The sequence below is a fragment of the Oncorhynchus kisutch genome, linkage group LG6, assembly GCF_002021735.2.
Source record: "Oncorhynchus kisutch isolate 150728-3 linkage group LG6, Okis_V2, whole genome shotgun sequence".
NCBI lineage: Eukaryota > Metazoa > Chordata > Actinopteri > Salmoniformes > Salmonidae > Oncorhynchus > Oncorhynchus kisutch.
The window spans coordinates 10,212,425-10,356,603 of NC_034179.2; the positions used below are offsets into that span (position 1 = coordinate 10,212,425).

At 43.6% G+C, this 144,179-nt stretch overlaps 8 protein-coding genes across 11 annotated transcripts in view; 7 read left to right on the top strand and 1 right to left on the bottom strand.

Moving 5' to 3' along the window:
- lman1 (lectin, mannose-binding, 1) overlaps positions 1-8,305 on the top strand; it is a 36,869-nt gene extending 28,564 nt beyond the window's left edge. For 2 of the 3 annotated variants that reach the window (XM_020484760.2, XM_031826128.1), the window contains exons 11-13: positions 6,489-6,648; positions 6,881-7,008; positions 7,747-8,305. In XM_020484760.2, coding sequence (XP_020340349.1) covers positions 6,489-6,648; positions 6,881-7,008; positions 7,747-7,783 — 325 coding nt within the window. In that variant the 3' untranslated portion in view covers positions 7,784-8,305. Of the gene's footprint in view, positions 1-6,488; positions 7,009-7,746 lie in introns of all 3 variants that reach the window. The other variant, XR_004210174.1, reaches the window with a different exon arrangement.
- A 4,713-nt stretch (positions 8,306-13,018) lies between these two features.
- cplx4a (complexin 4a) lies at positions 13,019-32,282 on the top strand. The gene is made up of 3 exons (XM_020486878.2): positions 13,019-13,601; positions 24,718-24,805; positions 30,417-32,282. The coding sequence occupies exons 1-3, from the start codon at positions 13,441-13,443 to the stop codon at positions 30,642-30,644; spliced, it is 477 nt and encodes a 158-aa protein (XP_020342467.1). The 5' UTR covers positions 13,019-13,440; the 3' UTR covers positions 30,645-32,282.
- A 3,565-nt stretch (positions 32,283-35,847) lies between these two features.
- On the top strand, positions 35,848-39,983 carry rx3 (retinal homeobox gene 3). The gene is made up of 3 exons (XM_020484453.2): positions 35,848-36,412; positions 36,644-36,873; positions 38,349-39,983. Exons 1-3 carry the CDS (start codon positions 36,154-36,156, stop codon positions 38,799-38,801), a joined length of 942 nt encoding a protein of 313 aa, XP_020340042.1. The 5' UTR covers positions 35,848-36,153; the 3' UTR covers positions 38,802-39,983.
- A 7,020-nt stretch (positions 39,984-47,003) lies between these two features.
- Positions 47,004-48,937, bottom strand: grp (gastrin-releasing peptide). Its single transcript, XM_020484454.2, has 3 exons — positions 48,510-48,937; positions 47,678-47,952; positions 47,004-47,361 (listed from the first exon to the last, which is right to left on the bottom strand). The coding sequence occupies exons 1-3, from the start codon at positions 48,652-48,654 to the stop codon at positions 47,305-47,307; spliced, it is 477 nt and encodes a 158-aa protein (XP_020340043.1). The 5' UTR covers positions 48,655-48,937; the 3' UTR covers positions 47,004-47,304.
- A 9,377-nt stretch (positions 48,938-58,314) lies between these two features.
- On the top strand, positions 58,315-98,088 carry znf532 (zinc finger protein 532). Of its 2 annotated transcripts, XM_031826130.1 has the most exons (15): positions 58,315-58,608; positions 59,077-59,397; positions 75,648-76,821; positions 77,059-77,454; positions 83,855-84,103; positions 84,313-84,542; positions 84,679-84,842; positions 85,022-85,350; positions 85,999-86,180; positions 88,890-89,066; positions 91,128-91,290; positions 91,549-91,812; positions 94,424-94,536; positions 94,779-94,920; positions 96,039-98,088. In XM_031826130.1, exons 3-15 carry the CDS (start codon positions 75,673-75,675, stop codon positions 96,546-96,548), a joined length of 4,068 nt encoding a protein of 1,355 aa, XP_031681990.1. In that variant the 5' UTR covers positions 58,315-58,608; positions 59,077-59,397; positions 75,648-75,672; the 3' UTR covers positions 96,549-98,088. The 2 variants fall into 2 exon arrangements, with proteins under 2 accessions (XP_031681990.1, XP_031681991.1); XM_031826131.1 differs by lacking the exons at positions 58,315-58,608; positions 59,077-59,397 and adding an exon at positions 60,229-60,981.
- A 1,791-nt stretch (positions 98,089-99,879) lies between these two features.
- On the top strand, positions 99,880-103,881 carry oacyl (O-acyltransferase like). The gene is made up of 5 exons (XM_031826133.1): positions 99,880-100,131; positions 101,453-101,586; positions 101,751-101,829; positions 101,965-102,100; positions 103,569-103,881. The coding sequence occupies exons 1-5, from the start codon at positions 99,975-99,977 to the stop codon at positions 103,864-103,866; spliced, it is 804 nt and encodes a 267-aa protein (XP_031681993.1). The 5' UTR covers positions 99,880-99,974; the 3' UTR covers positions 103,867-103,881.
- Positions 103,882-104,093: 212 nt separating this feature from the next.
- LOC116374341 (O-acyltransferase like protein) lies at positions 104,094-111,940 on the top strand. The gene is made up of 10 exons (XM_031826132.1): positions 104,094-104,281; positions 104,973-105,075; positions 105,482-105,583; positions 105,769-105,934; positions 106,618-106,697; positions 106,784-106,894; positions 107,887-108,010; positions 108,410-108,596; positions 110,047-110,189; positions 110,431-111,940. The coding sequence occupies exons 1-10, from the start codon at positions 104,116-104,118 to the stop codon at positions 110,533-110,535; spliced, it is 1,287 nt and encodes a 428-aa protein (XP_031681992.1). The 5' UTR covers positions 104,094-104,115; the 3' UTR covers positions 110,536-111,940.
- A 15,418-nt stretch (positions 111,941-127,358) lies between these two features.
- The window catches only part of alpk2 (alpha-kinase 2), a 25,983-nt gene continuing 9,162 nt past the window's right edge, over positions 127,359-144,179 (top strand). Inside the window, exons 1-3 of the mRNA XM_020484761.2 lie at positions 127,359-127,448; positions 136,344-138,680; positions 143,449-144,179. The exon at positions 143,449-144,179 is cut by the window's right edge and continues 950 nt beyond it. Coding sequence (XP_020340350.1) covers positions 137,052-138,680; positions 143,449-144,179 — 2,360 coding nt within the window. The 5' untranslated portion in view covers positions 127,359-127,448; positions 136,344-137,051. The remainder of the gene's footprint in view (positions 127,449-136,343; positions 138,681-143,448) is intronic.

Here is a 144,179-nt window from a genome sequence, read left to right on the forward strand (position 1 = left end):
AGAGCCAGGTAACTCTGGGTCTTCCATTCCTGTGGCGGTCCTCATGAGAGCCAGGTAACTCTGGGTCTTCCGTTCCTGTGGCGGTCCTCATGAGAGCCAGGTAACTCTGGGTCTTCCGTTCCTGTGGCGGTCCTCATGAGAGCCAGGTAACTCTGGGTCTTCCGTTCCTGTGGCGGTCCTCATGAGAGCCAGGTAACTCTGGGTCTTCCGTTCCTGTGGCGGTCCTCATGAGAGCCAGGTAACTCTGGGTCTTCCGTTCCTGTGGCGGTCCTCATGAGAGCCAGGTAACTCTGGGTCTTCCGTTCCTGTGGCGGTCCTCATGAGAGCCAGGTAACTCTGGGTCTTCCGTTCCTGTGGCGGTCCTCATGAGAGCCAGGTAACTCTGGGTCTTCCATTCCTGGGGCGGTCCTCATGAGAGCCAGGTAACTCTGGGTCTTCCGTTCCTGTGGCGGTCCTCATGAGAGCCAGGTAACTCTGGGTCTTCCGTTCCTGTGGCGGTCCTCATGAGAGCCAGGTAACTCTGGGTCTTCCGTTCCTGTGGCGGTCCTCATGAGAGCCAGGTAACTCTGGGTCTTCCGTTCCTGTGGCGGTCCTCATGAGAGCCAGGTAACTCTGGGTCTTCCGTTCCTGTGGCGGTCCTCATGAGAGCCAGGTAACTCTGGGTCTTCCGTTCCTGTGGCGGTCCTCATGAGAGCCAGGTAACTCTGGGTCTTCCGTTCCTGTGGCGGTCCTCATGAGAGCCAGGTAACTCTGGGTCTTCCGTTCCTGTGGCGGTCCTCATGAGAGCCAGGTAACTCTGGGTCTTCCATTCCTGTGGCGGTCCTCATGAGAGCCTGGTAACTCTGGGTCTTCCGTTCCTGTGGCGGTCCTCATGAGAGCCAGGTAACTCTGGGTCTTCCGTTCCTGTGGCGGTCCTCATGAGAGCCAGGTAACTCTGGGTCTTCCGTTCCTGTGGCGGTCCTCATGAGAGCCTGGTAACTCTGGGTCTTCCGTTCCTGTGGCGGTCCTCATGAGAGCCAGGTAACTCTAATGAACTCATCCTCTGCAGCAGAGGTAACTCTGGGTCTTCCATTCCTGTGGCGGTCCTCATGGGAGCCAGTTAACTCTGGGTCTTCCATTCCTGTGGCGGTCCTCATGGGAGCCAGTTAACTCTGGGTCTTCCATTCCTGTGGCGGTCCTCATGGGAGCCAGTTAACTCTGGGTCTTCCATTCCTGTGGCGGTCCTCATGAGAGCCAGTTAACTCTGGGTCTTCCATTCCTGTGGCGGTCCTCATGGGAGCCAGTTAACTCTGGGTCTTCCATTCCTGTGGCGGTCCTCATGAGAGCCTGGTAACTCTGGGTCTTCCATTCCTGTGGCGGTCCTCATGAGAGCCAGTTAACTCTGGGTCTTCCATTCCTGTGGCGGTCCTCATGAGAGCCAGTTAACTCTGGGTCTTCCATTCCTGTGGCGGTCCTCATGGGAGCCAGTTAACTCTGGGTCTTCCATTCCTGTGGCGGTCCTCATGAGAGCCTGGTAACTCTGGGTCTTCCATTCCTGTGGCGGTCCTCATGAGAGCCAGTTAACTCTGGGTCTTCCATTCCTGTGGCGGTCCTCATGGGAGCCAGTTAACTCTGGGTCTTCCATTCCTGTGGCGGTCCTCATGGGAGCCAGTTAACTCTGGGTCTTCCATTCCTGTGGCGGTCCTCATGGGAGCCAGGTAACTCTGGGTCTTCCATTCCTGTGGCGGTCCTCATGAGAGCCTGGTAACTCTGGGTCTTCCATTCCTGTGGCGGTCCTCATGAGAGCCAGTTAACTCTGGGTCTTCCGTTCCTGTGGCGGTCCTCATGAGAGCCAGGTAACTCTGGGTCTTCCATTCCTGTGGTGGTCCTCATGAGAGCCTGGTAACTCTGGGTCTTCCATTCCTGTGGCGGTCCTCATGAGAGCCAGTTAACTCTGGGTCTTCCATTCCTGTGGCGGTCCTCATGAGAGCCAGGTAACTCTGGGTCTTCCATTCCTGTGGTGGTCCTCATGAGAGCCAGGTAACTCTGGGTCTTCCATTCCTGTGACGGTCCTCATGAGAGCCTGGTAACTCTGGGTCTTCCATTCCTGTGACGGTCCTCATGAGAGCCTGGTAACTCTGGGTCTTCCATTCCTGTGACGGTCCTCATGAGAGCCAGGTAACTCTGGGTCTTCCATTCCTGTGACGGTCCTCATGAGAGCCAGGTAACTCTGGGTCTTCCATTCCTGTGACGGTCCTCATGAGAGCCAGGTAACTCTGGGTCTTCCATTCCTGTGGCGGTCCTCATGAGAGCCAGGTAACTCTGGGTCTTCCATTCCTGTGGTGGTCCTCATGAGAGCCAGGTAACTCTGGGTCTTCCATTCCTGTGACGGTCCTCATGAGAGCCTGGTAACTCTGGGTCTTCCATTCCTGTGACGGTCCTCATGAGAGCCTGGTAACTCTGGGTCTTCCATTCCTGTGACGGTCCTCATGAGAGCCAGGTAACTCTGGGTCTTCCATTCCTGTGACGGTCCTCATGAGAGCCAGGTAACTCTGGGTCTTCCATTCCTGTGACGGTCCTCATGAGAGCCAGGTAACTCTGGGTCTTCCATTCCTGTGACGGTCCTCATGAGAGCCAGGTAACTCTGGGTCTTCCATTCCTGTGGCGGTCCTCATGAGAGCCAGGTAACTCTGGGTCTTCCATTCCTGTGGCGGTCCTCATGAGAGCCAGGTAACTCTGGGTCTTCCGTTCCTGTGGCGGTCCTCATGAGAGCCAGGTAACTCTGGGTCTTCCGTTCCTGTGGCGGTCCTCATGAGAGCCAGGTAACTCTGGGTCTTCCGTTCCTGTGGCGGTCCTCATGAGAGCCAGGTAACTCTGGGTCTTCCGTTCCTGTGGCGGTCCTCATGAGAGCCAGGTAACTCTGGGTCTTCCGTTCCTGTGGCGGTCCTCATGAGAGCCAGGTAACTCTGGGTCTTCCGTTCCTGTGGCGGTCCTCATGAGAGCCAGGTAACTCTGGGTCTTCCGTTCCTGTGGCGGTCCTCATGAGAGCCAGGTAACTCTGGGTCTTCCGTTCCTGTGGCGGTCCTCATGAGAGCCAGGTAACTCTGGGTCTTCCGTTCCTGTGGCGGTCCTCATGAGAGCCAGGTAACTCTGGGTCTTCCGTTCCTGTGGCGGTCCTCATGAGAGCCAGGTAACTCTGGGTCTTTCTTTCCTGTGGCGGTCCTCATGAGAGCCAGGTAACTCTGGGTCTTCCATTCCTGTGGCGGTCCTCATGAGAGCCAGGTAACTCTGGGTCTTCCGTTCCTGTGGCGGTCCTCATGAGAGCCAGGTAACTCTGGGTCTTTCTTTCCTGTGGCGGTCCTCATGAGAGCCAGGTAACTCTGGGTCTTCCGTTCCTGTGGCGGTCCTCATGAGAGCCTGGTAACTCTGGGTCTTCCGTTCCTGTGGCGGTCCTCATGAGAGCCTGGTAACTCTGGGTCTTCAGTTCCTGTGGCGGTCCTCATGAGAGCCAGGTAACTCTGGGTCTTCCATTCCTGTGGCGGTCCTCATGAGAGCCAGGTAACTCTGGGTCTTCCATTCCTGTGGCGGTCCTCATGAGAGCCAGGTAACTCTGGGTCTTCCGTTCCTGTGGCGGTCCTCATGAGAGCCAGGTAACCCTGGGTCTTCCGTTCCTGGGGCGGTCCTCATGAGAGCCAGGTAACCCTGGGTCTTCCGTTCCTGTGGCGGTCCTCATGAGAGCCTGGTAACTCTGGGTCTTCCATTCCTGTGGCGGTCCTCATGAGAGCCAGGTAACTCTGGGTCTTCCATTCCTGTGGCGGTCCTCATGAGAGCCTGTTTCATCACAGCGTTTGATGATTTTTGCGACTGCACTTGAAGAAACGTTCAAAGTTCTTGAAATTTTCCAGATTGACTGATCTTCATATCTTACAGTTATGTATGTCGTTTCTCTTTGCTTATTTGAACTGTTCTCGCCCTAATATGCACTTGGTCTTTTACCAAACAGGGCTATCTTCTGTATACCACCACTACCTTGTCACAACACAACTGATTGGCTCAAATGCATTAAGAAAGAAAGAAATTACACAAATTAACTTTTAACAAGGCACACCTGTTAATTGACATGCATTCCAGGTGACTACCTCATGAATCTGGTTGAGAGAATACCAAGAGTGTGAAAAGCTGTCACGGCTTAGCTTGGCTACTTTGAAGAATCTGAAATATAAGAAATATTTTGATTTAACACTTTTTTGGTTACTACATGATTCCATATGTGTTATTTCATAGTTTTATCCTACAGTGTAGAAAATAATAAAAAATAAAGAAAAATCCTTTAATGTTTAGGTGTGTCCTAACTTTAGACTTGTGGTGTGTGTATGTATGTATGTATGTATGTATGTATGTGTGTATTATATATAGATATATCTATCTAAATAATTTTTTTAATTAAAAAAAAATATATATATATATATTAATGATTTTGGATAATAAAAAATAAAAAAGGATACGATTTGTATAACAAAATATATAATATAACGTCTGCACCATTTAAAGGACGCAGTGTGTGTGTGTAGTGTATCGGTCTGTGTGTTGTGATCACCTGTGCTGGCCCACTTTCTCTGCCTCATCTCCTTCTTTTCAATCAGGATTAGTGGTCTGGATGTTGTTCCCAGAGAACTGTCCAATAGCTTTACCACGTGGATAAACCTGTCTGTCAGTCTGAGTCACACATTCACACCCTCACTTCATCAAGAGGGAGTAGGACAGTACAGGTGCATCAAAGCTGGGACCGAGAGATCGAAGCTGTTTTTCAATCTCCAAGCCATCAGACTGTTAAACAGTCACTACTACCCAGTACCCTGCCCTGAACCTCAGTCACTGTTACTACCCAGTACCCTGCCCTGAACCTCAGTCCCTGTTACTACCCAGTACCCTGCCCTGAACCTCAGTCACTGTTACTACCCAGTACCCTGCCCTGAACCTCAGTCACTGTTACTAGCCGGCTACTACCCAGTACCCTGCCCTGAACTTCAGTCACTGTTACTACCCAGTACCCTGCCCTGAGCTTCAGTCACTGTTACTAGCCGGCTACTCTACTACCCGGTACCCTGCCCTGAACTTCAGTCACTGTTACTAGCCGACTACTACCCAGTACCCTGCCCTGAACTTCAGTCACTGTTACTAGCCGGTACCCTGCCCTGAACTTCAGTCACTGTTACTAGCCGGCTACTCTACTACCCAGTACTCTACCCTGAACCTTAGAGGCTGCTGCCCTATGTACATAGTCATGCAACACTGGTAACTTTAATAATGTTTACATAGTGTTTTACCTACTTTAGACGTGTATGCTGTATTCTAGTCATGGCTCATCCTATATAACAGGTTGTTTTGTATCTAGATTGTGTGTGCTGTTTTTATTGCTAGGCATTACTGCACTGTTAGAGCTAGAAGCAATTAACATCTGTGTACGCAATCAATAAACTTTTGATTTGACATACTATCATAGGGAAAACATGTCCTCCAACCTTAATTCAATCATCTTCCAAATACCTAGACTTCAAGTTCACATACCGTATTTAGATTATTTAGGCATAGGAAGACTTATTCAATTAATCCTCTTCATTCTGTATTAGCTGGAATTCATTCCTGGTTGAATGTTGTCGCCTACTTCAGATGTTGTTTACCATGGGCTGAGGTTGTTCTTCACTAACCTTTCTGGTGGGCTGATGTAGAAAATGTCTGAATTTTTCCTATCGTATGTATGTTTCTACTGCAGCTTGGGCTGTGTTCCACAGTGAGAGGGATCTGACATGTTTCTACTGCAGCTTGGGCTGTGTTCCACAGTGAGAGGGATCTGACATGTTTCTACTGCAGCTTGGGCTGTGTTCCACAGTGAGAGGGATCTGACATGTTTCTACTGCAGCTTGGGCTGTGTTCCACAGTGAGAGGGATCTGACATGTTTCTACTGCAGCTTGGGCTGTGTTCAACAGTGAGAGGGATCTGACATGTTTCTACTGCAGCTTGGGCTGTGTTCCACAGTGAGAGGGATCTGACATGTTTCTACTGCAGCTTGGGCTGTGTTCCACAGTGAGAGGGATCTGACATGTTTCTACTGCAGCTTGGGCTGTGTTCCACAGTGAGAGGGATCTGACATGTTTCTACTGCAGCTTGGGCTGTGTTCCATAGAGGGATCTGACATGTTTCTACTGCAGCTTGGGCTGTGTTCCACAGTGAGAGGGATCTGACATGTTTCTACTGCAGCTTGGGCTGTGTTCCACAGTGAGAGGGATCTGACATGTTTCTACTGCAGCTTGGGCTGTGTTCCACAGTGAGAGGGATCTGACATGTTTCTACTGCAGCTTGGGCTGTGTTCAACAGTGAGAGGGATCTGACATGTTTCTACTGCAGCTTGGGCTGTGTTCAACAGTGAGAGGGATCTGACATGTTTCTACTGCAGCTTGGGCTGTGTTCAACAGTGACTCTTCTGGTTTTGTGTTTTTTTTCTCCTCAGAAACTCGTTCTATGAGTCTCTGAAGCAGATTGGTGCCAGCCAGCATCAGGGCAACGCAGTTGGCATGGGAACGTATGAGACGGTCCAACACTTCAACGACATCAAGGAACATCTACACGTGGTCAAGAAGAACATCGAACACCTCATCACACGCACTGGGGTTTGTCTAACTTATTTGACTGTAAATCTCAGGGGTTATCCACACGTCTTTCTCAAGTCTGTTCCTGATTCCTCGAACTTCGCCTCCTTCGCCAACCACATTGGAAGAGAAGATCCATGGTCCTTCTCCCTCAGACCTTCTCCTCCAATGTGTTTTGAGAAGACGGGAAAGAACGAAGACATGAGGAATCTAGATTTTTACTGTATATTTTTGTGTCTTATGCTGCATGTAGAACCCCAGTGAAAAGCAGGTGATGAACTGCCCTGATCCCCCTCCAATGCCTTCCTGTTTGGGTACCACACACTTCCTGGTCTTTGTGGTCATCCAATCAGTCCTGTTCTTCAGCTACATTATGTACAAGTAAGAGCAATAATAAATGAATAGTATAACTAATACATTTAAAAAATCTTATGTTTGTCATAACTCATTTCTTTCTCTCTCCTCACTTTCAACTCTCCTCTCTCCTCACTTTCAACTCTCCTCTCTCCTCAATTTCAACTCTCCTCTCTCCTCAATTTCAACTCTCCTCTCTCCTCACTTTCAACTCTCCTCTCTCCTCACTTTCAACTCTCCTCTCTCCTCACTTTCAACTCTCCTCTCTCCTCACTTTCAACTCTCCTCTCTCCTCACTTTCAACTCTCCTCTCTCCTCACTTTCAACTCTCCTCTCTCCTCACTTTCAACTCTCCTCTCTCCTCACTTTCAACTCTCCTCTCTCCTCACTTTCAACTCTCCTCTCTCCTCACTTTCAACTCTCCTCTCTCCTCACTTTCAACTCTCCTCTCTCCTCACTTTCAACTCTCCTCTCTCCTCACTTTCAACTCTCCTCTCTCCTCACTTTCAACTCTCCTCTCTCCTCACTTTCAACTCTCCTCTCTCCTCACTTTCAACTCTCCTCTCTCCTCAATTTCAACTCTCCTCTCTCCTCAATTTCAACTCTCCTCTCTCCTCAATTTCAACTCTCCTCTCTCCTCAATTTCAACTCTCCTCTCTCCTCAATTTCAACTCTCCTCTCTCCTCAATTTCAACTCTCCTCTCTCCTCAATTTCAACTCTCCTCTCTCCTCAATTTCAACTCTCTCTTTCTTCTCCCTCTACAGAAGTCAACAAGAAGCAGCAGCAAAGAAATTCTTTTGATGAAACACTCATCATGATCATGCCAATATGTAAATGAGAGACTGTTCATTTTTCCTGGTTATTTTGATTTGGTTTTGTTTTTCAAAATTGTAAATTATTGTACTTGAAATTTAGATTTTGTTTGAGAAGTTTATTTTTTAATTTCTTAGTTTTAATTTGATCTGATGTTATGTATAGGGTATGTGAATGAATGCTCGTGTGGGACATTTTGTTAAAAGATTCCAAATATGATGTAATATATTCTATACAGTATTTTGACAAGTCGTTGGGTGATATTCTGATCTTTCGACTGATTTTTGATAAGTTCCCACTCTCAGAAAACAAAAACACCGTATGCCCATTCACATAGCTTGGAGAACTGTGGATTTAATAAATGTGCAATTTTGTATGAATTCTGAACTGTTGAACAAAAGCCAGAGTGGATGTCCAATATGTGTGTCTTCTTGAATGGTTGAAGCATGCCAATCTGGCATTTTTCTTTTTTCTTCTCAAGCAAATTTACATAAACAAAAAACAAACCAACATTTTTGTCTTTGTTCCTGTATGCCATCCTATTGTTTACATTTTGGTTTTCAGGTATTAAAAAAGTAGCCTAATTGTTGTTTAAATTTGACCTACTAGCCTGGTCCCAGATCTGTTTGCGCTATCGTCCTGTCGCTAAAGTTCAGGATCCCTTTTAAAGACATTAGCTTAATGCATGGCTTAGTGCTTAGTCTGGTCAAGGTTTGGTCTAAGGGAGGCACGGTAGACTAGTGTCTCTGGCACGATAGACTGGTGTCCAGCAATAATAGCCTCTGACAGATCAGAGGACATTATGCTGGGCCTTATGTGAGAGAGAACAACTCTGTGTGCCAGTGGTGAGGTATAGGTAGGGTTGCAAAGCTACCTGTAATTTAACAGTTTCTGGAATCTTCATCAGTTTGGTAATTAATACTTGAATAACCTTTTATTTTTATATTTTCATATACAGTATGTTGTAACTGACATCAGTGGGTAAATGCACACCTTTTGACCACTAGCATGCTGGAGAAGTGTGTTCTTCATGGATGAATCCTGGTTTCAACTGTACCGGGCAGATGGCATCGTGTGGGCGAGCGCTTTGCTGATGTGAACAGAGTGCCCCGGGGTGGTGGTGGTGGTGGTGGGGTTATGGTATAGGCAGGCATAAGCTACAGACAACGAACACAATTAGCAGTTTATCAATGGCAATTTGAAGTGACAGAGCTACCGTGACAATAATACATTTGATTTGATTTATCAGTCGTATAGCTTGGGGATAGAAGCTGTTCAAGAGCCTGTTGGTGTCAGATCTATGGCTTGGGTGGTTGGGGTCTGACGATTTCCTGGGCATTCTTTTCACACCGCCTGGTATAGAGGCTTTCCACTAGATGTTGGAAGTCCCCGCACCAAATGTTCCAACATCTAGTGGAAAACCTTCCCAGAAGACTGGAGGAGGCTGTTATAGCAGCAAAGGTGGGGGACCAATTCCATATGAATGCAGATGATTATGGAATGAGATGTTAGACAATCAGGTGTCCGCATACTTTTGGTCATGTTGTTTAACTTGTTGTGATTCAGCTGTTTATAGCAGCTGTGATGTGGATGCTGTTCCTCCTGAGCTACAGTATGATGTTAACCATTTTATACTTCCAGGTCACATCACCACCATGACCTCTCACTAATCCTGATGGCATGTGTACAAATACCGGCTTTATCCTCTTGTCAGCCTCTGAGGGAATGTATGACAACATAGCGAGTGAAAATGAATATTGTAACATAACTCGTAAAACATTTATGTTTTAATGGACACCACTGGTGGTGAATGTGTCTCAATCTACATACAGCGCATTCGGAAAGTATTCAGGCCCCTTGACTTTTTCTACATTTTGTTACGTTACAGCCTTATTCTAAAATGGATTAAATATTTATTTCCCTCATCAATCTACACACAATACCCCATAATGACAAAGCAAAAACAGGTTTAGAAATTTTAGCAAATTTATTAGAAAAAAATATATATATATATCACATTTACATAAGTATTCAGACCCTTTACTCAGTACTTTGTTTAAGCACCTTTGGCAGCGATTACAGCGTTGAGTCTTCTTGGGTGTGACGCTACAAACTTGGCACATCTGTATTTGAGGAGTTTCTCCTGTTTTTCTCTGCAGATCCTCTCAAGCTCTGTCAGGTTGGATGGGTGTTAGAGGGATTTTGTTCCTATGTGTTCATTAACCAATACAATTAATACATTCTGTCTGTTTCCAAGAATTTGTAAGGTTCTTATTTAAATAAAACGGACAGAGATCAGTCAACAGCGTTTATTCTCGAGAGCTCTGGTCATAATACCATGTACATTTGGTTTATATACCTCACATTTTTTCATAAATGTCCCTCAGATACAATGGCAACATAGTTCACAAGTCTTCTCACATTGTCTGCCACCTGTTAAACAATCTTTTACAAGTCCAAGGTCTCTCCCCTCCCTGGGTAGAGACAGAATATCCTGTAAGGAACACAGCATTCCAGCCGCTCTGACGATAGCTCCATTTGTCTCTAACAAGGAAGAGAAAGTCCTTGTTCTAATTCTTGACTAAAACTACACACATTAGATTTAGTGTTATGATTCCAATAAGATTCATACAGTGACAGGGTAGTATTCGGTTAGTTATATTTCTACGATAAATGTATACATCATTTAGTCATTATACATATAAATCCCATAACAATGGGGAGAGTCGCTGCACAGCTACTTCCAGGTCTCTTCAGAGATGTTTGATTGGGTTCAAGTCCGGGCTCTGGCTCGGCCACTCAAGGACATTCAGAGACTTGTACCGAAGTCACTCTGGCGTTTGTCTTGGCTGTGTGGTTAGGGTCGTTGTCCTGTTGGAAGGTGAACCTTCACCCCAGACTGAGGTTCTGTGCAGGTTTTCATCAAGGATCTTTTTGTACTTCGCTCCATTTATCTTTCCCTTTGAGCCTGACTAGTCTCCCAGTCCCTGCTGCTGAAAACATCCCCACAGCATGATGCTGCCACCACCATGCTTCACCGAAGGGATGGTGCCAGGTTTCCTCCAGATGTGACACATGCCAAAGAGTTCAATCTTGATTTCATCAGACCAGACAATCTTGTTTCTCATGGAGAGTCCTTTAGGTGCCTTTTGGCAAACTCCAAGCGCAGCTGCCGCGTGCCTTCTACTGAGGAGTGACTACCATGAAGGCCTGATTGGTGAAGTGCTGCAGAGATGGTTGTCCTTCTGGAAGTTTCTCCCATCTCCACAGAGGAACTCTGGAACTCTGTCAAAGTGACAACCAGGTTCTTGCTCAATAATCTGACCAAGGCCCTTCTCCCCCAATTGCTCAGTTTGGCCAGGCGGCCAGCTCTAGGAAGAGTCTTGGTGGCTCCAAACTTCTTCCATTTATGAATGATGGAGGCCACTGTTCTTGGGGACATTCAATGCTGCAGACATTTTTTTGGTACCCTTCCCCAGATCTGTGCCTCGACACAATCCTGTCTCGGAGCTCTACAAACAATTCCTTCGACCTCACGGCTTAGTTTTTGCTCTGACATGCACTGTCAACTGTGTTCCTTTCCAAATCATGTCTAATTGAATTCAATCAAGTTATTTGTAGAAATATCTCAAGGACGGTCAATGGAAACAGGATACACCTGAGTTCATTTTAGAGTCTCATAGTAAAGTGACTGAATGCTTAGGTAAATAAGATAATTCTGTTTTTCAATTTTAATACATTTGCAAAAGATGTTTTCGCTTCGTCATTATGGGGCATTGTGTGTAGATTGATGAGGATTTGTATTTATTCAATCAATTTTAGAATAAGGCTGTAACGTAGCAAAATGTGGAAAAAGTCAAGAGGTCTGAAAACTTTCCGAAAGTACTGTACGTTCTGCCATTAGTTTCCTCTCTCTCTCTCTCTCGCTGTCTTTCTCTTTCTCTCCTCCCTCAAAGGCAATAGGGTATATGTTAGATTCACACCGTAATCTGTTATTGTCAGACTGCATTGTTGCATTGTCACTCGTCATAAATAAGAGATAATGACACTTCTTTCACAGGAAACTGCCTCCTTCGCCCGCCTCCCCGCCACAGTACAGCACAGTACAACGCAGTACAGCTAACTGCAATCAACAGTGTAGCTATAGAAAAGGGCAAATGCTATGGTTGTAAAATTCAGCTTGTCTGTCTGTAATTTCATACTAATTATAAAGAACATCAGCGTTTGATAAGAATATGAAAGTATATAACCCTGCATTCTGCACTCTCTGTACACAAATGTACGTTGCGTTATTCTTCATGCTGTTACATAAAGATTTCTTTATATAACTCCAGCCCTCAGTTCCCCCCCCCCCAGTTCCTCCAGCCCTCAGTCCTCCCCCCCCAGCTCCTTCAGCCCTCAGCTCCCCCCCAGCTCCTCCAGCCCTCAGCTCCCTCCCAGCTCCTCCAGCCCTCAGCCCCCCCCTCAGCTCCTCCAGCCCTCAGTCCCCCCCCCCAGCTCCTTCAGCCCTCCGCTCCCCCCCAGCTCCTCCAGCCCTCAGCCCCCCCCTCAGCTCCCCCCAGCTCCTCCAGCCCTCAGCCCCCCCAGCTCCCTCAGCCCCCCCCTCAGCTCCCCCCAGCTCCTCCAGCCCTCAGCTCCTCCAGCCCTCAGCCCCCCTCAGCTCCTCCAGCCCTCAGCCCCCCCTCCTCCCCCCACTCTCAGCTCCTCCAGCCCTCAGCTCCCCCTCCTCCCCCCACTCTCAGCTCCTCCAGCCCTCAGCTCCCCCTCCTCCCCCCACTCTCAGCTCCTCCAGCCCTCAGCTCCCCCTCCTCCCCCCACCCTCAGCTCCTCCAGCCCTCAGCTCCCCCTCCTCCCCCCACTCTCAGCTCCTCCAGCCCTCAGCTCCCCCTCCTCCCCCCACTCTCAGCTCCTCCAGCCCTCAGCTCCCCCTCCTCCCCCCACTCTCAGCTCCTCCAGCCCTCAGCTCCCCTCCTCCCCCCACTCTCAGCTCCTCCAGCCCTCAACAACCCCCCCCCCACCACCACCCTCAGCTCCTCCAGCCCTCAGCTCCCCCTCCTCCCCCCACTCTCAGCTCCTCCAGCCCTCAGCTCCCCCCAACTCATCCAGGATATAAACAGATATCTCTGGCAGATGGGAGGGGCCAAACCTTGTTCAGTAATGTGATTAACTAGCAGTGGGCGGGCGGATGCAACAACTAATGTGACAGGGGAACAAGAATGTCTTGGGATCTTGAAATCCCAAAAATTTGACTGTGACCTTTTGCATTGTGCTATACACCAATTCTGTCATTGATTGAACCTGTCCCATTTATCAATATCAATCCTTAAAGTTGTGTGTTAAAAATAGAGTCAGAAAACCAGGCCATCTGCCTCTTAGCATCGTGGGGCTGTAGTGAGGTTTAATCCAGATTACGGCTGACCGTATTTTTTGTTGTTGGTGTCTGTTCCCTAGCCGTCAGTGCATCCTTCATTACACACCCAGGCAGCAGGACAGGTTAGCTAGACAGAATATACAGGATCCCATTGGACCTAACCAACCGCTAGCAATCCCAACCCAACGGTAGAAGCCAGGGAAGCAACTAGTCCTATTTACAATAATATAATATCTATATATCCTAGTACAGCAGAACTCTATAGGGGATCAAGATGTTCCTAATCAAGACCATGATGCCTAACCCACTGGCTGGTTTGAATCCTATGGGTGGAGGAGAGGAAGAAGCGGAGGCGGCCCCTGCAGACCCGGCTAAGGCAGCAGGGATGACACGCGAGGAGTATGAGGAGTACCAAAAACAGTTGGTGGAGGAGAAGTAAGTAACCTGCCCTGACTGCCGAGTTACCTCCATTTTGTTTTGTTGTTGTTGGATCATGAATGGCTATGAGACAACATGGCTGGCTAACTCTACAGAGTGTCGGCTCCACCACCCCTATTCTATCTGACCTTGACAAGCACCATGCAGCATTTCTGCAGGAAATCACCTTGCATTTGCATTTCATTTGAAATGTTGTTGAATTCATAACTTAAATTTATCAACATTTATTCCTGACGTTACAGATTACAATTAGTTTCTTTTTGCACAATTTATTTTCTTGATGGTTTTGTCACTCAAGGTCAGAGCAGACACCTTAACTCAAACTGCAATTTTTTACAACCACGACCACCATTACACAATTAATCTCTGATCGTTGACCCTCTGCTGTGATATCAACAATGTTTTTTGAAGCCAAACTGGTTTACTGACATTGAATTTGAATAACACTCAAAAGGATCAGTGCTAAAATGAAGTCAAATAGTCTGTAAAAATGGTCTGTAAAATAGTCTGTAAAATGGTCTGTAAAATAGTTTGTAAAATAGTCTCTAAAATGGTCTGTAAAATAGTTTGTAAAATAGTCTCTAAAATGGTTTGTAAATTAGTCTGTAAAATAGTCTTACATTTTGAAAAGTGAATTCAGTTCAGTCTAATTTAGAGCCTGAACTATTAAGACTCCAGGAGGATTTTAAAATGGCTGCTGAATTTCACCCATGGTGATTTAATTTAACTGCGACGTTGTAGGAGGAGCTTTGATGGTGAAGTGAAAAATCACAGATCAAAAGTAATCTTACTGCCTATGTCTATCTCGAATCATTTCAACACTCTGTCCAGTTTATTCATCCATATCCACAATTTCAGACAGGTACTAGTTAACAAACAGGAGGAAGAGGTCATAACTGTGGGTTCACCGCCATGGCAGCCATTTTGTTTTATTATGTAAAATGATGTTGCTGCTGCCGAGTAGGGCATGTTCAGTGACTGCCCAAAACATTAACTCGCAATCTCTGGATTCTATTAAATTAGATTCAAATTGTATGTTACATCACAGCATAGTTGAAAGATACTGTATGGTGTGTAGAAATACAAAGAGTGTGTTCAGCAGAGATAGGTGGGATGGGCTGAGGGAAACTGAGGGTTGGGATTTGGAACTGGCGACAACAGAGGGAGAGGTTTTTTTGGGTGGGGGAGGGGGGTCTTGGATGGTTGATGGCCTGGCTGTTAGGATCTTGGGCTGGTGGCTGCTAGGTCGCTGGTTCGGGTCCCCGTTTTGACTTGGTGGGAGATCTTTTGACGTGCCCTTGAGCTGGGCACTTGACCCTGGTTGCTCCTGTGGGTCTCTCTGGATGGGAGTCTTTTAGATGACCGAATGTCAATGTTGAGCTGCTTCGCTGCGGGTAGATTGTATGTTTAAACATTCAATAAAATTCAGATTTTTTTACATTTATTTAAGCAAATCAACAAATGAGACCATAAAGGTTACATTATTTGTGTGTAATAATTTTCTATATTGCAACAAAATATAGCATAGCCTTAGCCTAACACTGACATGTTACAAGCATTTCGCTACACTCGCAATAACATCTGCTAACCATGTGTATGTGACCAATAATAATATTTGATTTAATTTGACATGTTGATGTTTTACAGAAATATAATCTTCTGATGGACGCTTCAGCCAAACCAGATTATGTAACCAGATTATGTAACCAGATTAGCCCTTCCTCCCATGATTTAGTGAACAATTCTGTTGTCGTCTGGTGGAAAATGGCTCCACACAGATCCGATGTTAAATGTTAAAGCACTTTTACTGAAAGCCTGCAGTTATAATGCATTATAAGAGCGTGTATGACCACCTTATAACCATCTTGAATTCCTCATTTTGTGTTGGGTGTCTTCGGCCTGTGACTCTCAGAGCAGAGCAGGAGTTAGTGTTATACAGTGAGTGTACAAAACATTAGGAACACCTTGGTAATATTGAGTTGACCCCCTTTTGCCCTCAGAACAGCCTCAATTAATTGGGAAACTACAAGGTGGCCAGCGCGTTCCACAGGGATGCTGGCCCATGTTGACTCCAATGCTTCCCTAAAGTTGTGTGAAGTTGGCTGGATGTCCTTTGTGTGGTGGGTCATTCTTGATACACATGGGAAACTGTTGAGCGTGAAAAACCCAGCAGCGTTGCAGTTCTTGGCACACTCATACTGTTGCGCCTGACACCTACTACCATACCCCGTTCAAAGGCACTTAAATATTTTGTGCCCAGTCACCCTCTGAATGGTACACATACATAATCCATGTCTCAATTGTCTCAAGGCTTAAAAATCCTTCTTTAACCTGTCTCTTCATCTACATTGATTTGAAGTGGATTTAACAAGTGACATCAATAAGGATTCATAGCTTTCACCTGGATTCACTTGTTCAGTCTATGTTATGGTAATGTTTTGTACAATCAGTGTACTGTTTCTGTGTTGGGTAATTTGTCCTAATCCTCAATCTGGCCCAAGCCCTCAATCTGGCCAACTAATAATCCTCACGTTTAATTGGCTAGGGGAAACAGTTCCCTCTCCACAGCGACCAATGAGGTTGGCACATATACATGCTGCCCTATATACATAGACTTGAAATCACTGACCACTTTAATAATGGAACACTAGTCACTTTAATGTTTACATATTTTGCCTTACTCATCTCATATGAACAACACCATTAAAAAGTTTGGGGTCACTTAGAAATTTCCTTGTATTTTAAAGAAAAGCTATTTTTTTTGTCCATTAAAATATCATCAAAGTGATCAGAAATACAGTGTAGAAATTGTTAATGTAGTAAATAACTATTCTAGCTGCAAACAGCAGATTTTTTAAATGGAATATCTACATAATCTCTCCAAGGTGGCATAGCAGTTCAGACGTCTTTTGTCCTCGTCTTGTCGTGTCCTGTATATATATATATTTACAACTTTTTCACATACATTTTATTTTTATTTTTCCATCAACTCATCTTCAAAACACTCTCCTGCAACCCGCCTCACCAATGTATATTTATAAAAAAGTATTATTTACCTCAGATCTGTAATCCTCCAAGAAGCTAGCCAGAAACTCCAAGAAGCTAGCCTGAAACTAGCCAGAAGCTAATCCAGAAGCTAGTTCAGAAGCTAGTTAGCTCCTTTACTGGCAAATCGTTAGTATTCAGCTAGCCACGGTTTGTGGTCATCAGCTATCCTTTAGCTCGAAAATCTATCGCCAGTTCTGTACGGCGCAGCGCGGCTCGGAACGGAACATACCGGACCAATTTTTCTCTCCATGTCCCTGGACATTCATACCCGGATCTCACAGCTAGCTAGCTGCTATCCGTGTGACCATCGGCCTTCGTCGATTCCGGAGCAAACATCAATTATTCCGGAGCTAGCAAGCTCCGTCAATCACTCCTGAGTTCCATCAATCACACCTGGGCTGCAGTCACCTATCCGGACCCGTTTTACTGCCTTCGCGGAGCCCCACCGGGCCTTCACAACTAGACTGCCGACGTTATCTACCCGAAGGAGTTATTCGGCCGGCTCCTCCGTCGCGACGTTACCTGAACGCCCATCTGCGGCCTGCTAACCGTTAGCTGTCTTACCGGCTGCTATCTGAATAGACAATCGGACAATTTTTTTATTATTATTATTTTTTTTAAATAATTTTTTAAATTATTATTATTATCTTTTCTTCTTGGGCCTCTATAACTATATCTATTGTTTTTATTTTTGTTGTTGTTGTGTGATTTGGATTAATCCCCTCTACCACACGGAACCCCACTAATCTACTGACGGAACGTAAGGGGTGGCTAACAGACCTCCATCCTATGCTAGCTTGCTACCGATGCCCTGGCTAGCTGTCTAAATCACCAACCAACCTCTCCACTCACCGGACCCTTTTGATCACTCGACTAAGCATGCCTATCCTTAATGTCAATATGTCTTGTCCATTTCTGTTCTGGTTAGTGTTTATTGGCTTATTTCACTGTAGAGCCTCTAGTCCTGCTCACTATACCTTATCCAACCTATTAGTTCCACCACCCACACATGCAATGACATCTCCTGGTTTCAACGATGTTTCTAGAGACAATATCTCTCTCTTCATCACTCAATACCTAGGTTTACCCCCACTGTATTCACATCCTACCATACATTTGTCTGTACATTATACCTTGATGCTATTTTATCGCCCCCAGAAACCTCCTTTTACTCTATGTTCCAGACGTTCTAGACGACCAATTCTCATAGCTTTTAGCCGTACCCTTATTCTACTCCTCCTATGTTCCTCTGGCGATGTAGAGGTGAATCCAGGCCCTGCAGTGCCTAGCTCCACTCCTATTCCCCAGGCGCTCTCTTTTGACGACTTCTGTAACCGTAATAGCCTTGGTTTCATGCATGTTAACATTAGAAGCCTCCTCCCTAAGTTTGTTCTATTCACTGCTTTAGCACACTCTGCCAACCCGGATGTTCTAGCTGTGTCTGAATCCTGGCTTAGGAAGACCACCAAAAATTCTGAAGTTTTAATTCCAAACTACAACATTTTCAGACAAGATAGAACTGCCAAAGGGGGCGGTGTTGCAATCTACTGCAAAGATAGCCTGCAGAGTTCTGTCCTACTATCCAGGTCTGTACCCAAACAATTTGAACTTCTACTTTTAAAAATCCACCTCTCTAAAAACAAGTCTCTCACCGTTGCCGCCTGCTATAGACCACCCTCTGCCCCCAGCTGTGCTCTGGACACCATATGTGAACTGATTGCCCCCCATCTATCTTCAGAGTTCGTGCTGCTAGGCGACCTAAACTGGAACATGCTTAACACCCCAGCCATCCTACAATCTAAACTTGATGCCCTCAATCTCACACAAATAATCAATGAACCTACCAGGTACCTCCCCAAAACCTTAAACACGGGCACCCTCATAGATATCATCCTAACCAACTTCCCCTCTAAATACACCTCTGCTGTCTTCAACCAAGATCTCAGCGATCACTGCCTCATTGCCTGCATCCGTAATGGGTCAGCGGTCAAACGACCTCCACTCATCACTGTAAAACGCTCCCTGAAACACTTCTGCGAGCAGGCCTTTCTAATCGACCTGGCCGGGGTATCCTGGAAGGATATTGATCTCATCCCGTCAGTAGAGGATGCCTGGATATTTTTTTAAAAATGCCTTCCTAACCATCTTAAATAAACATGCCCCATTCAAGAAATTTAGAACCAGGAACAGATATAGCCCTTGGTTCTCCCCAGACCTGACTGCCCTTAACCAACACAAAAACATCCTATGGCGTTCTGCATTAGCATCGAACAGCCCCCGTGATATGCAGCTGTTCAGGGAAGCTAGAAATCATTATACACAGGCAGTTAGAAAAGCCAAGGCTAGCTTTTTCAAGCAGAAATTTGCTTCCTGCAACACTAACTCAAAAAAGTTCTGGGACACTGTAAAGTCCATGGAGAATAAGAACACCTCCTCCCAGCTGCCCACTGCACTGAAGATAGGAAACACTGTCACCACTGATAAATCCACCATAATTGAGAATTTCAATAAGCATTTTTCTACGGCTGGCCATGCTTTCCACCTGGCTACTCCTACCCCGGACAACAGCACTGCACCCCCAACAGCAACTCGCCCAAGCCTTCCCCATTTCTCCTTCTCCCAAATCCATTCAGCTGATGTTCTGAAAGAGCTGCAAAATCTGGACCCCTACAAATCAGCCGGGCTAGACAATCTGGACCCTTTCTTTCTAAAATTATCTGCCGAAATTGTTGCCACCCCTATTACTAGCCTGTTCAACCTCTCTTTCGTGTCGTCTGAGATTCCCAAAGATTGGAAAGCAGCTGCGGTCATCCCCCTCTTCAAAGGGGGGGACACTCTTGACCCAAACTGCTACAGACCTATATCTATCCTACCGTGCCTTTCTAAGGTCTTCGAAAGCCAAGTCAACAAACAGATTACCGACCATTTCGAATCTCACCATACCTTCTCTGCTATGCAATCTGGTTTCAGAGCTGGTCATGGGTGCACCTCAGCCACGCTCAAGGTCCTAAACGATATCTTAACCGCCATCGATAAGAAACATTACTGTGCAGCCGTATTCATTGATCTGGCCAAGGCTTTCGACTCTGTCAATCACCATATCCTCATCGGCAGACTCGACAGCCTTGGTTTCTCAAATGATTGCCTCGCCTGGTTCACCAACTACTTCTCTGATAGAGTTCAGTGTGTCAAGTCGGAGGGTCTGCTGTCCGGACCTCTGGCAGTCTCTATGGGGGTGCCACAGGGTTCAATTCTTGGACCGACTCTCTTCTCTGTATACATCAATGAGGTCGCTCTTGCTGCTGGTGAGTCCCTGATCCACCTCTACGCAGACGACACCATTCTGTATACTTCCGGCCCTTCTTTGGACACTGTGTTAACAACCCTCCAGGCAAGCTTCAATGCCATACAACTCTCCTTCCGTGGCCTCCAATTGCTCTTAAATACAAGTAAAACTAAATGCATGCTCTTCAACCGATCGCTACCTGCACCTACCCGCCTGTCCAACATCACTACTCTGGACGGCTCTGACTTAGAATACGTGGACAACTACAAATACTTAGGTGTCTGGTTAGACTGTAAACTCTCCTTCCAGACCCATATCAAACATCTCCAATCCAAAGTTAAATCTAGAATTGGCTTCCTATTTCGCAACAAAGCATCCTTCACTCATGCTGCCAAACATACCCTTGTAAAACTGACCATCCTACCAATCCTCGACTTTGGCGATGTCATTTACAAAATAGCCTCCAATACCCTACTCAACAAATTGGATGCAGTCTATCACAGTGCAATCCGTTTTATCACCAAAGCCCCATATACTACCCACCATTGCGACCTGTACGCTCTCGTTGGCTGGCCCTCGCTTCATACTCGTCGCCAAACCCACTGGCTCCATGTCATCTACAAGACCCTGCTAGGTAAAGTCCCCCCTTATCTCAGCTCGCTGGTCACCATAGCATCTCCCACCTGTAGCACACGCTCCAGCAGGTATATCTCTCTAGTCACCCCCAAGACCAATTCTTTCTTTGGCCGCCTCTCCTTCCAGTTCTCTGCTGCCAATGACTGGAACGAACTACAAAAATCTCTGAAACTGGAAACACTTATCTCCCTCACTAGCTTTAAGCACCAACTGTCAGAGCAGCTCACAGATTACTGCACCTGTACATAGCCCACCTATAATTTAGCCCAAACAACTACCTCTTTCCCAACTGTATTTAATTTTTATTTATTTATTTATTTTGCTCCTTTGCACCCCATTATTATTTTTTTTTTAATTTCTACTTTGCACATTCTTCCATTGCAAAACTACCATTCCAGTATTTTACTTGCTATATTGTATTTACTTTGCCATCATGGCCTTTTTTTGCCTTTACCTCCCTTCTCACCTCATTTGCTCACATTGTATATAGACTTGTTTATACTGCATTATTGACTGTATGTTTGTTTTTACTCCATGTGTAACTCTGTGTCGTTTTATCTGTCGAACTGCTTTGCTTTATCTTGGCCAGGTCGCAATTGTAAATGAGAACTTGTTCTCAACTTGCCTACCTGGTTAAATAAAGGTAAAATAAATAAAAAATAAATAAATAAAATAAATAAGCATGCAGAGTCCCATTATCAGCAACCATCACTCCTGCGTTCCAATGGCACGTTGTGCAATCCAAGTTTATCATTTTAAAAGGCTGATTGATCATTAGAAAACACTTTTACAAATATGTTAGCACAGCTGAAAACTGTTGTCCTGTTTAAGAGCAAATAAAGTGGCCTTCTTTCGGCTAGCTGAGTATCTGGAGCATCAGCATTTGTGGGTTCAATTACAGGATCAAAATGGCCAGAAACAACCTCGTCAGTCTATTCTTGTTCTGAGAAATGAAGGCTATTCCATGCGAGAAATTGCCAATAAACTGAAGATCTCGTACAATGTTGTGTACTACTCCCTCACAGTACAGCGCAAACTGGCCCTAACCAGAATAGAAAGAGGAGTGGGAGGCCCCGGTGCACAACTGAGCAAGAGGACAAGTACATCAGAATGTCTAGTTTGAGAAACAGACGCCTCACAAGTCCTCAACTGGCAGCATCATTAAATAGTACCCAGAAAACACCCGTCTCAACATCAACAATGAAGAGGTGACTGTGATGCTGGTCTTCTAGGCAGAGTTGCAAAGAAAAAGCCATATCTCAGACTGGTAAATAAAAATGAAATATTAAGATGGGCAAAAGAACACAGACACTGGACAGAGGAACTCTGCCTAGAAGGCCAGCATCCCGGAGTCGCCTCTTCACTGTTGGTAATCGAACCCACAAATGCTGATGCTCCAGATACTCAACTAGTCTAAAGAAGGCCTGTTTTATTGCTTCTTTAATTAGCACAACAGATTTCAGCTATGCTAACATAATTGCAAAATTGTTTTCTAACGATCAATCAGCCCTTTAAAATGATAAACTTGGATTAGCTAACACAACGTGTCATTGGAACAGAAGTGATGGTTGCTGATAATGGGCCTCTGTACACCTATGTAGATATTCCATTTTAAAAAAAACAGCTACAATAGTCATTTACAACATTAACAATGTCTACACGGTATTTCTGATCAATTTGATGTTATTTTAATGGCCATAAACAAGGACATTTCTAAGTGACCCCAAACTTTTGAACGGCAGTGCACATACTGTATTCTATTACATTCTATATTCTTAGTCTATGCCGCTCTGACATTACTCGTCCAAATATTTATTTCCTTTACTTTAGATTTGTGTGTTTTGAGTATATGTTGTGTATTGTTAGATATTACTGCACTGTTGGAGCTAGAAACAAAAGCATTTTCGCTACAACCGCAATAACATCTGCTAAACACGTGTATGTGACCAATACAATGTTATTTGAAAATGGCCTTGAGATTTGTTGTTACAAATGGCATCCTATTCTCTTTAGTGTGCACTACTTTTAAACAGGGCCCTAGGGAATCCCATAGGGTTCTGGCCAAAATAAATAATATGCTGTATTGTCACATACACCCGGTAAGTGCAGTGAAATGTGTTATTTTTCAGGGTGAGAGAGGGTCACCTTGTCTGCTCGAGTATTCAAAACAGCATTCTTCTGGTTATTGGCCCAATGCTCTAACCGCTAGGCTAGTGCATTAGATAGAGAATAGGGCTCTAACCACTAGGCTAGTGCATTAGAGAATAGGGCTCTAACCACTAGGCTAGTGCATTAGAGAATAGGGCTCTAACCGCTAGGCTAGTGCATTAGAGAATAGGGCTCTAACCACTAGGCTAGTAGTGCATTAGAGAATAGGGCTCTAACCGCTAGGCTAGTGCATTATATAGAGAATAGGGCTCTAACCGCTAGGCTAGTCCATTATATAGAGAATAGTGCTCTAACCGCTAGGCTAGTGCATTATATAGAGAATGGGGTTATAACCGCTAGGCTAGTGCATTAGAGAATAGGGCTCTAACCGCAAGGCTAGTGCATTAGAGAATAGGGCTCTAACCACTAGGCTAGTAGTGCATTAGAGAATAGGGCTCTAACCGCTAGGCGAGTGCATTATATAGAGAATAGGGCCCTAACCACTAGCATAGTGTATTATATAGAGAATAGGGCTCTAACCGCTAGGCTAGTGCATTAGAGAATAGGGCTCTAACCGCTAGGCTAGTGCATTATATAGAGAATAGGGCTCTAACCACCTGGCTAGTGCATTATATAGAGAATAGGGCTCTAACCGCTAGGCTAGTGCATTATATAGAAAATAGGGCTATAACCGCTAGGGTAGTGCATTATATAGAGATTATGGAGCCACTTGGATCGCAACCAAGGATTCTCATAATGATTATCCTAAAGTCAATACACTAATGAGTTGACCATGCGTTGTATAATCTGACTGCCCAATGCCTATTGACATGCTATGGGTTGTGATAACATGCTACGGGTTGTGCTGACATGCTACAGGTTGTGATGACATGCTACAGGTTGTGCTGACATGCTACGGGTTGTATTGACATGCTACGGGTTGTGCTGACATGCTACGGGTTGTGATGACATGCTACGGGTTGTGATGACATGCTATGGGTTGTGATGACATGCTATGGGTTGTGTTGACATGCTACGGGTTGTCATGACATGCTACGGGGTGTGATGACATGCTGCGGGTTGTGATGACATGCTGCGGGTTGTGATGACATGCTACGGGTTGTGGGAAAATGCTACGGGTTGTGTTGACATGCTACGGGTTGTGAGACATGCTACGGGTTGTGATGACATGCTATGGGTTGTGAGAACATGCTGCGGGTTGTGAGGACATGCTACAGGTTGTGATGACATGCTACGGGTTGTGATGACATGCTACCGGTTGTGATGACATGCTACCGGTTGTGATGACATGCTACGAGTTGTGATGACATGCTACGGGTTGTGATGACATGCTACGGGTTGTGTTGACATGCTACGGGTTGTGTTGACATGCTACGGGTTGTGTTGACATGCTACGGCTTGTGGTGACATGCTACGGGTTGTGTAAAGCCATAATAATGACACAGGAGGAAAGCTGTTGAAACGTTGGTTTAATCAATTACTATCATTGGAGCCATAGACTTTACAGCCTTTGATTTTTCTAAATAGGAGGAAAGCAAGCAGCACATTGGATGATAAAGTCATAAATAGTAACTATTTATTATAGCAGCCAGCCCAGACATCCTCCATGTTCTCTTGTCAAATTCCAGAAGAATCATATGACTGAACAGTGAGAATATGTAGTGTGAACCTCCTTACCTCTTTACCTAAACCCATCTGATGGTTTACCCATGAGACATGTAGCATGTCGTTAAGGTCAACCTCCGTAAGCGCTGCATCCTCTTAGCTTCACAGTATCATGTGTTGCATTAGTATGGTATATTGACTGTCCCTTTGGTTGAAACAAGATCATACTCAGACCGTTATTGTTGTATGAATACAAATTAAACAAGTATACAGTATGCATGCATATAAAATTATCCATTATGTGGTCACATTATATATAAATTAATTCATCAATCAATGAATCAATCATTTATTTTCTCTGTTGTTCAGGATGGAGAGAGATGCCGACTTCTTACACAAGAAAGCTGAGAGGGCAACTCTGCGGGTGTGCCTACGAGACAAGTACAGACTCCCAAAGGTGACAACCCATTCCTCCTGAATTACAACCTGTTCAGCCCCCTGTGACAACCCATTTCTCCTGAATTACAATCTTTTCAGCCCCCTGTGAGAATCCATTCCCCCTGAATTACAATCTTTTCAGCCCCCTGTCACTAGTCACTCTCTAGAGTAGATTATTTCAACTTTACTTTGCTTCCTGAATTCTGCACTGTTTTATGTTATACTGTATGTTTACATACTGTAGAGCTATTGTTAAAATAGCAAACGCGTTCATTGCTCAGATGCAGAGACCTTTGGATGGAACAATGAGGTTATGTAATTTTACATTTGAAATGTATTTAACTAGGCAAGTCAGTTAAGAACATTAAGAACAAATTCTTATTTACAATGACGGCCAACCCCGGACGATGCTGGGCCAATTGTGTGCCGCCCTATGGGACTCCCAAACACGGCCGGTTGTGATACAGCCTGGATTCGAAACAGGGTGTCTGTATTGACGACTCTAGCGCTGTGGTGAACACCTCAATGGTTGATGTTTACAGGCTAGACGCTGTTTTTATCCCTTGGCCTAGTACATGGGCAGTTTACCTTAGGCCGTACAGCGGGAGGTGGAGGTGGCTAACTGCCAGCAGATTACGGTGAAGGCAAGATGTTCCATAAAAGGCCTGGAGACTTGACATGGTGTCCTATATTGTGCCGCGGGCTTAAAACAAGACCAGAAGCCATCTGCTCTGCTAGGTGTTAATGTGGCTCTGGAGAGTGAAGACAGTGTTGGTTGAGCGACGTTGACAGCCACAACAACCACATCTAGGTTAGATTCTGTAGAATAATCTATTGAATCTGTTTGGATCTATTGAAAGCTGCTTGATAAGGAAGATATTGTTAACCAGTTGTTATGACGAGCGAAAATAAGGTACAGTTGGATTTCTGATTTTATATACGTCATTACTGAAAGAAAAGACGATAGTTCAATGTTCGAACAATTTGATTTGTATAGCTATATTACCACTACCATGTATAAAGCTGTGCTTAAAGTAGCAAAAAGCAGAATATATATTAATATTATTTAAGTATTGAAAATAAATCATCCTGACTGAGGTGAACGTAAATGGCTTCTGTGTTTGCTTTTTGCAGAATGCCTCTCACAAGTCATTCACTTCAATATTCAATCTTCTTGTTAGTTATTTTCATTTCTATATGTGGAACGACACTTCAAAACAATAGACAACATATTCATATATCATGAATAGGTACTGATTCAGTTGTTTTGTTTGCGTGTTAGTTTGAATAGACATGTTCATGACAAAGGCTATACAACGACTATTGAGTCCAGCAAGTATAGTTTCACCATAACAGACAACCCAAAATAAAGATTATTTTAAATTTGATTAAAGGCATTGTACAAGACAGTCATCACAACTGATGAACACAATGAATGGTGGAATAATGTGATTGTATATAGTAACTGCAAAATCTGGCATGTTTAACTAATGGAATTAGTCTCTTGTGTAAGACTGTGGCGGACATCTTTAGAATCCTCACACCTGGCCGTCGTCATGGTTTACAACGGAAAGGCTAACGCAGGTTTCAGATCAGCCTTCCTGGAGTTTAGAACGTAGGATCCAATAGGTTCTAGAATGGAGGTTTCAACAGGTTCTAGAATGGAGGTTTGAGGTTTCTGCAGTTTCTTCAGTCAATCTGTTCCTTCTTCTTCTTTATTGCAATAAGTGTGTGTGCTCAAACTAAGGATCCCTAAGTGACCATTTGTTTTCACCAGTGAGGTATTAAAACGACGCTCATCCCGTGCCTTGCATATGGTTGTGTGTAGTTATTGCAGGATACCAGGTTGTGTCAGAGGAACACCCTAAAAATTATCAAAGACTCCCGCCACTGTCTGTACTCTCTGCTGCCACACAGCAAGCGGTACCGGAGCGCCATACCTGGGACCTGAAAGCTCCTGAACAGCTTCTACCCCAAAGTTAAAAGACTGCTGAACAGTTAATCAAATGGCTACCCGGACATTCTGCCTTTCATCCCCTACTTATATCTACATATTACCTCAATCAATCACCTAACCAAACCTACATGTACATATTACCTCAATCAATCACCCCAACACCCTCATACCTCACCCCCTACTTATATCTACATAATACCTCAATCAATCACCTAACCAAACCTATATCTACATATTACCTCAATCAATCACCTAACCAAACCTACATGTACAAATGACCTCAATCAATCACCTAACCAAACCTACATGTACAAATTACCTCAATTAATCACCTAACCAAACCTACATGTACATATTACCTCAATCAATCACCCCAACACCCTCATACCTCACCCCCTACTTATATCTACATATTACCTCAATCAATCAATCACCTAACCAAACCTATATCTACATATTACCTCAATCAATCACCTAACCAAACCTACATGTACAAATTACCTCAATTAATCACCTAACCAAACCTACATGTACAAATTACCTCAATCAATCACCTAACCAAACCTACATGTACAAATTACCTCAATCAATCACCTAACCAAACCTACATGTACAAATTACCTCAATTAATCACCTAACCAAACCTACATGTACAAATTACCTCAATTAATCACCTAACCAAACCTACATGTACAAATTACCTCAATCAATCACCTAACCAAACCTACATGTACAAATTACCTCAATCAATCACCCCAACACCCTCATACCTCACCCCCTACTTATATCTACATATTACCTCAATCAATCACCCCAACACCCTCATACCTCAGTACACTGACTCGGTACCGGTACTTTATAGCCTTTATATACCCTCGTCATTGTTATTTTATCGTGTTACTATATATATATATATAATAATATATGTTTTACATCTATTTGGAAATGTTCCTACTTTTTAACTGCATTGTTGGGAAAGGGGTCGTAAGTAAACATTTCACAGTGAAGTCTACACTTGTTGTATTCGTCTCATTTATTTGATGTCTCCATGTTTTACTAGCTAATCTAACATCTGTCTCTACAGAGCGAGACAGGATGATAGAGGTTGTCTGTCTGCCTCGGTAGCTAATCCAATGTACTGCAAAGCACTTTGTGACAACTGCTGACATAAAAACATCAGTTATGATTTATTTGTATTGATTTCATTGATAGATTGATTTATTGATTGATTGTCTGTGTTGGTCTAGCTGTAGTATGGTATCTTTCTATCACACTAGCTAATCTGATGTCTGTGCTGGCCCCTACAGAGACCAGAGTGTAACTGTAGAAGATATCTCTGTCTCACACGCGGACGCTGTGTTGTTGATGTCTTGTTTCTACAGATCCAGCATGAGGCAGGAGTATAGCTGCAGTAGGCTGTCTGTCTCATTAGCTAATCTGATGTCTGTGCTGGCCCCTACAGAGACCAGAGTGTAACTGTAGAAGATATCTCTGTCTCACACGCGGACGCTGTGTTGTTGATGTCTTGTTTCTACAGATCCAGCATGAGGCAGGAGTATAGCTGCAGTAGGCTGTCTGTCTCATTAGCTAATCTGATGTCTGTGCTGGCCCCTACAGAGACCAGAGTGTAACTGTAGAAGATATCTCTGTCTCACACGCGGACGCTGTGTTGTTGATGTCTTGTTTCTACAGATCCAGCATGAGGCAGGAGTATAGCTGCAGTAGGCTGTCTGTCTCATTAGTTAATCTGACGCCTGTGTTGGCCTCTACATGAACACACGAGTACAATGGCAAGAACATGTATGTGAACCCTTTTGAATTACCTGGACTTCTGCATCAATTGGTCATCAAATTTCATCTGATCATCTAAGTCACAACAATAGACTAACACAGTACGTTTAAACTAAAAACACACAAATTATTGTATTTTTCTTGTCTATATTGAATATATCGTTTAAACATTCACAGTGTAGGTTGGAAAAAGTATTTGAACCCCTAGGCTGACTTCTTCAAAAGCTAATTGGAGACAGGAGTCAGCTAACCTGGAGTCCAATCAATGAGACGAGATTGGAGATATTGGTTAGAGCTGCCCTGCCCTATAAAAAAAAACACTCACAAATTTGAGTTTGCTGTTCACAAGAAGCATTGCCTGATGTGAAATATGCCTCGAACAAAAGAGATCTCAGAAGACCCAAGATTAAGAATTGTTGATTTGCATGAAGCTGGAAAGGGTTACAAAGTATCTCTAAAAGCCTTGATGTCCATCAGTCCACGGTAAGACAAATTGTCTATAAATGGAGAAAGTTCAGCACTGTTGCTACTCCCCCTAGGAGTGGCCGTCCTGCAAAGATGACTGCAAGAGCTCAGTGCAGAATGCTCAATGAGGTTAAGAAGAATCCTTGAGTGTCAGCTAAAGACTTACAGAAATCTCTGGAACATGCTAACATCTCTGTTGACGAGTCTACGATACGTAAAACACTAAACAAGAACGGTGTTCATGGGAGGACACCACGGAAGAAGCCACTGCTGTCCAAACAAAAACATTTCTGCACGTCTGAAGATTGCAAAAGAGCACCTGGATGTTCCACAGCTCTACTGGCAAAATATTATGTGGACAGATTATTTGGAAGGAATACACAACACTATGTGTGGAGAAAAAAAGGCACAGCACACCAACATCAAAACCTCATCCCAACTGTAAAGTATGGTGGAGGGAGCATCATGGTTTGGGGCTGCTTTGCTGCCTCAGGGACTGGACAGCTTGCTATCATCGAAGGAAAAATGAATTCCCATGTTTATCAAGACATTTTGCAGGAGAATGTAAGGCTACCTGTCCGCTAACTATAGCTCAACAGAAGTTGGGTGATGCAACAGGACAACGACCCAAAACACAAAAGTAAATCAACAACAGAATGGCTTCAAGAGAAGAAAATACACCTTCTAGAGTGTCCTGACCTCAACCCGATTGAGATGCTGTGGCATGACCTCAAGAGAGCGGTTCACACCAGACATCCCAAGAATATTGATGAACTGAAACAGTTTTGTAAAGAGGAATGGTCCAAAATTCCTCCTGACCGTTGTGCAGGTCTGATCCTCAACTACAGAAAACGTTTGGTTGAGGTTATTGCTTCCAAAGGAGGGTCAACCAGTTATTAAATCCAAGGGTTCACATACTTTCCCCACCCTGCACTGTGAATGTTTACACGGTATGTTCAGTAAAGACATGAAAACGTATAATTGTTTGTTTGTTATTAGTTTAAGCAGACTGTGTTTGTCTATTGTTGTGACTTAGATGAAGATCAGATACAATTTTATGACAGATTTATGCAGGAGTCCAGGTAATTCCAAAGGGTTCACATACTTTTTTCTTGCCCCTGTAGGAGGTTGTTTATATCTGTATCGGTCTCTCCCTTTAAAGGCCGAGTAGTAGGTTCAGGCTGTCTGTCTGTCTCACTTGCTAATCTAATGTCTGCATTGGTCTTTTAGTGGGAGAAGGGCAGCGAGCAGTAACTAACGATGCTAGCTAATGTAACATCTCTATTGTTTCTCTAACAGAGCGAGCAGGACGAGAACATCATCTCTGTCTGTCTTACTAGCTGATGTCCTGACCTAATAATAATATTACAAGCTATAAAATAAATATAATGTCTGTATCGGTCTCTACTCTCTCCAGAGCGAGCAGGACGATAACATGCTGGCCATGGCTGGAGACGACGTGGACGTACCCGAGGAGCTGCTCAAGATGGTGGATGAGGATGCCACGGAGGAGGAGGACAAGGACTCCATCTTGGGTGGCATTCAGAACCTCCAGAACATGGACATGGACCAGCTCAAGGAGAAGGCCTCGGCCACCGTGACGGAGATGAAAGCCAAGGCAGAGGAGAAATGCTCTGTCATGTAAATAAAAATAAAATGGAAGATTACACTTCATGAACAGCCGGTCCCAATTCTAGCCCGATTCGATCCCTTGGCCCTAACCCTTCAATGTTTGCAGATCTGAAGGTGGAAAAATATGGTGGAAGCTGTACCACCACACTGCCTATACTTATTAAGACCATTAGACATGCTAACATAGAGGTGTAAGGGAACAAGGGGGAGGGAAAGGGAGTGATTTAGGACTGACTGTAAACAAACCGATCCTATAAGAGTCCCCACTCTCGCGCCGAGCAGACCTGGGTTTAAAATAAGTATCTGAGCTATTTTAAAGCTCCTATACTCAACTGGTGGACCACATCTATTTATTGTTAAAAAAATGGAACTCGATCGGGCTTCGACCCCTGGTATCATTTAAACACACATAAGACATGTAGAATTGCAGGAAGTTAGCTTTGAAACAGCAACAAAATTCTCTGTCCCATGTGAAATGTGTAGAATTGCAGGAAATTAACTTCGAAACAGCAACAAAATTCTCTGTCCCATGTGAAATGTGTAGAACTGCAGGAAATTAACTTCGAAACAGCAACAAAATTCTCTGTCTCATGTGAAATGTGTAGAACTGCAGGAAATTAGCTTTAAAACTGCAACATTTTCTCTCTACCAACAAGAGGGGTGTGAACAGTTTGGGGTCCAATTGGGTTGTGAGGTAGGGTTTGTTACTATGCCGATAAATGACATTATCCATCTGGACCTTAGCCACATAGGACATTTGTTTGACCGGACCTTCTCAACTAGTACTTGAGTACCCCTGTTTTAAAGTCTCCTTTGAGTGTTTTGATTGAGCCTGTCTGGGGAGTGCCAGATGGACGGGCCGAGTTGGTTTGCACTTTTGGTACCATTCCATTGGCTCCATAATTGCGCCAGGTAAGCTCAATCAAGCTCAGCTGAAAGAAAACAGATACTATTTGAACCCAGGTCTAAGAGAGTCCTCTATCTCCCCCTATCAATGATCAAAGCTGTGAAATCTACTTGGCGACATCCAATGGTAGCAGGTCTTTCGCTGAAATGGAAGTTAATTTCCCAAACAACTTCTTGTGTGAATCGGTTTATGTTTTGAAGTCTCCCTGTAATTTGCTGTTTGTTTAACTTGTAAAAGTACGTATTTTTTGTATGTGTGTGAATGAATGCTGTTTTAGATTGTTTCTCCCCAATTTGTGTTATTCTCCATGTTTCATCTGTTAATTAGGAAATTATGGCACTCATGATGGCCACTTCTTTTACACTTTTTGCAACTGACAGTATTTTGGACAGTTGCTAAATGCATTCTGTTGCATATCCTCCTCCACACACACAATAGTAAATCTTTGACAATCACCTCTATCAATGTTTATCCAAAACAACAAGCATAAAACACATCTGTAAGAGATAAATACTTGCAGTTTTGCACAATCCATCATTTAAATAAAAAATATATAGTATTTATTCCATAATTAAACAAACTGTACATTATCTTTGACTGACACACTGGAGAACTAATGTTAAGGATATTGGATTACTCTAAAATATATGTATATTAAATGTAAAGGTATGTTGTGCTGTTAGAATTATACATGTTCATGCAGAAGCCAATGACAAATAAAACGACTGACTTGTATAAAATGTCGGACTATTTGACATTATTTCTCTTATAGCTGTTCACAGATCCAAAGCCTTCTATTTACAAATACATATATTCCTCAAGGGTGATATAACAGACAGAAATCGAAAGAAACTCTAGATTAGATTTTAAATATGTGAATTACACTAGCACACTATCAGAGGCTGAATAAAGGAATGGGTCTTCAATTAATTTGAGATTATTTAGCAACTGTTGTTAGGGTAGGTTAGTTTGGGTGAAGAATCCCTCCATGTTGTGAGTTTCACGTGAGTCCAATGTTCAGAATGCCTTGGATTCAGAATGCCTTGGATTCAGAATGCCTTGGATTCAGAATGCCTTGGATTCAGAATGCCTCGGATTCAGAATGCCTCGGATTCAGAATGCCTCGGATTCAGAATGCCTCGGATTCAGAATGCCTCGGATTCAGAATGCCCTGGATTCAGAATGCCTCAGATTCAGAATGCCTCAGATTCAGAATGCCTCGGATTCAGAATGCCTTGGGTTGGGAATGTTCTGGTAAAACATTAGCAGTTAATAGGATGAAGGTTGCTGAGGAGGTTGTCCCACCTCATCAGGTTAACAGCTTATGTCAGACTCTCAAATGATTTGGATTGGACTCAGTTAGCTAGAAAACTAGACAAGACAAGTTACGTTCAAGTTTCCACAGAAGGTTAGAGTTATATAGGGGGAATGGAAGACATATTTTCTGTATCTTGATGAAATCATATAGCCAGTATTTTATTTTAGAAACCCACACATCACATATTCCTCATTGGAGTAGTTAGAACCTCCTCAAAGGTGTGAGATTAGATCATCACATACTTTTTACTAGTGTGAGCCAGCTAGATGACTGCTTTTCAACAGACAGAGCAATGTCAAAGCCAAAGGCACAACAATGTCAAAGCCAAAGACACAACAATGTCAAAGCCAAAGGCACAACAATGTCAAAGCCAAAGGCACAACAATGTCAAAGCCAAAGGCACAACAATGTCAAAGCCAAAGACACAACAATGTCAAAGCCAAAGGCACAACAATGTCAAAGCCAAAGACACAACAATGTCAAAGCCAAAGGCACAACAATGTCAAAGCCAAAGGCACAACAATGTCAAAGCCAAAGGCACAACAATGTCAAAGCCAAAGGCACAACAATGTCAAAGCCAAAGGCACAACAATGTCAAAGCCAAAGGCACAACAATGTCAAAGCCAAAGACACAACAATGTCAAAGCCAAAGACACAACAATGTCAAAGCCAAAGACACAACAATGTCAAAGCCAAAGGCACAACAATGTCAAAGCCAAAGGCACAACAATGTCAAAGCCAAAGACACAACAATGTCAAAGCCAAAGGCACAACAATGTCAAAGCCAAAGACACAACAATGTCAAAGCCAAAGACACAACAATGTCAAAGCCAAAGGCACAACAATGTCAAAGGCACAACAATGTCAAAGCCAAAGGCACAACAATGTCAAAGCCAAAGACACAACAATGTCAAAGCCAAAGGCACAACAATGTCAAAGCCAAAGACACAACAATGTCAAAGCCAAAGGCACAACAATGTCAAAGCCAAAGGCACAACAATGTCAAAGCCAAAGACACAACAATGTCAAAGCCAAAGACACAACAATGTCAAAGGCACAATAACAGCAAATACAAACTGTTCTATATAATATCCAGGTATCAAATTGCTCATACGGTTGTCAAGGCCAAGGATCAATAGAGTCATTGAGGATTTTTTAAATGAAATGTAAATGCTTGACATTCATTTACTAAATGGACTTGAACAATGTTGCCCCCCCCCCCCCCCAGCCCTGGATATTGTAATTAATATTGTGAACTACAAATATGGTAATGACTCGAGTCCAATAACCCTTTTATATCCAATATGCATCCCCTAATTGTAACTAAAACACATATATATAAGTTACAAGCCTGTGTTGTAGATGACAAGCTACAGTATATCGTGACTGCAAGTTCCCAGCACACTAGATCCAGCTCTCATTCTGCAGTGCCTACCGGACTCTTTAGCAAACAGAGGATAATGTTACCTTCTGCAATTAGGAAAAGCTAAATAGTTTTAAGGGTTTTACCTCTTTAGAGAAAGAAAAAAACAAATCCCCTTAATCAGCATGTGGGCCAGGGATTACCAAACTGCTGTCAATCTTTGTTTAGTGTTAATTACACATATCCCCCACAATATTGAGGAAGTTACGACATTTTATTTGCACCTCAATGGCAGGCCCACTGGGCCACTGGGCTAAACTAAGGTCTGTATGGTTAACCTCTCACATAATAAGGTTATATACTGTATAGGCCTAAAGATGTAACGATGTAACTACGGTGTGAACTATGACCTCTCAAGTGGTTAGTTAATGGAGCAGAAACTGTCGTGGCTTTCTTGTTCACAGATAATAGGCTACAACCGGCTTACACAGGCCACTCAACTCATTCAACACATTCAACCCAACTTGAAACATGTCCAATTATCAAGATAACTGGCTGTAGCCTAACATGGATAACACTTATAGCTGTTGCTAATCACATATTATATTATTGTGTGTTTTGGTTGCCAGGTTTATCAACTAATTTAATATAATTTTTAAAAAAGAGCATTAATTCAATAAAATAACTGGACAATTGAGCAAACACATGTATTTATTTCTTATTTATTTATGTATTTAACTAAATAAAAAATTTACATAAAACAACTAGGCCTATTTTCAAGTTTTAAAAAAAGGACAACATTTATTTTATTGAACATTAAAGTATTGGGAGGTGGACGTGTAGACTTCCTCACTGAGAAAACATGTAATACGCCGATAGGCCTATCGATAACTATTTAACTATTTCAACTCTTTTATATGTAGGTCCTAGGCCTGTTCATTAAACAAAAGAGCACATGACTTGTCTTTTTTGCAAATAATATCATTATCTCCTAAATGTGTGATTTGGTCACTTGTTTTGATAATAATCTATTCACCCTTTGATTAAGACACCCGTCAAACATTAATCTGACATCTTGTAATCCTACGTCCTGACTGAACATCTTGTAATTATGATTTTGTTCTCTGACTACCTTAAGCCATAATCTCTTACCCAACCTGCTCCTTTTACAGGCCATCATGAGCATGGCCTGTAAATTCCAAATGACACCCTATCCCCGGCCTACATAGTTCTTTACTTTTGAACAGAGCTCTCTGGGCCAATGGCCAAAAGTAGTGCACCATATAAGGGAATAAGGAAAAGGGTGGTATTTGGGACACAAACCATGACATCTGGAGATATGGTTTTAAGATTTATGTAAGGCGGTTTATAAACCAACACTGACTGACTGACAGGCAGGCAGGGCAGAAGACTTGTCTTGGGGAGGGGTTAGTGGCCTAGCTCAGCATTGGTGCATTGGTTCAATGGGGACAATGTAGTTACCCCTAAACCCATGGCTGGGGAAAATCGAACATGACAACCCCCCTTTTACGTGTCTTGGTGGGGAAGTGGGGGCTGTCACATGGGCGGAGTGAAGGGGGTCTTACCATAAGGAGTACTTTATAAACCCCAGAAGATACAGCCTCCTCTATGAGACAAGACCACTACTGGAGTGTCAGCTAGTAGACTAACAGGTGCCTCTACTACTCAGATGCGACGGATGCTTACTAACGCAGATTTTTTTTCAATTAGATTTTTGATTTTGATTTCAACAAAACAACCGGAATTGTTGTTTCAATCTATTTAACATTTAGTGTTTCATTCTATAAAAACATTTTGCTATTAATTCTGAACACTTAAAACTTTGTTTTAAAAGTACATGTCTCTTGAGTTTAGGCTACATTTGTTAATCAGTGTCATTTCAATTTAGTTTGAGATTATTATTTTTTCATCAAATGTGGCTACTTGGTTCAACTCCTGAAGTCATGGAAGAGCGCCTGTCACCTTCTGCGTGTTTCGTCCGGAACCCCGGCAATAACCATAACACCGCAGCAGCGAGGGTTCACAGTATTGAAGCAATATTGGGATTTAAAGACGAAAACATATATAATCAATCTGTTTCATACAATGGATCATCGGGGAAACTCGCCGAGCGGAGAGGGAACGGAATTATGTCATCCCTGAAGAAAGAACACAACACGGAACGTTTTGACAGTAAGTGACACTGCAATGTATATTAAGCTAGAGGCCTTGTTAAAAAGGTGATTCAAAATGGTTCAATCTTGATTGATTAAAAATGTTATTTTTCACACCAGTAGGCTATTTATTCCATGTTTATAAATATGTGCCAGTAGTTATTTTGAATCAAAGAGTAAAAAGTCACATATAAAGGCAAATACACTATTAGAAGTTCATATATTGATCTAGCCTATAATGTGTTTTTAGGTGTCTGCTGCAGCAGTTCGGGGGCCTCTGTTAGTCCTGATTTACCTGACGGGGAGGATAAACTGTCCGATGATGATAACCCAAAGAAAAAGCACCGGCGCAACAGGACTACGTTCACAACCTTTCAGCTGCATGAGCTGGAGAGAGCGTTCGAGAAGTCGCACTATCCTGACGTCTACAGCAGAGAGGAGCTCGCGATGAAAGTGAATCTTCCGGAGGTTCGAGTGCAGGTAATATAGATATGAGCCAACTTGACAGACTCGTTACAGTGGTAATGATGTTCGATTCTGTCTTTAAAAGAAAACAGAAAGTTATATTTTATTACGGGGCTCAACTGAATTTCCAATATTCCACAATACCTTTCTCTTATTTGTGGGACATTAATTTATGATTCTCAAATCATTTTTTTTTAATGCGTGGCTCATGAAAGAAACATTAATTGCCTGGACTTGAATAGTCAGCTTTTTACAATTAGGCCTGTACAACAATAATGTCAGTATTAGAAATCATTCCTCAATTCAAAGTCCCACTTCAGTTTATTAACGTGTAGGTAATGTACTTAGTCAACTGTCACATATTAGTAAGTATAGGCTACTTGGATATTAACCGCTGGATATTTGATGATGATAGACCGTTAATTGTTATTTTGAACGTTTGTATTTGAAACTAGCATCACATAGGATGTTATCAATTGAAAATGTATTCAATTGTTCTAATATAACTCGTTAAATTATGTAAAAATGTGTTAATTTATCTTAAAACGTCTCATTTAGTTTAGGGCCTATATACTTTTTAAAATAGGCAAAATTACGCCATATAGATGATCTCTTATTAAGCATTTCACTATCATCGCTAATTCTCAATTTATTTAAAACATGTAGCCATCAATATATATATACATATATATAAATATATATATATATATATATATTAAGTCTATATTTGTTAATATTTTCAGTTAGTCATATCAAGCAATTCAATTTTAAAAATTTCAACAGTATTTTGATTCTGAACGCGATTTTTTCTCTCGATAAAATGTCCAATATGTATTAATTGCATGACAATAACTCATTTATTACACCAAGGAGGACACTCAACATTAATTTTCAATATGTTTTCCCATTATAGATATTAAATGCAAATAAACTCTTTCTCAAATAGCCGAACAAAGTTTTACTTCATGTTTGGAGAATTAGGCAATTGAGTTTATTTGATTTGACACAGGAACATTTTTTTGGAAGATGACAAGTTTTGACAAAGGGTCAATCTCAGTAGATAAGCTCCCTGATTGACTGATTTTCTTTCATCTATCCTACAGATGTGTTATCATTGATAGGGTTAAATGTAGGCTATTTCAATATTGTCATTTGTTCAAAATGGCCCTGAAATCCTGTTTTAGCATGAAATCATCCTTTCCCGTTCTCATAATATTGAACTTCAGAATGTTCCAGAATCACTGATCAGAATGTTGTATGGTTCCAGAATGACTGATCAGAATGTTGTGTGGTTCCAGAATGACTGATCAGAATGTTGTGTGGTTCCAGAATGTCTAATCAGAATGTTGTGTGGTTCCAGAATAACTGATCATAATGTGTGAGTTCTAGAATATCTCATTTTGAATTTAGTAATGATCCAGAATGTCTAATCAGAATGTTGTTATTATTCTAAAATGTCTAATGAGAATATTGTGATGCTTCCATCTCAGGTGTGGTTCCAGAACCGTCGGGCCAAGTGGCGTCGCCAGGAGAAGCTGGAGGTGAGTTCCATTAAGCTCCAGGACACCTCCTCTCTCCTGTCCTTCAGCCGCTCCCCTTCCCAGTCCTTGGGCTCTGGACTGCAGCTGGAGCCATGGCTAAGCACTGCCATCACCTCCACCCCACTGCAGTCCCTACCCGGCTTCATTACCAGCTCCTCTCAGGGCCTCCCAGGAGCCTCCAGCTACTCCCCTCCAGCCTTCCTCAACTCCCCCAGTTTCGGACACCATAACCTGCCTCACATTGGTTCTACGCGCCCTCTTCCTCCACCCCCATACCAGTGCGCCGTGGCTGGGTACATGGACAAGTTAGTCATGGAAGAGACGGATCCTCGTAATTCTAGTATTGCGTCTCTGAGAATGAAGGCTAAGGAGCATATTCAGTCTATTGGGAAGACATGGTGAGGATGGATGGATGCTGTCTGCGTCCCTCTGACTGGGGCCAACACTTTAAAGACTACTACTTCATGCAGTGCTGCTGCTCTAGTCTGTGCACATGGAAGTTCACTGTGCTAGAGGACTAGAGGACTCCACGAGATTATTGTTTCTTCTTCAGTGGTTTACATCATCGTCCCAGTCAGTGTTTTTTTGTGAATTCTCAGTATTGGAGGAGGAACAACCATGTCTAATTTCAGATGTTCACATTTTATAATGAACTTTAACTGTCAGTGTTATGCTTGGATTCACCAAGATCCATCCAGTCTGCTTTTAATGAAAAATGAAGGATGCCATTGAGGAGAAAGTAGAAAATTGAAATGTTTGTCTATGTTGCTCGCAACCTGCTTTCCTTGTCATAATTTCCATCCCTATTTGAACAATTCTCTTCTGTTATTCTGCTAAGACAATCCCATCCCAGGATCAATGTATGTATTGTTGTTTACCAACCCTTATTTAGGTACCTTTCTTTCAGTATTTTTCCATTTTGTGCTGCTGACTTTACAAACGAACAAATGTCAATTTGCTGTAATTAGTTTCTCTCTGTACGTCAATGATATTATGGAAATAAACCTGTATATTTACATCAACCCTCCAGGCTGACAATGTGCAAACTCATCCTTCTTTCATTAATTGTCAAGCCTGAAAAGCCATATGTAAGCAATCAAAGAATCTATGGCTATCAAATCCTAGATGCCATCGCCTGCTGTTGTACACTTGAGCAAGGCACTTAACCCCCCACAACAACAGGTGTCCAGAGTGGCAGCCCCCTTGACCTCTCTAAAAAACACCTGTGTATGTGTGTCTTTCTGAAGGGTTGCGTTAAAAGAAGAAGTTCAATTTCATTTGGACCTTGTGTGCAATTGGTCAATAAAGTAATGTGAATCATTAGCGGCAAGCCAATACAATTGAAACTCACCAAGTCAGCTCTTAAGACTCAACTTCCACTTGAGTCAAATGTATACTTTTAATTTCCCATCGACATCAACACATGACCATGTGACAATTCTACTTCCTGTGCCTTCAGAGAGTATTCAACCCCCTTGCCTTTTTCCACATTTTGTGGTGTTACATCCTGACAATTTGTGTCACTAATCTTCACACAATATCCCATGATGTCAAAGTAGATTTTTTTTAAATTAAAAATAAAAACCTGAAATGTCTTGAGTCAATAAGTATTCAACCACTGTTATGGCAAGCCTAAATACGTTCAGGAGTAAAAATGTGCTTAACAAATCACAAAATAAGTTGCATGGACTCACTTTCTATGCAATAATAGTGGTTAACATTATTTTTTTATGACTACCCCATCTCTGCACACCACACATACAATTATCTGTAAAGCCCCTTAGTCGAGCACTGAATTTCAAGCACATATTCGACCACAAAGACCAGGGAGGTTTTCCAATGCCTGGTAAAGAAGGACACTGATTGGTAGATGGGTAAAAAAAAAAGAGAGACAAAAACACTGAATATCCTTTTGAGCATGGTGAAGTTATTAATTAGGCTATGGATCAATGCACCCTGTCACGACAAAGATACAGGAGTCCTTCCTAACTCAGTTTCCGGAGAGGAAGGAAACACTCAGGCTTTTCACCATGATGCCAATTGCAATTTTAAAGCAGTTCCAGAGTTTAATGGCTGTGATAGGAGATAACTGAGGATGGATAAACAACGTTGTAGTTACTCCACAATACTAACCTAAATGACAGAGTGAAAAGAAGGAAGCCTGTACAGAATAAAAAAACATTCCAAAACATGCTTCCTGTTTGCAACAAGGCACTAAAGTAATACTGCAAAAAATGTGGCAAAGAAATAAACTTTTTGTCTTGAATACAAAATGTTATGTTTGGGGCAAATCCAATACTGTGATATTAGTGTTAGTACGAACTGGGACCCATGAGCAGAGAAACACAGCAGGCAGAGGTACGGGTAAATCCAGAATATTTACGGAAGATCTTCATAGCAAGAAGACCTGAGCAACTGACCCAGTCCACAGAGGAACCTAAATAGTCATCCATCAGGTGATCCCAATAGACCAATGAGGGTCACCTGGATACCAGATGTAACCCAAGGGTGCTCTCCAGTGGCAACCTCAGGTAGTACACTCACGGGAGAAAACCTGACCTGTGATAAATACAACACATTACTGAGTACCACTCTCCATATTTTCAAGCATGGTGGTGGCTGCATCATGTTATTGGTATGCTTGTCATCGATGAGGACCAGGGAGTTTTTTTAAAATGAAAACAAACGGAATAGAGCTAAGCATAGGCAAAATCCTGGAGGGAAACCTGGTTCAGTCTGCTTTCCAACAGACACTGGAAGACTAAGTCACCTTTCAGCAGGACAATAACCTAAAACACAAGGACAAATCTACACTGGAGTTGCTCAGCAAGACAACAGTGAATGTTCCCGTGTGGCCTAGTTACAGTTTTGACTTAAATTGGCTTGAAAATCTATGGCAAGACTTGAAAATGTCTGTCTGGCAATGATCAACAACAAACTGGACAGAGCTTGAAGAATTGAAAAAAGAATGATCAGCAAATATTGTACAATCCAGGTGTACAAAGCTCTTAGCGACTTACCCCAAAAGACTCATTGCTGGATTCGCTGCCAAAGGTGATTCTAGCATGTATTGACTCAGGGGGTTGAATATTTGTCTTTTTCATTAACTTTTTGTTAGAATTTTTCTTCCACTTTCGCATAACAGAGTATTTTGTGTTTATATTTGTTTTTTGAATGACAATTACATCAATTTTAATTCAACTTTGTAATGCAATAAAATGTTTTATTGAGTTACAAAGTGTAACTAGAAATTAGATTTCACTACTAAAAGAATGCAGCAGTCCTTTAATTAGTCATTTCCTCCACATTTAGGACAGTAAACATTATCTACTATCTACTATTATCTACTACTATCTACTATTATCTACTACTATCTATTATCTACTACTATCTACTACTATCTATTATCTACTACTATCTACTATCTACTATTATCTACTACTATCTACTATCTACTATTATCTACTACTATCTACTATCTATTATTATCTACTACTATCTATTATTATCGACTATATACTATCTACTATTATCTACTATCTACTATTATCTACTACTATCTACTATTATTATTATATACTACTATCTACTATTATCTACTACTATCTACTATCTATTATTATCTAATACTATTTACTATTATCTACTACTATCTACTATCTACTATTTATTATTATATACTACTATCTACTATTATCTACTACTATCTACTATCTACTATTATTTACTACTATCTACTATCTACTATCTACTATTATCTACTATCTACTACTATCTACTATTATCTACTACTATCTACTATCTACTATTATCTACTACTATCTACTATTATCTACTATCTATGATTATCTACTACTATCTACTATCTACTGTTATCTACTATTATCTACTACTATCTACTATCTACTATTATCTACTACTATCTACTATCTATTATTATCTACTACTATCTATTATCTACTTTTATCTACTATCTAATACTATCTACTATTATCTACTATAATCTAAGATTTACTAGTATCTACTATTATCAAATCAAATCAAATCCAAGTTTATTTGTCATGTGCACCGAATACAACCTTACAGTGAAATGCTTACTTACAGGCTCTAACCAATGGTGCGGGAAAAAAAGGCAGGTGTGTGTGTGTGTAGGTAAGTAAAGAAATAAAACAACTACTATACAGTGATATCTGCTATTATCTACTATCTACTATTATCTCCTATTATTGTAACGGGTGTAATCGTCTGATGAGGAGGAATCGGACCAAAGCGCAGCGTGGTAAGTGTTCATGACTTTTATTTAAATGAACACTGAAACAAAAAGAACACAGTGAATAACGAAACCGAAACAGTTCTGTCAGGTGCAGAAAACACTAAACACTAAACAATAACTACCCACAAAACATAGGTGGGGAAAAAGCTACCTAAGTATGGTTCCCAACCAGAGACAACGATAGTCAGCTGTCCCTGATTGAGAACCATACCCGGCCAAAACAAAGAAATACAAAACATAGAAAAAGGAACATAGAATGCCCACCCAAATCACACCATGACCAAACCAAAATAGAGACATAAGAAGCTCTCTAAGGTCAGGGCGTGATAATTATATACTATCTACTATTATCTACTATGATCTACTGTCTTCTATTATCTACTGTGATCTACTATGATCTACTATCTACTATGATATCTACGATCTACTAGCTCGCAAAAGTATTCACCCCCTTGGCATTTTTCGTATTTTGTTGCCTTACAACCTGGAATTAAAATAGATTTTGGGGGGGGTTTGTATCATTTTATTTACACAACATGCCTACCACTTTGAAGATGCAAAATATTTGGGGTATGTCTCTATAAGCTTGGCACATCTAGCCACTGGGATTTTTGCCCATTCTTCAAGGCAAAACTGCTCCAGCTCCTTCAAGTTGGATGGGTTCCTCTGGTGTACAGCAATCTTTAAATCATACCACAGATTCTCAATTGGATTGAGGTCTGGGCTTTGACTAGGCCATTCCAAGACATTTAAATGTCTCCCTTTAAACCACTCAAGTGTTGCTTTAGCAGTATGCTTAGGGTCATTGTTCTGCTGGAAGGTGAACCTCCGTCCCAGTTTCAAATCTCTGGAAGACTGAAACAGGTTTCCTTCAAGAATGTCCCTGTATTTAGCATCATCCATCATACCTTCAATTCTGACCAGTTTCCCAGTCCCTGCCTTTGAAAAATATCCCCACAGCATGATGCTGCCACCACCATGGTTCACTGGGGTTCACTGGGATGGCCTTCCTTGCCTGGTCCGTGAGTTAGGAGAGCTCCTTTGTCTTCATGGTTTCACATGCTGTTGTGCAAATGGAATAGACAACAGGTGGAAATTATAGGCAATTAGCAAGACACCCCCAATAAAGGAGTGGTTCTGCAGGTGATAACCACAGACCACTTCTCAGTTCCTATGCTTCCTGGCTGATGTTTTGGTCACTTTTGAATGCTGGCGGTGCTTTCACTCTAGTGGTAGCATGAGACGGAGTCTACAACCCACACAAGTGGCTCAGGTAGTGCAGCTCATCCAGGATGGCACATCAATGCGAGCTGTGGCAAGAAGGTTTGCTGTGTCTGTCAGCGTAGTGTCCAGAGCATGGAGGCGCTACCAGGAGACAGGCCAGTACATCAGGAGACGTTGAGGAGACCGTAGGAAGGCAACAACCCAGCAGCAGGACCGCTACCTCCGCCTTTGTGCAAGGAGTAGCAGGAGGAGCACTGCCAGAGCCCGGCAAAATGACCTCCAGCAGGCCACAAATGTGCATGTGTCTGCTCAAATGGTCAGAAACAGACTCCATGAGGGTGGTATGAGGGCCCGACGTCCACAGGTGGGGGTTGTGCTTACAGCCCAACACCGTGCAGGACGTTTGGCATTTCCCAGAGAACACCAAGATTGGCAAATTCGCCACTGGCACCCTGTGCTCTTCACAGATGAAAGCAGGTTCACACTGAGCACATGTGACAGACGTGACAGTCTGGAGACGCCGTGGAGAACATTCTGCTGCCTGCAACATCCTCCAGCATGACCGGTTTGGCGGTGGGTCAGTCATGGTGTGGGGTGGCATTTCTTTGGGGGGCCGCACAGCCCTCCATGTGCTCGCCAGAGGTAGCCTGACTGCCATTAGGTACCGAGATGAGATCCTCAGACCCCTTGTGAGACCATATGCTGGTGTGGTTGGCCCTGGGTTCCTCCTAATGCAAGACAATGCTAGACCTCATGTGGCTGGAGTGTGTCAGCAGTTCCTGCAAGAGGAAGGCATTGATGCTATGGACTGGCCCGCCCGTTCCCCAGACCTGAATCCAATTAAGCACATCTGGGACATCATGTCTCGCTCCATCCACCAATGCCACGTTGCACCACAGACTGTCCAGGAGTTGGCGGCTGATTTAGTCCAGGTCTGGGAAGAGATCCCTCAGGAGACCATCCGCCACCTCATCAGGAGCATGCCCAGGCGTTGTATGGAGGTCATACAGGCATGTGGAGGCCACACACACTACTGAGCCTCATTTTGACTTGTTTTAAGGACATTACATTAATGTTGGATCAACCTGTAGTATGGTTTTCCACTTTAATTTAGAGTGTGACTCCAAATCCAGACCTCCATGGGTTGATAAATTTGATTTCCATTGATAATTTTTGTGTGATTTTGTTGTCAGCACATTCAACTATGTAAAGAAAAAAGTATTTAATAGGAATATTTCATTCATTCAGATCTAGGATGTGTTATTTTAGTGTTCCCTTTATATTTTTGAGCAGTGTATATATATATATATATATATATATATATACTCAGATCAAGTGACAGATCATGTGACACTAAGATCGCACACAGGTGGACTTTATTTATCTATTTATGTGACTTCTGAAGGTAATTGGTCGCACCAGATCTTATTTAGGGGCTTCATAACAAAGGGGGTGAATACATATACAAAGGGGGTGAATACATATACAAAGGGGGTGAATACATATACAAAGGGGGTGAATACATATACAAAGGGGGTGAATACATATACAAAGGGGGTGAATACATATACAAAGGGGGTGAATACATAAGCACGCACCACTTTTCCTTTTTTAAATATTTTTTAAATATTTTGAAACAAGTCATTTTTTTCCATTTAACTTCACCAATTTGGACTACTTTGTGTATGTCCATTACATGAAATCCAAATAAAAATCAATTTAAATTACAGGTTGTAATGCAACCAAATTAGGAAAAACGCCAAAGGGATGAATACTTTTACAAGGCCCTGTATCTACTATTATCTACTATCTACTATTATCTACTATCTACTATTATCTACTAATATCATCTACTATTATCTATGACAAATGAGGGGAGAAAACAGAATGGAGAACAAGCCTGGTTTATGCCAACAGGATGCGCCTTAACCAAATTAAATTGTTCCAATTACGATTTCTCATTGTGAGAAAGTCTGGAGCAGATAATTGAGGCCATTGTTGTCAGGGGACAGCTGAGTAGAGAGGCATGAGTCCTTCCTTACACACTGTTTTACGTCCCAAATAGCATCCTATTTTCTATATGGTGCACTACTTTCCGATAGGGCTCTGGTCTAAAGTAGTGCACTGTATAGGGAGTAGGGTGCCATTTGGAACGTAATAACTGTCTGTCTGCACATTATGCCTCACGAAGATCAGCTTGTCATTAGATTTATGTATTGCTGGCTCACTGAAGATACAAGCCAGTATTTTGTCCTTTGTCAAAATATAGCCTAATCGTAGTGATTGCCAAATTGTTGCCCGAAAACTTCTAACAGAAATTGAATAGCTTTAAGAACTAACTTCATTGATACGGAAGCTTATATTTTAAACTTTGAGTATCTTAGGTAGTTTAGAGAAATGTAAGGATGCATATCAGTTGTCAGATTTAAATATGGGATAGATGGATAAACATTTTGTAAAAATCAAAAAAGATGATATAATTAAAAATGTCTTTATTAGAAAGTGGAATGGGGAACGCAGTCGTAACTATGAACAGGCTCTGATGAGACGCTTGTCTGCCATCTTGTGGTGAATATGTTGCCTCTGCACTTCTTCACCCGTTGTCAGTTGAAAATGAAGTACATACAGTACTATAGTATTATATACCTCCTAGAGTCGATTATCTAAGTAACATAATAAAAATCCCCATCAAAATACTGCCAGTTTAAGCTAGCGATATCTGTTGTTTGTAACACGTTCACATCTGCGGTGAAAGGTGACAGAGATAGAGCGGTGTTGTTCAGAGCACGAGACATCCCGAAAATCAGTCTTCTCATGAAAACGTCTGTAGCATCCGAACGGTTTGACTGAACCTATGGGACTCATCTGAAGGTAACCAGTACATTAAAACAGTTTTATGGAAGTAGGAGGTATAGACACTTCAAAACCTTTATTCCTCATTATTTACTTTTGGACTGTCTTATTTGCCATTTATGAATGTGTCATTCAATGTGTTTCTATGGGTTATGGTAATAAAGGCCAAATTCAATATTTTATCAAGTATTTTTTTAATGTTTGTTTTGGATACCTCTGTATGGTTATGTAAAGGAACACTCAGATATCCACAATGCAGTTATCACAACAATTTCAGATTTATTCAATGTTCTTTACACATTGTTGTTGTTGGGGGGGGGGGGGGGGGGGGGGAGTAGTGTTTTGAGTAGGATACAATAAATAGTAGATGACGTCATGTAATTATTATGATAATTATGTTATTATATATCATATAAAGTCAACTCTAATATAGGCTATATTGTTTTCAAAATATTGTGAACAGGTGCGCTGGATGCAACGACTCGAACTGAGTCTCTGAGGCGTGTAGTGCCGTTCATCATAGGACAGCTGCAGACTAGAGCTGACTGCCCGTCTTCAGTTGAAGATAGTGTTCTCCTTCATGTTGAAAGCCAATCGAATGAGGTCTGTCAGCTACGGAGAGGAAACGCAGAAATACAACAATTTAGCACTCATACCTGAACCACGTAAACCTGCAATAAAATATCATTACCGGTTTTAAATAATCAGTCTTCATAAACATGCGTTTTTAAATAATTATACTTCATAAATATGTTTGTTTCTACTGAACTCAAACGTTAAGTTAAGAATGAAGTCAAACATTTATATTCTGATAAATAGCCTACTGGATATTAGGGGATGTGATGAATACATAGGCTACATACTATAAAGGGAAAGACCGGAGGAACAACATTCACCTAATTGACACTAACCTCTCACCATTACTAACCTGTTTGAGGTATCGGTGTCTATCTGTCTCTTCCCACTTTGTGGTCTTGAGTACCCCCATTCGAGAGAGAACATGTTCCTGTCCCTGTCTCTGGGTCTGGTTCTGCCTCTTGTTCTCCAGTCCCCAGAGAGTCCTGATGAAGCCTTGCACCAGCTTGGACGGCTGCACATATCTATCCAACAGCGTGTCTTCCTCTGAAGACGGTATATTGTCCCTGTTGCTGCTATCTTCTGATCCAGAGAGACTGTCAAGGCTTTTCTTCCCCATCAAGTGACCTAATAAAAAAGGTTTATACATAAATAATGTACGGATGGACATTGAGGAAGATTGAATATTGAAGTTAAGTGTTCTTTTGAGTCCAATTCTGGTTTGGAGAGTAAGACAATCCAACGCTGGGTTGTTATTTGAACAACCGATGTCCTGCGTCACAATGTCTTCGTTTGCTCTGAGCTTTCTCGCCCAGGAACATTTCAACTAAACTTTTCACAGGAAATGTAACTTGCCCACCAAATAGAATACTCATTTTTCTGGGTAACCAAGGTGATTAATCGAAACAAAGGCAACATTCGGCTGTCCACATTAAGTCCTATTTTTTTATATATATACATCAGCTCAACAATTCAATCAGAAAATTGTTACATCATTAAACATGGTTTGTGCAGTGGTTTCCCATCGTTATTTTTATTTATTTATCTCGAAACAAAATTTTCATCTATCCAGCAGAATCTCAAAAACCGAAGTAGATCATAACAATAATAACACTTTGTAATTGTATTATAAATAATAATATATTATTCTGTAATATAAATAGCAACAATAATAGGTATCTTACCTACTGCCCAGTGATTCCCTCGTGGGAACACTTTTCCAATGGCTCCAGTATTCTCTGAACAATGCACCATACATAAAATTGATACCAATATAATAGCAATCGATAAGGAAGGTTTGTAGGTCCATGCATGGCACAGGTCGCCCATTATATCGCAGAGAGAGGAGCAAGCGTTATAATAAGGTATTATAATCCTTATTGGCTGTATATCCGTCCAGTCGAAAAATTCCTAAACTAATGGTGGTCTTCCATAATCAGTTCATTTATATAATACCGCGACCGACCTTCAAGTTTGTTGTCTTTGCGAAGTTATACGGGAGTGACTCCATAAGGGCGATAGCTCTGAAGTAGGCGACGTTGAAAGTTAAATGCCTTTCCTGAGTGTTATACGTCAGAGATCCTTAAAAAAAAAAATATACACCCATGATGTTAACTGAAAATGTGACAAATTGTGATAACCTGCCATTAGGAAACACGCCTGGATAATGTGTGTGTAGAGATTGCATTTGCACGTCAGCGTCATTTCATTAACATTGACGGGTTGTTTTTTCCTCTTTGCAGAGCCTGTATAGCCTGGGACATTCCAAGTGGCAACCTATTTCCTATATATTCCCTATAAGGGGTAGTGCACTATGTAGCAAATAGGGTGCCATTTGCGACAGTCTGTTATTAATAACAGGCAGTTAATTGCTTCCCCTTACAGCAGGTTATTCATTCATATTACTTATTACAGTTCTTCACTAGGCTGTGTGATGGCCAGTGTCATGCCCTGTGTTCTGGTGACCAGTTACATTATGCCAGTTCTCCACTAGGCTGTGTGATGGCCAGTGTCATGCCCTGTGTTCTGGTGACCAGTTACAGTATGCCTATGCTAGATTAGAATATAATACAACTAAATGGAGTGGATTAGATAGAGTAGTGTAGGCCTAGACTGGAGTAGAGTAGAGGAGAGTAGAGTGGAGTGGAGTAGGCCTAGAGTAGAGTAGAGTAGAGTAGAGTAGAGTAGAGTAGAGTAGAGTAGAGTAGAGTAGAGTAGGGTAGAGTAGAGTAGAGTAGAGTAGGCCTAAAGTAGAGTGGAGTGGAGTAGAGTAGAGTAGAGTAGAGTGGAGTGGAGCGGAGTAGAGTGGTGTAGAGGGGAGTAGGCCTAGAGAAGAGTGGAGTAGAGTAGAGTAGAGTGGAGTAGAGAGGAGTGGAGTAGAGTAGAGTAGAGTGGAGTAGAGGGGAGAGGAGAGGAGAGGAGAGGAGAGGAGAGGAGAGGAGAGGAGTGGAGTAGAGTAGAGTAGAGTAGAGTAGAGTAGAGTAGAGTAGAGTAGAGAAGTGTAGAGTAGAGTGGAGTGGAGTAGAGTGGAGTAGGCCTAGAGTGGAGTGGAGTAGAGTGGAGTATAGTGGCGTGGAGTAGAGTGGAGTAGATCTAGAGTAGAGTGGAGTAGAGTAGAGTGGAGTAGAGAGGAGTGGAGTAGGCCTAGAGTAGTGGAGTAGAGTGGAGTGGAGTAGGCCTAGAGTAGAGTGGTGTAGAGTGGAGTAGAGTAGAGTAGAGTGGAGTGGAGAGGAGTGGTGTAGATTGGAGTGGAGTAGGCCTAGAGTAGAGTGGAGTAGAGTAGAGTAGAGTGGAGTGGAGTAGAGTGGAGTGGGGGAGAGTGGAGTAGAGTGGTATAGATTGGAGTGGAGTAGGCCTAGAGTAGAGTAGAGTAGAGTAGAGTAGAGTAGAGTAGAGTAGAGTAGAGTAGAGTAGAGTAGAGTAGAGTAGAGTAGAGAGGAGTGGAGTAGGCCTAGAGTGGTGGAGTAGAGTGGAGTGGAGTAGGCCTAGAGTAGAGTGGGGTAGAGTGGAGTAGAGTGGAATGGAGGGGAGTAGGCCCAGAGTAGAACAAATAAAACAAAATGTAATACAGTATAGTATTTTTTTATATTTAACTAGGCAAGTCAGTTAAGAACAAATTCTTATTTACAATGACGGTCTACCGGGGAACAGTGGGTTAACTGCCTTGTTCAGGGGCAGAACGACAAATTTGTACCTTGTCAGCTCGGGGATTCAATCCAGAAACCTTTTGGTTACTGGCCCAAGGCTCTAACCACTAGGCTTGTAGTACAGTAGAGTAACCACTAGGCCTGTAGTACAGTAGAGTAGAGTACAGTAGAGTATATTAGAGTATAGTAGAGTACAGTATAGTACAGTAGAGTACAGTAGAGTATAGCAGAGTCCAGTAGAGTGCAGTAGAGTATAGTACAGTAGAGTACGGTAGAGTACAGTAGAGTATAGTCCAGTATAGTATAGTAGAGTAGAGTACAGTCGTGGCCAAAAGTTTTGAGAATGACACAAATATTAATTTCCACAAAGTTTGCTGCTTCAGTGTCTTTATATATTTTTGTCAGATGTTACTATGGAATACTGAAGTATAATTACAAGCATTTCATAAGTGTCAAAGGCTTTTATTGACAATTACATGAAGTTGATGCAAAGAGTCAATATTTGCAGTGTTGACCCTTCTTTTTGAAGTCCTTTGCAATCCGCCCTGGCATGCTGTCAATTAACTTCTGGGCCACATCCTGACTGATGGCAGCTCATTCTTGCATAATCAATGCTTGGAGTTTGTCAGAATTTGTGGGTTTTTGTTTGTCCACCCTCCTCTTGAGGATTGACCACAAGTTCTCAATGGGAGTTTCCTGGCCATGGATCCAAAATATTGATGTTTGGTTTCCCGAGCCACTTATTTATCACTTTTGCCTTATGGCAAGGTGCTCCATCATGCTGGAAAAGGCATTGTTCATCACCAAAATGTTCCTGGATGGTTGGGAGAAGTTGCTCTCGGAGGATGTGTTGGTATCATTCTTTATTCATGGCTGTGTTCTTAGGCAAAATTATGAGTGAGCCCACTCCCTTGGCTGAGAAGCAACCCCACACATGAATGGTCTCAGGATGCTTTACTGTTGGCATGACACAGGACTAATGGTAACGCTCACCTTGTCTTCTCCGGACAAGCTTTTTTCCGGATGCCTCAAACAATCGGAAAGGGGATTCATCAGAGAAAATGAAAATTTACCCCAGTCCTCAGCAGTCCAATCCCTGTACCTTTTGCAGAATATCAGTCTGTCCCTGATGTTTTTCCTGGTGAGAAGTGGCTTCTTTGCTGCCCTTCTTGACACCTGGCCATCCCCCAAAAGTCTTTGCCTCACTGTGTGTGCAGATGCAGTCACACCTGCCTGCTGCCATTCCTGAGCAAGCTCTGTATTGGTAGTGCCCCAATCCCGCAGCTGAATCAACTTTAAGAGACGGTCCTGGCGCTTGCTGGACTTTCTTGGGCGCCCTGAAGCCTTCTTTACAACAATTGAACCGCTCTCCTTGAAGTTCTTGATGATCCGATAAATGGATGGTTTAGGTGCAATCTTACTGGCAGTAATATCCTTGCCTGTGAAGCCCTTTTTGTACAAAGCAATGATGTCAGCACGTGTTTCCTTGCAGGTAACCATGGTTGACAGAAGAAGAACAATGATTCCAAGCACCACCCTCCTTTTGAAGATTCCAGTCTGGTATTCAAACTCAATCCGCATGACAGAGTGATCTCCAGCCTTGTCCTCGTCAACACTTACACCTAACGAGAGAATCACTCACATGATGTCAGCTGGTCCTTTTGTGGCAGGGCTGAAATGCAGTGGAAATGTTTTTTGGGGATTCAGTTCATTTGCATGGCAAAGAGGGACTTTGCAATTAATTGCAATTCATCTGATCACTCTTCATAACATTCTGGAGTATATGCAAATTGCTATCATACAAACTGAGGCAGCAAACTTTGTGGAAATTAATATTTGTGTCATTCTCAAAACTTTTGGCCACGACTGTATAGTACAGTTGTCACGTTCATTGTAACGTGATGAGAATACTTTCCTCTTTATTAAAGGAAGACCACTTAAACAAACTAACAAAAACGACCGTGACGCTATAAACACTGGTGCTGACACAGGCAACTTTACATAGACACTAACCCACAAAATACCCAAGGAATATGGCTACCTAAATATGGTCCCCAATCAGAGACAACGATAAACAGCTGCCTCTGATTGACAACCAATCTAGGCAACCATAGACATAAAAACACCTAGACTAGATACAACCCCATAAACATACAAAAACCCTAGACAGGACAAAAACACATATATCAACCTCGTCACACCCTGACCTAACCAAAATAATAAAGAAAACAAAGAATACTAAGGTCAGGGTGTGACAACAATATAAGAGACGAGAGTAGAGAATAATAAAATCAAATTGAAAACATTAGGTAGCCTAGCGGTAAAGAGCGTGGGGTCAGTGGTTTGAATCCCTGAGCCAGGCAAGGTGGAAAAATCTGCTGTTCTGCCCTTGAGCAAGGCAGTTAACCCCCAACAACTGCTCCCCAGGTGCCGATGATGTCGATTAAGGTAGCCCCTGCAACAACTCTCTGAGAGATTGGGTTAAATGCGGAAAACACATTTCAGTTGAATGCATTCAGCTGTGCATCTGATGTATCATCCCCTTTCAGTAGAGTAGAGTAGGCCTAGAGTAGAATCAAATTAAATGGAATACATTAGAGTAGAATAGAATTCATTTCATCACCCACATTAGAAACAAACTAAACGTTACACCAATAGCTATTTAGTAATTGCAGTTCTATTCCACTGGATGTGAATAAGACCAGCCGCACCTATCCGGTGACACACTAACTTCTGTCCAAGTGTTAAGACTCTCACAATGGGTTTCAATTCGAAACCTAGTGGTTAGACCGTTGGACTAAGAACCGAAAGGTTGCAAGTTCAAATCCCCGAGCTGACAAGGTAAAAATCTGTCGTTCTGCCCCTGAACAAGGCAGTTAACCCACTGTTCCTAGGCCGTCATTGAAAATAAGAATTTGTTCTTAACTGACTTGCCTAGTTAAATAAATAAACATATACTGCTGAAAGAAGGTTTTATATTGGAGACCGGTAGGAACACAGCTGAAAGAGGTTTTATATTGGAGACCGGTAGGAACACAGCTGAAAGAGGTTTTATATTGGAGACCGGTAGGAACACAGCTGAAAGAGGTTTTATATTGGAGACCGGTAGGAACACAGCTGAAAGAGGTTTTATATTGGAGACCGGTAGGAACACAGCTGAAAGAAGGTTTTATATTGGAGACCGGTAGGAACACAGCTGAAAGAGGTTTTATATTGGAGACCGGTAGGAACACAGCTGAAAGAGGTTTTATATTGGAGACCGGTAGGAACACAGCTGAAAGAGGTTTTATGTTGGAGACCGGTAGGAACACAGTTGAAAGAGGTTTTATATTGGAGACCGGAACGAACACAGCTGAAAGAGGTTTTATATTGGAGACTGGTAGAAACACAGCTGACAACAGGTGCCAGGAATGGTACTGTAGGGTCAAGGCTAACAAACAAAAGTGGTTTGACTTGTGTTCATTAATTTAGACACAATGATGAATGAATGACCCACACAACCATTGGTTGGTTACCATGCAGAAATGATATTATGGAATCTGCATCCGTGAATATAGGAAAGATCAACAACGTGTACAAAAACATGTCCATGTTATTTCATTCAATTAAATCTATTACTGTAAGTACACATCCTTGTGAAACATTCATACTCGAATGATGACATTCATATCCTGTATTGACATACAGATCATTGCAGAGGTAAAGTAATAGAGGATTAGTGTTGACAGATCCGTTGTCCACCCGCCGGTCTTTTGAAGGTACATACAGATAACATTTGGTCTGATAAGGTTGAGTGGTGCCCGGGGGCATTGTCACATCTCAGGAAAGCCCCGCAGGAAGTTGGTGAGTTGGCCTGGTACTCAGCTCTTCCTCATTGGATGACATCAAGAGAATAAACCTATAAGTGGAAACATTATGAGTCAGTTTGGGCCATAGGAAAAAGTCAGGCTCCGATGGAACTATACTGAACAAAAATATAAAAGCAACAATGCAGCAATTTTAACAATTTTACTGAGTTACAGTTCATATTGAAATCTGTCAATCTGTCAATTGAAATAAATTAATTAGGCCCTAATCTTTGGATTTCACATGATTGGGCAGGGGCACATCCATGGGTGGGGCTGGGAATGCATAGGCCCACCCACTGAGGAGCCAGGCAATCCGAATGAGTTTTTCCCCACATAAGGGCTTCATTACTGACAGAAATACTCCTCAGTTTTGTCAGCTGTCCAGTTGGCTGGTCTCAGACGATCCCGCAGGTGAAGAAGCCAGATGTGGAGGTCCTGGGCTGGCGTGGTTACACATGATCGGTGGTTGTGAGGCCAGTTAGACATACTGCCAAATTCTCTAAAACGACGTTGGTAGAGAAATTAACATGAAATTGTCTGGCAACAGCTCTGGTGGACATTCCTGCAGTCAGCATGCCAATTGCACGCTCCTTCAAAATTTAAGACATCTGTGGCAATGTGTTGTGTGACAAAACTGCACATTTTGGAGTGGCCTTTTATTATCCCCAGCACAAGTTGCACCTGTGTAATGATCATGCTGTTTAATCAGCTTCTTGATATGCCACACCTGTCAGGTGGATGGATTATCTTGGCAAAGGAAAAATGCTCACTAACATGGATGTAAACAAATGCACAACATTTGAGAGAAATAAGGTTTTTGTGCACATAGATCATGAGTTAGTCAGATCTGAGCATATCACATCACATCAAACAGGTGTAGGTTGACCTTACTGTGAAATGCTTACTTACAAGCCCTTACAAGCTCTTAACCAACAATGCAGTTTGAAGAAAAATAAGAGTTATTTAAATAAAAAAAAACATAAAGAGCAACAATAAAATAACAATAACGAGGCTGTGTATTCAGGGGGTACCGGTACCGAGTCAATGTGCGGGGTTAGTCGAGGTAATTGAGGTAATATGTACATGTAGGTAGTGGTAAAGTGACTATTCATAGATAATAAACAGCAAGTAGCAGCAGTGTTAAAAAAAAGGGGGGGGGGGTCAATGCAAATAGTCCAGGGAGCCATTTGATTAGCTGTTCAGCAGTTTTATGGCTTGGGGGTAGAAGCTGTTCAGAAGCCTTTTGGACCAACACAGCTTGCCTTGCGGTAGCAGAGAGAATAGTGTTTGACTTGGGTGGCTGGAGTCTTTGGCAATGTTTCACATATTGTCAGTTATTTTTTAGTCAATGTAACAACTTGTTTCCGGAGATGTTCTATGTAATGTTTTGTCTTCATTCTCTTTTCACAATGTCCTAGAATATACTAATAGAAAAGTAGAAATATGAGTCACATTGAATATTTATTAGAACATATGTCTCACGATACAGTCAGATGTTTGTGACCAGATATTGGCATGAACACTTCTGCAGCTGTCAGCCATTCAATAGCCTGAATAATGATAAGATAATGATCACGTAGAAAGTAAGACAGACAGAGACCGGCTCATCTACTCATGCCATAGGCATCACAGTCAACTCAGGTCACACGTAATTATTAGCTGTCATTTGAACGATCACTTGTTACGTCATCGGTATTTTATGCCGCGTCCAAAACAACTGGGAACTCGGATAACTCCGACTTCCGACATCAAGGCGTTCAAAGCAACTGGTAACTCGGAAAAAAACGAGCTCCGACTGAAAAAAAATAGATTTGACGGTCATCCAACTCGGGCCTCTTCCTAGAGCTCCAACTTCCCGACCTGAAGATCACTTACGTCATGATTTGACCTCGTATTTTTCCGAGTCCCAGTTGTTGTGAATGCGGCATCAATGACAACCATCGATCACGACACATGTCACGACGAGTTGATTGATTTCCCACTAGCTGACCAACATATGAGATAAGTGACGTTGTAGAAGGCTGTACGGACACTTTGTATCTGTCTAGCATGGACACTAGATGGCAGTGTTGAGTGAATTTAGCGGATATTCATTTCAACACACTTTAGAGGTTTGAATGTAGCAATTGTGTTTTTGCAAGAGTCAAATATACTGTATATTCATATTACATAGCGGCGCCCTCTAATCGCTTGGAGCAGGCTAGATGGGAGTCATATTACAGGATCCCATGTACATTGTTGAGAAGAACTACAATTACTTGACATTTGCAAACATGACTAAAAAAGCCCCACATTTCATTCGTCCTCTTTTTGATACATGTCCACGGTGGCGTTTTAATGGGTAATACGGGTAATTTAAGGGGCAGCAAGTGTTAATTAAAACCTCTGTTGACTGTCACATCGCTGACTGGTAGGATGAGTCAAATATGAAATATGAGGTGTCCTTCCATTCAACTACCTGAAATGAAATCACACTTGTTGAAATAATGACAAAATGATAGCTACCTTGCACATGAAATAATTATATTGATACGTGTGTAAAAACCTTAATTGAAGCAAGACAAGTGTTATATTCAAACACAGATATTGTTTGAATAACTTTACAAAGTAACTTTTTTAAATGGTTACTTCCCATGTAGCCTATGTACAAGTAGTCAAACAAAATGGGGGGGATACATTTTGTTACGTGAATTTAAATAAACTGCATTTCCTCAAAAATGAAGACCAATATGAACAACAATAGCCAAAAAGACCTGAAGGAAAATATGATGAAAAGGTCACATGATGTCATAGGAAAGCCATATATCGTTTTGACAAAATGATCTAGTGTAGTAGCCCATCAAGGAAAGACCTCCGGTTAACAAAGGTGTCACATAGGAACAGAGATCATTAAAGACTTTTGCCACAACCATTTTCAGATTCCTTATTCTTGTAATAAAAAACACCACATGTTTTTCCATTTGTAGCGCTTCTACAATGAAGTGCTTCAACATCTGCATCGCTTGCTGTTTGGGGTTTTAGGCTGGGTTTCTGTACACCACTTTGTGCTCTCTGCTGATATAAAAATGGCTTTATAAATACATGTGATTGATTAATTGATCTATCAAGTCCAAAGGTGCAGCACAAAGGATGTAAAAAAAAAACTGTTGAATTAAATTCTGCATTATTATGCTGCTGCATAACTCTGAAAACAAGCAAATGCTAAAAAATAATTGCCAAGCTGAAAATATGAACAATTGTAACGGTGATGGAGTGCTGAGTTGATACATGACTGACACACATCAGGAACTGACACTCAAGTCTACAGCTCTATCCAAAAATACATTTTGCCAAAAGATTCCAACAGAATACTTTCGAGTATTTACGTTTCTAATGTAGTTACACAAAGCCAGCATTCCTAATAATTAATGACCGTTTTAATCACGGAGGATGCGTGTAAGTATAGTATGACATTGAACTATGGACGAGATGATTTCTTTGCATGGATTTAGCTGATGATTAAGTGCAGCTCTTAGAAGAAACTAGCCAGTTAGCTAGCGCAGTTCACTTATATCAAATATATCAGATTTAAAAAATAAAATAAAAACGAGACTCGTAACGAATGCTCCTTGAAATGTATCGGTGATGACACCGCCAACAAGACGATCAATATTTCCCCGAAGAAAGCGTTATTTATTTTTACACGTTTGAACGACCGCGAAATGCATTCTGGGTGTGAGAAAACTGTGTTCTGATTTTCAACGTCATCACATCTTGTCAAAACAAAGTATCCATAAAATAAACGTCTGATACCTACGACCTTACATACGTAACGTTCCAATATTGATTTGTCTACATTATAATAGGTACTACATGGCTGATCTGCTGACTTGAGATATCGTTATGATCAAGCGTCAAGGCAATATTTCTCATCACGTGACAATGGCAATCTTGGGGGTGGGCAGCACTGAGCAGCAACCTCTGCTCTGCTCAGCTCAGAAAAGAATAGACTTCACCGGAGAGCAGTGAGCAGGGGGGGTATTTTATAGGCCTTTCTTTATTATGAACATACATGTTCAACATCTGGAAACAACAGTCTGGAGCAGGGCAGTTTATATCCCCCTCTTAGATAAAATGCAGTCTGATTGCCTTTGCATTTTGATGTGTTGCTGATGGAAAGGTGCTGAACCTATTACAGAAGGGGCTACCCATGACTTCATTGTCTGAGAGTGAGCTGCTGTCATATATAAAAAAAAACATTCTGCAGAGAGACAGCTATGTGCTAATCTGTCACCATACCCACTACCCAGGTAGGTAATAATCTATTGTTCACGTGTTGGTTGATGAATTGTCTGAATCTGGGGTTTGGGTTGATGACTTTATAGGTACAGGCCCGGGCCTTGTGAGGATCTGTTAAATAACATAAACAATAATGTGCTGTCTTTTTAAAGTAGTTAGCCTATAGTCTGCTATTTATCTTTGTAATTACTCAGAAAGAACATGGTTTTAAATAATTGCATTATGCAGTACCATGTACAAAGTGAGCCTTTGTTAAATTATTTGAGTAAGTAGCCTATCAGTATCAATTGATGACAATATCTCTACAATATGCAGACTGCACAGACCATACTAGGCCCTATTTTCTTCAAGTCAATATTTAGCCTATATTTGTCATTGGTCAAGAGAGATTTAGGAGATTTCTTGGTATCCTTTTCTTTGTGCCCTCTTCTCATATTTCTATATTTTCCTTTCCCCCTCTCCTCTCCTTCCTGCACCAGCTGCTGCTCCCTGCCGTAGCCGAGAGAGCCTGGAGAGTCCCCTCACCCCCTTACCCTGCACATACATGCATAGACAAAAGGCCTGATTCGCCTGTCGAACACTGCCCCCGTTTTCCATGCAGCGCTCGGCTTCATCTGGAGGGAGCAGCCTGGACTGGCTGACCTACTGCAGCCACAGAGCAGAGGCACAGCACTGTTTATAGGGGGCTGCCTGTCAGGATGGGGGCTGCTAGTCTGGATTGACTCTGTGTGTATGAAGCAGGCCTCAACAGGAAGATTTCTCCTCTCTTAGTGGAAAATCAGAGTCAGGGGATCACAAGGGTATGGCACAATCTCCTTTTCCTCCCCTAGTATTTGTGTGTATATCTATCTATCTATCTATCTATATATAGATAGATATATAGAGATATATCTATATATATATATATCTATATCAGATACATATATATTATATATATATATTGTGTGTGTCTGCATGTATTGTGCCTGTGACAGGGATAGGGTGTGTGCCATCATGATGGCCCTTTGTTTTCCTTGTCATTTATCACAGACAGACGGATGGGATGCTCAATTGCCTGAGGCTACAGGGATTATCATGACAAAGATCAGCCTCTCTAGGACAGAGATTAGGGAACCATGGGCATGGAATAGAGAGGATAGAGGTGGAGAGACCCTCACCAGCTCAGCCGAGGGCTGTACTAAAACACTGGGGCTCATGCAGACAAGCAGGCCACGTATAGACCAAGGTTTTTACCACTACTACTACTCTGTCATGGCTGCTTCAGCCTCCTCCCTCTCCATTTTCACCCAGCGTTGTGGCACGTCCTCATCCCAGACCAGGAATCGTAACTGTCATGACTCACATAATAAGCCATCCGGATTCAGGCTGTATTATTGTCTGTGTTTTGAGCTGTGTGCTTTTTTCCTGCCATCTCGTTTTGTATCTGTAACAGAGTTAGATTTCTAACTGCGTGTGTGTTTTGTCCCGTTGCACAACCCAGAGGAGGATGTTATGGTTTGTACTCTCGAGGCCTAGCTGTTTTTTTGTTGCTGGGGTAATGACCTGGATTCCAGATTTGTTTTGGACAAGGATCTCTTCAAACCTTTTGTATTTTGAGCCCAGAAAACTATTACCTTTTTAATCATCTGTTATCTTTTAACCACATCCAGATGTTGTATTTCAGGTCAAAATGGTGCAGTATCAGTGCTCTGTGATCAGCCTGAGAAGTGGGCGCTAGCTGTGTCTCTTTCTGCCTGTCTGTGTGTGTGTAGCTGTACTGCAGCAGAGCAGGCTTTATGTGTGGTGACCGGAACCGGCTGAAACAGGTTTGAGCCAGCAGACAGAGGGCTGAGGAACAATGCCGGCTCTGTGCTACAGGGGGAGAGAGAGCTTCCCTGGCTGCTTAATAATGGCAGCCAAACTAGAAGGCTGTAGCCTAGCAGAGGAGGCTGCAGAAAGGCACTATCGATCCCCAGCAGTATGGTGGTGGTACAGTACACTGGGTGTGGGGGTTTAGGCTATGGGATACAGGGTGTAGGCTGTGGGATGTGGGGCAAGCAGGGCTGGCCACCTCGCTGAAGGCAGAGGCAGAGAGAGCAGTGCTCAGGCAGGGGAGAGGGGATGAGACTGCAACTCTGGAGGCCTGTCTCACAGCACAGGGTCATTGTCAGTCAGCTGGTGATGGTGCAGGACAGGAGGAAATGGATGACTGATCGGGATCACACCACCTCCATCTCACTGCCTCTTTTTGGGCCCTGCCTGCTTTGGGAAATGGCTTTTTTTTTCTGCAGGAAAGGGGGGGTGGTTGTTGTGCCTGACTGACTGTGTGGTAGCAGGAAGGAAGGAAGGTGGTTTTGTGACTACAGTAGTGGTTGGCTGGGGACAGGCTGGCTACAGATCACAGGGTGAGGACTGTTTCATGTTTCTTTCTACTGCTGTGTTTCCTAATGTGAGTTACTCTGTAGGTAGATGTACTGTATGTGCACTTGAAAGGGGTAGTGGTGAGAACAGCATATACATGAAACTGGGGTTAATATAGCTGGGCGTCAATATGTATACAGTACAGTATTTTTCATCTCTCTGCATTAAATATCATTTTTTCTATGTCAGACAGCTTTGCTTTTATTGGCCGTATTCTTGCACTTAGGCCCTGCGATTCTCTTTCCTCTGCTGCATTTTTTCCTCTGCTCGGCAGCAGCCATCTTTCTTTTTTTTTCTGATGCAGCTTTTCCTCACCTCAGCTCGGCAGCAGCCATTCCTTTTCTCCAATCTCCAAATCTGTTTCTGTCTCTCTCGCTCTCTCTCGTTCTCTACTTTTCTTGTTCTGTTCACTACTGCCTGGTTATCTCATTGTCTGCAGCTGAGGAGAGGAGGCCATTTCACTGGTGGTTTAGCAGGGAGGGAGACTGGGGAGTGCAGATGTTAATAGGTGAAATGGATGTGGCCGGGACTGCAGTGCAGTGTGCAGACTGATCTGTCATCCATTTTAATGAGGAGGCAGCAAGCATTCAGGCAGCCCTCCTTGGCTACATGCTACGTGCAGACTGAAGAGGCAGCGCACCATATGATATGATATCCGTAGCCCATTGTCTTCATCCATCACATTTCCTATGAGGATTCCTCTTGTGAAAATTCATTTCAGTACAACAACACAAAAAGCACTACTTGTTTCAGAAGCATTGTACATACATACAGTACATCCACCTCCGAACTGTCCTTGGCTATTGGGTTGTTTGAAATAAACGTATTTATAATACTTCAGATACAGGCTAATGTACATGAAGCAATTTGGCTAGTTATTAGCTATTTAGAGGACAGGCATTATCTGTCTCCATCCCATTCATAAAGTAGGTCAGAATGATAAGCTAGCTCATCTAGCGCTGAGTAGCCATGTTACTGTATACCTCTCTCATGTTTCCTTCATAAACAAACCAGCATATTCACTGGAGATATGTCATTAATTCTCTGTAAACACCTAGTGACCTTGGTCTGAAGTCATCTGACATACGTGAAAAGAAGAGAAAAATGCCAATTTGAATGAAGATCACCAAAAGTGTAGTCTGGTTTTTCCAACTGATGAGTATTCACAGAGTTTGATTTGGATGCTGGTTTTATGAGGGTCCACTGCATTTTGTTACGTTCAAATGGTCATTAGCTACTGCGATTTAGCCTAATTCCATTGATGAAGTGATTGCAGTAGGAAATTAGTGGCCAGATTTGAATGTCCTGGGTCTTAAGTGGGCCTGGTTGACTACCTACCTCTGCTTTCCTTTGTTCCTCTCTAGGAGGGCTTGATTGAAGGCAGTGGTTTTCATACCTCTCCTCAGGGACACCCACACATTTCACAATTTTGATCTAGCCTTGAACTAGCTCACCTGGTACACCTATTCAAGGACTTGATAATTAGTTGACGAGTTAAATAAGGTGTGCCAGCTGTGGAATAGTTCAAAGGCATGGAACGGCTAGGGATCCCAGAGGAGAGGTTTTTGAAAAACCCTGGATTGGGCAACTGAGAGTTGGGAGGGGAATTGGAGCAGAATGAGTTCCTACTTGTACATTAGTGGGTGATTTTCTACAACAAAAAAGTAGTGAATTTGTATCAATGACTGTATACATGAATGGACAAAGCCATCGATCACATGACACAATGCATTCCTATGTGAAGACTCAATAGCGCATTGAAGCCAAATGAAGTCAGTTTAAGATGGCTGCGTTTAGTAGACAGGCAGCCCAATTCTGATTTTATGAGGATCCCCAATTACTCTTCCTGGGGTCCAAACATGAAACAAAACAAAATGCATAAAATACATAGTATATATATAACACTACGTAATGCAATACCTAATATAATACAAAATATATCAAAATGTTAGTCTCTTCACAGTGAAGGAGCTATTTTATCTTTTTAAATTTTTTATCTGTTTTAATTGCTAACTTGAGTTACCTGGGGTGACAGAGAGTTTCATGTACAGTACCTTCAAAAAGTATTCACACCTGTTGACTTTTTCCACATTTCGCTGTGTGACAGACTGAATTGAACATTTTATTAAATATAGATTTTTTTGTTGTTGTCACTGGCCTCAATGTCAAAGTGCAATTATGTTTTTTAAAAAATGTTACACATTTTAAATCTGAAATGTCTTGAGTCAATAAGTATGTTATGGCCAGCCTAAATTAGTTCAGGTGTAAAAAAGTCACAATAAATTGTATTGACCATAATAGCATTTTAACATGAATTTTGAATGACTACTTGCACATTTTGGGGAATATTCAGAGGTGGAAACTTTCCGTGGTAATTAACGGCAATATATGGGAATTAACGGGAATATATGGGAATTAACGGAAATATATGCAAATTAATATTAATACCATTTAAATGTAGATGTTTTTTTGCATTGGATATATTTACCATATCATATGGAGACAGAAACATAAACCTTTTACCTTATCATAAGTAGACATAATTACAAATGATTAAATCCTTCCAATAGAAATTTTTAAAAACAATTTAGTTACAAATGTAACTTTAATTAAGTGAGTTGACTCTTCACATGGGATGATTTCACTGAACAACAAAAGGAAGGGAATATTGAATGATCCCCAATGACCTATCGCATCTCCCAAAAACTTTTTCAACATACATCTGTAAAATGATAGTCTAGAAACGAAAGCTTTGGTTGTCCTCCTCTCAGGCTTCCATGTCTTCTCCCTGGACCTCCTCTATGTCCACCTCTTGAACATCAGACTCTGAGGCCTCATCTTCACTGTCACTTTCCAACCTTGTTGAGGATGGCTTGTTGTCAGGCTCAAAAAGCCAAAAATTTCCCTGGATGGCCACCAATTTTTCGGCCTTTGTATTGGTCAGCCTGTTGCCTGCTTTAGTATGTGTGTTCCCAAACAAGGGATGTTGGTGGGATTTGGAGGATGATGGAGGCAACAGGGGAAAGAGCCTCAGATCCACAAAGTTCCTTCCACCAGGTGGCTGATGAGATATGTTGGCACGACTGCCATATTGGATCTGCATCCCAAAGCCCTTGCTTGGAAGTGTACTACGCCAGACGGCCAAGAACCTTGCCCTCATCCAGGCCTAGGTGGCGAGACACGGTAGTGATGACACCATAGGCCTTGTTGATTTTTGCACCATACACGATGCTCTTGCCAGCATATTTGGGGTCCAACATGTACGCTGTGGCGTGTATGGGCTTCAGGCAGAAGTCTTCACGCTTTTTGATGTATTTCAGAACATTCAGAAATCTCTTCCAATACACATTGCCTGTGAGCATTAGAGGTGAACCAGTTGCATACACAGCTCGAAGCAAGACATTCATCAGCATTTCTCTGACTATGTTCCTCCATTGAGGAAAAAAAAACTTGCTATCGATAAGTTGTCTGATTCATCCTTTTCACCTCGAAAAGAAGTAGAGGGACTTTTGTCAGAGGTGGCTTGTTGTGAGCGCTGAGGGAACTTTATGCACATGATTTGGCACAGTATTTGCAAATGTACACAACTTTTCCTTCTACATTAGCTACAGTGAAATGTCTCCACACATCAGATAGTGCCTGTGGCATTTTCCTGTAAAGATTAGAAAAAAATAAGTAAAAAACCCAAATACAATTCCATGTACAGATTAATAGTTAAGCAGTTAAATGAAACAACTCCTTTGTAAGATAAATGTTTTAAAATTAAACATGTATGGAAACAGGTGAAATAACACTCAGTTAGCAGGCTCAAGCAAGCTAAAACCCACATGGCAGCAAAAACTAACTAGTTATAAATTATTTAAACACACTTTGCTGTAGGCTACTGTTTACTAGTTAACAAAAAATCATGTATGTCGTATAAAATATATTCACCCCACCCAGTATTGTAATCAAAACTTACCAGAAAGCATGTAGTCCTTGGCTCAGACAGTGTAGTAGTGTGGGCTCAATAGCATCTCATTAGTGTGCAAGATCTTAAGAATCAGCTGTACATGAATCAGCTTAAGAATCAGCTGTACATGTGATACATGTGATGGAAGTGTGCACTGCACATGTGATCGAAGAATGCACTGTGCATGCAGAGGGTTACAATTGAGGATAGTTTAACCAAAATATGCCACAAGACCTAGAATTGCCTTATGTGTATCCCACAAAAAAGGTTCACTGTTATAAGCTAACTTCTTTTGATGAATTTAAGCTAAATTCCCCAAATTCCAGGGCTTAAGTTTCCATGGAAATTTACCAGACTGTTTCTGCCTTTTTTCAACCCTATTTGTACCCCATACTTACAATTATCTGTAAGGTCCCTCAGTCGAGCAGATTCAACCACAAAGACCAGGGAGGTTTTCCAATTCCTCGCAAAGAAGGGCACTTATTGGTAGATGAGTAAAAAAAAAAAACAGACATTGAATTTCCCTTTTAGCATGGTGAAGTTATTAATTACACTTTGAATGGTGTATCAGCACCCAGTCACTACAAAGGTTCAGGCGGCCTTCCTAACTCGGTTGCCCGGAGAGAAAGGAAACCACTCAGGGATTTCACAGTGAGGCCAATGGTGACTAATGGATGTGATAGGAGAAAACTGAGGAGTAACTACAATATTGTAGTTACTCCACAATACTAACCACAACCACAATACTAACCTAATTGACCGAGGGGAAAAGAAGGAAGCCTGTACAGAATAAAAAATATTCCAAAACATGCATCCTGTTTGCAACAAGGCACTAAAGTAATATTGAAAAGCAATTCACTTTTTGTCCTAAATACAAAGTGTTATGTTTGGTGGAAATACAATATAACACATTACTGAGTACCACTCTCCATATTTTCAAGCATAGTGGTGGCTGTATCATGTTAGGTGTATGTGTGTTATCAATAAAGACTGGGGAGTTTTTTTAGGATGAAAAAGAAACGGAATGGAGCGATATCATATCCGCCATCGATAACAGACAATACTGTGCAGCTGTATTCATCGACCTGGCCAAGGCTTTCGACTCTATCAATCACCACATTCTTATCGGCAGACTCAACAGCCTTGGTTTCTCAAATAACTGCTTTCGCCTGGTTCACCAACTACTTCTCAGACAGAGTTCAGTGTGTCAAATCGGGGGCCTGCTGTCCAGACCTCTGGCAGGCTCTATGGGGGTGCCACAGGGTTCAATTCTCAGGCCGACTCTTTTCTCTGTATACATCAATGATGTCGCTCTTGCTGCTGGTGATTCTCTGATCCACCTCAACGTAGACGACACAATTTTGTATACTTCTGGCCATTCTTTGGACACTGTGTAAACTAACCTCCAGACGAGCTTCAATGCAATACAACTCTCCTTCCGTGGCCTCCAACTGCTCTTCCGGGATACCCGGGCCAGGGCGATTAGAAAGGCCTGCTCGCTGAAGGCTTTTAGGGAGCGTTTGACAGTGATGAGGAGTGATTGTTTGACCGCAGACCCATTACAGATGCAGGCAATGATCACTGAGATCCTGGTTGAAGACAGCAGAGGTGTATTTGGAGGGCAGGTTGGTTAGGATGATATCTATGAGGGTACCCGTGTTTACAGATTTGGGGTTGTACCTGGTAGGTTCATTGATCATTTGTGTGAGATTGAGGGCATCAAGCTTAGATTGTAGGATGCCCGGGGTGTTAAGCATGTCCCAGTTTAGGTCACCTAACAGCACGAGCTCTGAAGATAGATGGGGGGCAATCAATTCACGTATACACCATATGTGAATTGATTGCCCCCCATCTAGGGCACAGCTGGGGGCAGAAGGTATAGCAAGCGGCAACAGTGAGAGACTTGTTTCTGGAAAGGTGGATTCTTAAAAGTAGAAGCTCAAATTGTTTGGGTACAGACCTGGATAGTAAGACAGAACTCTGCAGGCTATCTCTGCAGTATATATATCTACTCAACTTTGAGCCAGGAAAGATTGACATGCATACCACTGACATTCGCCCTCCGTGTACAGCTCTGTTCTGGACCAACTGCAATTTACTTATGTCCTCCTTTGCCGCATCTGACCACACAGCTGGGCAGTAGTCTAGGTGCGACAAAACTAGGGCCTGTAGAACCTGCCTGGTTGATTTAGATGTCAAGAAAGCAGAGCAACACCTTATCATGGACAGACCTCCTTCCATTTTAGCAACCATTGAGTCTCTATATTTTGACCATGATGGCTTGCTATCTAGGGTTACACCCAGCAGTTTAGTCTCCTCAACTTGCTCAATAGCCACATTATTCAGTATAGATCCAGATGAGGTTTAGGGTTGAGCGAGTGATTTGTCACAAAAACAATGCTTGTAGTTATTTTTTAAATGTAGCACCAGCCTATTGCTAGTTATCCATTCTAAAACTGACTGGAGCTCTATGTTGAGTGTTATTTATTTTACTATCATGGATGACATCTATACTGTTGAGTCGTCAGCGTGCATAGACACACAAGGCTTTATTCAAGGTCAATGGGCCCAAGCCAGCTGTCCTGCGGTACACCACACTCAACCAAATTTGTTTGTGGTTGTAGCAGAGGCTCCCATTTCGCACCATTGGTTAGAGCCTGTAAGTAAGCGACAAATAAACTTTCATTTGATTTGATAAGTAACTGTGTTCTATTATATAGGTAACTCTCAATACATGAAAAGGCAGAGGATGTAAATCCTTAACACCTAAGTTTTTTCATCAATAGGTTATGATGAATGATATCAAAGACTGACTGAAGTCTAACAAAACAGCTCCCACAATCTTCTTATTATACATTTATTTTAGCCAATCATCAGTCATTTGTGTCAGTGCTGGGCATGTTGAGTGCCCTTCCCTATAAGCATGCTGAAAGTCTGTTGTTACTGAGTTTTCTTTAAAATAACTATTCTATTTTTGTCAAACACACCGGTAACGGGCTGATTGGTTGGCTTTTTGAACCATTAAAGGGTGCTTTGCTGTTCTTCAGTAGCGGTCAGCAGAATGACCTTTGCCTCCCTCCAGGCCTGAGGACACACATCCTCTTCTAGGCTTAAATTGAAGATGTGGCATACAGGAATCGCAAAAGAGAAGGGAAAGGGGATACCTAGTCAGTTGCACAACTGAATGCCTTCAACCGAAATGTGTCTTCCGCATTAACCACCAACAACTGCTCCCCAGGTTGGGTTAAACTGCCTTGCTCAAGGACAGAACAGCAGATTTTTCCACCTTGCCAGCTCTGGGATTCAAACCAGCGACATTTCGGTTACTGGCCCAGCATTCTTAACTTCTAGGCTACCTGCCACCCACAATTTGTGAAACAAAGATCTGAATTCTGCTGCCTGCCTAAATGCAGCCATAGAAACATTAACATGTGTAGTTTGAGCTAGTCCAGGAAGTGGCGTTGCAGACTAGCTCAGTGCTGCCCCCTCTCATTGAGTATCTCAAGTTGAAGGCCGACAGGTTTTTTAATTTATTTTCATTTCACCTTTATTTAACCAGGTAGGCTAGTTGAGAACAAGTTCTCATTTGCAACTGCGACCTGGCCAAGATAAAGCATAGCAGTGTGAACAGACAACACAGAGTTACACATGGAGTAAACAATTAACAAGTCAATAACACAGTAGAGAAAAAAAAGGGGAGTCTATATACATTGTGTGCAAAAGGCATGAGGAGGTAGGCGAATAATTACAATTTTGCAGATTAATAACACTGGAGTGATAAATGATCAGATGGTCATGTACAGGTAGAGATATTGGTGTGCAAAAGAGCAGAAAAGTAGATAAATAAAAACAGTATGGGGATGAGGTAGGTAAAAATGGGTGGGCTATTTACCGATAGACTATGTACAGCTGCAGCGATCAGTTAACTGCTCAGATAGCAGATGTTTGAAGTTGGTGAGGGAGATAAAAGTCTCCAACTTCAGCGATTTTTGCAATTCGTTCCAGGTACTTATAGGCTACCATTAAATTATCCTTATAACCACAGATTATCCATTATATTGACAAGAAACTCAAGTTTCCACTCTAATAATGAAAATAAATAAATTAACCTATTTATCCTAACCTGCTACGTTTAGTTCTCCTAACCCGCTACATTTAGTTCTCCTAACCTGCTACATTAGTTATACTTACCTGCTACGTTAGTTCTAACCTGCTGCATTTAGTTATACTAACCTGCTACGTTAGTTCTAACCTGCTACGTTAGTTCTAACCTGCTTCGTTAGTTCTAACCTGCTACGTTAGTTCTTACCTGCTACGTTAGTTCTAACCTGCTAAGTTAGTTCTAACCTGCTACATTTAGTTATACTTACCTGCTACGTTAGTTCTTACCTGCTGCATTTAGTTATACTAACCTGCTACGTTAGTTCTAACCTGCTACGTTAGTTCTAACCTGCTTCGTTAGTTCTAACCTGCTACATTTAGTTATACCTACCTTCCACTTTAGTTATACTAACCTGCTACTTTAGTTATACTAACCTGCTACATTTAGTTATACCTACCTTCTACTTTAGTTATACTAACCTGCTACTTTAGTTATACTAACCTGCTATGTTAGTTCTAACCTGCTATATTTAGTTATCCTAACCTGCTACATTAGTTCTAACCTGCTACGTTAGTTCTAACCTGCTACATTTAGTTATACCTACCTTCTACTTTAGTTATACTAACCTGCTACTTTAGTTATACTAACCTGCTACATTTAGTTATACCTACCTTCTACTTTAGTTATACTAACCTGCTACTTTAGTTATACTAACCTGCTACGTTAGTTCTAACCTGCTATATTTAGTTATCCTAACCTGCTACATTAGTTCTAACCTGCTACGTTAGTTCTAACCTGCTACATTTAGTTATACTAATCTGCTACGTTAGTTCTAACCTGCTACGTTAGTTCGAACCTGCTACATTAGTTATAACCTGCTACGTTAGTTCTAACCTGCTGCATTTAGTTATACTAACCTGCTACATTAGTTATAACCTGCTACGTTAGTTCTAACCTGCTACGTTAGTTCTAACCTGCTACGTTAGTTCTAACCTGCTACATTTAGTTATACTAACCTGCTACATTAGTTCTAACCTGCTACATTTAGTTATCCTAACCTGCTACATTTAGTTATCCTAACCATCTACATTTAGTTATCCTAACCTGCTATATTTAGTCATACTAACCTGCTACATTTAGTTATACTAACCTGCTACATGTAGTTATCCTAACCTGCTACATTTAGTTATACTAACCTGCTACATTTAGTTATCCTAACCTGCTACATTTAGTTATCCTAACCTGCTACATTTAGTTATACTAACCTGCTACATTTAGTTGTACTAACCTGCTACATTTAGTTATACTAACCTGCTACATTTAGTTATCCTAACCTGCTACATTTAGTTATCCTAACGTGCCACATTTAGTTATCCTAACCTGCTACATTTAGTTATCCTAACCTGCTACATTTAGTTATCCTAACCCGCTACATTTAGTTATCCTAACCTGCTACATTAGTTATACTAACTTGCTACATTAGTTATACTAACCTGCTACATTAGTTCTAACCTGCTACATTTAGTTATACCTACCTTCCACTTTAGTTATACTAACCTGCTACTTTAGTTATACTAACCTGCTACATTTAGTTATACCTACCTTCTACTTTAGTTATACTAACCTGCTACTTTAGTTATACTAACCTGCTATGTTAGTTCTAACCTGCTATATTTAGTTATCCTAACCTGCTACATTAGTTCTAACCTGCTATGTTAGTTCTAACCTGCTACATTTAGTTATACCTACCTTCTACTTTAGTTATACTAACCTGCTACTTTAGTTATACTAACCTGCTACATTTAGTTATACCTACCTTCTACTTTAGTTATACTAACCTTCTACTTTAGTTATACTAACCTGCTACTTTAGTTATACTAACCTGCTACGTTAGTTCTAACCTGCTATATTTAGTTATCCTAACCTGCTACATTAGTTCTAACCTGCTACGTTAGTTCTAACCTGCTACATTTAGTTATACTAATCTGCTACGTTAGTTCTAACCTGCTACGTTAGTTCGAACCTGCTACATTAGTTATAACCTGCTACGTTAGTTCTAACCTGCTGCATTTAGTTATACTAACCTGCTACATTAGTTCTAACCTGCTACGTTAGTTCTAACCTGCTACGTTAGTTCTAACCTGCTACGTTAGTTCTAACCTGCTACATTTAGTTATACTAACCTGCTACATTAGTTCTAACCTGCTACATTTAGTTATCCTAACCTGCTACATTTAGTTATCCTAACCATCTACATTTAGTTATCCTAACCTGCTATATTTAGTCATACTAACCTGCTACATTTAGTTATACTAACCTGCTACATGTAGTTATCCTAACCTGCTACATTTAGTTATACTAACCTGCTACATTTAGTTATCCTAACCTGCTACATTTAGTTATCCTAACCTGCTACATTTAGTTATACTAACCTGCTACATTAGTTCTAACCTGCTACATTTAGTTATACTAACCTGCTACATTTAGTTATCCTAACCTGCTACATTTAGTTATCCTAACCTGCCACATTTAGTTATCCTAACCTGCTACATTTAGTTATCCTAACCTGCTACATTTAGTTATCCTAACCCGCTACATTTAGTTCTCCTAACCTGCTACATTAGTTATACTAACTTGCTACATTAGTTATACTAACCTGCTACATTAGTTCTAACCTGCTACATTTAGTTATACTAACCTGCTGCATTTAGTTCTCCTAACCCGCTACATTTAGTTCTCCTAACCTGCTACATTAGTTATACTAACTTGTTACATTAGTTATACTAACCTACTACATTAGTTCTAACCTGCTACATTAGTTCTAACCTGCTACGTTAGTTCTAACCTGCTACATTTAGTTATACTTACCTGCTACTTTAGTTATACTAACCTGCTACGTTAGTTAAAGGTTAACCTTCTACGTTAATTCTAACCTGCTACATTTAGTTATACTTACCTGCTACTTTAGTTATACTAACCTTCTACTTTAGTTATACTAACCTTCTACTTTAGTTATCCTAACCTGCTACGTTAGTTCTAACCTGCTACATTAGTTCTAACCTGCTACGTTAGTTCTAACCTGCTACGTTAGTTCTAACCTGCTACGTTAGTTATACTTACCTACTACGTTAGTTCTAACCTGCTACGTTAGTTCTAACCTGCTACATTAGTTCTAACCTGCTACATTTAGTTATACTTACCTGCTACTTTAGTTATACTAACCTGCTACGTTAGTTAAAGGTTAACCTGCTACGATAGTTCTAACCTGCTACATTTAGTTATACTAACCTGCTACTTTAGTTATACTAACCTGCTACTTTAGTTATACTAACCTGCTACGTTAGTTCTAACCTTCTACGTTAATTCTAACCTGCTACATTTAGTTATACTTACCTGCTACTTTAGTTATACTAACCTTCTACTTTAGTTATACTAACCTTCTACTTTAGTTATCCTAACCTGCTACGTTAGTTCTAACCTGCTACGTTAGTTATACTTACCTACTACGTTAGTTCTAACCTGCTACGTTAGTTCTAACCTGCTTCATTAGTTCTAACCTGCTACGTTAGTTATAACCTGCTACATTTAGTTATACCTACCTTCTACTTTAGTTATACTAACCTGCTACTTTAGTTATACTAACCTGCTACATTTAGTTATACCTACCTTCTACTTTAGTTATACTAACCTGCTACTTTAGTTATACTAACCTGCTACATTAGTTCTAACCTGCTATATTTAGTTATCCTAACCTGCTACATTAGTTCTAACCTGCTACATTAGTTCTAACCTGCTACGTTAGTTCTAACCTGCTACATTTAGTTATACTAACCTGCTACGTTAGTTCTAACCTGCTACGTTAGTTCTAACCTGCTACATTAGTTATAACCTGCTATGTTAGTTCTAACCTGCTGCATTTAGTTATACTAACCTGCTACATTAGTTATAACCTGCTACGTTAGTTCTAACCTGCTACGTTAGTTCTAACCTGCTACATTTAGTTATACTAACCTGCTACATTAGTTCTAACCTGCTACATTTAGTTATCCTACCCTGCTACATTTAGTTATCCTAACCTGCTACATTTAGTTATCCTAACCTGCTATATTTAGTCATACTAACCTGCTACATTTAGTTATACTAACCTGCTACATTAGTTCTAACCTGCTACGTTAGTTCTAACCTGCTACGTTAGTTCTAACCTGCTACATTTAGTTATACTAACCTGCTACATTAGTTCTAACCTGCTACATTTAGTTATCCTAACCTGATACATTTAGTTATCCTAACCATCTACATTTAGTTATCCTAACCTGCTATATTTAGTCATACTAACCTGCTACATTTAGTTATACTAACCTGCTACATGTAGTTATCCTAACCTGCTACATTTAGTTATACTAACCTGCTACATTTAGTTATCCTAACCTGCTACATTTAGTTATCCTAACCTGCTACATTTAGTTATACTAACCTGCTACATTTAGTTGTACTAACCTGCTACATTTAGTTATACTAACCTGCTACATTTAGTTATCCTAACCTGCTACATTTAGTTATCCTAACCTGCTACATTTAGTTATCCTAACCTGCCACATTTAGTTATCCTAACCTGCTACATTTAGTTATCCTAACCTGCTACATTTAGTTATCCTAACCTGCTACATTTAGTTATCCTAACCTGCCACATTTAGTTATCCTAACCTGCCACATTTAGTTATCCTAACCTGCTACATTTAGTTATCCTAACCTGCTACATTTAGTTATCCTAACCTGCTACATTTAGTTATCCTAACCTGCCACATTTAGTTATCCTAACCTGCTACATTTAGTTATCCTAACCTGCTACATTTAGTTATCCTAACCTGCTACATTTAGTTATCCTAACCTGCCACATTTAGTTATCCTAACCTGCCACATTTAGTTATCCTAACCTGCTACATTTAGTTATCCTAACCTGCTACTTTTAGTTATCCTAACCTGCCACATTTAGTTATCCTAACCTGCTACATTTAGTTATCCTAACCTGCCACATTTAGTTATCCTAACCTGCTACATTTAGTTATCCTAACCTGCTACATTTAGTTATCCTAACCTGCTAGCGTAGCACCCTTTATTATCGGCGTATTCAACAGCGTTTAAGAAATATATTACCTTCAACAGTGTTGTCTCGTGATCGAGCTATCAATATTTTGTGATTATTGGTGTCGTAAAAATGTTAGCTAACGGGTTAGTGATTCCTCGTGGGAGACGCTTGGGTGTTTGAGCTGGTCATCATGAGGGTCCTCGTGGGGGACGCTTGGGTGTTTGAGCTGGCCATCATGAGGGTCCTCGTGGGGGACGCTGGGGTGTTTCAGCTGGCCATCGTGGGGGTCCTCGTGGCCTGACTCTATGGCTGTCTTCGGGTCCACCATGTCTGGGTTAGTGATTAGCATGTTTGACATTTCAGTGGAAATACTACTACTTCTGTATCAGCTTTTTGATATGCGGTTTAGCAAAGATAAACCTCCCGTATTATAGGGATACAATCTCCAGTTATTGGACACCTTACTATTTTGTTCAATTACAAGATATATCCATTTCATTTTGTTCAAAAAAGAGACACCAACCTCGTGTCCGAAGTGTTTACTAGATAGTTGGCTAGCCTTTCAGTAAAAAAAAAGACCTGGTTCTTCACCAACATCTTCTTCAGTGTTGTAACCAAATAAAGTCTTGTTTATTTTACAGATTAATCTTATGTTTTGAGAAAGCAGATAATAGTTTAATACTAACATATAAATAAGTATGAATAATTTAGGTAAAAAGTTGGACATTAAATGATGTGTGGTCTGTCTCGCAGTCGAATTTGACAATATACAGCGTGTCCTACAAAATGTGTGTGTGTATATTAAATTTTTACCTCTATTTTACTAGGCAAGTCAGTTAAGAACAAATTCTTATTTTCAATGACGGCCTAGGAACAGTGGGTTAACTGCCTGTTCAGGGGCAGAACGACAGATTTGTACCTTGTGCTGACAAGGATTCGAACTTGCAACCTTTCGGTTACTAGACCAACGCTCTAACCACTAGGCTACCCTGCCGCTGTTATCTACTTTCTCAAAACATAAGATTAATCTGTAAAATAAACAAGATGGAAAATATATATATATATATATATATATTGAAAACTCTCAAAACCTAACTTAACTTACATAAACTGCAATGAAAATCTGTGGTCAGCTAGCTAGAAGCGTGTCTTCAGTCCCAAAATGTACTGTTGAGCTCGGTGATTTAATCATCCAACCTCTAGAGAGTGTCCGAAGTTGGAGGGAAATTAGCTACATTTAGTTCTTCTAACTGTCTACATTAGTTATCCTAACCTGCTATGAAAAAGTCACTTCCGGTCATAGCTCTATACCACCTAGTCAAAACCATGAATGCTTGTCATGACTTTGTTACATTAGCACTCCAATGGCATTATGGGTAGAATCTGGAGGCTTAATCGTTCTCCTCACCCTTCTTTTGTGTCTTAACAATATTATTCAGATTTAATGAGTTTGTGTATTAATTTGTGTACTAGCTAACTAGTTGTATTTTTTTCGTTATATCTCTTCCAGGTTCTTGCATCATCACATCAAAAACATGGGCGATATGAAGACCCCAGACTTTGACGACCTCCTGGCAGCCTTTGACATCCCAGACATGGTGGACCCGAAGACAGCCATAGAGTCAGGCCACGAGGACCCCCACGATGGCCAGCTGAAACACCCCAGCGTCCCCCACGAGGACCCTCATGATGGCCAGCTCAAACACCCAAGCGTCCCCCACGAGGACGAGGCACACACCCCCCCTGGAGCTCCAGACGTGGGCGTCAGCGTCATCGTCAAGAATGTCCACAAAATGGACGCCGGTGGTGAAGAACACACACGACCAGAGGAGGTGGTTCAGGCTGACCCCACCACCATGGTGAACCACAATGGGCTTCATAACGGGTACCTGTCAATGTCACCTAACGACCGGTACAGTAAGAACAACGGAGCCGAAAAGGCTCTGAGAGATGTGGAGGCTCATCCTGGATTGGCTATCACCTCCAACTTCATCTCCCACTCTACTTTTAACCAGTTCAGTCCCATTTCCAGCGCTGAGGAGTTTGACGATGACGATAAGATTGAAGTTGATGACTCTCTGGACAGGGTGAAGCAGAGCGCCCTGCCATTTTTTAGGACAAACCCTCTGACAGAACCACCTGCCAAGAGAGAGGAGGAGCTGACCACAAAAGCCGTACTGGCAGACTCCCATAGCACGGCCAAACCTGCGAACAAGTCTAATGGAGACTGCGACAAATCAAAACTTGATAAAAACAACAACAAGACTTTGGTCACCGTTAGTCTGAACCTTTACGAGTCCTCTAAATCAAGGAAACTTGAAGAAGAGAAAGCCAAAGAGACAACGGCCCCTCGCACCCAGGAGGGGTCAGGGAGGGAGGCTGGGGAGCCCTGTGTCCAGGCTGTGTCCACCAGTCTCTCGCAGGCCAAACAAGCCAATTCATCAGCCAAACTTTCCTCCTGCATTGCTGCTATTGCAGCTCTCAGTGCTAAGAAAGCCACAGTATCAGACACCACTAACTCTGTAGTCTCTGAGTCCCCCGCTACCACCCAGAGAGACTCATTTACCACCATCCCTGACATCCACACCCAGAGGGAAGCACCCAAGGAGGCCAAGGAGAGGGAGAGCCCCAGGGACCTGGTCCCGGAGAAGCCCCCAGACCAGGAGTCCCCCTCAGCTCTGGAGGTATGGATTGTGTATAAGTCAAGTGTGTAAATGTTTTACTGTACTGTCTACTTGTATACATCAGTACTATGTGTCTAAGACTAACCTCTAGGAAGGGTTAGATGCTCCATTTATGTTATGTTATGTTTATGTTATTTTATGTTAGTCTGTCCACAATAGATTAGTCCCAGACAAATTTCTGCCCGGGGACAAAAAAGTTAATCCTATCCTATTCTATCCTATTCTATCCTATCCTAGGTGGCCAGGAGGCTGCAGTCCAAACAGCCAGAGGGCCCCGGCAGCCCAACCACCAGCGAGGACAGCAGTAGAGGCTCTGGTTCCCCCTCCTCCTCCCCGTCCACACCCGTCATCCCAAAGGTCCGGATCAAAACCATTAAGACCTCCTCTGGCCAGATCAAACGCACCGTCACCAGAGTGCTGCCGTTGGCCCAGGTAGAGTCAGACCCTGAACGCCTGAAGAGAGGGTCTTCCATCATGGTCTCCTCCTTCCTGTCCTCCCCGAACTCGACGCGGACTTCCTCCCTGCCCACCACCACCCCAGGTGTTGCCATGGAGATCAACAAGCAGATGACCATCAAACCTGTGGCCACTGCTTTCCTCCCTGTGTCGGCAGTCAAGACGGCGGGTTCCCAGGTAACCAACCTTTTCCTTTGTACAGTGCCCTCTGTAAGTATTGGGACAGTGACTATTTTGTTTTGTTTTGGCTCTGCACTCCAGCAGTTTGGATTTGAAATCAAACAATGACTAAGAGGTTCAAATGCAGACTTAAAATGAATGAATCATTAAAAATGATGTGTGGGAAGTTATAGGTGCACCAATATCATACCCCTCGCCATTACAATAACAGGGGAGGTTTGCATTTTTTGGGGGGGTATGACATTTGTGCGTCTGTAACTTTCTCACTCATCATTAAATGTGGAAACTGTAATCTGGACACTGACTGTAGGTCTATGAATTTTCTTTCAGAATCTTGAGAGAATGCAAATGCACAGTTAGGGATAGTTTGTAGAGGTGGTGTAACGATTGTCCTCCTCCTCTTCTGATGAAGAGGAGTAGTAGGAAGGATCGGAGAACCAATGCGTGTTCATATTGCTTACTTTTAATAGAACACTGAAAAGTACAAAATAACAACGTGAATAAATGAAACAAACGAAACAGTCCCGTGTGGAACAAACACTGACACGGAAAATAATCACCCACAACTCAAAAGTGAAACCAGGCTACCTAAGTATGGTTCTCAATCAGGGACAACGAATGACAGCTGCCATACCAGGCCAAACACAGAAATCCCAAATCATAGAAAAAGGAACATAGACAACCCACCCAACTCACGCCCTGACCATACTAAAACAAAGACATAACAAAAGAACTAAGGTCAGAACGTGACAGGTGCTGTCTTTTATCAGCGTCATTAAAGCCGATAGTATTTCAACCACATCCATATGCATCCAAGCTGAACTGAAATCTAATCAGAAACATGTTGGGTCGTTTACACAGCTTTCTATTACCTTACATCCGGTCAAACAGATGTAATTTGGAAATTTTGCAAAGAAAACCTTCCCCACTCTTAAATTGGGGGGGGGGGGGGGGGCTAGTTTAGCGGAATAAAATGGTTCACCCGATATGGATGAAAATATCCTCAAATTAAATCTGACAGTCTGCACTTTAACCTCATATTTTGTAGTATAAAGCCAAAGAAGAAACAATGCTTCACTGTCCCAATAATTATGGAGGTATATGGGAGTGTTTGAACTTGGTCTTTTACCAAATAGGGCTATCTTCTGTTTACCACCCCTACCTTGACTCAACACAACTGAATGACTCAAACGCATTAAGAAGGAAAGAAATTCCACAAATGAACTTTTAACAAGGCACACCTGTTAATTGAAATGCATTCCAGGTGATTACCTCATGAAGCTGGTTGAGAGAATGCCAAGAATGTGCAAAGCTGTCATCAAGTCAAAGGGTGGCTACTTTGAAGAATCTCCAATATAAAATATATTTTGATTTGTTTAACACTTTTGGTTGCTACATGATTCCATATGTGTTATTTCATAGTTTTGATGTCTTTACTATTATTCTACAATGTAGAAAATAGTTTTTTTTAAATAAAGAAAACCCATGAATGAGTAGGTGTGTCCAAACTTTTGACCAGTACTCTCTATATATATACATACAGTTGAAGTTGGAAGTTTACATACACTTAAGTTGGAGTCATTAAAACTCGTTTTTCAACCACTCCACAAATTTCTTGTTAACAAATTATAGTTTTGGCAAGTCGGTTAGGACATCTACTTTGTGCATGACACAAGTCATTTTTCTAACAATTGTTTATAGGCAGATTATTTCCCTTAAAATTCACTGTATCACAATTCCAGTGAGTCAGAAGTTTACATACACTAAGTTGACTGTGCCTTTAAACAGCTTGGAAAATTCCTGAAAATTATGTTATGGCTTTAGAAGCTTCTGATAGCTTAATTGACAAACGCCTGAAGGTACCAAGTTCATCTGTACAAACAACAGTACGCAAGTATAAACACCATGGGACCACGCAGCCGTCATACCGCTCAGGAAGGAGATGCGTTCTGTCTCCTAGAGATGAAAGTACTTTGGTTCGAAAAGTGCAAATCAATCCCAGGACATCAGCAATGGACCTTGTGAAGATGCTGGAGGATACAGGTACAGGTACAAAAGTATCTATATCCACAGTGAAACGAGTCCTAAATCGACATAATCTGAAAGGCCACTCAGCAAGAAAGAAGCCACTGCTCCAAAACTGCCATAAAAAAAAGCCAGACTACGGTTTGCAGCTGCACATGGGGACAAAGATCGTACTTTTTGGAGAAATGTCCTCTGGTCTGATGAAACAAAAAGGGAGGAAAAAGGGGGATGCTTGCAAGCCGAAGAACACCATCCCAACCGTGAAGCACGGGGGTGGCAGCATCATTTTGTGGGGGTGCTTTGCTGCAGGAGTGATTGGTGCACTTCACAAAATAGATGGCATCATGAGATAGGAAAATGATGTGGATATATTGAAGCAACATCTCAAGACATCAGTCAGGAAGTTAAAGCTTGGATGCAAATTGGTCTTCCAAATGGACAATGACCCCCAAGCATACTTCCAAAGTTGTGGCAAAATGGCTTAAGTACAGCAAAGTCAAGGTATTGGAGTGGCCGTCACAAAGCCCTTACCTCAACCTATAGAAAATTTGTGGGCAGAACTGAAAAAGCGTGTGCGAGCAAGGAGGCCTACAAACCTGACTCAGTTACACCAGCTCTGTCAGGAGGAATGGGCCAAAATTCACCAAACTTATTGTGTGAAGCTTGTGGAAGGCTACCCGAAATGAAAGAAATAAAAGATGAAATAAATCAATCTCTTTACTCTTATTCTGACATTCTTAAAATAAATTGGTGATACTAACTGACCTAAGACAGGGAATTTTTACTAGGATTGTCAGGAATTGTAAAAAAAAACTGAGTTTAAATGTATTTGGCTAAGGTGTATGTAAACTTCCGACTTCAACTGTAAGTGTTCAAACCCTTTGCTATGAGACTCGAAATTGAGCTCAGGTGCATCCTGTTTCCATTGATCATCCTTGAGATGTTTCTACAATTTGATTGGAGTCCACCTGTGGTAAATTCCATTGATTTGACATGATTTGGAAAGGCACACACCTGTCTATATAAGGTCACACAGTTGGCAGTGCATGCAGAGCAAAAACCAAGCAATGAGGTCAAAGGAATTGTCCTTAGAGCTCCGAGACAGGATTGTGTCGAGGCGCAGATCAGGGGAAGGGTACCAAAACATGTCTGCAGCATTGAAGGTCCCCAAGAACACAGTGGCCTCCATCATTCTTAAGTGGAGGAAGTTTGGAATGACCAAGACTCTTCCTAGATCTGGTCGCCCGGACAAACTGAGCAATGGGGGAGAAAGGCCTTGGTTACGGAGGTTGCCAAGAATGGTCACTCCAATGGTCACTCTGACAGAGCTCCAGAGTTTCTATGTGGATATGGGAGAACCTTCCAGAAGGACAACCATCTCTGCAGCATTCCACCAATCAGGACTTTATGGTGGAGTGGCAAGACGGAAGCCATTCCTCAGTGAAAGACACATGATTGGGGTGGCAGGTAGCGTAGTGGTTAGAGCGTTGGACCAGTAACCGCAAGGTTGCTAGATTGAATCCCAGACTTGACAAGATAAAAATCTGTCGTTCTTCCCCTAAACAAGGCAGGTAACCCACTGTTCCTAGGCCGACATTGTAAATAAGAATTTGTTCTTAACTGTCTTGCCTAGTTAAATAAAGATTGTTTGACAAAAGGCACCTAAATACTCTTAGAACATGAGAAACAAGATTCTCTGGTCTGATGAAACAAAAGATTGAACTCAATGGCAATGTTAGCACAGCTGAAAACTGTTGTTCTAATTAAAGAAGCAATACAACTGGCCTTCTTTAGACTAGTTGATTTTTTCTTGAGCATCGGCATTTGTGGGTTTGATTACAGGCTCAAATTGTCAGAAACAAATAACTTTCTTCTGATACTGGTCAGTCTATTCTTGTTCTGAGAAATGAAGGCTATTCCATGCGAGAAATTGCCAAGAAACTGAAGATCTCATACAACGCTGTGTACTACTCCCTTCACAGAACAGCACAAACTGTCTCTAACCAGAATAGAAAGAGGAGTGGGCGGCCCCGGTACACAACTGAGCAAGAGGACAAGTACATTAGAGTGTCTAGTTTGAGAAATAGACGCCTTACAAGACCACAACTGGCAGCTTCATTAAATAGTACCTGCGAAACACCAGTCTCAACGTCAACAGTGAAGAGGCGTCTCCGGGATGCTGGCCTTCTAGACAGAGTTGCAAAGAAAAAGCCATATCTCAGACTGGCCAATAAAATATTAAGATGGGCAAAAGAACACAGACACTGGACAGAGGAAGATTGGAAAAAAGTGTTATGGACAGACAAATCTAAGTTTGAGAGGTTTGGATCACAAAGAATAACATTCGTGAGACGCAGAAAAAATGAAAAGATGCTGAAGGAGTGCTTGATGCCATCTGTAAAGCATGGTGGAGGCATTGTGATGGTCTGGGGGTGCTTTGGTGGTGGTAAAGTGGGAGATTTGTATGGAGTAAAAAGGGATCTTTAAGAAGGAAGGCTATCACTCCATTTTGCAACGCCATGCCATACCCTGTGGAAAAGGGCTTATTTGGAGCCAATTTCCTCCTACAACAGGACAATTACCCAAAGCACAGCTCCAAACTATGCAAGAACTATTTAGGGAAGAAGCAGTCAGCTGGTATTCTGTCTATAATGGAGTGGCCAGCACAGTCACCGGATCTCAACCGGTGTTGTGGGAGCAGCTTGACCGTATGGTACATAAGAAGTGCCCCTCAAGCCAACCCAACTTGTGGGAGGTGCTTCAGGAAGCATGGGGTGAAATCTTTTCAGATTACCTCAACAAATTGACAACTAGAATGCCAAAGGTCTGCAAGGCTGTAATTGCTGCAAATGGAGGATTCTTTGACGAAAGCAAAGTTTGAAGGTCACAATTATTATTTCAATTAAAAGTCATTATTTATAACCTTGTCAACATTTTGACTATATTTCCTATTCACTTTGCAACTCATTTCATGTATGTTTTCATGGAAAACAAGGACATTTCTAAGTGACCCCAAACTTTTGAACGGTAGTGTACGTCAATTACCTCTTACCCCTGCACATCCACTCGGTACTGGTACTCCCTGTATATAGCCATGTTATTACCTCTTACCCCTGCACATCGACTCAGTACTGGCACTCCCTGTATATAGTCATGTTATTACCTCTTACCCCTGCACATCGACTCTGTACTGGTACTCCCTGTATATAGCCATGTTATTACCTCTTACCCCTGCACATCCACTCGGTACTGGTACTCCCTGTATATAGCCATGTTATTACCTCTTACCCCTGCACATCGACTCTGTACTGGTACTCCCTGTATATAGCCATGTTATTACCTCTTACCCCTGCACATCGACTCTGTACTGGTACTCCCTGTATATAGCCATGTTATTACCTCTTACCCCTGCACATCGACTCTGTACTGGTACTCCCTGTATATAGCCATGTTATTACCTCTTACCCCTGCACATCCACTCGGTACTGGTACTCCCTGTATATAGCCATGTTATTACCTCTTACCCCTGCACATCCACTCGGTACTGGTACTCCCTGTATATAGCCATGTTATTACCTCTTACCCCTGCACATCGACTCTGTACTGGTACTCCCTGTATATAGCCATGTTATTACCTCTTACCCCTGCACATCCACTCGGTACCGGTACTCCCTGTATATAGCCATGTTATTACCTCTTACCCCTGCACATCCACTCGGTACTGGTACTCCCTGTATATAGCCATGTTATTACCTCTTACCCCTGCACATCGACTCTGTACTGGTACTCCCTGTATATAGCCATGTTATTACCTCTTACCCCTGCACATCCACTCTGTACTGGTACTCCCTGTATATAGCCATGTTATTATTTTTTATTTTTTTATTTTTTTACCCCGCTTTCTCCCCAATTTCGTGGTATCCAATTGTTTTTAGTAGCTACTATCTTGTCTCATCGCTACAACTCCCGTACGGGCTCGGGAGAGACGTCCTCCGATACACAACCGCACTGCTTCTTAACACAGCGAGCATCCAACCCGGAAGCCAGCCGCACCAATGTGTCAGAGGAAACACCGTGCACCTGGCAACCTTGGTTAGCGTGCACTGCGCCCGGCCCGCCACAGGAGTACGATGAGACAAGGATATCCCTACCGGCTAACCCACGGAGCTCCCGGTCACGGCTGGTTACAACAGAGCCTGGGCGCGAACCCAGAGTCTCTGATGGCACAGCTGGCGCTGCAGTACAGCGCCCTTAACCACTGCGCCACCCGGGAGGCCAAGCCATGTTATTTATATGTTATTGTTATGCCTTATTCACTGTATTCACTGTGTGAATACAATTGTATTTCCCATCCTCTCCTCCCCCTATTCAGGTCATTAACCTAAAGCTGGCCAACAACACCATGGTCAAAGCCACAGTGATCCCTGCTGCGTCGGTACAGAGTGCCAGCAGCGCCATCCTCAAAGCTGCCAACGCCATCCATCAACAACAACAGCAGACCGTCATGGTGCCCGCATCCAGCCTGGCAAACGCCAAACTCACTGTGCCAAAGACTGTCCACCTCACCAACCTCAACCTACTCCCCCTGACCAAGACCACCTCTGTGTCTGAGCTCCACCAGGTTTGGTTTATTAAGATACCTCATTTTGTACATCAGAACTAATCTTCTATGCTAACATGCTATAGACAACAAAATATAACGTCATACAGTAATAATGAAATAAACATGAGGAATAATTCTAATAAATAAATAACTCAATAGATTAATAACAACAATAAATCCCTAACATTTCATTCAGTAACTCCTTGAATGTCTGTTCGTTTCACCAGGTGCTGTCCAGCTCCAAGCCCCAGGGGCAGCAGCCGGTGAAGCAAGCCCTGCTGGCTGCCCAGGCCCAGAAGAAGGGTGTCTCTAGAGTCCAGGTGTTAGCCAGCTCCCAGAGTTCTGTAGTGGAGGCCTTCAATAAGGTCCTGAGCAGCATCAACCCCGTCCCAGTCTACGTCCCCAACCTCAGCCCCCCCTCGGCCGCCTGTATCTCCCTACCCTCCCGCGGCTATAGGTAAAATGCTAGCTAGCTATATAGCATTTTAATTGTTTCTTCCTATTTTATACAGTGTCCGTGGGCTTCTTGAAATGCAGTGTATATAATATACATGTTCGAATGAATGTACATTCATTTATATTATTATTTTCAGGTGCCTGGAGTGCGGTGACTCGTTTGCCCTGGAGAGAAGCCTGAGCCAGCATTACGACCGCCGCAGTGTCCGCATCGAGGTCACCTGCAACCACTGTGTCAAGAACCTGGTCTTCTACAACAAGTGCAGTCTGCTCTCCCACGCCCGGGGACACAAAGACAAAGGTGACTTTTCTTCATATATGAAATACCTAAAGCGTTCACTGCCGTTGATACTCTGCAATGCTTCTAAATTGAGACTAATAAAAACCTCTTATCTCCTCTTGTACTTTCCTCTTTTCTTCTCCTTTTGTCTCCTCTCCTCTCCTCTTCTAACCTTGTCTCTTCTTCTCTTCTCCTCAAAGGGGTGGTTATGCAGTGTTCCCACCTCATCCTCAAGCCCATCCCTACAGACCAGATGATCACTACATCACCTCCGCTATCCTCCACCACCACCGCTGGATCTACCTACAGCTCCACCGGCCACTACCCAGGGAAGGGTGCTGGTACTCAGGCCCAGGCAGCGGTGATCTGTGCCCCCTCCAACGCCCCTCCGGTTGCTGCCATGCCCCTGGATGAGGATGTGTCCCGGCTCTGCAGAACCAGCCTGAAGTGTTTAGAGTGCAGTGAGATGTTCCTGGATGAGAACTCTCTAGCAATGCACTATCAGCAGGCGCCAGAGTCCAGCGGACAGGTGTGTATGTGTGGTTACTGTGTCTATGTCTATAAGCGGGTGTTGAGTGATTGTTTTTCTTGTTCTTTTTAAACTTCCCTTGTCTATTGTGTATTTCTGTGAGTCACACCCACTGTGTCACCACTTCTAATCAACACTCCCTTTTACACTCCATCCATCACTCCCTTTTGAATATTATATAATGAATAAAAAATATATATACAATATATATATATATATTAAAGCTGGAATCCTTTATGGTAAATGAACCACGTCCATCTGTCATATTACAACAAAGAAGTTACTGCAAACAGAGAATGCTGTCCCCCCCCCCCTCCCCCCCCGACCTGACATCATTGCACGCCTCGACAGAAGAGCTTAATATGTACTGCCTTGTTTTCACCATGCTGCACGACGCTCCTCAGCTCAGCAACAACAACAATAACAACGGTGGTGGTGCGGCCAGTGGCGCTGTTTTACTGCAGATGCCATCTTTAATGGCATTGTGTTTTTTCATCATGTCATCCCTTTATAGCGCCAGCTAATGATATAAATTGTCAAATGTTTTGTTAATTTAACTCCATTATTGAACCAACTCTCAAAGATTGCATTCCTCCTAGAGAATTATAATACCGTTTTGTGTATTTCTGTCTCTGTTTACGTCTGTAGAAAACCTGCACAATCTGCCAAATGCTACTACCTAACGTGTGCAGCTTTGCTTCGCACCAACGGATCCACCAGCACAAGTCTCCCTACATCTGCCCTGAGTGTGGGGCTATCTGCCGCTCAATCCACTTCCAGTCCCATGTGACCAGGAACTGTCTGCACTACACCCGCAGGGTGGGCTACCGGTCAGTCTGACATTGCTTCCTGCCTGAACAGGAAACACTTCTGTCTAGCTTGTTACCACGGTTCCTCTTCTTCTCTAGAGATTTTCTTTAGGAGCAGTCAGATTACTTTTGTTTAAAAGGTCCACTCACTCAGGTAGACGTAGCAATATGACGCCATACAGAAAGGCAACTTTCTTCCTACAGAAATCAACAGCAACGAGACCCCCAATATCGGCTCTTCCCAATGTGGAGGGTGCACACTTGGAAGAGGCAATACTGTAGTTGTGTGATAATGTCACCTTTAAGTCTCCACACTGAAAATGATTTATTTCACCTATCATTGTGCCGCTTGCTAATCACAGTAATTACAATGTCAGCTGATTTTGCAACTTGCATTGAGTATCAAAATCATCCAAAGTGTTGAGTTAAAAGGTCCTGTATATTTTAGTTTTATATATATACAGTGAGCACCATACTTATTTTGTGATTTTGGTTCTGTACTCTAGCACTTTGAGTTTGAAAGGATACAATGGGGGTGAAGAGCAGACTGTCAGCTATAATTTGAGGGTATTTTCATACATATCGGATGAACCATTTACAAATGACAGCACCTTTTGTACATGGTCCCCCCATTTTAAGGTACTACAAGTATTTGTTGAATTGGCTTCACAGATGTGTATCGTTAGGCAGGTGTATTCATTTGTGTCGTTAGTGAATGCAGGAGAGCTGTTGATGAATAGTATTGATTCTAGACTTTGCTGTTGCCTTTGGAGGTTGTTGTTGGGGTGTGACAACATGAGGAAGAAAGGAGTGTCGATGCAAATGAAGCTGGCCGTCATAAGGCTCAGAAATGAACATCAATCAATCAGGGACATTGCAAAAGCCCTGGGTATGCCCAAGTCAACAGTTTGGTTCATCGTTAACAAGAAAAAAACAACCGGTGAACTCAATTATGTCAAAAGACCCGGTAGACTGAGGAAGACCACTGAGAATACCCTCGATGGTGTAGAAACCCCCCTGACAACACCCCAACAGATCAAAAACACTCTCCTGGATGCAGGTGTAGATGTGTCAGTCTACCATACGTAGAAGACTACACCAGCAGGACTACAGAGGGTACACTACAAGATACAAACCACTGATAAGCCTGAAGAACAGAAAGGCCCAATTACAGTTTGCTAAAAAGCACCTAAAAGAGTCCCACGAGTTTTGGAAACAAGTATTGTGGACAGATGAGACAAAGATTAACATGTACCAGAGTGATGGAAAGTGTGGAGAGAAAAAAAGACATGCCCATGATCCAAAGCATATCACCTCATCTGTGAAACATGGTGGAGGGGGTGTTATGGCTTGGGCCTGTATGGCTACCAGGGAAACAGGCTATGGCTGCCAGGGAAACAGGCTATGGCTGCCAGGGAAACAGGCTATAGCTGCTAGGGAAACAGGCTATGGCTGCCAGGGAAACAGGCTATGGCTGCCAGGGAAACAGGCTATGGCTGCCAGGGAAACAGGCTATGGCTGCTAGGGAAACAGGCTATGGCTGCCAGGGGAACAGGCTATGGCTGCCAGGGAAACAGGCTATGGCTGCTAGGGAAACAGGCTATGGCTGCTAGGGAAACAGGCTATGGCTGCTAGGGAAACAGGCTATGGCTGCTATGGGAACAGGCTATGGCTGCCAGGGGAACAGGCTATGGCTGCCAGGGGAACAGGCTATGGCTGCTAGGGAAACAGGCTATGGCTGCTAGGGAAACAGGCTATGGCTGCTATGGGAACAGGCTATGGCTGCCAGGGGAACAGGCTATGGCTGCCAGGGGAACAGGCTATGGCTGACAGGGAAACAGGCTATGGCTGCCAGGGGAACAGGCTATGGCTGCTAGGGAAACAGACTATGGCTGCTAGGGGAACAGGCTATGGCTGCCAGGGGAACAGGCTGTGGCTGCTAGGGAAACAGGCTATGGCTGCTAGGGGAACAGGCTATGGCTGCCAGGGGAACAGGCTGTGGCTGCTAGGGAAACAGGCTATGGCTGCTAGGGAAACAGGCTATGGCTGCCAGGGGAACAGGCTCACTTGTCTTCATCGATGATGTGACTGTAGACAGAAGTAGAACAATTAATTCTGAAGTCTATTTTATCTGCTCAGATAAAACCAAATGCCTTCAAACTCATTGGACAGCACTTCATCATGCAACAAGACAATGACCCTAAACATACTGCTAGAGCAACGAAGGGGTTTTTGATGGCCAAAAAGTGGAAAATCCTTGACTGGCCAAGTCAATCACCGGATCTGAATCCAATTGAACATGCATTTTACATGCTGAAGAGGAGACTGAAGGCAATAAGTCCCCGAAACAAGTAGGAACTGAAGATGGCTGCAGTACAGGCCTGGCAGAGCATCACCAGGGAAGATACCCAGCGTCTGGTGATGTGCGACCAAATATTTACAATGATTACTTTATTCTACATTATGTTAAACTGTCAAATGTTTTTTGATGCTCGAAAATGGGGGGGGACCATGTACAAAAGCTTCTATAAATTCTAAACGGTTCATCCGATGTATGAAAATACCCTCAAATTAAAGCTGACAGTCTGCACTTCACCCTCATTGTCATTGTATCCTTTCAAACTCAAAGTACAGAACCAAAATAACAGAAAAATGGTCACTGTCCAATGAATTTTGGTGCTCACTGTATGTATGTTTTTCTTCCTCCCCTCCCCCCCTCTCTCTCTCCAGCTGTGTGCACTGTAGTGTCATCTACTCTGACGTGGCTGCTCTGAAGACTCACATCCAGAGCTCTCACTGTGAGATCTTTTACAAGTGTCCCATCTGCCCCATGGCCTTCAAGTCTGCCCCTGGCACACACTCACACGCACGCACACAGCACCCTGGGGTCAAGATAGGAGAGCCCAAGTAAGTCTCTTCAGATTGTCACAACCCATTATTCATGTGATCTAGTATAGTCTAGTAGTATAGTATAGTATAGTAAAGTATTTATCTAAACGTAATATTATCCTAGAAAGTTTTCGTTCTATGTTGAAGACCTTTATCTTCTATTTAATAGAATATACGATATTATTGTTCTGTTCTACTGTATGCTGTTCTACACCAACATCCTCAGTTGTTTAACACAAATTAATTATGCTTTAATGAGGGAAAGTTATCCGATATCCATATCCAAGTCATGTTCCTGTCAGAACCGTCCTCATTTTCAACGTTGAATGGGTTTGTGTTTAATGTTATTAGACACAGTAGCTTTAACTGAGTGTTTTTCCAGCACCCTGACCTTTTCCTAACACCGTCAACACACTCTAATGAACACACACACACACTGATGACTGAACCTGTTCAGGAGCAGGTGCCAGGTGGTCTCTCAGACAAAACAGACAGACAGACACACAGACAGACAGACAGACAGACCAGACCAGACCAGACCAGACCAGACCAGACAGACAGACAGACAGACAGACAGACAGACAGACAGACAGACAGACAGACAGACAGACAGACAGACAGACAGACAGACAGACCAGACCAGACCAGACCAGACCAGACCAGACCAGACCAGACCAGACCAGACAGAACAGACAGACCAGACCAGACCAGACAGACAGAACAGACATACCAGATCAGACAGACAGAACAGACATACCAGACCAGACCAGACCAGAACAGACAGACCAGACAGACAGACCAGACCAGACCAGACCAGACCAGACCAGACAGAACAGACAGACCAGACCAGACCAGACAGACAGAACAGACATACCAGATCAGACAGACATACCAGACCAGACCAGACCAGAACAGACAGACCAGACAGACAGACCAGACCAGACAGACACAGACAGACAGACACAGACAGACAGACAGACCAGACAGACAGACCAGAACAGACAGACCAGACAGAACAGACAGACCAGACAGACCAGACCAGACCAGACAGACAGACAGACAGACAGACAGACAGACAGACAGACAGACAGACAGACAGACAGACAGACAGACAGACAGACAGACAGACAGACAGACAGACAGACACAGACAGACAGACCAGACCAGACAGACAGACAGACAGAACAGACAGACCAGACCAGACCAGACCAGACAGACAGAACAGACATACCAGATCAGACAGACAGAACAGACATACCAGACCAGACCAGAACAGACAGACCAGACCAGACAGACAGACCAGACCAGACAGACACAGACAGACAGACACAGACAGACAGACAGACCAGACAGACAGACCAGAACAGACATACCAGACCAGACCAGACCAGAACAGACAGACCAGACAGACAGACCAGACCAGACAGACACAGACAGACAGACACAGACAGACAGACAGACCAGACAGACAGACCAGAACAGACAGACCAGACAGAACAGACCGACAGACAGACAGACAGACAGACACAGACCAGACCAGACAGACAGACAGACAGACAGACAGACAGACCAGACCAGACCAGACCAGACCAGACCAGACCAGACAGACAGAACAGACAGACCAGACAGACAGAACAGACATAGCAGACCAGACAGACAGAACAGACAGACCAGACCAGACCAGACAGACAGAACAGACAGAACAGAACAGACCAGACCAGAACAGACAGAACAGAACAGACAGACAGAACAGACAGACCAGACCAGAACAGACAGACCAGAACAGACAGAACAGAACAGACAGTCTGCTGCCTGACCTTTTGAACTGACGGATTGTTTTGAAATAAATCATTAACTCCTATTATGGACATTAACATTATTAAGTGTATTCATGGCCATGAATAGGTACTGTTGTCGTATACAATGCATTAGTACAATTGAAAAATAATTGTTATTAGATAACATTGATTTTATTCCTTTTCTGTATACAGGATTTAATGAAACTCATTCATTTTTATCAAGCCACATGTCTCTCAAAGTGGAATATGTTGTTAAAACATTCTTTGTGTTGTCTTCCAGGTTGATCTACAAGTGTTCCATGTGTGATACAGTGTTTACCCAGCAGACACTGCTTCAGTCACACTTTGATCAACACATAGCCAACCAGAAGGTATCTGTCTTCAAATGCCCAGACTGTTCCATGCACTACGCCCAGAAACAGCTCATGTTGGACCACATCAAGGTACTGTATGAAGGGGAAAAGATCTTCTTGTCTTGTGCTCGAAGTGAAAAAATTACTTATTTAACTTATAAAAACTTGCACTTCTATTTTTCAGAAAATTATTCAAAATCTACTACAATGTAATGACAAGCACTTGAAATATATTTGTGTATAATCCTAATCAGCAAGTGATAATTATAAGTCATTGTCCTTGTGCAGTCTGTATGAATAGTTAATATGCCTGTTAGTGAACCGGAGCTGTTTGTCATCCCTGTGTAGACGATGCATGGTACCTTAAAGACCATCGAGGGTCCCCCCAACCTGGGTATCAACCTGCCCCTCAGTTCCAGCCCCAACACCAACACCAACGGTCTGGACAGGGTGGACAAGAATGCCCCAACTACCCCCCTGAAAAAGGCCCAGATCACCCCTACCTCAGCCCCCCAGAAGCCACCTGCTCCTGTCTGGACATGTGGAGACTGTGACCGTCTCTTCATCCAGAGAGAGGTGTTCGTAGCCCACGTCAGGCAGGAGCATGGCAAGGTACCGTGTAGTCCTAGTTTGAATCCCAAATCAACCCTGAGCCAATACCCCGTAGTACGTGTGTACAGTTGAAGTCGGAAGTTTGCATACACCTTAGCCAAATACATTTAAACTCAGTTTTTCACAATTCCTGACATTTAATCCTAGTAAAAATTCCCTGTCTTAGGTCAGTTAGGATCACCTCTTAATTAAGAATGTGAAATGTCAGAATAATAGTAGAGAAATTGATTTATTTCAGCTTTTATTTCTTTCATCACATTCCCAGTGGGTCAGAAGTTTACATACACTCAATTAGTATTTGGTAGCATTGCCTTTAAATTGTTTAACTTGGGTCAAACGTTTTGGGTAGCCTTCCACAAGCTTCACACAGTAAGTTGGGTGAATTTTGGCCTATTCCTCCTGACAGAGCTGGTGTAACTGAGTCGGGTTTGTAGGCCTCCTTGCTCACACACGCTTTTTCAGTTCTGCCCACAAATGTTCTATAGGATTGAGGTCAGGGCTTTGTGACGGCCACTCCAATACCTTGACCCCTGTTGTCCTTAAGCCATTTTGCCACAACTTTGGAAGTATGCTTGGAGGTCATTGTCCATTTGGAAGACCAATTTGCGTCCAAGCTTTAACTTCCTGACTGATGTCTTGAGATGTTGCTTCAATATATCCACATCATTTTCCTACCTCATGAAGCCATCTATTTTGTGAAGTGCACCAGTCCCTGCTGCAGCAAAGCACCCCCACAACATGATGCTGCCACCCCCGTGCTTCACGGTTAGGATGGTGTTCTTCGGCTTGCAAGCATCCCCCTTTTTCCTCCACACATAACGATGGTCATTATGGCCAAACAGTTCTATTTTTGTTTCATCAGACCAGAGGACATTTCTCCAAAAAGTACGATCTTTGTCCCCATGTGCAGTTGCAAACCGTAGTCTGGCTTTTTTATGGCGGTTTTGGAGCAGTGGCTTCTTCCTTGCTGAGTGGCCTTCCATGTCAATATAGGACTCATTTTACTGTGGATATAGATACATTTGTACCTGTTTCCTCCAGCATCTTCACAGGGTCCTTTGCTGTTGTTCTGGGATTGATTTGCACTTTTCGCACCAAAGTACGTTCATCTCTAGGAGACAGAACGTGTCTCCTTCTTGAGCGGTATGATGGCTGCGTGGTCCCATGGTGTTTATACTTGTGTATTATTGTTTGTAAAGATGAACATGGCACCTTCAGGTGTTTGGAAATTGCTCCCAAGGAAGAACCAGACTTGTGGAGGTGTATAATTGTTATAATTGATTTCTTTTGAATTTCCTATGATGTCAAACAAAGAGACACTGGGTTTGAAGGTAGGCCTTGAAACACATCCACAGGTACACCTCCAATTGACTCAAATGATGTCAATTAGCCTATCAGAAGTTTTTAAAGCCATGACATTCTCTGAAATTTTCCAAGCTGGCACAGTCAACTTAATGTATGTAAACTTCTGACCCACTGGAATTGTGATACAGTGAATTAATCTGTCTGTGAAATAATCTGTAAACCATTTTTGAAAAAATTAATTTTCATGCACAAAGTAGATGTCCCAACCAACTTGCCAAAACTATAGTTTGTTAACAAGAAATTTGTGGAGTGGTTGAAAAACGATTTTTAATTACTTTTAATGACAACCTAAGTGTATGTAAACTTCCGACTTCAACTGTAGATCTGAAAGGATTGGAAAGGTTGAAACAATATTTTTTATTTTTTATTTAACCTTTATTTAACTAGGCAAGTAGGTTAAAAACAAATTATTATTTACAATGACTGCCTACCCCGGCCAAACCCTAACCCGGATGACGCTGGGAAAATTGTGCGCCGCCTTATGGGACTCCCAATCACGGCCGGTTGTGATACAGTCTGGAGTGATGCCTCTAGCACCGAGATGCAGAGCCTCAGACTGCTGTGATACAGTCTGGAGTGATGCCTCTAGCACTGAGATGCAGAGCCTCAGACTGCTGTGATACAGTCTGGAGTGATGCCTCTAGCACTGAGATGCAGTGCCTCAGATCGCTGTGATACAGTCTGGAGTGATGCCTCTAGCACTGAGATGCAGAGCCTCAGATCGCTGTGATACAGTCTGGAGTGATGCCTCTAGCACTGAGATGCAGAGCCTCAGACTGCTGTGATACAGTCTGGAGTGATGCCTCTAGCACTGAGATGCAGAGCCTCAGATCGCTGTGATACAGTCTGGAGTGATGCCTCTAGCACTGAGATGCAGAGCCTCAGACTGCTGTGATACAGTCTGGAGTGATGCCTCTAGCACTGAGATGCAGAGCCTCAGACTGCTGTGATACAGCCTGGAGTGATGCCTCTAGCACTGAGATGCAGAGCCTCAGATCGCTGTGATACAGTCTGGAGTGATGCCTCTAGCACTGAGATGCAGAGCCTCAGACTGCTGTGATACAGTCTGGAGTGATGCCTCTAGCACTGAGATGCAGAGCCTCAGACTACTGTGATACAGCCTGGAGTGGAACCAGGGTGTCTGTAGTGACAGAGCCTCAGACTGCTGTGATACAGTCTATCGCCGTGGTGACCGTAATAAAACCATAACTGTTCAATTCTATTTGTTCTCCCACTATGAATGCAGCAACTGAAGAAGCACCCGTGCCGACAGTGTGACAAGTCGTTCAGCTCCTCCCACAGCTTGTGTCGACACAACAGGATCAAGCACAAGGGGCTACGTAAGGTCTACTCCTGTCCGTGAGTAATGCTGGATTGGATAAAAAAAAATTGGAGGGGGGGGGGTAAATTTTTGGGTTTGGTTATTGTGGCGTTTGCTACTAGAATATATGAGTTTAGCCTACATGTGGATGCACAACTATTCAGTCTACACAGATTCAACAGGGCAACAAATTCCTGTGATGACATGTTAGCATTTAATATGTCAAATGTGTATGGCCTCTTCTTTAAGAACTCTCTCTCTCTTTGTATGACCTCTACAGTCACTGTCCAGACCCCAACCGTACGTTCACTAAGCGTGTGATGCTGGACAAACACATCCAGCTGATGCATGGTGGCATTAAAGATGCTGAGGGGAAGATGGCGCCAGACCCAGCTCACACAGAGGACAACCCTCCTGACAAGGTACAGTAACTGACCAATCAGCTGCACCCACCCTCCTGACAAGGTACAATAACTGACCAATGAGCTGCACCCGCCCTCCTGACAAGGTACAGTAACTGACCAATCAGCTGCACCCACCCTCCTGACAAGGTACAATAACTGACCAATGAGCTGCACCCGCCCTCCTGACAAGGCACAGTAACTGACCAATCAGCTGCACCCACCCTCCTGACAAGGTACAATAACTGACCAATGAGCTGCACCCACCCTCCTGACAAGGCACAGTAACTGACCAATCAGCTGCACCCACCCTCCTGACAAGGTACAATAACTGACCAATGAGCTGCACCCGCCCTCCTGACAAGGCACAGTAACTGACCAATCAGCTGCACCCACCCTCCTGACAAGGTACAATAACTGACCAATGAGCTGCACCCGCCCTCCTGACAAGGCACAATAACTGACCAATCAGCTGCACCCACCCTCCTGACAAGGCACAGTAACTGACCAATCAGCTGCACCCACCCTCCTGACAAGGCACAGTAACTGACCAATCAGCTGCACCCGCCCTCCTGACAAGGCACAGTAACTGACCAATCAGCTGCACCCGCCCTCCTGACAAGGCACAGTAACTGACCAATCAGCTGCACCCACCCTCCTGACAAGGCACAGTAACTGACCAATCAGCTGCACCCACCCTCCTGACAAGGTACAATAACTGACCAATGAGCTGCACCCACCCTCCTGACAAGGCACAGTAACTGACCAATCAGCTGCACCCACCCTCCTGACAAGGTACAATAACTGACCAATCAGCTGCACCCACCCTCCTGACAAGGCACAGTAACTGACCAATCAGCTGCACCCACTGATCCATAGTTTGTGCTGTTCCTCTCCCTGATACTGTGACCAGGATTCAAAGAAACGCAGATTAACGGCTTGTGCACTGCCATTGATTTTTAAAAGGTGATTTGTGCTTGAGCTAACATCTACTGCATTTAAAACAAACGTGATCTCTGCGAACATGAGGGAATTTGCCTCTAAAAATCACGACAATGCAAAGATTGTTTATCTGTGTTGGGTTGAATGGCAATCTGTACATGCAGCAACCCTCATGTCCCTATTTCGCCCCCCTGCAGGCCCTCAGCCCCAAGAGGAAGCAGCAGGATGACGAGGGGCCTCCCGGTTCTCGCTCCAGGGGCTCCACACCCACCCAGCCCCTAAAGAAGCTCAAGGTTAACGTGTTCAAGGTCCACAAGTGTGCCGTGTGCAGCTTCACCACCGAGGACCTCGTCACCTTCCACGACCACATTCCGCAGCACAAGTCTGACAGATCCTCCTTCCAGTGCAGGGAGTGTGGTCTGTGCTACACTTCTCCCCGCTCCCTGGCCCGACATCTTTTCATTATCCACAAGCAGAAGGAGCCGCGGGAGCTGGCCAGACGTAATGGAACCGTTGCTGCCGATGAGAACCAGAGAGAGAACCAGTTGGGTTCCGGCTCGGGGGACGGCCTGGACGACGGGACCCCTGAAACCAAATGTAAAGTGTGTGACAAGATGTTTGAGACAGAGGGGAGTTTGAACACACACATGAGGACACATGGCATGGCCTTTATCAGGTCTAAGAGATTGAACACAACAGAGAAATAGAGACGGAGCAGCCTCGTCGGAACACTATTGTTGAAGCATAGTGGCATCTACCAGAATGTTTGCCTCAGAATGTTGCGTTGTAAATGCTAGAGTAGGAATAAGACATTCTCCATTGACTCGTCTACCCACATATATTAAATATACAGTATATACACAATATATATAAACACATTTCTAATGTGTATTAACATATGTAATATATTTAAAGTACATGTATGTGTATTTAAATCAATCTATGAGAACATTTTGTACACTTTACGATATAGATGTTTCTATGGATGTTGGATAGATCTTTTGTAGGAAAATGTTTATTTTGAAAAGGTTTCAATTGTTGTCTTCTCACTAGTATGGGAAAGTGTTAGGTACTGTATAAATGTTTATGTTATGGGAGATGACTTGTCAACTATTGGCAGTGTTACATTTTTATAACTGTTGCTAATGTCCATGGAATGTCTGAAGAAACTAGCCTGACCCCAGATCTGTTTGTGCTGTCCCGTCAACTCCTATGGCTATTGCCTAGGTAGTACAAACAGATCTGGGGTCAGCTTATAAAGAAACACTTTATCTCTGCATGACTTTGTCATCCTCACAGGGTTTGGGTCAATTCTGTTTCAATTCTGTCAATTCAAGTCAGTTCTAGAATTGACTCAATTGACTGATTTGGATTGGATTTGACCCGAACTCTGCTCATATTGTCAGGACAATCAGTCCAGACTCCAGACTAGACCACACGAGAGTAGCCTGTCTATTTCACACCTCTATTCCGTCAGTCTATGGGCCAATTCGCTCTGTTCTTTGTTTAAAGAAACCGGAGACATTTTGTTTCAGAATGTCTCGGAATGTTTGTCTTTTCAATTTCCTTATTCTCTGGCAGCTCAGTTTTGATATTAATTGAGTTATGATGATAGCAACGTGTCTTTCTTTGCATGTACACACAGATACAGTATATAGCCTTCTGCCTTTCAATTGACCATACTGTATATCAGCCTTTTCATTTGGCCAAATTAACAAGATTACACTGGCTAATAGTTATGATTCTGGATTTCCTGAACACCAAGTGTACCATTTGGAAGGTTGTAGGATGCCAATGCATTTCTCTGATCATAGTTCAGAGTGTAAATGAAACAATTAAATAGAAAAAAACTTGCCTTCGCATTAAACAATGTCAATGTGAATGTGAGACTGGAATTGAAACCCATTTCCTCATTTCAGTGTCTTTACATTTCAAGATGTGTTTTACATTTGAAAAGAGAAAATTAATTGTACTAGAAAATGATCACGATACTGTACATTTTTATTTCCATGTTTTTTGTTGTTGTCATGTATGTATTTCATAAAAGGACACATTGTTTTTGGAAATAACTTTTTTATTCTCTGAAAATGACATATGAATCTATTTGTGTAGAGCTCAACGTGCATGAGAGAAGCTGTCAATGGTTCTTATTTGTTTCTTAGAATGTGTCTTGCTGCTTGTTCGCTAGAGATATCGGATGTTTGTGTAGAAGCAGTTCTTGATGTCAATAATAAATTCTGAATTCTGCCCCTGATGTCTACTGCACATGATCAGGCATCAGCCCCTCCTTGGGAAATACTCTCTCTACTGCCATCTAATCTCAATGCTGAGATAAACCACTATATGATACAGTGATGAGCTTTCTTCGACCATATAGTATTTTACCCATCAAGCCTGTTCCTGTCAGTGCAGAGGAGAGGACGGATGTTTAAGCAATTAGAACAGCCGACTGAGTCTTCTCTTCCCTGCTACAGACTGTCTCTCCTTTCTCTTCCCTGCTACTGACTGTCTCTCCTTTCTCTTCTCTGCTACTGTCTCTCCTTTCTCTTCCCTGCTACAGACTGTCTCTCCTTTCTCTTCCCTGCTACAGACTGTCTCTCATTTCTCTTCCCTGCTACAGACTGTCTCTCCTTTATCTTCCCTGCTACAGACTGTCTCTCCTTTCTCTTCCCTGCTACAGACTGTCTCCTTTCTCTTCCCTGCTACAGACTGTCTCTCCTTTCTCTTCCCTGCTACAGACTGTCTCTCCTTTCTCTTCCCTGCTACAGACTCTCTCCTTTCTCTTCCCTGCTACAGACTGTCTCTCCTTTCTCTTCCCTGCTACAGACTGTCTCTCCTTTCTCTTCCCTGCTACAGACTGTCTCTCATTTCTCTTCCCTACTACAGACTGTCTCTCATTTCTCTTCCCTACTACAGACTGTCTCTCATTTCTCTTCCCTACTATAGACTGTCTCTCCTTTCTCTTCTCTGCTACAGACTCTCTCCTTTCTCTTCCCTGCTACAGACTGTCTCTCCTTTCTCTTCCCTGCTATAGACTGTCTCTCCTTTCTCTTCCCTGCTACAGACTGTCTCTCCTCTCTCTTCCCTGCTACATACTGTCTCTCCTTTCTCTTCCCTGCTACTGTCACTCCTTTCTCTTCCCTGCTACAGACTCTCTCCTTTCTCTTCCCTGCTACTGTATCTCCTTTCTCTTCCCTGCTACTGTCTCTCCTTTCTCTTCCCTGCTACAGACTCTCTCCTTTCTCTTCCCTGCTACTGTCTCTCCTTTCTCTTCCCTGCTACTGTCTCTCCTTTCTCTTCCCTGCTACATACTGTCTCTCCTTTCTCTTCCCTGCTACTGTTTCTCCTTTCTCTTCCCTGATACAGACTCTCTCCTTTCTCTTCCCTGCTACAGACTGTCTCTCCTTTCTCTTCCCTGCTACAGACTGTCTCTCCTTTCTCTTCCCTGCTACAGACTGTCTCTCCTTTCTCTTCCCTGCTACAGACTGTCTCTCCTTTCTCTTCCCTGCTACAGACTGTCTCTCCATTGTCTTCCCTGCTATGGTCTCTTTCTCTCCTCTCTCTTCGCTTCAAGACTGTATGATGTACGTTAATCCCATCCAAAGGTGTCATTAGGACACGCAGTGATACATGTGTTGACGTCAAGCAAGCAGTTTACAGACTTCTTAACTGCCAATTACATGCATGTTATGAGTCACATTTGACCTTCAACACACATGATGTACTAATTTCCTGTCCAAAATGCGTAGTTGGTCTTCATGGGATTTGAATTTCAATTAGATTGGATTAGACTTACAATTTAGTGACACCGTAACATTTGAATTCAAGCCTGTATGGCCTCACTAATCAATCAATATTATGAGAGAAGATCATTATTGCTTTTTGAATGAATGATAATTGTGATGAAAGAACCATTACATGTACCTGTTGGATCAAAAGCCATTGACAGCTGGTTTAGAGTGCCAGGGGACTGGTCACTCACATCCATGTGTGAAGCCACCAATTACCACACTGATTGGTCAAGCTACAGATTACCTAACAGGAAGTCATCATCACTTCCACTGTGACCATGTGACTCTTAACATTATTTAAAGGTCCTAGTCACGAAATGGAAGGATGCTATCCTCCCCAAGATGGTGCTACTGTGGAGGGCTTGTTGTTTGGTCCACTGCTTAACGTTGTGTTCTTTAGCAGTACATTCCATGAATGTCTCTGAGAAATGCACGCAGGACACCAGGACTTTTCTCTCAGAGCTAAACAAGGACCTGCCCAGTGAATATGCTGCTTTAAGTGAGTACTTGACCTCTATTTAAAAAAATATATATGTTTAAATTAAATTCTTATTGTTGACATGTGGGGCGGCAGGTAGCCTAGTGGTTAGAGTGAGGAGGCGGCAGGTAGTCTAGTGGTTAGAGTGAGGAGGCGGCAGGTAGTCTAGTGGTTAGAGTGTAGAGGCGGTAGGTAGCCTAGTGGTTAGAGTGAAGAGGCGGCAGGTAGTCTAGTGGTTAGAGTGTAGAGGCGGCAGGTAGCCTAGTGGTTAGAGTGCAGAGGGTGGCAGGTAGCCTAGTGGTTAGAGTGTAGAGGTGGCAGGTAGCCTAGTGGTTAGAGTGCAGAGGGTGGCAGGTAGCCTAGTGGTTAGAGTGTAGGCGCGGCAGGTAGCCTAGTGGTTAGAGTGAAGAGGCGGCAGGTAGCCTAGTGGTTAGAGTGTAGAGGCGGCAGGTAGCCTAGTGGTTAGAGTGTAGAGGCGGCAGGTAGCCTAGTGGTTAGAGTGTAGAGGCGGCAGGTAGCCTAGTGGTTAGAGTGTAGAGGCGGCAGGTAGCCTAGTGGTTAGAGTGTAGAGGCGGCAGGTAGCCTAGTGGTTAGAGTGTAGAGGCGGCAGGTAGCCTAGTGGTTAGAGTGCAGAGGGTGGCAGGTAGCCTAGTGGTTAGAGTGTAGAGGTGGCAGGTAGCCTAGTGGTTAGAGTGCAGAGGGTGGCAGGTAGCCTAGTGGTTAGAGTGTAGGCGCGGCAGGTAGCCTAGTGGTTAGAGTGTAGAGGCGGCAGGTAGCCTAGTGGTTAGAGTGTAGAGGCGGCAGGTAGCCTAGTGGTTAGAGTGTAGAGGCGGCAGGTAGCCTAGTGGTTAGAGCACCTGGGCCAGTAACCGAGAGGTTGCTGGATCAAATTCTGAGCTGACAAGGTAAAAATCTGTTGTTCTTCCCCTGAACAAGGCAGTTGACCCACTGTTCCCTGGTAGGGCCGTCATTGTAAAGAACAATTTGTTCTTAACTGACTTAAATAAAGGTTACATTTAAAATAAAATGTGATTGAAGAAAGATAGGACTGACTATTTGCTATGTTTTCACTTGTCTGAAGTTTAACAGGGGGCTTAATACGATCCTTCTCAGATTTCTCTGTCATTCTCAGGGTCTCATTTACTTACAACAAATATTTTTGGGGCAAACCTTTTTTTAATGTTAATTAAATTAATAGTTATTTATTTCTATAACAACATGTCTTGTCAGAGACATGACTGCATTAGTTTTAAAACAACATTTCTATAACATTTCAAAAGATATCTCATAGCTTAGCGTAGCAATCACTCATTGATTATGTGTATGTTTTGTGTCCATCTAGTGTATGATGCCTTTGGGAAAATGGGTAGTGATGTGGTGGGGGGCAACGTGAACAGGCCTGGGTCTCTCCAGGAGTGTCTGTCCGTCCAGGGACCCTCCTTTACTGGACAGTACTGCCAGGTCTTCCTCAAACAAGTGAGGAAATAAACCCTTCTTTTTATATATATATAGTCACACTGCTACAACTCTCTACTGTAGTATTTAATTATATCATTTGTCATTGTATTCTATTTGATTCTAACTACAGTATGTACATTCAGATAAATGAATTACGGTACTATAATGTTGTTCTGACACAGGACCCAATCCAGTACTTTGTTGGAATATGTGTTCCTGATTCCTGTGTGGAAGAAGAGGTTCAGACACTAGTTGTTTACGGTCAGTAGCTTTGTCTGCAATAGCATGAATAACATTTATAATTATCCATAAAGCATTTATAAACAGTTATAAGCATGTATTATGTTGTTATTATGTTGTTATTATGACTGGCACCCATTGTGTCTGTGTCCCCAGAGACCTTCCAGCTGGCCAGGACCTCCCTGATCCCTCCAGTACCGTCCATCCTACTGGCCCAGTCCACTCAGGGCCTGTTCATGACCCAGTGTCTGTCTCGTACTGGTGCTCCAGACCTGTCTGCTGTCACCTGCCTGTGAGTACAGTTCACCCTAACCACTGACACCTAACCCTGCCACTGAGCCCTGTGTCTAACTCAGAGAGAGAGAGAGAGAGAGAGAGAGAGAGAGAGAGAGAGAGAGAGAGAGAGAGAGAGAGAGAGAGAGAGAGAGAGAGAGAGAGAGAGAGAGAGAGAGAGAGAGAGAGAGAGAGAGAGAGAGAGAGAGAGAGAGAGAGAGAGAGAGAGAGAGAGAGAGAGAGAGAGAGAGAGAGAGAGAGAGAGAGAGAGAGAGAGAGAGAGAGAGAGAGAGAGAGAGAGAGAGAGAGAGAGAGAGAGAGAGAGAGAGAGAGAGGAGAGAGAGAGAGAGAGAGAGAGAGAGAGAGAGAGAGAGAGAGAGAGAGGAGAGAGAGAGAGAGAGAGAGAGAGAGAGAGAGAGAGAGAGAGAGAGAGAGAGAACCCTCAAAGTAATCCTAATACCTTGAACCACCGCCCGTTTGGAGTAAGAAATCATTAATGTGTTAATGTCGTCGTCTTGCTCTGGTGAAACCAACCTTTCTTGAAAGGGGTTATTTGTCTCTGTATTCACTCAGCTCACTTATAAGGCTCTGATTGTCCACCAGAGGTCACAATGTCCTTCATTTTTATCTTTGTTCAGAACTTGTTCTTAGCTCCTGTGAATAGTCAGAATTTAACCACTTTACATGCGCAGATGCAGACGGGCAGTGTCCTGTGAGTTTATCTTCTTCATCTCGTGTTGAGGTTAATTTCTAACCATTTCAAACGTGTGGACTGCGGTCTCACGTCTTTCTGGTCTGATGTTAATTTCTCTTCCAAGCCTTTATGCACTCTGGTAAAAGGGACATTCCAACATTCTGAAACAATCTCTGAGCTCCCATGGCGGCTAGGCTACTTACTGGTGCAAAGTAAGTCATCAAAACTATGATCTCGTTAGAAAACAAAAACTGCATTCCTATCTTAACATAAATATTTTCATCATTGTTCATGTCTCACCACCACAACATTTAAGATGAAAACCTGACATATACAAAGTGTATACATTTCAAGTTACAGTATTTTCGTCATACCATATGTATTTCAAATTAAAATATGACATCACAAAATAGACATTACTTTTCTGGGTACAGAGAGAGTTCTGCTGCTTAAAATGTGAGGTGTCAAAAAAGCGGCACATCCCCTCTTCTGTGGGTGAGAGAGGGCCTGGTTATTTGTCAACCATGCCAACCATGCCATGCCAAGCTGATCCAAGCTGATGCCAAGCTGATCTGAGCCCTTGGATCCTCATGTGTAGTCATGACACTGTTGTCACCTGCCTGTACGTCATAACTCTGACCCCAACCATATCGAATCTGCATAGATGGAATACTTACAAAATGATTTTATTCTGAGGATCTAACTAACATCCCCAGATAGTTAAAAAAAAACTTGATCCAAAGTCCAAGAAAGTGATTTGGGATGTCTGACTCTGTCCCCATCTGTCCGTCAGGTTTGTGTGTTGTGCGTTGGTGGCCGTCCCCTTGACTGCAACCCTGTTCGTGGCCATAGTGAGATGGCAGAGAAACAGAGAGGTCGGCCCTGGAGTGGAGTCTTCTTCTCTGAAAACCAGGGACCCAAACCTCTATGGGACACTGATGTCTAACGGCACGTCCAGTGTTAGAGCCAGTAACAACAGCTGCTCTGGACAACTGGACAGCCAGATGGAGCACTACACAGAGGATGAAGTAGAGGAGGAGGAAGTGGAGGAGGAGGGGGGCAGTAAGAAGAGCAAGTACAACATGTTTTAGAATAGTCTGCACCGCAAATCTACAAACACACTGGACTACTGATGCTTTGTCTGGGATATATTATTCACATTTATTCATTACTGGAGCTCTTTATAGTTTCCTGAACTTTGATCTCAGAAAAAAATATGTTTTATTGCAGGTGAAAAAGTGTCATTGCATACATCAACAAAAGAAACTGTACACTGGGTTGATTTGGTGCATCATTCCTAACTAACTAACCCACACTCCTGCTGTCTGCCGACAGGTTGTATGTACTCGTGGCTCCAGGCCCTCTCCTTCCAGGCCTGCAGCCAGGAGGTCCTCTCTACAGCTAGCCCAGGTGGAGGCTACTCCTCCCTGAATGGAATCCGCATCTTTAGCCTTCTATGGATAATCTGTGGACACACTGTCCAGCTCAGCGCCTGGAACAACCTAGGTATGTCTCAGAGGAAATTCTCATTCTCTGTACTGTAGCAAATTCTTGCGAATGGCCACAGTGTAAAACACCCCTTGCAGATCTCAAACCCACGTCTCCCAGCTTGTAGGCAGACCTGCCAACCACTGTTCCTATAAGGGTTAGCCCCTTTGGGATGGATGGTAACAGGCTTACCTAGGCAAGGTTCATTACACTGCTGTCTACCTTAGAACTTCAATTAACAGCCCAATTGCTTCAATCAATGAACACAACTGCCGTTTATTAGAGACAGGCTTCAATTTGAACCCATTGTGCTTAAGGAAAAGCCATTGAGCTCTAGGAATTTGTCAAGCCAACCTGCACTAGCAGCGAAGTCAGAGGCCCCACTGTCACTCACGGTGGCGTAGATCTAATTTGCTTTCACCCTGATCATCTTGCTGGACACCCGGAGTCGGCTTTTGCGGGGAATATCAGAGTGGTGTCCATGGTAACCTCATAAACCATTTATTTAGATCCTCCGTGTATTTGAAACAGGCGTTTATTTACTGAAATATGTGCCGATGCCCAGCTTTTAAAAGGGACAGGCGGCTATTTCAGACTCAGCGTTTGATAGGATAGTATACCGTAAAAAATGTAATCTATCTACAATACTTGATGAATGAATTGGATATTAGTATCAGCTATTTACAGATATGCACTGAACTGATTACAGATAATGAAACGAGATGGAAAGGGACAGTGGAGAGAAACCCTCTGCATGTGTTTGCCTTCAGTGGACCTGTATATCTGGCTGTGGATACCTTTCTGCTCCTCGGGTGAGAACCCAGTTCAACTCCACCCTTAGAAGAAAATGTGCTATCTAGAACCTTAAAGGGTTCTTCGGCTGTCCCCATAGGAGAACATTTTGAAGAACACTTTTTGGTTCCAGGTAGAACCCTTTTGGTTCCAGGTAGAACCCTTTTGGTTCCAGGTAGAACCCTTTTGGTTCCAGGTAGAACCCTTTTGGTTCCAGGTAGAACCCTTTTGTGTTCCATGTAGAACCTTTTCTAAAGAGGGTTCTACATGGAAACCAAAATGGTTCTACCTGGAACCAAAAAGGATTCTCCTATGGGGAAAGATGAAGAACCCTTTTTTCTAAGAGTGTACTGCATATATGCATCCTTCCTTCCACATCTTCCTTGAAGTAATCACTGATCTGCACCTGTCTGGTCCGTGTCCCAGAGGTCTTTTGAGTGCAAGGTCCCTGCTGGGGTCCATTCAGAGAGCGGAGGACAAACTGAGTCCAGGTCTGGTGGCCAACTTCCTCTTCAAGAGGTTTAAAAGGTAACTCCATCAGTCCTCAACTTTTATTTAAACAGGAGAGACCCTGAATGCTATGTGTAAGGGTGACCTGGATCACTGAAATCATTACAGTCTGTTTATAGAACCACAACACCAATCTGCTGTATGTTTTGTGCTCTTCTTTGCTGATCATTGTTGATTTGTTATTGTCCTGCCCTCCCTCCCAGAGTCCAGCCACTGCACCTCTTCATCGTGTGTCTCGCTATCGGCCTCTTCTCCGTGGTCCAGAGAGGTGCATTCTGGTTCATCGCCGAAGATGAGATCATCAACTGTAAAAAGTACTGGTGGTCCAACCTGCTACTGGTCAACAACCTCTTCACCATCACTGACATAGTGAGAAGGACCCTAACCACTACACTAAACCTAACCCCTAACCTAACCACTACTCTAACCCCTAACCTAACCTTAACCCTAACCCTAGCTTACTACTGGTCAACAACCTCTTCACCACCATTTGACATAGTGAGCCTTTTAGGTAACCTGTAACTGTCCTTTATTTAGCAGTAGTAGTACTACACTGAAATGTTTGGACTGGTAGTAGCCACTACAATACAATGCACCTTTATTCATCCCAGAGGGGCAATTCGTTCAAGGCTGACAGGGTGCTTCAGACAGGACAAACACACACAGACAGTGTAAAAACAATATGTAAAACAATATATATTTATAAAGATGACTGTTGGTTTTGACTGAGATAATGTAGAGGTAATCTGTCATTATCTATGCCTGTTGGTTTTGACTGAGATAATGTAGAGGGATTCTGTTATCTACGACGGTTGGTTATGACTGAGATAATGCAGAGGTCATCTGTCATTAATTATGACTGTTGGTTATGACTGAGATAATGTAGAGGTAATCTGTCATTATCTATGCCTGTTGGTTTTGACTGAGATAATGTAGAGGGATTCTGTTATCTACGACGGTTGGTTATGACTGAGATAATGCAGAGGTCATCTGTCATTAATTATGACTGTTGGTTATGACTGAGATAATGTAGAGGTCATCTGTCTCTACAGTGTGCTCCATGGACCTGGTATCTGTCCCTGGATTTCCAGTTCTATGCAACAACCCCCCTGCTCATCTACCTCTATAGGCTGTAAGTCATTCACAATGCAAAATGGCTATTCTAATGATCATTCTATTTCTTTCTCAATAAATGTTCTTCTCTCTGTTGTCTTTCAGGAACAAAGGAGTTCTGGTTGGTGTGGCTTCAGCTCTGCTGTTTCTGTCCAGTCTGACTAGCGCTGTTCTCACTGCCCTACTGCACCTCCCAGTTCACCAGCCTACCACACTGTAAGTTCACCAGACTACCACACTGTAAGTTCACCAGACTACCACACTGTAAGTTCACCAGACTACCACACTGTAAGTTCACCAAACTACCACACTGTAAGTTCACCAGACTACCACACTGTAAGTTCACCAGACTACCACACTGTAAGTTCACCAGACTACCACACTGTAAGTTCACCAGACTACCACACTGTAAGTTCACCAGACTACCACACTGTAAGTTCACCAGACTACCACACTGTAAGTTCACCAGACTACCACACTGTAAGTTCACCAGACTACCACACTGTAAGTTCACCAGACTACCACACTGTAAGTTCACCAGCCTACCACACTGTAAGTTCACCAGACTACCACACTGTAAGTTCACCAGACTACCACACTGTAAGTTCACCAGACTACCACACTGTAAGTTCACCAGACTACCACACTGTAAATTACCCAGACTAGCACACTGTAAATTACCCAGAATACCACATTGTAAATTACCCAGACTACCACTCTGTAAATTACCCAGACTACCACACTGTAAGTTACCCAGACTAGCACACTGTAAATTACCCAGAATACCACATTGTAAATTACCCAGACTAGCACACTGTAAATTACCCAGACTACCACACTGTAAGTTACCCAGACTACCACATTGTAAATTCACCAGAATACCACACTGTAAATTACCCAGAATACCACACTGTAAATTCACCAGAATACCACACTGTAAATTACCCAGAATACCACACTGTAAATTACCCATAATACCACACTGTAAGATCAAGTGGTAACACTTTAACAATTAATCATTATAAAAGCATAATGAAGCTTTCATTGACCCATTACAAGACCTACAAAAATCATTAAAAAATGATTTGTAAGAATGATATAAACTCAAACCAGATCAACTGTTACAGATATGAATCACCCACAATGTTCAGTATAATATGTATTCTGTTCCAACACTGCCATTATTGTTTATGTTGTATATGGTCCAGAAAATATGAAAACTACTTCCAGTATTACTACAATAAACCCTACACCAGATACGGGCCCTACCTGATCGGGATCCTGGCAGGGATAAGCATGACAACTAAGAAAGGCCACCTTTTAAAACATCAGGTAATAATTTGAATTAACTGAATAATCTTTAACTGCTTAACACTCAGTTTAACTGCTTAACACTCAGTTACCTACCTTTAAAATTTTGTGAACAGGGTTTACCCACCTTTTAATGCTATATAAGTGTTTTTTTTTGCATTAAGGTTTACCTACCTGTGTTATTTTTAACACTACAGCCCTGTTTCGTTTCAATAACATATCCCTCTCCTCTCCTCTCCTCTCCTCTCCTCTCCTCTCCTCTCCTCTCCTCTCCTCTCCTCTCCTCTCCTCTCCTCTCCTCTCCTCTCCTCTCCTCTCCTCTCCTCTCCTCTCCTCTCCTCTCCTCTCCTCTCCTCTCCTCTCCTCTCCTCTCCTCTCCTCTCCTCTCCTCTCCTCTCCTGTATCTGTGTAACAACTCAGTGGCAGGCTACAGTAGGTTGGTTCTGCTGCCTGTCAGTCATGGCGATATTGATAGGATTGGCCTATGTCCTCCGGGATGTCCCACCCCAGCCGTCCGCGCCTCACGCCCTCTACCAGGGGATCCATCGCTCCCTCTGGGCCCTGGCCGTGGCCTGGATCATACTGGCCTGTGAGGAGGGATATGGAGGTGAGACCTGAGCACTGACAACCCACCTACCACAAGTCCCAGACATACTATTCTGAACAGATCTAGGGCTAGGAGTCTTTGCTGACCATTTGATCTGACTGGTAAAAATGATGGTCCCTAGTCGTTTTCTATGTAAGAGTCTTAGTTACATCCTTTAGCAAAGGATCAGAGTTTTTCCTCATGTGGTCAGGTAACATTCCTGCCCCTAAAACCCAGTCTCCAGTAACTACCCAGTCTTCAGTAACTACCCAGTCTCCAGTAACTACCCAGTCTCCAGTAACTACCCAGTCTCCAGTAACTACCCAGTCTCCAGTAACTACCCAGTCTCCAGTAACTACCCAGTCTCCAGTAACTACCCAGTCTCCAGTAACAACCCAGTCTTCAGTAACTACCCAGTCTCCAGTAACTACCCAGTCTCCAGTAACTACCCAGTCTCCAGTAACTACCCAGTCTCCAGTAACTACCCAGTCTTCAGTAACTACCCAGTCTCCAGTAACTACCCAGTCTCCAGTAACTACCCAGTCTCCAGTAACTACCCAGTCTCCAGTAACTACCCAGTCTCCAGTAACTACCCAGTCTTCAGTAACTACCCGGTCTCCAGTAACTACCCGGTCTTCAGTAACTACCCGGTCTTCAGTAACTACCCAGTCTCCAGTAACTACCCAGTCTCCAGTAACTACCCAGTCTTCAGTAACTACCCAGTCTCCAGTAACTACCCAGTCTCCAGTAACTACCCAGTCTCCAGTAACTACCCAGTCTCCAGTAACTACCCAGTCTCCAGTAACTACCCAGTCTCCAGTAACTACCCAGTCTTCAGTAACTACCCAGTCTCCAGTAACTACCCAGTCTCCAGTAACAACCCAGTCTCCAGTAACTACCCAGTCTCCAGTAACTACCCAGTCTCCAGTAACTACCCAGTCTCCAGTAACTACCCAGTCTCCAGTAACTACCCAGTCTTCAGTAACTACCCAGTCTCCAGTAACTACCCAGTCTTCAGTAACTACCCAGTCTCCAGTAACTACCCAGTCTCCAGTAACTACCCAGTCTCCAGTAACTACCCAGTCTCCAGTAACTACCCAGTCTCCAGTAACTACCCAGTCTCCAGTAACTACCCAGTCTTCAGTAACTACCCAGTCTCCAGTAACTACCCAGTCTCCAGTAACTACCCAGTCTCCAGTAACTACCCAGTCTCCAGTAACTACCCAGTCTCCAGTAACTACCCAGTCTCCAGTAACTACCCAGTCTCCAGTAACTACCCAGTCTCCAGTAACTACCCAGTCTTCAGTAACTACCCAGTCTTCAGTAACTACCCAGTCTCCAGTAACTACCCAGTCTCCAGTAACTACCCAGTCTCCAGTAACTACCCAGTCTCCAGTAACTACCCAGTCTCCAGTAACTACCCAGTGTCTCTCTCACATGCTGTATATTCTGTCCCTCTCTCTCTCTCCAGGATTGGTTGATAACCTCCTGTCACTAAATCTGTGGGTTCCTCTGTCCAACATCAGCTTTGCCTGTTACCTGATCCATCCTGTTATTATTATACTATACAACGGCAAACAGGAGACTCCTATACACTACACAGACATGAACTTTGTAAGTATTTCACACAGTAGTTAACCTAGACCCAGATAAGTGTCTGCTGCGTTGCCAACTTCTTCCATGGTTGTTATCATGCCAAACATTTCTGGTATGGCAGTGACTTGAGTTGGCAAGAACACACAAACAGATCTAGGACAGGCCTACTACTGTAGATCATAATAGAACAGTATGCATCTTCCTGCTCTTCTGGAGATGATCACACAGTGTTATTTTCCTTTGTTTTCTTCCTCCTCAGTTCTATCTGTTCCTGGGTCACATGATTCTGACGGTGGTGATTGGCTATGTGTTGACCGTGTTGGTGGAGAAGCCCTACCTCTTCCTCAGGGGCAGTAAGACTTAAGGACATGACCCCCTTGACCCTCCTCCTTTAGAACATGACCCCTAGACCCTCCTCTCTACGACATGACGCCTAGACCCTCCTTCTCTACGACATGACCCCTAACCCCTAGACCCTCTTCCCTAGGACATGACCCCCTTGACCCTCCTCCTTTAGAACATGACCCCTAGACCCTCCTCTCTACGACATGACGCCTAGACCCTCCTTCTCTACGACATGACCCCTAACCCCTAGACCCTCCTTCTCTACGACATGACCCCTAACCCCTAGACCCTCTTCCCTAGGACATGACCCCTAGACCCTCCTCCTCTACGACATGACATCTAGACCCTCTTCCTCTACAACATGACCCCTCCTCCCTAGGACATGACCCCTAGACCCTCCTCCTCTACGACATGACCCCTAGACCCTCCTCCTTTACGACAGGACCCCTAGACCCTCCTCCTTTACGACAGGACCCCTAGACCCTCCTCCTTTACGACAGGACCCCTAGACCCTCCTCCTCTACGACATGACCCCTAGACCCTCCTCCTCTACGACATGACCCCTAGACCCTCCTCCCTACGACATGACCCCTCCTCCCTACGACATAACCACTAGACCCTCCTCTGTACGACATGACCCTTAGACCCTCCTCCTCTACGACATGACCCTTAGACCCTCCTCCTCTACGACATGACCCCTAGACCATCCTCCCTACGACATGACCCCTCCTCCCTACGACAGGACCCCTAGACCCTCCTCCCTACGACATGACCCCTCCTCCCTACGACAGGACCCCTAGACCCTCCTCCCTATGACAGGACCCCTCCTCCCTACGACATGACCCCTCCTCCCTACGACAGGCCCCCTAGACCCTCCTCCTCTACGACATGACCCCTAGACCCTCTTCCCTACGACATGACCCCTCCTCCCTACGACAGGACCCCCTAGACCCTCCTCCTCTATGACATGACCCCTAGACCCTCCTCCCTATGACATGACCCCTCCTCCCTACGACAGGACCCCTAGACCATCCTCCTCTACAACACTCCAGTAGATCTGAAAGGATTGGATAGCTGTGAGCAGTATGGCCATAAATGAAAGGAATTATGTATGGGCTGATTTATAAAGATGACTGTATTCATTGTAAGATGTAAGATGTGCGGTGTAAATTATTGTATAATCTGCCATGTATAAAAACTGAAACATAAAGTCTGAAAAGAGTGGTATGTTAGAATGTAAAACTTTCTGTGGTTAGAATGTTTAACGCTGACTGTAGTATTGAGGTACAATGTTACTTGTGAAGCCAAGCAGTATAAGAAGAGCTCTTCACTAGATACATAAACATACAAAGGCCATTTCCTCAAAAGTGAGTTTACAACTTGATCAACTTTCAAAGCAGAATTGCTTTTCCATTGTTCCTCAAATGCTGTGTATGATAAACCATTTTGCTGATAAACCAGTCTCTACTTTTATCCAATGTAAAAAACACAATTTCAAATGTTGCTACAAAGACTGAATCCAGGTGAGGGGTCACATATGTCACAGCAGTGGGTTATTAGGCAAGTGTTTGTGGGTCTCTCGTACACCATGGTCTTTATCACTGCATGACCACAACCTCTAGCTTAGCCTTAGCCCAGTAACCCAAACATGTCCATGCCAATCGTTCAAAACACCCCCATCTAGTTAGGTATCAATGCACCCAAATAGTAAATATATTCCCTTGGTTTTGAAACTGGAGCCTCCTGATCCTGAATCCATCACTAAATAAACCAATATGATCCTAAAGCCACAGGGGCCAACAGGGAGAAACAGGAACCAACAGGGACAAACAGGAGCCAACAGGGACCAACAGGGAGAAACAGGAACCAACAGGGAGAAACAGGGAGAAACAGGGACCAACAGGGAGAAACAGGGACCAACAGGGAGAAACAGGAACCAACAGGGAGAAACAGGAACCAACAGGGAAAAACAGGGACCAACAGGGAGAAACAGGGACCAACAGGAACCAACAGGGAGAAACAGGAACCAACAGGGAGAAACAGGGAAAAACAGGAACCAACAGGGAAAAACAGGGACAAACAGGAGCCAACAGGGAGAAACAGGAACCAACAGGGAGAAACAGGGACCAACAGGGAGAAACAGGGACCAACAGGGAGAAACAGGAACCAACAGGGAGACACAGGAACCAACAGGGAGAAACAGGGACAAACAGGAACCAACAGGGAGAAACAGGGACCAACAGGGAGAAACAGGAACCAACAGGGAGAAACAGGAACCAACAGGGAAAAACAGGGACCAACAGGGAGAAACAGGGACCAACAGGAACCAACAGGGAGAAACAGGAACCAACAGGGAGAAACAGGGACCAACAGGGAGAAACAGGGACCAACAGGGAGAAACAGGAATCAACAGGGAGAAACAGGAACCAACAGGGAGAAACAGGAACCAACAGGGAGAAACAGGGACCAACAGGGAGAAACAGAGACCAACAGGGAGAAACAGGGACCAACAGGGAGAAACAGGAACCAACAGGGAGACACAGGAACCAACACGGAGAAACAGAAACCAACAGGGAGAAACAGGAACCAACAGGGAGAAACAGGAACCAACAGGGAAAAACAGGGACCAACAGGGAGAAACAGGGACCAACAGGAACCAACAGGGAGAAACAGGAACCAACAGGGAGAAACAGGGAAAAACAGGAACCAACAGGGAAAAACAGGGACAAACAGGAGCCAACAGGGAGAAACAGGAACCAACAGGGAGAAACAGGGACCAACAGGGAGAAACAGGGACCAACAGGGAGAAACAGGAACCAACAGGGAGACACAGGAACCAACAGGGAGAAACAGGGACAAACAGGAACCAACAGGGAGAAACAGGGACCAACAGGGAGAAACAGGAACCAACAGGGAGAAACAGGAACCAACAGGGAAAAACAGGGACCAACAGGGAGAAACAGGGACCAACAGGAACCAACAGGGAGAAACAGGAACCAACAGGGAGAAACAGGGACCAACAGGGAGAAACAGGGACCAACAGGGAGAAACAGGAATCAACAGGGAGAAACAGGAACCAACAGGGAGAAACAGGAACCAACAGGGAGAAACAGGGACCAACAGGGAGAAACAGGGACCAACAGGGAGAAACAGGGACCAACAGGGAGAAACAGGAACCAACAGGGAGACACAGGAACCAACACGGAGAAACAGAAACCAACAGGGAGAAACAGGAACCAACAGGGAGAAACAGGGAAAACAGGAACCAACAGGGAAAAACAGGGACAAACAGGAGCCAACAGGGACAAACAGGGACCAACAGGGAGAAACAGGGACAAACAGGGAGAAACAGGAACCAACAGGGAGAAACAGGGACCAACAGGGAGAAACAGGGACCAACAGGGAGAAACAGGAACCAACAGGGAGAAACAGGAACCAACAGGGAGAAACAGGGACCAACAGGAACCAACAGGGAGAAACAGGGACCAGCAGGGAGAAACAGGGACCAACAGGGAGAAACAGGAATCAACAGGGAGAAACAGGAACCAACAGGGAGAAACAGGGAGAAACAGGGAGAAACAGGAACCAACAGGGAGAAACAGGGACCAACAGGGAGAAACAGGAACCAACAGGGAGAAACAGGGACCAACAGGGAGAAACAGGGACCAACAGGGAGAAACAGGAACGAACAGGGAGACACAGGGACCAACAGGGAGAAACAGGGGCCAACAGGGAGAAACAAGAACCAACAGGGAGAAACAGGAACCAACAGGGAGAAACAGGGGCCAACAGGGAGAAACAGGAACCAACAGGGAGAAACAGGGACCAACAGGAGGCAAAAATGGCCCAGGTGGGTCCAACAGAGGCCAACAGGGGGAAACAGGGATCAACAGGAGGATACAGGGTTCCAACAGGAGGAAACAGGGTTCCAACAGGAGGAAACAGGGGCCAACAGGAGGATACAGGGTTCCAACAGGAGGAAACAGGGGCCAACAGGAGGATACTGTTCACCCCGCTATCATCCAGAAGGCGAGGTCACTACAGGTGCGTCAAAGCAGGGACCGAGAGACTGAAAAACAGCTTCTATCTCAAGGCCATCAGACTGTTAAACAGCCACCACTAACATTGAGTGGCTGCTGCCAACACACTGACTCAACTCCAGCCACTTTAATAATGGGAATTGATGTAAAATATATCACTAGCCACTTTAAACAATGCTACTTAATATAATGTTTACATAAACTACATTATTCATCTCATATGTCTACGTATATACTGTACTCTATATCATCTACTGCATCTTTATGTAATACATGCATCACTAGCCACTTTAAACTATGCCACTTTGTTTACATACCCTACATTACTCATCTCATATGTATATACTGTACTCGATACCATCTACTGTATCTTGCCTATGCCGCTCTGTACCATCACTCATTCATATATCTTTATGTACATATTCTTTATCCCTTTACACTTGTGTGTATAAGGTAGTAGTTTTGGAATTAGGTTAGATTACTCGTTGGTTATTACTGCATTGTCAGAACTAGAAGCACAAGCGTTTCGCTACACTCGCATTAACATCTGCTAACCATGTGTATGTGACAAATAGATTGGATTTGATTTGATTTGACTAGTCAGCTACGTGGGTCTCATGGAAACCAAGTCACTGTAATCAACCGCTTGCTGACACAAATGAATCATTTTCACACTTATGATTAATTTCACCTGATTAAAGCGGTCAGATTCTTAAGTATAATTACTATATAATTATCTCCATCCAATTTCATAATTTAACTCTTTGAAAGGTTAACGTCAGTGGCACACAGTAGGACCTAACCTACTGTAGTTCCAACTGAGGACCAAGACATGTTAAAGTGAAGAATGGGTCCCTCTAGAGGTCAGTTTGAGGAATGACAGGCAACTATATGAAGTCTGTGTGTCAGTAGGCTACCTGAGTATGTGAAGATTCAGACCACTAGACATGGGTAAAGAGAGAGACAGAGGTAAAGAGAGAGAGAGAGAGAGAGTGGCAGAGAAAGAAAGAGAGAGAGTGGCAGAGAGAGAGAGAGAGAGAGTGGCAGAGAGAGAGAGAGAGAGAGAGAGAGTGGCAGAGAGAGAGAGAGAGAGTGGCAGAGAGAGAGAGAGAGTGGCAGAGAAAGAGAGGCAGAGAGAGAGTGGCAGAGAGAGAGAGAGTGGCATAGAAAGAGAGGTAGAGAGAGAGAGTGGCAGAGAGAGAGAGAGAGTGGCGGAGAGAGAAGTAAAGAGAGAGAGAGACATGGTAAAGAGAGAGAGAGAGAGGTAATATAGATGGAGAGGTAATAGAGGGGTAAAGAGAGAGGGAGGTAAAGAGAGAGAGAGAGAGGTAAAGAGAGAGAGTGGCAGAGAGAGAGAGTAGCTGAGAGAGAAGTAAAGAGAGAGAGAGGTAATATAGATGGAGAGGTAATAGAGAGAGAGAGAGAGGTAAAGAGAGAGAGAGGTAAAGAGAGAGAGGTAAAGAGAGAGAGAGAGAGGTAGAGAGAGGTAAAGATAGAGAGAGAGAGGTAAAGAGAGAGAGACATGGTAAAGATAGAGAGAGTGGTAGAGAGAGAGAGTGGTAGAGAGAGAGGTAGAGAGAAAGCGTGATAGAGAGAGAGAGTGGTAGAGAGAGAGGTAGAGAGAGTGAAACATTTTAGGCTACTTGCTGGAAAATGGGCATTAGTGCTTCCTGGTGTCACATTTAAGATCCCCTCCTACCCTTCACATAAAGCCAGCCACTGTGTGTATCAATATGGTGATTAATTGCAAGGAGTAATATTCTGTAAATTCTGTCTGTTGTTATTTGAGGTACCGGTATATGGCTCCTATTAGCTTGTTACCCTCAGGTAAACAGAACTTGATGTGTTCACTTAACCTAAATTAAGGTTAGTCAATTAAGAATACATTGTAAATGACATTGTCAGCCTGACGTCTCTCCTGTCTGCTTCTCTACTTTTATTTGGATTCCTTGGACGGTTTGACAAAGGTTCCAAGATTAATTTATGTAATTCAGTGTGATGATGACGTCAACAGTCTGTCTGTCACAAGACACTATGTTACCGTAGACCCTATAATTCTCTGATTCCAGAGTTACGCCACACATCTCAACTCTGGCGCAGTGGCAAAGGGAAAATACTCACGTGTCAGACCCCCCCCCCCCGTACGCATCTGACTGCATCGGTACCGGGAAGTCAGTCAGGAGTCAAGAACTGAGCCGCCGTTCTACTTACGTGTGTATCACCATTATCCACTTGGCCTACCCTAGGAGGCAACACAGGCTAGGAGGCCAGCAGGATGGTGGGAGGGCCGTCCAGGCGACAAGACATTTTAAATAGAACTGCCTTTGGAAAGCTGACACCAACCCTCTGCATGTCTCTGACACCGACTCCTATGGACGTTAAGAACGAGGCTGGGACTGAAGGAGAATATCCTTCACAGGCTAGGAGCTCAACAACAACAAATTATCTGGTGTGGGCAGAGCCTTGTAGCTTGGTTGTCTAATGTTGTTACAAAGTCGCTATTGCACTTACAGGGCTGTCAAAGTGCTGGTACTAAGTAGCCATGACACGTTGAGGCCAACAACATGGAGACAACGTTGTGTGATGGTTGTGTGTTTGCTGGGTCTTTCATAGATAAAGCCTCTAACAAGAACAAAAACAGCCATCTCCCTCCTGTAGACAGGAACACACACAGCCTCCACCCTCCTGTAGACAGGAACACACACAGCCTCCTCCCTCCTGTAGACAGGAACAAACACAGCCTCCTCCCTCCTGTAGACAGGAACACACACAGCCTCCTCCCTCCTGTAGACAGGAACAAACACAGCCTCCTCCCTCCTGTAGACAGGAACACACACAGCCTCCACCCTCCTGTAGACAGGAACACACACAGCCTCCTCCCTCCTGTAGACAGGAACAAACACAGCCTCCTCCCTCCTGTAGACAGGAACACACACAGCCTTCACCCTCCTGTAGACAGGAACAAACACAGCCTCCTCCCTCCTGTAGACAGGAACACACACAGCCTCCACCCTCCTGTAGACAGGAACACACACAGCCTCCTCCCTCCTGTAGACAGGAACAAACACAGCCTCCTCCCTCCTGTAGACAGGAACACACACAGCCTCCACCCTCCTGTAGACAGGAACACACACAGCCTCCTCCCTCCTGTAGACAGGAACACACACAGCCTCCTCCCTCCTGTAGACAGGAACACACACAGCCTCCTCCCTCCTGTAGACAGGAACAAACACAGCCTCCTCCCTCCTGTAGACAGGAACACACACAGCCTCCTCCCTCCTGTAGACAGGAACAAACACAGCCTCCTCCCTCCTGTAGACAGGAACACACACAGCCTCCACCCTCCTGTAGACAGGAACACACACAGCCTCCTCCCTCCTGTAGACAGGAACACACACAGCCTCCTCCCTCCTGTAGACAGGAACACACACAGCCTCCTCCCTCCTGTAGACAGGAACAAACACAGCCTCCTCCCTCCTGTAGACAGGAACACACACAGCCTCCACCCTCCTGTAGACAGGAACACACACAGCCTCCTCCCTCCTGTAGACAGGAACACACACAGCCTTCTCCCTCCTGTAGACAGGAACACACACAGCCTCCGCCCTCCTGTAGACAGGAACACACACAGCCTCCGCCCTCCTGTAGACAGGAACAAACACAGCCTTCACCCTCCTGTAGACAGGAACAAACACAGCCTCCCCCCTCCTGTAGACAGGAACACACACAGCCTCCGCCCTCCTGTAGACAGGAACACACACAGCCTCCTCCCTCCTGTAGACAGGAAGTATTTACACACTAATGAAAGACTTGCAGGTGATAAACTGGTATTTGTTGACTCAGTGAAGTCACTGAGAGGCACTGGACAGGGCACATCCCAAAAGTAGGAGGGTTTGTTTTACTCACAGGATGTCCTGAGCTCTGTGTACCGTGGTCCGAGGGGCCCGGAAGAGGCTGAGGAGTTGGACTGGACAAACAGTATCGTACTGCATACTCACTAGAGCACCAGGTCCAGAGTGTTTAATAGTCACATGTACAGTACAGGGTTGCAGGTGCGATTGCAGGTTACAGTGAAAATCTTCGCCTTCAAGCTCCAACTAAGTGAAGTAAACAAATGAAAATGGTCATATAAAAATAGCACTATATACATAATAACAACTGTGGCAGTTTAGAATAAATAAATGCCCATTGGGGCAGAATAAAGACTGTTGAAGGGGTGAGGTGGAATGACTACTGGGGGAGCAGCAGAATGACCATTGAGGTGGTGGAATGACTACTGGGGGAGCAGCAGAATGACCATTGAGGGGGTGGAATGACTACTGGGGGAGCAGCAGAATGACCATTGAGGGGGTGGAATGACTACTGGGGGAGCAGCAGAATGACCATTGAGTGAAATAAAAACTTCTTGGCCTACCTGCGACACCTAGTGTTGTAGGTGTCCTGTAGGACAGGCAGTGTGCACCAAATGGAGCCTTCGGCTGCACGTATGGAGTTGCCGTACCAGGCTCTTATGCTCTCGATGGTGCTCCTGTAGAACACTATGTGGGCCCTCGAGGACAGGCCGAATTTCTTCAGCATCCGGAGGTTGAAGAGTTGCTGTCGTGCCTTCTTCACTATGGTGTCCGTGTGGTTAAACCATTTCAGCTTCTCTGAGATGTGTACGCAGAGGAATTTGAAGTTATTGACCGTCTCCACGGTGGCACCATTGATAAGGATGGGGGCGTGTCCAGCCTGGTTCCTCCTGAAGTCCGCAATCAGCTCCTTTGTTTTGCTGACGTTGAGAGAGAGGTTGTTTACCTGGCACCACGCCATCAGAGTGTCTACCTCCTCCATCTCGTCGTTGTTGGTGATCAGGCCTCCTACTGTCGTGTCGTCAGTGATCTTGATGATGGAGTTGGAACTGTGTGAAGCCACACAGTCGTGGGTATACAGGGAGTACAGGAGGGGTCAGAGGACGTACCCTTGTGGGGCCCCCGTGGTGAGGATCAGTGTCGAGGAGGTAATGTTGCCTACCTTCACCTACTGGGTGCGGCCCGTCAGGAAGTCCAGGACCCAGTTGCATAGGGAGGAGTTCAGACCCAGGGCCGTGAACTTTGTAATAAGCTTAGAGGGCACTATGGTACTGAAGGGCGAGCTGTAGTCAATGAACAGCATCCTCAAATATGTATTCCTTTTGTCTAGGTGGGTGAGGGCAGTGTACACTGCAATGTACACTGCAATGGCGATTGGGTCATTGGGTACACTGCAATGGCGATTGGGTCGTTGGGTACACTGCAATGGCGATTGGGTCATTTGTAGATCTGTCAGGGAGGTAGGTGAATTGGAGAAGGTCGAGTGTGTTGAATCAAATCAAATCAAATGTATTTATATAGCCCTTCGTACATCAGCTGATATCTCAAAGTGCTGTACAGAAACCCAGCCTAAAACCCCAAACAGCAAGCAATGCAGGTGTAGAAGCACGGTGGCTAGGAAAAACTCCCTAGAAAGGCCAAAACCTAGGAAGAAACCTAGAGAGGAACCAGGCTATGTGGGGTGGCCAGTCCTCTTCTGGCTGTGCCGGGTGGAGATTATAACAGAACATGGCCAAGATGTTCAAATGTTCATAAATGACCAGCATGGTCGTATAATAATAAGGCAGAACAGTTGAAACTGGAGCAGCAGCACGGTCAGATGGACTGGGGACAGCAAGGAGTCATCATGTCAGGTAGTCCTGGGGCATGGTCCTAGGGCTCAGGTCCTCTGAGAGAGAGAAAAAAAGAGAGAATTAGAGAGAGCATATGTGGGGTGGCCAGTCCTCTTCTGGCTGTGCCGGGTGGAGATTATAACAGAACATGGCCAAGATGTTCAAATGTTCATAAATGACCAGCATGTTCGAATAATAAGAAGGCAGAACAGTTGAAACTGGAGCAGCAGCACAGCCAGGTGGACTGGGAACAGCAAGGAGTCATCATGTCAGGTAATCCTGGGGCATGGTCCTAGGGCTCAGGTCCTCCGAGAGAGAGAAAGAAAGAGAGAAGGAGAGAATTAGAGAACGCACACTTAGATTCACACAGGACACCGAATAGGACAGGAGAAGTACTCCAGATATAACAAACTGACCCTAGCCCCCCGACACATAAACTACTGCAGCATAAATACTGGAGGCTGAGACAGGAGGGGTCAGGAGACACTGTGGACCCATCCGAGGACACCCCCGGACAGGGCCAAACAGGAAGAGTTGAAGAGTTGATATGGTCTTGGACTAGCCTCTAGAAGCACATCATGATGGCGGAAGTGAGTGCTACTTGTCGGTAGTCATTCAGTTCAGTTACTTTCCCTTTCTAGAGAAAAATTTAAAATGTCAGCGAACACAACAGCCAACTGGTCTGCACATGCTATGAGGGCACGGCTAGAGATGCCGTTTGGACCGGCAGCCTTGCGAGGGTTAACACTGTTTGAATTACTTACATACGTCCTCAGTGGAGACTGTCAGTGTGTAGCCCACGTTGTCATCGGGGGCTCTCCTCGGCAGCTCAGCTTGGTGACCGTGATGTGGTTGGCTTTCTTTTTGTAACCCGTGATTGTTAGTAGCCCCTGCCACATACGCCTTATCAGCCACTTTGTCTATTGATATGGCAATATGGGCAACACATGTACTGCTCTGAAGACCATGTTCACTCACTGAAATACAAAACCACTTGATGTCCTGACACTGTACCCTACTGTTGTCGTTTGATGAGTGATCATTTCTGCAACCAAATGAGAGACTAGAATAGTACTGTATCTGGGTGGAACTATCACGTTATGAACACACATTATACAATAAACAGTCGACGTACATGAATATATAAACACTATCTGATGACCTTTAACCTCATCACTTGAAAGCTCAATTCAAAGCAGCAACTTCATTCATAGAGTATGTTATGGCTGTCGTCCAGTTAGGAACATGGTTGTTGTCCAGTTAGGAACAAGGTTGTTGTCCAGTTAGGAACATGGTTGTCGTCCAGTTAGGAACATGGTTGTTGTCCAGTTAGGAACATGGCTGTCGTCCAGTTAGGAACATGGTTGTTGTCCAGTTAAAGAAATACATTTTCTTGTCCGTCTCCATTACAATTTCAGAGAAGGTCCAAGTGACCACATTTAAAAATATATTTTTATAATTCTTATTTACAATGACGGCCTACCCCGGTCAAACCCTAACCCGGTCGACAATTGTGCGCTACCCTATGGGACTTACAATCACGGCCGGTTCTGATACAGACTGGAATCAAACCAGGGTGTCTGTAGTGACTCCTCTAGCACTGAGACTTGGACCGCTGCGCAACTTGGGAGCTGAATGAAGAACAGTTGTGAGGCCATCGTCATCGGTTACAAAACTGGTTTTCGATGGGAGGTCAGCAGCACTTGACGTTCGAAAGAAGAGATTAGAAGAAGTAGTGACCTCTAGTGACCTCTAGTGACCTCTCGTGACCTCCCGTGACCTCTAGTGACCCCTAGTGACCTCTCGTGACCTCTCGTGACCTCTAGTGACCTCTCGTGACCTCTAGTGACCTCTAGTGATCTCTAGTGACCTCTCGTTCCTTTTTAGCCACACAGTGTAACTGTTTATCTGATCTAGGGTGCAGGGAGAGGAAGGGAGGGAGGGAGAAGTTCGACATAAATTTACCTCAGCAACAGGCTCATCCATTCACAGAACCAGGAAGAAAGGAGCTACCCCCCCCCCCCCCCCCCTCGGTCCTCATTAAATTTATATTTTACAGCCGCGTTGAGTTTCTGAGTTTCCCGTGGCACTCACCACTCCACACCTGTTGCTGTTTCAAAGACAATGAGACACAACGTATGGCGACACATTCATTATTATACCCAGGTTATAAAACTGACCTCTGTGTGTCTGTATCTGGGTGATGATGTAACCATTTTTGTTGGTCTTCTTGGAAGAGAACGTAACATAAATATTTTTTTTTTTTACATGAATCGCCCACTAAGCACGAGACATACTAGTGACTTCCCACACTAAAAAAAGAATTGTTGATCTTCTTTGAAATAGTATTAATAATAAGATCAGAGAGGTGTTTATTAAAGGGAAATAGATCGCTGAATGCTGGAGGCCCGAGGCCCGAAGGCGTGAGGTGCAATTGGATGACGTAACGCCGTCCTGAGAGTCTGGTGGTGGTTGGTCCACTTGACCTTGAGGTGCGACAGTGATAAGGAGATGCCACAGCCTGAAGGGATGCCAGCCCTGAGGGTACGGACTGGGAGGAATGAGACAGGGAGAGGGGAAGAGGTAGAATGGAAGAGCTGGAGATATGTAGGTAGATGATTTGGGAGAGGGAAGCAGAATGGAACATGCTGACACGGTTGCCAGGTGTGTGGTGTTACCTCTGACACATTGGTGCAGCTGGGTTTAGCGGGTGTTGGGTCAAGAAGAAGCCTGGCTGGGTTGTGTTTTGGAAGACGCACAGCTCTCGACCTTCGCCTCTCCCGATGAAACCTGAGCCTGGTTATTCTAACAGCCCACAGGGCTTTCAGATTAAACCTGAGCCTGGTTATTCTAACAGCCCACAGGGCTTTCAGATTAAACCTGAGCCTGGTTATTCTAACAGCCCACAGGGCTTTCAGATTAAACCTGAGCCTGGTTATTCTAACAGCCCACAGGGCTTTCAGATGAAACCTGAGCCTGGTTATTCTAACAGCCCACAGGGCTTTCAGATGAAACCTGAGCCTGGTTATTCTAACAGCCCACAGGGCTTTCAGATTAAACCTGAGCCTGGTTATTCTAACAGCCCACAGGGCTTTCAGATTAAACCTGAGGGTCTTAGGTATTTTGGTCTTGGTATCAGTTTAAGAGTACACTTAAGGCTTTGTCTCAGACCTGAGTAAATGTGGATCCTGGGTTGTGCCCTGAGGTAAAGCAGGCTCTTTGGTTGGGTTCATTACGCACCAAACAGAATAACACAAACTGAAACAGGGAAGGACTACATAGCCTTGTCTAAATAAGAAACCCTCATATTCATTTTGTGCTAAAACGTGTCTTCAAACTTTCTCCGTCCTACGCCCTAATGAACATGACCCTGCAGTCTGATGTAGAGCTGTTGTTGCTCTCTTTTTGTCTCGTGATTGGTCAACCTTCACTTAGTGGTAACATTTCACATAAACTAGAATACCATGGACTTGAAAAATAACTCAGCTATAGGTCATTATCAATAAAACCAGAGATTTGGATATGATGATGAAATACCTATGTCTTCACCCTAACAATGGAGAGAGATGCTATGCTACTAGCCTAATGTTTTGAATATGCATAGTCATCACTTGACAACAGCGATATAATTGTTTTTTCTCAAAGTTTGTCGGGATTTTACGTGTCCTACTTAAATCAATGCACTAGTAACAACTTAAGCAGTACGAAACTTAATTTGGTCAAATAAACCGCATGTAGCAAATCAGCTATTACATTTTTTTGTTGAACAAATTCAACACCTTTTCATTGACCTCCATTCAAAATGCCTCGGTTGGTGAGCGAAAGAAACTAAACAATGCCACCTGCTGGAGAAGACAGATTTTTGTCCCAGCTTCTCCTCTTCCTCTCTGATAAAACGTTACAATAGGGTGCAGAGTGTTCGATTTGGCTGCTGGGGGGCAAGGAGACCCCAGCTCCACTAAACCATTGACAAATATGTTCCGTTTTTAAGGGATTGTTAAATAAATGTTATAGCTGTTTGTTTTTAACATCATCAACTCTTCAAAAGCATAGTCAGAAGTACACATGTCCCATTATTCCACATTTAGCTCTCATCAGAGTTCTTCACGAACCAGGCTTCCCTAAAACGGGAAGGAGGCGTGATAACGATGTGATTTTCGAGGTATAGCAACGGGATACTATACAGGAAGTAACTGCATGTTTTCATAATCAGTAAGTTTATCAATTGACCATGTGATTTCAGATACATGTGGGTAGCCTATCCATTTGGCATGTATCTAGCTAGCTAACTAAGCAAACAACGTGTCATTTAGCTTGCTTCACCAGACTGGCATTCAGGTCCAAGTTTCATACCTCACTGCAGACGTCAAAATAATACAGTGAGTTGATGAGATCATGTTTCCCACTGACTGTGACCACCACCACCAAGGTAGTAACAGGTCGATAAATCCACTCAGAGCGGAGGGGGAAACTCTTTCCATGCTGTTCCGTGCCAATGTTTTCCTCGAACTGAGAAACGGAAGTCACTTTATGTCAGTCCCCCTCGCCAGCCTGGCTCACGAAAAAGGCCACCTGGCAGTAAGGAGCACCTCACATTACTAACTCACGTGGGGCTGGGGCTGGAGCTGGCGTTGGCTCTGCGGGCTGTAGAAATAGAATGACAGAATATGACATAAAATTGCGTTCTATTTCTATGCTGTGGGCTTCCGTTGTCAGTCTGTTGTCAGTCTGGGGACTTCCTTCAACTCTCAGCAGATCTATAATGTTGTAACACGCTATAAGGTTGTTACCACCACGCTCCCCAAGAGAGCCTTTCAGATTCCTCCTAGTGTCTTGTGTCAGACTGTTAACATAGATAGCCTTTCAGATTCCTCCTAATCTCTTGTGTCAGACTGTTAACATAGAAAAGCCTTTCAGATTCCTCCTAGTGTCTTGTGACCGACTGTTACTGTAACATAGAGAGTCGTTAAGATACCTCCAAATGAATTCCCACCCTCCTCACAACACCGTGGCCCACTGGCCCTGCAGGCTGGTCACTAGCTGGATTCGTGAGATCATGTTGAGATCATGTTGGGCCCTGACGTAGCTTTAGACCACTCAGCTGACTTGATCAGCTGACTTGATCAGCTGACTTGATCAGTTGACTTGATCAGTTGACTTGATCAGTTGACTTGATCAGTGACTTAATCAGCTGACTTGATCAGTGACTTGATCAGTGACTTGATCAGCTGACTTGATCAGCTGACTTGATCAGTGACTTGATCAGCTGACTTGATCAGTGACTTGATCAGCTGACTTGATCAGTGACTTGATCAGCTGACTTGATCAGTGACTTGATCAGTGAATTGATCAGCTGACTTGATCAGCTGACTTGATCAGTGACTTGATCAGCTGACTTGATCAGCTGACTTAATCAGTGACTTGATCAGCTGACTTGAACAGTGACTTGATCAGCTGACTTGATCAGTGACTTGATCAGCTTGATCAATTTAAAAAACAGATTTAAAGACTCACATATTACTCTAATGACTTCACTGCTGCCGATGAAAAGAAAACAAGACTCTTGAGATCGGTCAGTTCTGGATGTTTGTAAGCTAAGTTAGCTGACACAATAATACTCAGTGAAACTGCAGAAGGCGTAAATATACAGTACCAGTCAAAAGTTTGGGACACACCTACTCATTCAAGGGATTTTCTTAATTTTTACTATTTTCTACATTGTAGAATAATAGTGAAGACATCAAAATTATGAAATAACACATGAAATCATTAAGTAACCAAAAAAGTGTTAAACAAATCAGAATATATTTTATATTTATATCCTTCAAAGTAGCCACCTTTTACCTTGATGACAGCTTTGCATACTCTTGGCATTCTCTCAACCAGCCTCACCTGGAATGCTTTTTCAACAGTCTTGAAGGAGTTCCCACAAATGCTGAACACTTGTTGGCTGCACTTGTTGGCTGCTTTTGCATCCAACTCATTCCAAACCATCTCAATTGGGTTGAGGTCAGGTGATTGTGGAGGCCAGGTCATCTGATGCAGCACTCCATCACTCTCCTTGGTCAAATAGTCTCACTCAAATTTGGACTCATCAGACCAAAGAACAGATTTCCACTGGTCTAATGTCCATTCCTTGTGTTTATTGGCCCAACCAAGTCTCTTCTTCTTATTGGTGTCCTTTAGTAGTGGTTTCTTTGCAGCAATTCAACCATGAAAGCCTGATTCACACAGTCTCCTCTGAACAGTTGATGTTGAGATGTGTCTGTTACTTGAACTCTGTGAAGCATTTATTTGGGCTGCAATTTCTGAGGCTGGTAACTTTAATGAACTTATCCTCTGTAGCAGAGGTATCACTGGGTCTTCGTTTCCTGTGGTGGTCCTCATGAGAGCCAGTTTCATCATAGCGCTGGATGGTTTTTGTTACTGCACTTGAAGAAACTTTCAAAGTTCTTGAAATGTTCCGTATTGACTGACCTTCATGTCTTGAAGTAATGATGGACTGTTGTTTCTCTTTCCTTATTTGAGCTGTTCTTGCCATAATATGGGCTTGGTCTTTTACCAAATAGGGCTATCTTCTGTATGGCACAACACAACTGATTGGCTCATTAAAAAGGAAAGAAATTCCACAAAAAAAGGCACATCTGTTCATTGAAATGCATTCCAGGTGACTAGTGACTATCTCATGAAGCTGGTTGAGAGAATACCAAGAGTGTGCAAAGCTGTCATCAAGACAAAGTGTGGCTACTTTGAAGAATCTCAAATCTCAAATATATTTTGATTTGTTTAACACTTTTCTTTTGGTTACTACATGATTCCATATGTGTTATTTCATAGTTTTGATGTCTTCACTATTATTCTACAATGTAGAAAATAGTACAAATAAAGAAAAACCCTTGAATGAGTAGGTGTGTCCCAAACTTTTGACTGGTACTGTGGATTACGTCTCAAATTTCACCCTATCCCCTTTATAGTGCACTAAAAGTAGTGCACTACATGGGGCATAGGGTACCTTTTTTAAAGACATGAATATAGATGTGGGGTGTTAAGTGTTCAGGATCTGCACACGTCCCAGCTATCAGGTAACTGGCTGTTACTGAAGGGTGTTAGAAATAGCCCCAGAGCCCCTGAAGCTTCAGCTTTGACTTGAGCATGTTACCGTCTCCTTCATCTCGCCCCTGGATAATCAGCTATATGGAAGACAATACGGTATGTAAAAGCAGGCTGAGAATATACCAAACGGTAGACAACTATTCAGAGAAGTGTTAACAACACACGGGGCAAAAACTGGTTGAATCCATGTTGTTTCCATGTCATTTCAAGTTAAATGATGTACGTTGAATTCACGTTATTTGACAACTCAACCAAATTTATATCAAAATTAGAAGTTGAACTGACGTCTGTGCCCGGGGGGGGGGCACGTTCTCCTTGTGTTGATGTGTGTGGATTTGCAAGGTTTTATATATGTGTAGAGAGGCCAGATCTGTTGGAGTTAGGTTGAGATGTCAGCAATTATAAGGTTGTTGTTGGGAATCGTAAAATGGGGTTTTGATTATGTTTTGTCTGTGTTCATTAGGCTTTTGGGGATGGTGTTGATTTACCTGACTTACCAGGGCTACTGACTTACCTGTTGTGGGCTACTGACTTACCTGTTCTAGTCAACTGTATGTATACTGAAAAAATATATAAACGCAACATGCAACAATTTCAAAGATTTTGCTTAGTTACAGCTCATATAAGGAAATCAAGTCAATTTAAATAAATAAATTAGGCCCTATTTATGGATTTCACATGACAGGGCAGGGGCTCAGCCAGGGGTGGGTCTGGGAGGGCATAGGCCCACCCACTTGGGAGCCAGGCCTACCCACTGGGGAGCCAGACCCAGCCAAACAGAATTAGTTTTTTCCCCACAAATTTATTACAGACAGAAATAGTCCTTAGCCACCCCCCCCCCCCCCCCCCTCCCCGCCAAATACTCTAAAGTGACGTTGGAGGCGGCTTATGGTAGAGAGATGAACGCTCAATTCTTTGGCAAGAGCTCTGGTGGACATTCTTGCAGTCAGCATGGCAATTGTACGCTCCCTCAAAACATGAGACATCTGTGGCATTGTGTTGTGTGACAAAACTTCACATTTTACAGTGGCCTTTTATTGTCTCCAGCACAAGGTGCAACTGTGTAATGATCACACTGTTTAATACGTTTCTTGATATGCCACACCCGTCAGGTGGATGGATTATCTTGACAAAGGAGAAATACTCACTAACAGGGATGTAAAGACATTTGTGCACACAATTTGAGATAAATCAGCGTTTTGTGATGTATAGAACATTTCTGGGATCTTATATTTCAGCTCATGAAACATGGGACCAGCACTTTACATGTTGCGTTTATATTTTTGTCCAGTAATATGTTCTGATATTGTGAACTAAACAATTTAACTTCAAAACAAAACCTAATACATATAGATTAACAGCTTGTTATATGAAATCATTTTGTGAGTTTTTTTAAACCTTTATTTAACCAGGCAAGTCAGTTAAGAACAAATTCTTATTTTCAATGACGGCCTAGGAACAGTGGGTTAACTGCCTGTTCAGGGGCAGAACAACAGATTTGTACCTTGTCAGCTCAGGGGTTTGAATTTGCACCCTTCCAGTCCTCTAACCACTAGGCTACCCTGCCGCCCCAGGGTAGCCTGAAAAGGATTGAGAGGTAATTTGTAAAACACATGGGTCTATTTTATACATTGATTTAGTTATTAAATCATGGATTCTCAGTATCCTATTAATATCCAACAGGACCTATGTTTTTACTATACATTTTATAACTTTGGGATTCAATTATAGATTCAAATGTATTCGGACATCAAGACAGCAGAATTGTCTTCGTTAAATTTTTTGAAAACGTTTGCTCATACAGGTAAGTCAATTAAGAACCAACTCGTATTTGAAGAACTGTTATTGGAAATGAGGACATGTACGACTATCTTTGTAGCTTGGTGTGGACAGTAGACCTGGAGTCAAAACAGTGATCTGATGGATGAGGCCGCAGAGTTTCACTACAGCTATGTGACGACAGCTTTATCATCTCTTAATGCCAGAATAGACCAGACTCTGACTAATCGCTGACTAATCTTTCACACACACACACACACACACACTTCACACACACACACTTCACACACACACACACACACACACACACACACACACACACACACACACACTTCACACACACACACACACACACACACACACACACACACACACACACACACACACACACACACACACACACACACACACACACACACACACACTGGGGGTTTCTGAGGGGAGGACAGCTCGTAATGATGGCCAGAGTGGAGTGAATGGAATGGAATCAAGCACACGAAACACCCCTCCCCAAAAAACACGTGTTTGATTCCATTCCATTGACTCCATTCCGGACATTATAATGAGGCGTACCTTCTGTCAGCAGTCTCCACTGACACACACACACACACTCCAGATGGTCAGATACCAACTAGATGTAGAAATCCAGCAGGCTCCACTGACACACACAAACACTCCAGATGGTCAGATACCAACTAGATGTAGAAATCCAGCTGTCTCTTAGCACCAGTCATGTGTTTGTGGATGTATGTTGGTCATAGTCTTGGACACTTCCTGCTTGAAGACATGCCCAGCTTTCACCTTTAGCTCTTTGAAGTGTGAGTTGTTCTACTTTAGAATTGTACAGGTCACATCAGCATCCCTTTCTAAAGGATCATCTGTTGTATTTTGGAATTTTACACTCCAATTGGAATTGCCTCACTTTGTTATGTCGTAGATTTAAATCAGTTATCATGTTGGAACTTGCTGTCAGAACTCCTTACAGTGTTAACGCGACCACAAGGCACTACAGAGGGTACTGTGTACGGCCCAGTACTGCCATCCAGGACCTATACCAGGCAGTGTCAGAGGAAGGCCCTAAAAATGTAAAAGACTTCAGCCGCCATAGACTGTTCTCTCTGCTACCGCAAGGCATTGGTACCAATGCACCAAGTCTGGAACCAACAGGACCCTGAACAGCTACTCTCAAGCCATAAGACTGATAAATAGTTAGTTAAGTAGTTAACCAACAGCTACTCCCAAGCCATAAGACTGATAAATAGTTAGTTAAGTAGTTAACCAACAGGACCCTGAACAGCTACTACTCCCAAGCCATAAGACTGATAAATAGTTAGTTAAGTAATTAACCAACAGCTACTCCCAAGCCATAAGACTGATAAATAGTTAGTTAAGTAGTTAACCAACAGCTACCCCCAAGCCATAAGAATGTTAAATAGTTAGTTAAGTAGTTAACCAACAGGACCCTGAACAGCTACTACTCCCAAGCCATAAGACTGATAAATAGTTAGTTAAGTAGTTAACCAACAGCTACCTGGACTATCTGAGTTGACCCTTTATGCCCTCTTCACTGTTTATCATTTACTCTGTTGCCTAGTCACTTCATCCCTACATATATGTACGTACATTTGGGGCTCCCGAGTGGAGCAGAGGTCTAAGGCTAGAGGTGTCACTACAGACCCTGGTTTGATTCCGGGCTGTATCACAACCAGCCGTGATTTGGAGTCCCATAGGGCGGCTCACAATTGGCCCAGGGTCGTCCGGGTTAGGGTCTGGCCGGGGTAGGCCGACATTGTAAATAAGAATTTGTTCTTAACTGACTTGCCTAGTTAAATAAAGGTTAAATCAAATATGACCTTGTACCCCTGCATATCGACTCGGTACTGGTTCCCTGTATATATAGCCATAGTATCATTACTCATTGTGTATTTATTCCTTGTGCTATTATTTTTCTATTACTTGTATTTTCTGTCTGTATTGTGGGATAGAACCGGTAAATAAGTATTTCACTGTTAGTCAACACCTGTTGTTTACGAAGCATGTGACAAATAATATTTGATTTGATTTGATAATTGATTCAATGCATAATGAAGGCTTAATCAATCCTATTTTTAAGAATTTATCTCTGTTTACATCGTATCAAAGCTTGAATAGTGCCAGGTAGGATTAGTTTGGAAGGATTGGAATGTCTTGTTTTAGAATGTCATGGAAAGTATTATGCTAGTCAATAGCTGTGGATATATCTTGTTAAACAACAGTGCTGAGATCCAGGCTAAGGTGCCCTTCATCTAAACTGGAATGACACTAATGCAGCACATGGGTGAACTGGTATTTTTCCACAGTCGCTGCCACCAGACACCTACCCAGCTGGACAGCTTAGCTCAGTGCAGTGCAGAGCAGGGTAGGGTGGAGAAAAAGGGGCCATCCCCCTCAAGCACTAATGTCAATGTCAGTATACTTTATCTGTGCTTGATTGAGCTTGTCTGTTGCAATGGAAGCAAAACAAAGGTTTCAAAAACAGCAAACCCCACCACAGACCAACACAACTAGGTATTTTATTTTAATCCCACTTCGTTATCCAAAAATACAGTACAACAGGTAGACAGATAATTTGTTTTCAGAGGAGAGTAGCAGATTACTAATTCATACGTGTCTTGAAAGCGAGAGGGAGATAGTGGTTAATCAACAGCTAAAGGGGGGTAGTGGGTTTATTGACAGCTAAAACAAGATAGCTAGAGGGAGACTGTGGATTTATTGACAGCTAGAGGGAATCAGTGGTTTTATTGACAGCTAGAGGGAGATAGTGTGTTTATTGACAGATAGAGGGAGATTGTGGATTTATTGACCGCTAGAGGGAGATAGTGGGTTTCTTTGACTAGATGGAGACAGTGGGTTTATTGACAGCTAGAGGGAGATAGCTAGAAGGAGATAGCTAGAGGGAGATAGTGGATTTATTGACAGCTAGATGAGACAACTAGAGGGTGATAGCTAGAGCGAGATAGCTACAGGGAGATAGCAAGAGGGAGACAGCTAGAGGGACATAGCTAGAAGGAGATAGCTAGAGGGAGATAGTGGATTTATTGACAGCTAGATGAGACAACTAGAGGGTGATACCTAGAGGGAGATAGCAAGAGGGAGACAGCTAGAGGGAGATAGTGGATTTATTGACAGCTAGATGGAGATATGTATTAGATCGTGGGTTTATTGACAGATAGAGGAAGATAGCTAAAGGATATAGTGGGTTTACTGATAGCTACAAGGAGTGAGTGGATTTATTGATAGTGGGTTTATTGATAGTGGGTTTATTGACAGCTAACGGGAGACATTCTTTATTTTTTTACCTTTATTTAACTAGGCAATTCAGTTAAGAACAAATTCTTATTTTCAATGACGGCCTAGGAACAGTGGGTTAACTGCCTGTTCAGGGGCAGAATGACAGATTTGTACCTTGTCAGCTCGGGGGTTTGAAATTGCAACCTTCCGGTTACTAGTCCAATGCTTTAACCACTAGGCTACCCTGCCGCCCCACATTGAGATTATTGACAGCTAGAGGGATATAGCTACAGGGAGATAGCTACAGGGAGATATCTACTGGGAGACAGCTAGAGGGAGACAGCGGGTTTATTGACAGCTAAAGGGAGACATGGAGTTTATTGACAGCTATAGGGAGATAGCTACAGGGATATAGTGGGTTTATTGACAGCTAGAGGGAGATTGGATAGTGGGTTTACTGACAGTTAAAGGGAGATAGCTGTCAATACACCCACTATCTCCCTCTAGCTATCTCCCTTTAACTGTCAATAAACCCACAATCTCCTTCTAGCTGTCACCCTGTAGCTATCTCCCTATAGCTGTCAATAAATCCACTATCTCCCTGTAGCTATCTCCACATAGCTGTCAATACACCCACTATCTACCTCTAGCTGTGTGGAGATAGCTACAGGGAGATAGCAAGAGGGAGACAGCTAGAGGGAGATAGGATAGTGGGTTTACTGACAGTTAAAGGGAGACATCTAGAGGGAGTGTCACGCCCTGGTCTTAGTATTTTGTGTTTATATATTTATTTTGGTCAGGCCAGGGTGTGACATGGGGTTATTTTGTGTTGTGTTGTGGTATTGGGGGTTTTAGTAGGTATTGGGATTGTGGCTGAGTAGGGGTGTCTAGCATAGTCTATGGCTGCCTGAGGTTCTCAATCAGAGTCAGGTGATTCTCGTTGTCTCTGATTGGGAACCATATTTAGGTAGCCTGGGTTTCACTGTGTGTTTGTGGGTGATTGTTCCTGTCTCTGTGTTAGTTGTCACCAGACAGGCTGTATAGGTTTTCACATTCCGTTTGTTGTTTTGTATTGTTCGTTTTCATCGTTATTAAAGATGTCTCGATTTAACCACGCTGCATTTTGGTCCGACTCTCCTTCGACGGAAGAAAGCCGTAACAGGGAGATAGTGGGTTTATTGACAGCTAGAGGGAGATAGCGGGTGGAGACCGTGGGTTTATTGACAGCTAGAAGGAAACAGTGGGTTTATTGACAGCTAGAGGGAGACCGTGTGTTTCTTGACAGCTAGAGGGAGATAACTGCAGGGAGATATCTAGAGGGAGACAGCTATAGGGAGATAGCTAGAGGGATTTAGTTAAAAGGAGATGTTGGATTTATTGACAGCTAGAGGGAGATAGAGGTGTATTGACAGCTAAAGGGAGATAGTGGATTTATTGACAGCTAGAGGGAGACAGCTAGAGGTAAATAGCTAGAGGGAGACAGTTAGTTTATTGACAGCTAGAGGAAAACAGAGGATTTATTGATAGCAACACAGAGATAACTAGAGGGCGTTAGCTAGATGAGGATAGTAGGTTTATTGACAGCTAAACAGAGATAGTGGATTTATTGAATGCTAGAAGGAGACAGCTAAAGGGAGAGAGTGGGTTTATTGACAGCTAGGGCGGGATAGAGGGTCTATTGAGAGCTGAAGGGAGATACTGGATTATTGACAGCTAGAGGGAGATGTTATGTTTATTGACAACTAGAAGGAGATAGCTAGAGGGAGATAGCTATAGGGAGATTGTGGGTTTCTTGACCGCTGGATTGAGATAGCTAGAGGGAGACAGCTAGAGGAAGATAGCTAGAAGTAGACAGCTAGAGGGAGACAGCTGGAAGTAGACAGCTAGAGGGAAACAGCTGGAAGTAGACAGCTAGAGGGAGATAGCTATAGGGAGATTGTGGGTTTCTTTGCCGCTGGATTGAGATAGCTAGAGGGAGATAGCTAGTTGGAAATAGAAAAAGAGAGATAGTGAATTAATTGACAGCTATGGGGATATAGCTAGAGGGTAATAGTAGGTTTATAAACAACTAGTGGCTGATAGTTACAGGGAGACAGTGGGTTTATGGACACCTATAGGGTGATAGCTCGAGGGAAATAGCTAGAGTGAGATAGTGGCTGTATTGACAGCTGGAGGGAGATAGCTAGAGTTAGATATCTATAGGGAGATAGCTAGAGGGAGATAGTGGGTATATTGACAGCTAGAGGATGATAGTGGGTTTATTGACAATGAGATGGAGATGTTTTTTTTTTGGACAGCTAGAGGAGGATAGTTGGTTTATTGACAACTATAGGTAGATTGCTAGTCAGAGATAGTGGGTTTATTGCCAGCTAGAGGGAGATAGTGGGTTATTGACAGCTAAAGGGAATCAGTGGTTTTATTGACAGCTACAGGGAGACTGGATTCATTGACAGGTAGAGGGAGATAGTGGGTTTATTGACAGCTAGAGGGAGACAGTGAGTGTATTGACAGCTAGAGGGAGATAGCTACAGGGAGATAGCTAGAGGGAGACAGATAGTTGGAGATAAATATAGGGAGTTAGCTTGAGGGAGATAGTGGGTTTATTGACAGCTAGAAGGAGATGGGATAGTGGGTTCACTAACAGCTAAAGGGAAGATAGCTAGAGGGAGATAGTTGGTGTATTGACAGATAGAGGGAGATAGTTAGAGCGAGAAAGTGGGTTTATTAACAGCTAGAGGGACATAACTAGAAAGAGATAGTGGGTGTATTGACATCTGTAGGGAGATAGTTATGGTGAGAAAGTGGGTTTTTTAACAGCTAGAGGGAGATAACTAGAAGGAGATAGTGGCTTTATTGAAACCTAGAGGGAAATGGCTAAATGGAGATGGCGGATTTATTGACAGCTAGAGGGAGATTGTGGGTTTATTGACAGCTAAAGGGAGATAAATGGTTTATTGACAGCTGAAGGGAGATAGTGGATTTATTGACAGTGAGAGTATATAGGGAGATAGTGGGTTTATTAACAGCTCAAGGAAGATAGTGGGTTTATTGACAGCTATAGGGAGATAGTGGGTTTATTGACATCTAGAGGGAGATAGTGGGTTTATTGACAGCTAGAGGGAAATAGTGGGTTTGTTGACAACTTGATGGAGATTGTTAGTGTGAGGTAGGTTCTGGCCTTTCTACAGAGTTTTAGAGAGATAGTGGGTTTACTGACAGTTAAAGGGAGATAGCTGTCAATACACCCCCTATCTCCCTCTAGCTATCTCCCTTTAACTGTTAGTAAACCCACTATCCTATCTCCCTCTAGCTATTTGGAGAAAGCTACAGGGAGATAGCAAGATGGAGACAGCTAGAGGGAGATAGTGGGTGTATTGAGAGCTAGAGTGAGATAGCTAGAGGGAGATAGTGGGTGTATTGACACCTAGAAGGAGACAGTGGGTATATTGACAGCTAGAGGGAGACAGTGTGTTTCTTGACAGCTAGAGGAAGATAGCTGCAGGGAGATATTTAGAGGGAGACAGCTATAGGGAGATAGCTAGAGCGATTTCGTTAAAAGGAGATGGTGGATTTATTGACAGCTAGAGGGAGATAGATGTTTATTGACAGCTAAAGGGAGATAGTGGATTTATTGAATGCTAGAGATAGTGGGTGTAATGACAGCTAGAGGGAGAAAGTGGGTTTATTGACAGCTAGAGGGAGATATCTAGAGGTAGATAGTGGATTAATTGACCGCTAGATGGAGACGGTGGGGTTTATTATGCCCTCAAGACAAAAAATTGCCTGCGTCTGAATCTAGCTGATGATCCCTGTTGTAGGATATTTATTGCTCATCTTCTCCAATGGTAATTTATTATCAAGCTTTAAGAGATTGGGATCGGTCCTAAGAGACTTAAGGTGTTGTATTATTTTGTGTAATAAGATCCATATTTTACTCCACAGATCTTCCTGAACAAACCCATTCGGAGTGGATGACAGTACTGTAGAAGGGAGGAAGGAACAGTCGAACAGGAAAGTTGTAGTTACTAGCTCTTGGTGGACATTATCTAAATGACAAGGGCTGCTGTCACCACAACCAGCTCCGGTCCACAGACCTGTGTAGTGCCCAGCCTCGACACCAGTCTGCACCCACCCGTTGGCCCAGTGACTTCCTACTGACCCAACCCCAGCCTGCACCCACCTCTCAGGGGCCTCCTGCTGCCCCAAGCCCAGCCTGCACCCACCTCTCAGGGGCCTCCTGCTGCCCCAACCCCAGCCTGCACCCACCTCTCAGGGGCCTCCTGCTGCCCCAAGCCCAGCCTGCACCCACCTCTCAAGGGCCTCCTGCTGCCCCAACCCCAGCCTGCACCCACCTCTCAGGGGCCTCCTGCTGCCCCAACCCCAGCCTGCACCCACCTCTCAGGGGCCTCCTACTGCCCCAACCCCAGCCTGCGACCACCTCTCAGGGGCCTCCTACTGCCCCAACCCCAGCCTGCACCCACCTCTCAGGGGCCTCCTGCTGCCCCAACCCCAGAGGGATGAACTGTGTTGGTGTCGCGGGCGGGATCTGAATCCGGCTCTCCCACGGGAGAAACCAACTTCTTAACCGTTGGCCCAATAGGAAATTCCCCTTTGACTGTGAGCCTGACTCACGTTCGATACATTGGCGCTATGGAGGAAGATATACCACCCCTCTTAGAGCCAGACACCCTGACACCAGCCTGCCCCAACCTTAGCCGCAGACGGATGTACAGGCTCTGTTCTACGGAACACATACCACCCCTCCCAGACACCCAGCTCAAACCTGCACCCACCTCCCAGGACCCAGAGCCCCACTGCTGGCCAGGTCCGAGCCCCAGCCTTGGCCCCAGAGGGATGGAAGGTGCCGACTTCATGGAGCCCATATCCCCTAAGCCAAATACCCAGACAGAGAACAGCATCACTGACCCTGACACACTTGTCTTAATCCACCCCCCACAGGGGCCAGTGGCCCCCCATCGCCCCTGTCCCAGTCACAAACGGATACATGGTGTTGGTATTGGTATCAGTGTTGGCCCTATGGAACCTATACCCCCTCACTCAAATACCCAGGCCAGTGTCACTGACCCTGACACACTTAACCTAATCCAGGAGACGCGACAGATTACCCATAAAAATGACACAGTGGAGGACAATGTGACTGACTGTCACTGTGACACACATGTCTTAATGCTGGTCACCCAGGATCCGGTGACAGGACTCTTAAACCACCACCACCACCACCACCATGTTAGGACAGAGAAAGAGGACATGGCCCAGTCAGAGGGACTAGAACCGGGCTATCATGATGCTACACCACCACCTGTTGATGCTTATTGGGTCTTATGTGATAGCATCACTAGTGTGACACATGATGGGACAGAGGGAGCTAGTTTAAAGCGCTCAGAGGAAAACAATGACAGTCCTAACGAGTTGTGGCTGGACGCATGCCAGTATCAGACCCTGGCAGCTGAGGATGGAGAGGGGGAAGAAGGGGCTATTTTGGGTGGGGACGAGTGGGGCCTTTATCCTATCAGAGGCAGCGGGGTCACAGAATGTCCGGACAACACAAAGGAGTCGGGTTCCCTACTGGGAACGGAGGCTGCTATTGGTCAGGGAGGCTGTGATTCGGATCAGGGGTTGTCTGTGCCACCTTTTGATAGGTCTGTGTCCACTGACAGCTGGTATAGCACGTTCTCCGACTGGGCTGTCATAGTCCCTGGAGGAGGACCGCGACCCGAAGACTTTACAGGAACAGCTGCACTCACACAGAAACAGGGACAGGCACAAGCATATCCACAGACACCCATGGCCATCCAACACCAGGCAGTGGAGCCCAGAGCCAGCCCAGAGAGCCCCATCCTCGCTGGGCCAGAAGAGCTACTGGTAGTGGGTAGCCTCCAGGACAGGGAAGGGGAAGGGGAAGACACCCAGACAGAGGAGTCCCACAGTGGGTGTATATCATCAGCAGGGCAGGGAGATCAGGAACCTGTTGGAGAGCTGGTGATCATTGAGGATGACTGCTCTGCCTATCCCACAGATAGCCACTCAACCCTGGGTTCATTGTCTGACACACTGGCCTCTCCCACCACCAAACTCTACGGGCTGGTGATCAATACGACTGAGGCGGTGCTGGCTCCTCCGCCCATATCCTTTTCCTCATCCGCCTCGGGCGCTGCGCCTGTGGGGAGAGATGTGTTGGAAATGGAAACAGACATTGATATTAGCCACAAGAGAGACAGTTATTTACTAGAGGACAGTGTTGGCAGATTTCAGAACCAGGTAAGATTTCAAGTGTATTATGTTATTTGATTTAGATACTGAGGTAGTTGATCAACAGCAGTGGATTTGTTTGTTTACAACTGCATGGCCGTGCAGTTAACTAAATATTTGGTTATTTCTGTTAAATCATTACATTTTTCGAGATGGAGAAAGTATGTTTTTTAGACTTCGTACCCCAAGGACGCAACAGCGGCATTGTACTGACACACACACACTTTCACTAGAGTTATGTCTTTCTGTCGGTCAGAAACTAACCCTGAGGCGACACTCACCTTTATCATGTACTAATAATAGTCCACAACATCAATTACACTGCAACCTGAAACATCATCACAACGTTCGGTATTCCATACCTTCACAGCCAGCCAAGCACCGAGAGAGAGAGAGAGAGAGAGAGAGAGAGAGAGAGAGAGAGAGAGAGAGAGAGAGAGAGGGAGAGGGAGAGAGAGAGAGAGACGGAGAGGGAGAGGGAGAGAGAGAGAGAGAGAGAGAGACAGAGAGAGAGAGAGAGAGAGAGAGAGAGAGAGAGAACAGAGTACAGGAAACTCTTATGTAGGGCAGAGCACTATTCTGTAGCCAGTGGCACGTAGTCTGACTGAGGACTGAAGGTGGTCTGAAACAGCCAAGCCACCCTGGTCGCTACAGTGTGTTGGTTTATTTACCCTGACTGAGTCAGATGTGGAAGGGTTGTTAGGTAGTATCTGTTCCTTGATTTCTCATGTGAGAGCCTAGCTCTGGGAGCCTAGCTCTGGGAGCCTAGCTCTGGGCTAGCTCTGTGAGCCTAGCTCTGGGGAAGCTCTGGGAGCCTAGCTCTGGGCTAGCTCTGGGAGGTTAGCTCTGGGATAGCTCTGGGAGCCTAGCTCTGGGCTAGCTCTGGGAGCCTAGCTCTGGGCTAGCTCTGTGAGCCTAGCTCTGGGGAAGCTCTGGGAGCCTAGCTCTGGGCTAGCTCTGGGTGGTTAGCTCTGGGATAGCTCTGGGAGCCTAGCTCTGGGCTAGCTCTGGGAGCCTAGCTCTGGGCTAGCTCTGGGAGGTTAGCTCTGGGCTAGCTCTGGGAGGTTAGCTCTGGGCTAGCTCTGGGAGCCTAGCTCTGGGCTAGCTCTGGGAGCCTAACTCTGGGCTAGCTCTGGGAGCCTAGCTCTGGGAGCCTAGCTCTGGGCTAGCTCTGGAAGCCTAGCTCTGGGCTAGCTCTGGGAGCCTAGCTCTGGGCAAGCTCTGGGAGCCTAGCTCTGGGCTAGCTCTGGGAGGTTAGCTCTGGGCTAGCTCTGGGAGGTTAGCTCTGGGGGCCTAGCTCTGGGCTAGCTCTGGGAGGTTAGCTCTGGGCTAGCTCTGGAAGCCTAGCTCTGGGCTAGCTCTGGGAGCCTAGTTCTGGGCTAGCTCTGGGAGGTTAGCTCTGGGCTAGCTCTGGGAGGTTAGCTCTGGGAGGATAGCTCTTGGCTAGCTCTGGGAGACTAGCTCTGGGAGGATAGCTCTCGGCTAGCTCTGGGAGGATAGCTCTCGGCTAGCTCTGGGAGGATAGCTCTCGGCTAGCTCTGGGAGACTAGCTCTGGGAGGATAGCTCTCGGCTAGCTCTGGGAGACTAGCTCTGGGAGACTAGCTCTGGGAGGATAGCTATCGGCTAGCTCTGGAAGGATAGCTCTCGGCTAGCTCTGGAAGGATAGCTCTCGGCTAGCTCTGGGAGCCTAGCTCTGGGAGGTTAGCTCGGGGAGCTCTGAGAGCCTAGCTCCGGGAGCCTACTGTAGCTCTGAGACTGACAGCTGGCCCTGTGAAGTGGTCTAAGGAAATGAGAGGCCTAGAAAAAACTCAGATAGACAGAACAGAAATGGCATCGCTAATTTTAGTGGGTGTTTGATGATAATAGCACGCACCCCAGGATGGAAGCACAGCTAAGGAGTGTAACAAGACTCTCTTCACCTGTACTCTCTCTCTCTCTCACACAACACACACACACACACACACACACACACACACACACACACACACACACACACACACACACACACACACACACACACACACACACACACACACACACACACACACACACACACACACCTTCAGAGCAGTCTAACAAAGCTCACTCACTGGGTTAAAGGCCTGGGGAGAATAAAGGGACACTGATTGGCTTAAACATTTTGAGTTGCACAGTTAATAGTGCACTGCCCATAACAGTGCTATAGACCAGACCACTCCCACATTTACAGTAAGTTATATGTAAGGCTGTTGACTCTGATCAACATAATGCAAGTTGTTATATAGCAAGATGTATTTACGACAATCTATGACAACAAATATATGAGAAATAAGTATGATAGATGTCTTCGGGAACAATAATTATCCTTCTTTATTGTCTAACCTGCTACTAACTTACGACTTATCTGAACATGTTATACTATTTAATGTCTTTTGAATCTTTGCATAATGAACCTTTCAATATTAACCTGTGTAGTGGGCAGTAATATTTGATATACAGTATATTATATATATATTGCATGTGACTCGTAACAAGATTAAGCAATTCACCTATTAAATGGTTAATCTGACTCCATCAAGATAAATAGCAATGTGCAAGAACACAGAAATAGATATTGAAGACATGTCTGAGAATGGAATTCTAAATACAGGTGTATTTAATAACTTTGTAAAAATGAATGGATTCACATACAAGGCATAAAGCTTAAGTTACAAGGTATTAACACGCATTACAAGGTATTGCTAAGCATATACTGTAGATCCTAAGTGTAACTTACAAGACAAAGCATGAACAAAGAGATGCTTACTGGCACAGAGGTCTAGAAGCCTAGAGGTCTAGAAGCCCAGAGGTATAGAAGCCCAGAGGTCTAGAAGGCTAGAGGTCTAGAAGCCTAGAGGTCTAGAAGCCTATAGGTCTAGAGGTCTAGAAGGCTAGAGGTCTAGAAGCCTAGAGGTCTAGAAGCCCAGAGGTCTAGAAGACTAGAGGTCTAGAAGCCTAGAGGTCTAGAAGCCTAGAGGTCTAGAAGCCTAGAGGTCTAGAAGCCCAGAGGTCTAGAAGCCCAGAGGTCTAGAAGCCTAGAGGTCTAGAAGCCCAGAGGTCTAGAAGCCTAGAGATCTAGAAGCCCAGAGGTCTAGAAGCCCAGAGGTCTAGAAGCCCAGAGGTCTAGAAGCCCGGAGGTCTAGAAGCCCAGATGTCTAGAAGCCCAGAGGTCTAGAAGACTAGAGGTCTAGAAGCCCAGAGGTCTAGAAGCCCAGAGGTCTAGAAGCCCAGAGGTCTAGAAGCCTAGAGGTCTAGAAGCCCAGAGGTCTAGAAGCCCAGAGGTCTAGAAGCCCAGAGGTCTAGAAGCCTAGAGGTCTAGAAGGCTAGAGGTCTAGAAGCCCAGAGGTCTAGAAGCCTAGAGGTCTAGAAGCCCAGAGGTCTAGAAGCCCAGAGGTCTAGAAGCCCAGAGTTCTAGAAGCCTAGAGGCCTAGAGGTCTAGAAGCCCAGAGGTCTAGAAGCCCAGAGGTCTAGAAGCCTAGGAAATTAGAATTGATCATAGAACCTTCCTCCATAGACTGGATACCTGATAAGAGAGATCATATATCCATATAGATAGCATCAGAGTTATCCTCAGTGAACAGTTACCACAGAGATCATATATCCATATTGATAACATCAGAGTTATCCTTAGTGAACAGTTACCACAGAGATCATATATCCATATAGATAACATCAGAGTTATCCTCAGTGAACAGTTACCACAGAGATCATACATCCATATAGATAACATCAGAGTTATCCTCAGTGAACAGTTACCACAGAGATCATATATCCATATAGATAACATCAGAGTTATCCTCAGTGAACAGTTACCACAGAGATCATATATCCATATAGATAACATCAGAGTTATCCTCAGTGAACAGTTACCACAGAGATCATATATCCATATAGATAACATCAGAGTTATCCTCAGTGAACAGTTACCACAGAGATCATATATCCATATAGATAACATCAGAGTTATCCTCAGTGAACAGTTACCACAGAGATCATATATCCATATAGATAACATCAGAGTTATCCTCAGTGAACAGTTACCACAGAGATCATATATCCATATAGATAACATCAGAGTTATCCTCAGTGAACAGTTACCACAGAGATCATATATCCATATAGATAACATCAGAGTTATCCTTAGTGAACAGTTACCACAGAGATCATACATCCATATAGATAACATCAGAGTTATCCTCAGTGAACAGTTACCACAGAGATCATATATCCATATAGATAACATCAGAGTTATCCTCAGTGAACAGTTACCACAGAGATCATATATCCATATAGATAACATCAGAGTTATCCTCAGTGAACAGTTACCACAGAGATCATCCAACCATATAGATAGCATCAGAGTTATCCTCAGTGAACAGTTACCACAGAGATCATATATCCATATAGATAACATCAGAGTTATCCTCAGTGAACAGTTACCACAGAGATCATATATCCATATAGATAACATCAGAGTTATCCTTAGTGAACAGTTACCACAGAGATCATATATCCATATAGATAACATCAGAGTTATCCTCAGTGAACAGTTACCACAGAGATCATCCAACCATATAGATAGCATCAGAGTTCACCCTGTCCAGATACAAGTTGGGCATTGTCCTTTGTGATTTCCTTGTGTTCCTGGTCCATTTGTCATGCAGCTCCAGGTGACAGAGAGCACATACATTAGGGCCGAGCCTACACCTTCGGTGACTATTGAACCATTTTAAACGTTGTTTATTTCTCCCCATGTAGCACCTTAGAGATGCAGTGCAAAATGTGACAGAAAACAGTCTCTCCCAGCTGGGCGGCTTGTTCATTGAGGGGGAAGATGAAGAGAGAAGTTATGGGTCGGTGAGCGTCTCCGGTTACCCTTCCAGTAGCAAGGCACATCAGGTGGAGCACCTGTGTGGCGACAAGAGACATCAACAGTCATTTAAGAAGTTTCAATGTACCACAGACTCTGACAAGAACACATACGTGCCGGCACACAGAGACACAACGTCCCGAGGCATTAAGGCGGACATACATGTGTCCCCCAACACAGACAGGAAGGACCTCCAGGAGACGGAGGGGAAGAGGCCACAGTGGGGGAATCCACCATTTTTAATGCCTGTTATGCCTTTAGCTCCTCTTGGTCTCAGTGTGGGCCGATCTCTCTTTTGCCGGACGAACAGCGCTTTGGAAGGGGATACCGTCCAAGCCAGTCCTAAGAGATCACTGCTCAATGAGCAGCGAGGTCAGAGCTGTGGGTTTATACAATCTAATGTGCCCCGACTGCCTGTTTTGCCCGCATGTTTCCGAGGGAAGATTGATAAGAAGACACCTGTGGTAAACAAAGAGGAAAAACTGTTGTTGACGAAAACAAAGAGGAACACAGGTTCTAGAGATACAACATCAGAGGACAAGGACAAGTTGACCATTTGCTCCGGTCAGAATCTGAACAGGGACATTCCGGCATCGTCTTCGTCGAGTGAGGAATCAAC

Bases quoted from the DNA above. Each gene is read 5' to 3' on its own strand.
- cplx4a (XM_020486878.2), top strand. From the start codon at position 13,441: ATGTTCCTAATCAAGACCATGATGCCTAACCCACTGGCTGGTTTGAAT. The intron at 13,602-24,717 runs GTAAGTAACCTG...TCTGTTGTTCAG, and splicing joins AAACAGTTGGTGGAGGAGAA to GATGGAGAGAGATGCCGACT. The intron at 24,806-30,416 runs GTGACAACCCAT...TACTCTCTCCAG, and splicing joins ACAAGTACAGACTCCCAAAG to AGCGAGCAGGACGATAACAT.
- rx3 (XM_020484453.2), top strand. From the start codon at position 36,154: ATGTGGCTACTTGGTTCAACTCCTGAAGTCATGGAAGAGCGCCTGTCA. The intron at 36,413-36,643 runs GTAAGTGACACT...ATGTGTTTTTAG, and splicing joins CAACACGGAACGTTTTGACA to GTGTCTGCTGCAGCAGTTCG. The intron at 36,874-38,348 runs GTAATATAGATA...CTTCCATCTCAG, and splicing joins TTCCGGAGGTTCGAGTGCAG to GTGTGGTTCCAGAACCGTCG.
- grp (XM_020484454.2), bottom strand. From the start codon at position 48,654: ATGGGCGACCTGTGCCATGCATGGACCTACAAACCTTCCTTATCGATT. The intron at 47,953-48,509 runs GTAAGATACCTA...CTTTTTTATTAG, and splicing joins AGGGAATCACTGGGCAGTAG to GTCACTTGATGGGGAAGAAA. The intron at 47,362-47,677 runs GTTAGTAATGGT...TCCTCTCCGTAG, and splicing joins GACACCGATACCTCAAACAG to CTGACAGACCTCATTCGATT.
- znf532 (XM_031826130.1), top strand. From the start codon at position 75,673: ATGGGCGATATGAAGACCCCAGACTTTGACGACCTCCTGGCAGCCTTT. The intron at 84,543-84,678 runs GTAAAATGCTAG...TATTATTTTCAG, and splicing joins CTACCCTCCCGCGGCTATAG to GTGCCTGGAGTGCGGTGACT. The intron at 89,067-91,127 runs GTAAGTCTCTTC...GTTGTCTTCCAG, and splicing joins GTCAAGATAGGAGAGCCCAA to GTTGATCTACAAGTGTTCCA.
- oacyl (XM_031826133.1), top strand. From the start codon at position 99,975: ATGGTGCTACTGTGGAGGGCTTGTTGTTTGGTCCACTGCTTAACGTTG. The intron at 100,132-101,452 runs GTGAGTACTTGA...GTGTCCATCTAG, and splicing joins CAGTGAATATGCTGCTTTAA to TGTATGATGCCTTTGGGAAA. The intron at 101,587-101,750 runs GTGAGGAAATAA...GTTCTGACACAG, and splicing joins GCCAGGTCTTCCTCAAACAA to GACCCAATCCAGTACTTTGT.
- LOC116374341 (XM_031826132.1), top strand. From the start codon at position 104,116: ATGTACTCGTGGCTCCAGGCCCTCTCCTTCCAGGCCTGCAGCCAGGAG. The intron at 104,282-104,972 runs GTATGTCTCAGA...AACTGATTACAG, and splicing joins CAGCGCCTGGAACAACCTAG to ATAATGAAACGAGATGGAAA. The intron at 110,190-110,430 runs GTAAGTATTTCA...CTTCCTCCTCAG, and splicing joins ACTACACAGACATGAACTTT to TTCTATCTGTTCCTGGGTCA.